The 144,179-nt window shown below is 33.0% G+C and overlaps 9 protein-coding genes, 1 long non-coding RNA gene and 1 pseudogene across 25 annotated transcripts; 5 read left to right on the top strand and 6 right to left on the bottom strand.

The window, feature by feature from the left end:
• The first annotated feature begins 18,077 nt into the window (after positions 1-18,077).
• On the top strand, positions 18,078-19,428 carry LOC109804072 (polyadenylate-binding protein 8-like; annotated as a pseudogene). The gene is made up of 4 exons (XR_014432265.1): positions 18,078-18,194; positions 18,467-18,643; positions 18,732-18,908; positions 19,016-19,428. The product of XR_014432265.1 is annotated as a polyadenylate-binding protein 8-like (transcript).
• Positions 19,429-25,527: 6,099 nt separating this feature from the next.
• LOC109801820 (WRKY DNA-binding transcription factor 70) lies at positions 25,528-27,454 on the bottom strand. Its single transcript, XM_020362952.3, has 3 exons — positions 27,118-27,454; positions 26,505-26,609; positions 25,528-26,292 (listed from the first exon to the last, which is right to left on the bottom strand). Exons 1-3 carry the CDS (start codon positions 27,387-27,389, stop codon positions 25,830-25,832), a joined length of 840 nt encoding a protein of 279 aa, XP_020218541.1. The 5' UTR covers positions 27,390-27,454; the 3' UTR covers positions 25,528-25,829.
• Positions 27,455-67,959: 40,505 nt separating this feature from the next.
• On the bottom strand, positions 67,960-68,478 carry LOC145956103 (uncharacterized). Its single transcript, XM_083071663.1, has 2 exons — positions 68,347-68,478; positions 67,960-68,274 (listed from the first exon to the last, which is right to left on the bottom strand). The coding sequence occupies exons 1-2, from the start codon at positions 68,476-68,478 to the stop codon at positions 67,960-67,962; spliced, it is 447 nt and encodes a 148-aa protein (XP_082927789.1).
• Positions 68,479-69,669: 1,191 nt separating this feature from the next.
• Positions 69,670-74,843, top strand: LOC145955605 (actin-related protein 2/3 complex subunit 5A-like). The gene is made up of 4 exons (XM_083070570.1): positions 69,670-69,946; positions 70,035-70,110; positions 71,109-71,209; positions 74,094-74,843. Exons 1-4 carry the CDS (start codon positions 69,858-69,860, stop codon positions 74,227-74,229), a joined length of 402 nt encoding a protein of 133 aa, XP_082926696.1. The 5' UTR covers positions 69,670-69,857; the 3' UTR covers positions 74,230-74,843.
• Positions 74,844-79,547: 4,704 nt separating this feature from the next.
• On the top strand, positions 79,548-84,040 carry LOC145955604 (uncharacterized). Its single transcript, XM_083070569.1, has 3 exons — positions 79,548-81,693; positions 81,847-82,056; positions 83,478-84,040. Exons 2-3 carry the CDS (start codon positions 81,899-81,901, stop codon positions 83,569-83,571), a joined length of 252 nt encoding a protein of 83 aa, XP_082926695.1. The 5' UTR covers positions 79,548-81,693; positions 81,847-81,898; the 3' UTR covers positions 83,572-84,040.
• A 228-nt stretch (positions 84,041-84,268) lies between these two features.
• LOC145955603 (actin-related protein 2/3 complex subunit 5A-like) lies at positions 84,269-87,635 on the bottom strand. Its single transcript, XM_083070568.1, has 2 exons — positions 87,518-87,635; positions 84,269-84,547 (listed from the first exon to the last, which is right to left on the bottom strand). Exons 1-2 carry the CDS (start codon positions 87,583-87,585, stop codon positions 84,412-84,414), a joined length of 204 nt encoding a protein of 67 aa, XP_082926694.1. The 5' UTR covers positions 87,586-87,635; the 3' UTR covers positions 84,269-84,411.
• A 1,710-nt stretch (positions 87,636-89,345) lies between these two features.
• On the top strand, positions 89,346-89,864 carry LOC145956102 (uncharacterized). The gene is made up of 2 exons (XM_083071662.1): positions 89,346-89,477; positions 89,550-89,864. The coding sequence occupies exons 1-2, from the start codon at positions 89,346-89,348 to the stop codon at positions 89,862-89,864; spliced, it is 447 nt and encodes a 148-aa protein (XP_082927788.1).
• An 8,594-nt stretch (positions 89,865-98,458) lies between these two features.
• Positions 98,459-105,021, bottom strand: LOC145955602 (uncharacterized). The gene is made up of 4 exons (XR_014432264.1): positions 104,509-105,021; positions 100,623-100,712; positions 100,266-100,473; positions 98,459-98,843 (listed from the first exon to the last, which is right to left on the bottom strand). It is a non-coding gene; the product is annotated as an uncharacterized LOC145955602 (long non-coding RNA).
• Positions 105,022-107,869: 2,848 nt separating this feature from the next.
• Positions 107,870-123,476, top strand: LOC145949348 (actin-related protein 2/3 complex subunit 5A). Of its 11 annotated transcripts, none has more exons than XM_083070563.1 (7): positions 107,870-108,034; positions 110,372-110,441; positions 117,213-117,315; positions 117,404-117,479; positions 118,481-118,581; positions 121,542-121,633; positions 122,979-123,476. In XM_083070563.1, the coding sequence occupies exons 3-7, from the start codon at positions 117,227-117,229 to the stop codon at positions 123,086-123,088; spliced, it is 468 nt and encodes a 155-aa protein (XP_082926689.1). In that variant the 5' UTR covers positions 107,870-108,034; positions 110,372-110,441; positions 117,213-117,226; the 3' UTR covers positions 123,089-123,476. The 11 variants fall into 11 exon arrangements, with proteins under 11 accessions (XP_082926689.1, XP_082926687.1, XP_082926690.1 ...); XM_083070561.1 differs by having other exon boundaries at positions 117,186-117,315; XM_083070564.1 differs by having other exon boundaries at positions 107,870-108,051.
• LOC109788628 (phospholipid-transporting ATPase 1) lies at positions 122,218-131,265 on the bottom strand. 5 transcript variants are annotated; one of them, XM_020347401.3, is made up of 9 exons: positions 131,070-131,265; positions 129,264-130,977; positions 128,255-128,600; positions 127,271-128,060; positions 126,990-127,113; positions 126,570-126,789; positions 125,598-126,056; positions 125,183-125,494; positions 122,218-123,237 (listed from the first exon to the last, which is right to left on the bottom strand). In XM_020347401.3, exons 2-8 carry the CDS (start codon positions 130,645-130,647, stop codon positions 125,296-125,298), a joined length of 3,522 nt encoding a protein of 1,173 aa, XP_020202990.1. In that variant the 5' UTR covers positions 130,648-130,977; positions 131,070-131,265; the 3' UTR covers positions 122,218-123,237; positions 125,183-125,295. The 5 variants fall into 5 exon arrangements, with proteins under 5 accessions (XP_020202990.1, XP_029125115.1, XP_029125117.1 ...); XM_029269282.2 differs by having other exon boundaries at positions 125,189-125,494; XM_029269284.2 differs by having other exon boundaries at positions 125,189-125,494; positions 129,276-130,977.
• Positions 131,266-135,951: 4,686 nt separating this feature from the next.
• LOC109788636 (mitochondrial import inner membrane translocase subunit Tim9) lies at positions 135,952-137,749 on the bottom strand. The gene is made up of 2 exons (XM_029269286.2): positions 137,496-137,749; positions 135,952-136,369 (listed from the first exon to the last, which is right to left on the bottom strand). The coding sequence occupies exons 1-2, from the start codon at positions 137,588-137,590 to the stop codon at positions 136,168-136,170; spliced, it is 297 nt and encodes a 98-aa protein (XP_029125119.1). The 5' UTR covers positions 137,591-137,749; the 3' UTR covers positions 135,952-136,167.
• Between the last annotated feature and the right edge of the window lie 6,430 nt (positions 137,750-144,179).

Here is a 144,179-nt window from a genome sequence, read left to right as displayed (position 1 = left end):
TTTTGGGGTGGCATGTGTGCCATTGCCAGAAGCAAAACCGTGAGGGCTGCGGCCAAAGCGGACAATATCCACATGCGGGTTGCTGGGGTGTTACATTTGGTATCAGAGCCTAGACCCGGGCCGGTGTGCCAGCGAGGGCGCTGGACTCCCATGAGGGGGGTGGATTGTGAAGTCCCACATCGGTTAGGAAGGAAAACGAAGCATGCCATATATATGGGTGTGGATACCTTCCTTGTGTGGACGCGTTTTGGGGTGGCATGTGTGCCATTGCCAGAAGCAAAACCGAGAGGGCTGCGGCCAAAGCGGACAATATCCACATGCGAGTTGCTGGGGTGTTACATTTGGTATCAGAGCCTGGACCCGGGCCGGTGTGCCAGCGAGGGCGCTGGACTCCCTTGAGGGGGGTGGATTGTGAAGTCCCATATCGGTTAGGAAGGAGAACGAAGCATGCCATATATATGGGTGTGGATACCTTCCTTGTGTGGACGCGTTTTGGGGTGGCATGTGTGTCATTGCCAGAAGCAAAACCGTGAGGGCTGCGGCCAAAGGGGACAATATCCACATGCGGGTTGCTGGGGTGTTACACAACCGATTCATCTCCGCAGCAAGGTCTCTATTCTTGGCCATTAATTCCTCCGAGTTAGCCAACGCTTCGGCCATAGACTTGTCAACCTCTTCCAACTTATTCTTTAAGCTCACCAACTCGCTAATCGGATCCATCGCGAGATGGTGAGCAAGCACCATTGATCGGGCTTGAACTTCGCAAAAATATTTCCACTTGGACACGGTGTCCCACCGTTCCAAGTACTCATGCCCTACATCCGACACGACATCGGGCCGAATCATAGAATCTGCTAACACGTCGTCACTCAAGAAAGCGCAAGACATGAGTGTGGGGGGCACCACAATGGTGCTCCAATTCGGCGATGGCCCTGAGGCTTGCTTGTGCTTCTTGGGCTTCAACTCGCTCTTCATCATTTTTTCTTTTGGAGTCACCCTTATCGACCCTTTTGCCTTTGTTGTTGAAGATTGAAGAATCTACATCTGGAAGATGTTCCCTAGAAGTTTTAGTTTTGATGTTTTGCTCATGTTGCTTTTTATTTTAAGCCTATGTCAAAAGGATAATGTATTGATTGTTTAAAAGATTAGGCTTGTATGTGTTTGCTTGTTATGTGTTAAAAATTAGTAATTAACATGAAGGTGAAAATATCATAATACTCATTTTTCTTATTTCATTCATTGTTGAGAACATGAAGTATTAATTTACTGAGTGTTTGAGACTTTAAATGAAAACTTGAAAACATCAGAAATTTTCTGAGTTAAGGAATAGATTACCTGAACTGGTAATAGATTACCTGACTCATGTTGAAAAACTGATTGATACTGGAATAATCGATTACCATGTGTGGTAATAGATTACCAAACTGATTCTGATGATTTCAAGAGGAAAAAGGATCGTGTTAATCGATTATCTCTTTAAAGTAATCGATTACCTCTGTTCCAAATGTGAGTTTTGTGTTATTTTGGCATCGTGTTAATCGGTTACCATGTTAGGTAATAGATTAAAACAGGAGCTGAAATAATTAGTTCAGTTATTCTAACTCGTGGTAATAGATTACCATCACAGGTAATAGATTATCTCCGTTATGAATATAACTGAAATAACTGTTTCCTTGCACATGAAAATTGTCTTTAAATAAGATTAAAACTGAAGCTTTTAAAAAAGAGAATTTTCACACATGGAAAAAAAGAGAAATACTTACACGAACAAGAGAGACTTTTTTTTAGAATACACATTACTGCAAAAGAGAAAAAGATTTTCTGAAAAAGAAAGAAAGAACATATCTGCTGAAAATCAACTTTTGGAAAAAGAAGTGTGCAAGATCAATTCAAGAAGATGAAGTTCATATAGAAAATTCATTCTAAACTGGTTTACGTTGTTGAAGATCATATCTACACGAACAGGTGTACTCGTTTATGATCTTTTGTTATTGTTTGAATGGTTTTAACTCTTGAGATTAGAGAATCTCTGGAAGAGTTGTGTAAAGAGAAATCTTGAGATAGGTTTTTCTCAAGTAGGATATTGTGGGATCAATATTCTTGGGTTATATGTTTCTTGTGGAGTCAAGAAATGGTTTGTTAATCTTGTGGGTGTCAAGATTTGCTTGTTAAATTCATTGATTGGATATTGCTTGTACAGGGTGCATGTAAAGAATATCAATAGTGGATTTGACTGGATTTAGAGGTGTATCTAAATCTGAAACTGGATGTAGGCCTTTGGATGGCTGAACCAGTATATATCTTGGTGCATGATTTTCTTAACTCTTACACTCTTTACATTCTGTATAAGTTTCTTGATTAATGTTGTATGAAGAAAAACATTATCTGCAGAAACTGAACTTTAAAGATTCTTGGTAATTGATAAATTCAATCTTTACATATCTTGTATTAATTGTGTTATTCAAATCTTGTTGGATAAGCTGTGCATATATAACTCTGAATTACTTTTTATGTTTAAAGGTTTGTTTTAAATCAAGATTTGTTTGGTAAAGATTTAGAAAGCAAACAAGAAAAGGAAAACTAACATAGAATCTATTCAACCCCCCCTTCTAGATTCTAACCGTAGGGACCAACAATTGGTACCAGAGCTGTATCTTGTAAAACATTCAAGACTAGATCTTTAGAAAGGTTAGATGGCTGGTAATCAATTACCGTTTGCTGAAGGTGCTTCTATAAACAGACCCCCATTGTTTTGTGGAGATAACTATCCCTTTTGGAAAGTTAGAATGAAAATTTTCATGGAATCTGTTCATAGAAATATTTGGCAGGCTGTAATCACAGATTACAAAATACCCACTAAGATAGAGGGAGGAAAAGAAATTGAGAAACCATATGATAGCTGGGATCAAAGTGAAATTAGAAGAGCAGAGAATGATGCAAAAGCTTTAAATATCATACATTCTGCACTAAATTCTGATGAATTTTTTAGAATTTCAGCTTGTTCTACAGCAAAGGAAGCTTGGGATTTAATCCAAGTAACACATGAAGGAACTCCAGAAGTGAGAAGAGCTAGAAAGAACACACTCATTCAGGAATATGAAACCTTCAGAATGAATCAAGGTGAAACTGTCATGGATATGCAAAAGAGGTTCATTCACATAATAAATCACCTAAAAGGATTAGGGAAAGACTTCGTGGAAGAAGAAGTAAATGTCAAAATCCTGAAGTCACTAAACAGAAGATGGCAACCAACTGTCACAGCAATTACAGAGTCAAAGAACTTAGCTCAGATGACAAGTGCTGAGTTATTTGGAAAGCTAAGAGAATATGAGATGGATCTGTCAAGGATTGCTGATGAAGAACAAAAAGATAAAAAGGCAAAAGGTCTGGCCTTAAAGGTAAAAGAATCCTCAAGTGATGAAGAGGATAGCAGCAATGAAAGTTCTGAACAAGAAGAATTAAATCTAATGGTGAAGAATTTCAGAAAATTCATGAGAAGGAAGAACAACAATAAGAGATTCTCCAGTCAGAAGAAATCCTTCAAGAAGAATGAAAACTCATCTCCAAAGTTCAAATGTTTTGAATGTGGAAAAGCTGGACACATGCAAGGACGGAGCCAAGGGGGGACCTACGGGTGCCACGGCCCCCCCAACAATTTTAATTTTTTTTTATATTTTTTTTTATATGCTTTTGATACTTTAATTTTCATTTATTATAAATTATATATTATTTATTCTCGGCCCCCCAGTATTGAAATCCTGGCTCCGTCCCTGTCACACATGAGAGCTGACTGTCCAAGCCTGAAAAAGAATGAGGAGACGAAACAAAAGTTCAGATCAAAGAAAAAGAAAGCATACATAGCATGGGAAGAGAATTCCTCAACAACTTCAAGTGATAGTGATGAGGATCAGGAAGCAAATCTCTGTCTCATGACCAAACATAATTCAGATTATGAGGTATATGATTCTGACTCATCTATTGACTCGTATGATGAATTGCAAAATGCATTTGCTGAACTGTATGCTGAAGCAAAGAAATTAGAAAAATCAAATAATGTTTACAAAAAGAAAATGACACACATGAGAGATAAAATTTCTGATTTAGAGAATGATAACAGGAAACTACTTTCAGATATCTCTAAACTAAAGTCACCATGTGAGAACTGTGAAACATTGTATGCTGCATTAAAAGCAAAGGATAAAGAAAAACAGAATGTTAATGTTATGAAATCCATTAATTCCCACTCATGTAACTATTGTATGAAATCTGGTCATAACTACTACAGATGCATGATAAGGAAATTTGGCATTCCTAGTGGAAAATATAAATGGATTAAGAAATTAGATTATGTACTCACTGATTCTCCAGGACCCAAGATCCATTGGGTACCAAAATCAAATTGAATAACTTGTGTTGCAGGTGTGCTTGAGAGCAAAGCAATCAATGTGGTACTTAGACAGCGGCTGCTCAAGACACATGACAGGAGATAAAAGCAAATTTATCTCATTACAGGAAAAAGAAGGAGGATCTGTAACATATGGAGATAACAACAAAGGCAGAATACTAGGCTCAGGCAGTGTTGGTAACAATTCCAATACTCTCATTGAAAATGTCCTGTATGTAGAAGGTCTCAAATATAACCTGCTTAGTATTAGCCAGCTTTGTGACAAAAATTACAATATCTCTTTTAATAATCAATGCTGTATGGTTTGTGATAAGGAATCAAATGAAGTCCTGCTTATAGGAAAAAGAGTCAATAACATATACATCTTAGACTTAGAGCATTCATCATCCAATTCTTGTCTCACATCACATGATAATATAACATGGTTATGGCATAGACGCATTGCACATATAAATGCAGATCAGTTAAATAGACTTGCATCTAAAGATCTTGTTAGTGGTCTTCCAAAGATCAAGTTCTCTAAACAAGGACTTTGTGATGCATGTCAAAAGGGAAAGCAGACTAGAGCTTCTTTTAAATCAAAGAAAGTTATGTCAACCTCTAGACCGCTGGAACTTTTGCACATGGATCTCTTTGGACCATCAAGAACCAAAAGTCTAGGTGGAAACACTTATGCTTTAGTTCTCATTGATGACTACTCCAGATTCACATGGGTTGCATTTATATCCCATAAAGACAATGCTTTTAAAGCCTTTAGAATCATTTCAAAAAGAATTCAGAATGAAAAGGACTTGAAAATTAAATCTTTGCGAAGTGATCATGGTGGTGAATTTCAAAATGAATCTTTTCAAACTTTTTGTGAAGAAAATGGTATTAATCACAATTTTTCTGTCCCTAGAACTCCTCAACAAAATGGAGTTGTAGAGAGGAAAAATAGATCTCTAATAGAGCTAGCAAGAGCCATGTTAAATGAAAATGGTTTACCAAAATACTTTTGGGCTGATGCAGTAAGCACTGCATGCTATGTTCTAAATAGAATCTTGATTAGACCTATTTTAAAGAAAACACCATATGAGCTTTACAAAGGAAGAAAGCCTGACATTTCACATTTTAAAGTGTTTGGCTGTAAGTGTTTTGTTCTGAATAATGGAAAAGACACTCTTGGAAAATTTGATGCTAAGGCTGATGAAGGAATTTTTATTGGATATTCTGCAATTAGCAAAGCATATAGAGTCTTTAACAAAAGTACCTTATCTGTTGAAGAATCTATACATGTTACTTTTGATGAAACTAACATCCTTGAAAAAGGAAAATCTCTTAATGATGAAGATGAGATAGGTGACAGTATTACACAAGAAGAAGAAAAACTGGAACTACAGCAGAAAACACCATCTGAAGACACATCACTACCCAAAGAATGGAGGAAACCCAAAGATCTATCTCTGGATAACATTCTTGGAGATATAAATAAGGGAGTTTCTACTAGACACTCTTTTAATCTTCTAAGTGATGATATGGCATTTGTTTCTCAAATTGAACCATTATGTGTGGAACATGCATTAAAAGATGAATTCTGGATAATGGCCATGCATGATGAACTGAATCAATTCAAAAGAAATGATGTTTGGATTTTAGTTCCTTTCAATAAGAATATGAATATCATTGGTACAAAATGGGTTTTCAGAAACAAACTAAATGAAGAAGGTGTTATAGTTAAAAATAAAGCTAGATTAGTAGCCAAAGGATACAATCAACAGGAAGGTATAGACTTTGGTGAAACATATGCTCCAGTTGCTAGATTAGAAGCTGTTAGGCTTTTACTTGCATTTGCTTGTGTGTTTGATTTCAAACTATATCAAATGGATGTGAAAAGTGCATTTTTAAATGGTTTAATTGATGAAGAAGTTTATGTAGCTCAACCACCTGGTTTTGTTGACTGCAAATTACCTAAGCATGTTTACAAGCTCAAGAAAGCTTTGTATGGACTGAAACAAGCTCCAAGGAAATGGTATGAAAGGCTGAGTAAGTTTCTACTAACTCATGACTTTCAAAGAGGTAATGTTGATAAAACTCTTTTCATAAAGAGAAAATCAAAAGATATTCTGCTGATTCAGATTTATGTTGATGATATAATATTTGGATCAACTAACCAATCTCTTTGTGGAGAATTTGTTTCCAATATGCAGAAGGAGTTTGATATGTCTATGATGGGAGAATTAAGCTTCTTCCTAGGACTACAAGTCAAACAAATGGAAAATGGAATTTTTCTACATCAAACTAAATATAGCAAAGAACTGTTAAAGAAATTTGATATGGAGAATTGTAAGATATCAAATACTCCTATGTCTACTAATTGTTATCTAGATAGTGATATTGCAGGAAAAGATGTTGAAGAATCAATGTATAGAGGGATCATTGGATCTCTTCTGTATCTAACAGCTAGCAGACCTGACATCATGTACAGTGTATGTGTATGTGCTAGATTCCAATCAAAACCAAAGGAATCACATCTGAAGGCTGTAAAGAAAATACTGAAGTATTTGAAAGGCACAATCAATGTTGGATTGTGGTATCCTAAAGGTACTTCTCCATCTTTAACTGGTTACTCTGACTCCGATTTTGCTGGTTGTAAATTGGATAGGAAAAGTACAAGTGGAACGTGCCACACGTTTGGAGAATGTCTCATATCGTGGCAGAGCAAGAAACAAGCTTGTGTAGCACTCTCAACTGCTGAAGCTGAGTATATAGCTGCTGGAAGCTGCTGTGCTCAGTCAATTTGGTTTAAACATCAACTTCAAGACTTTGGATTGAAGATTGATCACATACCACTGAAGTGTGACAACACAAGTGCAATTAACATTTCAAGGAATCCTATTCTACACTCAAGAACTAAGCACATTGAAGTTAGACATCACTTTATCAGAGATCATGTAGAGAAAGGAGACTGTGACATCAAATTCATAATGTCAGAAGATCAACTTGCTGACATCTTTACAAAGCCTCTACCAAAGGAAAGATTTTTCAAGCTAAGAACCAATCTTGGTATCATTAGTGAGTCCAATCTATCCTAAATCTCATAATTAAAGTATGATTGTGTGAATATGCATGAAATTGCTAAGCACTTATAGGTTTAAACTTGATGTATGTGCACTCATAATAGGAAATCACACAAAACACAGTATGCCCTGTATCTGCACACATTTCTCTGTGATAATCGATTACCTATCGGGTTAATCGATTACCATTGGAAGAAATGAAGAAATTGCTGAAAAATCAACAGCAGTAATCGATTATCAATTTTCAGTAATCGACTACCTCTGCTACTTTGATGCAATTTCTGATGCATACCCACTGTGATAATCGATTACCATGCGGGTTAATCGATTACCACTCACTCACTTGCATAATTACCCTGTTTCAGTTGCGAGATAATCGATTACCAACTGGGTTAATCGATTACCTGACGCGAACCCCTGTGTTTTTTTTTAAGTACTCAAAAACCCTCTTTAAATCTGTTTCGAATTCAAATTAATTCAAAACTCTCTCCGCTGAGGGATGTTTCAGCCCGGGAGGCTAATAAAGAATACAAAAGAAAAGAAAAGAGGAAAATTACATATAATGCTGGAGGTCTACGAGTGGAAGATAGACTCCTACATTATGTAATTGTTTGGATTCTGGCAGCAAGGGGGAGCAATCACGCACAAATCAGTGAAGAAGATATGGCACTGCTCGCAGCTTTTAAGAACAACATTCAAGTTGATTGGGTATATGTGGTAGAAGACATAATGCTAAAGACAAGGAGGTTAATGGACTGCAAGTGTCCATATGCTGTGTTCATAAGCAAGGTATTGGTGTTCTATAAAGTTCCCTTAACTGGTGAAGCAAGAGAGGTCACCAGAGATGTTCATGATATCAAGGATAGAGCTCTGAAAATGATGAAGCTAGTGAAAACAGATGCTGGTTGGATAGCAAAGGAAGATGTTCCTACTGCTGAGACTACAGAGCTGTCTCAACCTGAAGTTCGAACTGAAGAAGAGGAAGGAGCTGAAGAGCCCAAGCCTCTTTCTACTTTTGAGCTATCTGTTCTGGCAAAGCTAGATGACATCAGAGAAACTCAGAGAAGAGATTATCAAGAGCTGAAGGCTTGTCTTGAATCTATATCTGAACGACTGGATGCGATGAACATACCCTACCCTGAAGAAATTTAGTTATGCATTACATTTTAGGCACTGCATTTTAATTTGTTCTGCATAAATACTTTGATTTATATTTCAGACTTAAAGTTTGTAATAGTTGTAGTATTTGTATGCTTCTGAACATTTTTAATGCTTATATGATGAAAGTCTTATTAAGTGCTTGTTGTTTTTGTTGCATAAGTATCATGTTATTTCTCTGTTTACTCTGTTTTTTTTGGTTTGGTTAAGCCAAACAGGGGGAGAAATTCATGAGAAACTGATTAAATGTTTATATGGTTGTTTATGTATTGTATAAGAAAGAAATGGAAATAGAACTGCATAATGCTTTGTATGGAAGTTTTTGTTCTAGACATATGCAGGTTCAAATTCAAGTTCAAATTTCAAACAAACAAGTGAAACAAAACAACATGATGATTGTGAAAGTCAACATGAAGAGTTTGGCTCATCAAAACCAAAAAGGGGGAGATTGTTGAAGATTGAAGAATCTACATCTGGAAGATGTTCCCTAGAAGTTTTAGTTTTGATGTTTTGCTCATGTTGCTTTTTATTTTAAGCCTATGTCAAAAGGATAATGTATTGATTGTTTAAAAGATTAGGCTTGTATGTGTTTGTTTGTTATGTGTTAAAAATTAGTAATTAACATGAAGGTGAAAATATCATAATACTCATTTTTCTTATTTCATTCATTGTTGAGAACATGAAGTATTAATTTACTGAGTGTTTGAGACTTTAAATGAAAACTTGAAAACATCAGAAATTTTCTGAGTTAAGGAATAGATTACCTGAACTGGTAATAAATTACCTGACTCATGTTGAAAAACTGATTGATACTGGAATAATCGATTACCATGTGTGGTAATAGATTACCAAACTGATTCTGATGATTTCAAGAGGAAAAAGGATCGTGTTAATCGATTATCTCTTTAAAGTAATCGATTACCTCTGTTCCAAATGTGAGTTTTGTGTTATTTTGGCATCGTGTTAATCGGTTACCATGTTAGGTAATAGATTAAAACAGGAGCTGAAATAATTAGTTCAGTTATTCTAACTCGTGGTAATAGATTACCATCACAGGTAATAGATTATCTCCGTTATGAATATAACTGAAATAACTGTTTCCTTGCACATGAAAATTGTCTTTAAATAAGATTAAAACTGAAGCTTTTAAAAAAGAGAATTTTCACACACGGAAAAAAAGAGAAATACTTACACGAACAAGAGAGACTTTTTTTTAGAATACACATTACTGCAAAAGAGAAAAAGATTTTCTGAAAAAGAAAGAAAGAACATATCTGCTGAAAATCAACTTTTGGAAAAAGAAGTGTGCAAGATCAATTCAAGAAGATGAAGTTCATATAGAAAATTCATTCTAAACTGGTTTACGTTGTTGAAGATCATATCTACACGAACAGGTGTACTCGTTTCTGATCTTTTGTTATTGTTTGAATGGTTTTAACTCTTGAGATTAGAGAATCTCTGGAAGAGTTGTGTAAAGAGAAATCTTGAGATAGGTTTTTCTCAAGTAGGATATTGTGGGATCAATATTCTTGGGTTATATGTTTCTTGTGGAGTCAAGAAATGGTTTGTTAATCTTGTGGGTGTCAAGATTTGCTTGTTAAATTCATTGATTGGATATTGCTTGTGCAGGGTGCATGTAAAGAATATCAATAGTGGATTTGACTGGATTTAGAGGTGTATCTAAATCTGAAACTGGATGTAGGCCTTTGGATGGCTGAACCAGTATATATCTTGGTGCATGATTTTCTTAACTCTTACACTCTTTACATTCTGTATAAGTTTCTTGATTAATGTTGTATGAAGAAAAACATTATCTGCAGAAACTGAACTTTAAAGATTCTTGGTAATTGATAAATTCAATCTTTACATATCTTGTATTAATTGTGTTATTCAAATCTTGTTGGATAAGCTGTGCATATATAACTCTGAATTACTTTTTATGTTTAAAGGTTTGTTTTAAATCAAGATTTGTTTGGTAAAGATTTAGAAAGCAAACAAGAAAAGGAAAACTAACATAGAATCTATTCAACCCCCCCTTCTAGATTCTAACCGTAGGGACCAACATTTGTCACCCTTTCGGCGCTTGCGATCGGGTGAAGGAGGAGCTCGTTCGTCTTGAAGTGGCCGTGGCGTGCGAGCCACAGCCGAACTATTGCCCACCTCCCCGATTTTTTTGGCCTGTGCCATCTTGTTGGCCAGCAAATTCTGAATTTTGAATGCATCGGCTCCACTAGACACCATGATTCCTGCAAAGACAATAAAGTGAATATCAATATGAATTTAGCGTGCAGCCAAAGCAGGACAAATCACATACCTATCAAGTCGTTCTCCCATTCAGGAGACTCAACCACGTTTATTAGTGACCTCGTCGGCAAGCGCCGAGGTAGGCGAAGTAATAATTTTAAATTCTTCTGCTCTTCGGTTGTGAGAAGCTCTTCTAGCACTTCATCATATGGCCGAGGGGAACGCGTCCCGTACAACGGAAACAAACTTTTATGTCGGCCCCAAAGAAGAAATGAAGCCTAGTCGGATGAATGGTCACTCGGAAGAACCCAACTTTGAAGTTCCTATATGAAGAAGTGAAGCTGTCTAAAAGTTGCCAACTCCCCAGTCGGTTTAGAGACACCCACTTCGCCAAATCCGACGGTCGGGACAAGTAGAAGTAAAGAAAAAGAAACGTAGAGGGCCTAATGCTCTAGCATCGGCAAAGGTGTTTGAAACCTTGTAGTTGAGCCCAGCTATTCGGATGCAATTGGGTCGGCGCCACGTTCAAAACTCTCAGCACCCCCATGGTAAACTCATCAAACGACAATCTCACCTTGAGATCTCGCAAGAGACAATCGTACATGTTGAATGATTCCATCTTCTCGGCCCACTTGTCCAAGCAAACCATGTCGGGATTCGAAAAGGCGTTGTTTCGGCAAGCCCGAACGCCGATCAGATATGGCTCCTCTCTAGCGTCAAAGGTCAAACACTTGGTATATTCCAACAGGTTCGTGATCATTGTGGTGTCTCGGTAACGAGAATAGTATGATGTCACTTCCCCGTTCACCCATTCATACTCAGGTACCTCGGACGGCCCGTACTATTGACGAGTTGAAACACATTTAGATCTGGTCGGCACCAAGGGACTGCCGTTAGTAGACGTCTCTTCAGATGTGTCTCCACTCCCAATAGGTCGTTCGACCTCATTCGGAGATGGCATTTCCGCGTAGGAGTGGCCCGAGTCACTAGACAATGACCCCTCGGATGACGATGGCCGAGCCCCGCTAGCCGAAGAGCTTTCGGAAGAACTAGCCATAACACTAAATACTTTCCAAATATAAGACTCTGAAACGGTCACTCGGCACGCATTGATTGGTCTCAAAACTCGCTCAGAAATTCACCTCGGATTGAAAGTGCAACGTGTGGTGGGCTCTAGTGCTCATCGCTTTATATAGCCCAAGAAAAAGGCGGGAAAATTCAAATTTGAGAATCATAACCGTCAAATTTCGCAGATCCTACGGATCAAGATCGCGTAACCTTTCGACTCCTCCACTCAAAATCTAAACTAACTCCACTAAGGGCGAGACGAGAGAGTTACCTGCGGACATTTCTACCCTTGAAGAGAGTTTTCTCTTTCCAAGGCTGGGGGGCAAGTGTACAAGTAATACCATTCGGCCACACCACTCGGTACGAAAAATTGAATGGTGCAGCCGAACGAATGACTCGACAGTAGGCCAAGCTGAAGCCAAAGACAAATACGTCATTAAGATAATACTTATCCCTAATCAAGGATTAAGGGGTAATCACTTGGATAAGCCAATTAGGGACCTATTACCTAATCTAGTAATCCTAGCATCAGACCCAGGGAGGACCGGGCCCGTTGATGTCACTATAAATAGCTCGTATCTCAAGGTAACGTCACTGTTCATTAATTACTATCGATATATGCGCTTGTCTTGACTTGAGCGTCGGAGTGCCTTTTGCAGGTACCCTCCTTCTCACCGGAATATCCGCTTGGAGCTCTCGTTCGGCCTTTAGAGTACGAGAAAATTACTAGTGTGCCCTTCAAACAGGTACAGGTTGAAAAAATTTGAAAAATTTCCTATTGCTATTTTTTTAATGTAAAATGCTAATTTTGTAATTTATAAACACAAATATTTGTATTAAGTAAATTATAAATTTTAAAACATTTTAAAATAATAAAAATAAATTTAAATAATAAAATTACTCCTTTGATTTTTATTATAAAATATTTTTAACCGAATCATGCGGACTAATATAAGTATTAATATCAGTTGATTTTATTGAATTTATAAAATAAAATCATAATTTACAAATTTTACCTTTATTTATCATTCAATTTGCATAAGAGATAAATATATTATCCATATCAAAGCTTATGCATTAATACTAGCAAAAATGATAAAATACCGATTGAAAAGAGTTTAAAAATAAGAGAAAAAAATGTATATCCTCAAATCTTTAATAGAGAGAAACAAAGAAAAAATAATTTAATTCTTTTTAAAAACTATAAGATATTTTATAATATAACAATTTTATTTTAAAACCATACCTTATAATAACCACTGAAAAAATATTATTACGAGTATGTTTTAAGTGTGTCATCGATGAGGGCAGTTAATGCTTGCTTCACTGTAGTTAGTACAAGTAGGCGTGAGCAGAAAATTTTTCCCTGATCGAAACCGAAAGTTTTCGCGGTGAGTTTCTTAGTTCGGTCGGTTATTTCGGTTTTTCCAGTTTTTCGGGTTGTTAGACTCGATTTGTAATGGGTTTTGTTGGTCGGGTTCGGGTTAAAATATTTGAACCCGTCGGTATCCATACCCGACCGACCCAAAACAATCAAAAGGTATGTTATTTATTCTTGTAAGGCTAGCACCGCGAGAGTAAAACTAAAAACTCTAAGCGCTGCCTGCTCCGCGAAACCTTCTCTTCTGCTCACAAACTAGAAACCCTAACCGCCGCTCACGCAAACAAATCTTAATGCCGCGAGAGTAGTCATGTGAACCCTAGCATGGTTCATTCATCTCCGTTTGCCATTGGATAATTGTTTTCTCCTCTCTGTCTTCTTCCTCTCCTGTATCATTATTAAATCTTTAATAGTTCATACGGTATTTTTGTTTGCACTAATATTTTTTTTTGTAAGTGACCAATCTGAAGGCGCTGTAGTAGTTCTATTATATTCTTGTGTGTTTCTATATCTGATTCTGCCATAGAACTAAACACAGTTAATGGCAAAGTAGCTTCACCAAGCACGCCAATCTTGATCAAGAGACCACAATCCCTCAAATTAAATTGCAAGAGAGGTAGAAGAAATAAATATGTTGAGTTCTAATTTTTATATTAAAAATAATATTTATTTGGTATAGTTTTTAATCTACATTGAATGTCTACTTTGGATAAATGCAGGAGAGGTAGAAGAAAGATCAAAAGGAAGAAAAACATAAAAAGAAGATAAAAATCTTAAATTTACAAAGATTCAGGTACTTATTGTTTATCATGTTATGATTTTTTTAATAATTGATTTGTGTTTTGTTTTGAAAATTCTTATGTTAGCTATTTGTGTTAAACTTATTTAGTTATAAATATTTGTTTCACTTATTTAGTTAAATTAAAAATTTTGTAATTGTTTACATTAGTTTATATCTATTTTTTTGTATTTTTTTTGTTTTTGGTAATACTTGTTCATGTCCTTGACATTTAAACTTGTCTTGTTTATGTGAATGGTGAAATATTTTGGTTTTCTTGAATTCTTCTGTTATAGAGTCCATTTGAGCTTCATCAGATATAAAAGTTTAGTTTTTGTCTTTCTTTTCTTTTTCTTTTCTTGAGCCTAGCTTTATAAGGAACAATGAGAAATGAACACTTCTCTGCGGCTAGTTTCTAGGAATAGAAAATCAAGATCACTGATATGGGCCTGACCTTATTGCTATTGATGTTATCTTCCTACACAGACAGACCCACATAAATGCCTACATCTAATGTTCATTATTTCAAGCTTCTTCACCATAATGGCAAAGTTTGTTTACACTTTTGAACCTTTCTACGCAATTTTCTATCCCCTCTGTACTTTTGGTTAGTAAAGTTGCCCCTGTTTTGACATATTTATTCAAACATCAAACTAGTACCTTTGCAAGATATGACTCTACATCTATGCACCTAAAAAGGAAGCAAAAAAAATCTTGCAATTTAATGTTTGCTCATGATATGAAGCTAATTATGACTAGTTTTTTGGATTTCTATATTCCATGTGAGAGTTCGCTAGTTTCTTCACTTGCAAAGGAATTAATTATGGTATCGTTACCTGTTAAACAATCCTAAAATCTGAGTTTCCTGCTCCTATTATCATTTGATGTTTCTTGAGATTACTAATCAACACTGGAAACAGATAAAGAAGAAACACGTTTCATTCATTATTTCTGTTAAGCATAGGAAAAATAAAAGCATTTTTACAATTTCTGATGCATTACTCAACACTCACAAGGCACAGAAGAAAGAAAAACATAAAAAGAAGATAAAAATCTTAAATTTAAAAACATTCAGGTACTTACTGTTTATCATGTTATAATTTTTTTAATAATTTATTTGTGTTTTATTTTGAAAATTCTTATGTTAGCTATTTGTGTTAAACTTTATTTATAAATATCTGTTTCACTTATTTAGTTAAATTAAAAATTTTGTAATTGTTTACATTAGTTTATATCTATTTTTTTTTGTATTTTTTTTTCTAATACTGTATGACATTTTAAATGATGAATTAAAGTTTATAACTCTAAAATAACAAATTAAAAGTTGTTAAAATACCATAAACACTTAAAAATTACCTATGACTTCATTATACAGTAATGGAGCAGTCTAGTCAATTCGAAGAGGTTGCAACTCCCACCATGACTGAACCAGCAACATCAAGAGGTGATGGTGGTGGTGCACAACCTATTAGACAGCCAACAGTTATAGCTGAAGCTGTAGAAACTAATCTTACTGCTACCCTCCCAATTAATACAAAAAAGAGGAAATTAAATGCAAGTGGCTCTCAAAAAACCTCTATAGTTTGGGAACATTTCAAAACACTATCTAAAAATGAATCTAAGGAGAAAATGGCTGAATGTAATCATTGTGGTAAATGATATAGGTGTGATCCAAAGATACATGGCACATCAAGTTTACTTAACCACATAGGAAAATGTCCTAAATATCCGAATGCTATTATTAATGACCCCAACCAAACATCCCTTACCTTGAAGAGAGATGTGAGCGGTTTGACAGTTGTAAGCCAAAGATACAATGTTGAAGCTTGTAGGAGGGCATTAATTGTCTTTATTATTTTAGATGAACAACCTTTTAGGGTGGTTGAGGGTGAGGGTTTTAAGCACTTTTGTAGAAAATTACAACCACAATTTATTGTACCATCAAGACATACAATAACAAGGCTTTGTTTTCAGTTTTATATGGATGAAAAGCATAAGCTAAAGGCTTTCTTTAAGTCAAATTGTGCTAGGGTAGCTCTCACTACTGACTGTTGGACGTCTATTCAAAATTTAAACTATTTGGCACTCACAGCACATTTTATAGATAATGATTGGAAATATCAAAAAAGAATCATTAGTTTCTCAATAGTTCCTAACCACAAAGGGGAGACCATAGGAAATGTGTCTACAATTACAATTGACAATGCTTCAGCCAATGATGTGGTTGTAACATATTTGAAAAAAAGGATCAAGAATATGGGAGGATTAGTAATGGATGGTCAATTTTTTCATATGAGGTGTTGTGCCCATATAATAAATCTAGTAGTGAATGATGGTTTAAAAGATGTGCACAATTCAATTGCAAGTATTCGGACAGCTGTTAGATTTGTAAGGTCTTCACCCCAAAGATTGGCTAAGTTTAAAGAGTGTGTTGAATTTTCAAAAATTGAATGTAAAAAATTGTTATGTCTTGATGTTCCCACAAGATGGAATTCCACATATATGATGTTAGATACTGCTGAAAAATTTCAAGTTGCCTTTGAAAAGCTTGACTTTGAAGACTCAAGTTATCTGGAGGTTTTTGGGATAGCTGGTCCCCCAACTATAATTGATTGGGAGAATGTTCGAGCATTTTTAAAATTTTTGAAAATTTTCTATGAGGCCACTAAGGTTTTCTCTACATCATCACATGTCAGCTTACATGTTGCATTTCATCAACTATCATCCATTTATTTTGAACTTAAGCAATCAGCTATGAATCTGAACACTATTTTGGCCATGATGGGTTTTAATATGAAGCAAAAGTATGACAAATATTGGGGTAATATAAATAACATCAATCAACTACTGTATTTTGGAGTTATTTTTGACCCTCGTTACAAATTTGAATTTGTGGATTGGTCATTTAAAGAAATGTATTCAGATGATGCAAATTTTGCTGAAAATTTGTCCACTTCTTTGAAAGAAAATTTGTTCCACATGTATAATTGGTACAAGACAGATTATGCGAAACAAAATGAATCTGCACAATCCTCTCATGATTCAGCATTTTGTGTTTCTCATAGTGAAACTTCTGTCTTTGTTGAAAATCCATCATATTTGGCTAGGAAAGATGCTTTTAAGAAGCACTTGAGGGAAAAAAAATTCTATTGATAGAAAAAATGAACTTGAAAGGTATTTAAATGAAACTTGTATAGATGCTGATGACACATTTGACATTCTTGTTTGGTGGAAACAAAATTCTTCAAGGTTTCCTATACTATCAAAAATGGTTAGAGATATTTTAGCCACCCCAGTTTCTACAGTTGCTTCGGAAAGTGCATTTAGTACAGGGGGTAGAGTTTTAGATGCTTTTAGAAGCTCTTTAAGCCCACAAATGGCAGAGGCACTAATTTGTGCTCAAAATTGGTTGAGGTCAACTACAACCCAGTTCAAAGATCTTAATATCAATGAAGAGTTTGAAATTTCAGAAAAGATTGTTACAGGTATCATAATATTCTTTTGCTATGAAAATTATTTAATATTTGTGTTGTACATGAGTTAACTATCTTATTTTTAAATGTATTGTAGAATTTCAGGTAATTTTGGCAAGTGTTAATGAAGTTCAAGGAGGAGATGGATCGAGTGTCATAGTTGGTCCATCATCTCAATCACAGTCATTAATGTGATTGGTCATACTTAAGATGTTTGTAATTTAAATGAACCTTTTTTATATTTTATTTAGTAATTTATGCTTTTTATGTTTCTTGCTAATTTATTTTCTTTTTTTTTTCAGATTGACCTTTTTGCCATTTTGAAGTCATTTGTTATAGACATGGCTATTGTTGTTCCTTTTGGAGAATTTGTCATAAATGATCCCTGTGACACTTATTTTGCTATCAATGTTAATGTTCACTTGCAAATTGGGTCTTTTTTAGGTAACTTTTTAAATAGTTTTTTCAATTGTGTTTTTTAAAATAGCAACAAAATTTTATAAATATGATTTTGCTTATGTGTACATAAATGTCTATTTTTTTCAAGTATTTTGCTATTACACCTGGTGCTCCTGGTCTTGGCCAACAGTTTTTGTATGGGCAAGGACCCCCTGCTATGATGCCTCCACAAGTAAATACCACCCAGTTGTTTGCATCTTCAGCTTCTATTTTTGGTTATACATTGCATTAGAAAATGTTTTATAAATCTTGAAAACTATGTCAACAAACATTTTTTACTTAAGCTTTTCAGTTATTCACCTTTTTAACTTGTCCCCTATTTTTTTTGTTAATATAACACCCGAGCAAAGATCAAGTGATTTATATGTCCTCCATGCCATTATGTGAAGCTTATAAGTTCAATTAATTCACATCAAGACTGTAACTATATATTAATAAATGCAGGCTGGATTTGGTTACCAGCAGCAACTAGTTCCTGGAATGAGACCTGGTGGTGCTCCCATTCCAAGCTTCTTTGTTCCTATGGTTCAGCAGGGCCAACAAGGGCAGCGCCCAGGGGGACGTCGAGGAGCGGGTCCTGTACAACAACCCCAGCAGCTAGTGCCTATGATGCAGCAGCAGGTGTGCTCGTGCACAGTTTTATTTCTTGTCTCATATCTAACTAGTATGTATGCTTGTTGGTGTGATACTTATAGTAATTGTTTCTCAGATGCTTCCAAGGGGACGTGTCTACCGTTACCCACCTGGCCGCAACATGCAAGATGCCCCTCTTCCAGTAGCTGCTGGTGGAATGCTGTCAATCCCATATGACATGGGTGGTATGCCAATGCCCATTCAAGCTTTGCCTACAGCTCTCGCTAATGCCCCACCTGAACAGCAGAGGACTGTGAGTCTTGATTTTAGCACATTTGGGTTGAGTACTCACTGATTCATCATTCATGTGATCTGTTAGAAAACAGTTATACTGATTCTTTATCGTGAATGGTTTGGTAGATGCTTGGCAAAGCGTTATACCCGCTTGTGGATCAGCTGGAACATGATGCAGCAGCAAAGGTTACATGCATGCTTTTGGAGATGGACCAGATGCTCTGAAGGCAAAAGTAGCTGAAGCCATGGATGTTTTGAGGAATGTTGCTCAGCAGCAAGCCAGCAGTCCAGCTGATCAACTAGCTTCACTCTCTCTCAATGACAATCTTGTCTCTTAAATTCCGTTGACAGGAATCTGAAACTGCACTCTAATTTTTTCTATTTCGTGTGCTTCCCTCACTTTATTTGCTGTTTTAGTCCGTACTAAGGAAGTTCTTGGTACTTCGCTTTCACATTTTTTTATATTTCGTTTCTGGATTGTTGTAGTTTTAGCACAGCTTGTTGGATTTATTAGTTTATGGATTTATGGGTTTGCTTTATTTTTGTCCTCTGTTCCTACTTGATAGTTTTCGTTGATTCTGTCCATGTGTTTTTGGTAATCATCACTATTATTTCTCTTATTAAGGATTTGAATTCGATCTAAACTATTTAATGTTTAATTTGACTTTAAAACATGAAATGGAAATATTTTTAATGTTAATAGTTGTAGTCAATTTTTTCTCTTTTGTACTTTTAGAACTAGTTGAGCACTCTTGTTTTAATTGACTATTTGAAACTGAAAAAACAAAAACCTGAAAAAAGATTATAACAAAAATAAGGCCCAACTCTACTGGTTTAAATAGTTGAGAAAAAAAGAGAAAAAAAATGTAAGGTCAGCCCAAATTAATTAAATAGTTGTTTAGATTTTGAAAAAAATAACAAATAAAAATATTGGGCCCAATATGGCCCAATCCGACTAACCCGATCCAATTAACCCGAGACCCGAAAACTCAAACCCGACAAACCCGAAACACTGTTCACGATCAAAAATGGACATTTTTTTATTAGATCGGTTTGGATTGGGCTAAATATTTTTTACCCGAATCCGTCCGAACCCGTCCCGTGCTCAGGCCTAAGTACAAGTACAACCTCAAGCACCAATATAGAGGTTCAATTGCTTTTTAATAGTAAAAGTTGACAAGCAAGTCATGTCCATCCAAAACAAAAATTTGTGAAACATGCACCTTAACAATGTAGTTCATGGTTTTCCTAGATCTTTCTTAAACATGATACTAAGACGGACATATATTTAAAGTTTTGTGCTGGAGTTAGCAGAAGACAATAATGAATAACTTTAATTAGGTACCCCACGAACTTACGCGTTTCACTGAAAAAAGTACTTACAGTACTAAGAAATAACACCAGCTACCAAACACAAGTCATTCATGTATATGCGTTCATTGTATTGGTTGTTGAGAGTAGATGCAGAAATATTAATTATTATACACAACGTTGCTGAAGCAATTTAAGACAAAGATATCAGTGAATTCAAATGATTCAATTCAACGTGCTTTTTCTTTGTCAGTGTGAACCCTATTAAACTGTCTTAACTTGGAAAATTAGTGTCCCACTTTTTACTTTGCACATATCTAAGTGGAGATGGATGTGGATGACCCCTGATTAGTGCCACTAAAGTACCCTGCAGAATCCTTCTTGTCCCTACTTTTATAACATAAATCTATGGAGATATGGAGATATACAGAATCTCAACTCAAGATTTTAATAGAGCTTTCAGTATATTTCCTTATATAGAATTTTTGTTAAAAAAAAAATAAACTATTTTAGAAACAAAATGTTACAAAATTAATTTGTATTTGAAAACAATATTTTAAAAGTGAGTTTAAAATTCTCAATTTTATTTTATCAAGTATATTTATATTTTTAAGAAATACATTAATTTAAAACTTTAATTAATATAATTAATTATACTTAGCACATGATTTTGTTATTAGAATTCTAAAATAGAGATAATCTTAATAATTTATGCATGCAACCAATCTTTAAGTTGTAACCATGATTTCCAAGAAATTAATTCACTTGTAGTGATGGATAAAAATTATCACTAAAAATTTAAAATTTGTAGATGAATATTTATTTTACATTAATTCAAAGACAATTTATCCATCAATTATATGAATTATATAACAACATTTTTTTTCATTTTTACCTATATAACAAACAACTATATAAGTATAAATGTTTGAATTTTATCTACACTAAATATTTATAAGTATAAATAATTTTTAGCTTTACTCATAAGTATCATGTACGTAGGAGAATAAAACATTCATGAGTATAATTTATTTTCCTTGTAGCTATTCATATTCATGCCAGAGAGGACAGATAAACACAGGGTTGAGATTGACCCTTTTAGAAAAATAACCATGCTTTTAATTTCAGAAAATAAAATTGATAAAAACAAACTATTATTCTTTAAAAATAAGTTGAAGTAATGAAAACAAAAATGATATATATCTATATATTTTTTTGTATTATTGTTGCTCATTCAGAAGGAAGAAACAAAGAAACGAATGGTTGAGACCATGCATGGAAATTTAGTATTAGCACGCCGGGTTGAATGAAGAAAAGAGAAGATTTGGAAATTTGAATATGTAAATTTATCCACCAAATCATCCACTCCAATTTTAATTTATGGCACGATGGTGATGGGTTGTTAAAAAATCGCTTTATACAATAATATTCAATATCTTTCTCTCTTATCTTAAAGGTACCTTCTTTCCACAACTTTTCTTTTCTTTTTTTCACTTGTGTTTTTTTTCTGTTTCGCCTTTGCAATGTTGGGTCATGCTCATGATCGATCTTCTTTCTCAATTCTAACCTCATGCTACTTGTTCACACGCGATTGAGACTTCACACAATTGGTTTGTTTTATATAGCAAAATATTGAAGATCTCATTGATTTGTTATATATATTTGCAATATATATTTTAAGAGTTGTAGAACTTTCCTTGACCTCATTCTCATATTAATTAATTGATTGATTGGGTGGTGTTAGATTCTATGCAATGTGAGTCATTATTCCCTTCAAAGGTGTGGAAGATATTACTAATAATGAGTAGTACTCCTTCAAATGTATTCTTTTTTATTCTTCCTTAATTTCAAGTTCAACGGATATTTTTATGTTGACAAAGCTTCTAGATGCTAATGCTACCCACTAGTATCAACTTTTAGGCGTTAGTACTTTTCAATGGTGTTGGATAATTTCAGAAATTGTTTATTTTTTTGAAAAAAAAATATTTTGAATTTTATATTTAGAAAATATGTTGGATTTAATTTTTCATTTTCTAATTTTATAAAAAAAAAATATTTAAAATATGTTTGGTTTATTAATTTTATTAATAAATTTATAATATCTATCATCAATAATAACTCTTTTTTTTTGACAAATGTATTAATATCTATTATGTTGAAATTATTGTATTATATTTTAAATAACAATCATTTCTTGACTTATAACAATTTTTTCACATTTAATTTGTAATAACTTTTTAAACTTGAAATATTGTATTTATAATTGAAATGTACAAACTATTAACATTTATATATTTTATTTAAATTTAGTCATATATATAATACTTTTAAAATATAGAAGGAAGTTGCCAGCAATCCCAATCAACTTAATATTAAACTTAATTATTTATAATAGTCATAATTAATAAATCAAAGCAATCTTCTTAATATTATATTGTTAGATCAGTAACCACTATGAAAACTTAAATTCAATTCTATTACTATTTTTGTAGTATTTCTTATTTTTATTAAAAAAAAATACTACTAGATCAGCACCCCTCACACTTAATACACGTAATCTGTTAATAAAAAAATAAAAGATAAAGTTACATGTTCAATACAACTCATTCTCCACGATACAATCATTTTTCCATGTTACAGTTACACGGTCAATACTGTTTTCACTTCTAGAGAAAAAACTGGAAACGTCATCTTTTCTTTCCATTTCGATTTTTCACTCATTTTTAAAAATATTTTCGAGAAAAATGTTTCTATTTCTTATTTTTCACATATTTCTCACGTATTTATCTTTAATTAAATAATCAAATTTTTACTTTTTTCAAATCTATTTCTACTATTTTTTTTATTTTTCTCTATTCTATTTTTTACATATCTTTTTCTTTAACAAAAAACACACACTAAAAGATAAAATGGAAGATGAAGTGGTAACACTCGTCTCAGTATATAAGTTGTGCACTTTTGGATGGAAATGTGAAGGAAGTAGGGTGTTAAAATAAATAATATATATATATATATATATATATATATATATATATATATATATATGATTTTATGTCCGAACTCTATTATTATTACTATAATTCTTACATGTCAAGAAAAAAAAAACTTAAAAAAAAAACTTGCTTTATTAATTTATTCATTTTCTTTCATTCCTCTTAATTTCTTTCTTTTTATTATTTTCTTTTATTTCATTTCCCTGCTTAAATAAAAAAAAACACCTAAATTTATAAATCAGACGGAAGATGGATTGAATGAGTCAACCCCTATATAGATTATATGTTTCTTTGAAACCAAACCGAAATTTATGTATATGTTTCTTTGGTATGAGAATTAAAGTCCATTGGTTAAATATGATATACTGTATTAATCACGTGAGCGCTAATAGTATATATAGAATTTTTATATTAATGAAATTATGTATTAACAATACATCGTAATATAAATATTAAGAGTTTAATTTCTACTAAATATATAAAAATACTAACAGCAATATATGGCAGTTTTCTTCGATGATTTATAAAAGCATATATTGATGATAATCAGATTTTATTAAATTTTTATAGCTAAATTATTTTTTGATCCTTTATCTTTTTTTTTAAAGTTTATTTTACTCTTTTATTTATTAAAATATTTATTTTAATTCTTTATTTTTTATATTTAGATTAATTTGACCCTTTTAAAATAATAATAATTTTAAATTTTACAACATAATTTTAAATCAATTTTCAACTGATTCAATACATAAAATTTGTAGTATTAGATTTAACTACATAAAAACTATAAAATTTAATTAATGCTTGAATCCAAAAGATTATGAACATAATGAAAATTGTGTGAAAAAAATATCTCATAAAAAACTAGAAAATAGTATAAAATTGTATTTTAATTTTTTTTAATTATCTATTAGATTTATTTTTATGTAATTTATTTTACTATGTTTGTAAAATTTCTTCATTCAAATTTTAATAATTTTCTTATAATGAAATAAATTTCAAGATTTGAATCAGTAAAAAATATCCAAAATCATATATCCAAATTGAAAAAAAAAATCATTATTTCAAAATGATCAAACTAGTTTAAATTTAAGAAATAAAGAACCAAAATAAATTTAATAAATAAGATAAAGGACTAATAATATAATTTAGCCATTAATTTAATTCTCAGTCGATAAATAAATAAATAAATTTAATTCAATACAAACTACCAAAATCGAATTCTAATTAATTATATTGGCCAATCCAACTGTACTTATGTGTATAGATATAGTTTTATTTATAAAATTAATTTCTTAGTCATATTTAGATAGTTATATATTATGAAATATCAATGATCTTAATTACTTTTATTACTTTATTTTCTGAATTGCAATTCTATTTAGGAATACATATTACTATTTTAATGTATTTACGGGTATTTTAGTTTTGGATTAATTTAATATTGTCGCCTCTAATGTATATTTTTATTATACAATTTTTGTGCTTTGTATAAAAATATGTTTCAACGAAAAAAATGTAAAATAATAAATAAAATTTTTCCATTGTATTTTTACTATATTATAAAAAAAATATATTAAGAATTTAATCATCTAATCAAATTCTAATCAATGTGAAAACTAAATTAGTCTTGAATTAAAAAACATCTGACATAAATATAAGCTCCATTTAGTATATCTCCTCATTCATGCATAAGTTGTATCTCTATACACACTTGAGAATTTTTTTTATTATCGTTGATTAATTATTTAGAACTTGGAGAATTTCCTTTCAAAGGCTGAAATTCATCTCATTCTTATATATCAACAATATCTGACATGCATGCGAGGTGGCAAAGTGATAATCGTGTTAATGATACTATAGTTGATTTTAATTTCTTAGTATTATGTTCAAAAATTAAATTAAATTAATAAAGGGGTTTGTGAATTGTGATCAGTATTAGCTTCATGTTATTGTCGGGTGTCACAAGCCACCCATCTTATCATCACCTTTTTTTTTGGATAACTTTAATTTCTTCCATGAAAAGTTGAAAACTACAACACCGCAACGTTCAGACAAGTTTAAATTACCCTTATACGTTCATCATAATCCCTTCAATTAATGTTCGAAGAGTAATAAAACAAACGAATATCAATATTTAGAAAAAGACAAAAAAAAAAAGGTGATGATATGTATAAATGCCGATTGCCAATACTTTTTCATTAATAATATGGATTTAAAAGGGTGAGACACTGACACATACTATTGCACTGAGAGCCACCTCTAACCCTCTTTGCATTAATTTGTTTGATAAGGGACACATATTCATTAGAACTAATCCGAAGGAACTGAAAATGGAAGAAGAAGTAATCAAATATATATATATTACAAATGATGGAGCTAAAGTTCTTACAACTTTCAAATAGAAGATGAAGCAACGCTAATCTAGCTAATTGACTTTTCTTAATGTATATATATAGCAAGCACTCCTAGATGATGATACATTGCTCTGGTGCAGGTATTTTATGTCGTTTGAATCTATGATAATTTTAGAACGGACATAAAAGTTTATTTTTTAATGTATATAGAAAGTTTCTTCCATAGTAATGTCTTTGAAATAACTGAAAAATATTGAAATTTGCCGACCCAATTAATCATCAAAGTCCACCAAAAGGGTGATAGGCATCATCAAGGTCAACCGAATCACAGAAAGTGGATATGGCATCCCAGTGATGAGGTGATAGAGTGACATCGTTAGTGTCATGCATTGAAGAATTATCTGAGGTGGGTTTTGGGGAGAGGAAGTAATCATTTGAGGAAGGTGAGGGAATTACCTCCTCTTTGTTGAGTGATGGTGAGGGATGAAAAGATGATAAAAAAGGGCACTCTTGATTGGTTGGATTAGGGATGGTGTTGTTAAAGCTAAGCAATATGGAAGTGTCAGGAGCAGAACTATTGGAATCAAGTATGATTTTGGAGTTTATCTTTATCAACTCATTATTGCACGTGTGGTGGCCAAAATAGGTGGTCTTATACAAGGGAGGCTCCTCTTGAATTCTTTGCACTTGTTTTGATGCTTGACATTTCTGATCATACCTGTGACTGCACCTGTAATAGTTCCTGTATGTATATACATTAATCAATTAGCTAGGACTTATATAGACTTACAAGAGAATAATTAGGAAAATGGTGCAGTGTGGAAATATATATATATATATATTTATATATTTTGATTAATCTTACTTATAGTATTATAATTGTTGCCGATTCAATTAAAGAAAATAACTATTTGGAATGACATGTTGGAATTAGTTAATATATTTGTTGCCTACCTTGAGTATTTGGCTTCGAGGATCGCTTTTTGGCCATACTTTCTCCACTGGTGACCATCAACTATTGGAGTTTCCGACACCCTCTCCCATTCTTCTGTAGTTCTTCTGCATATATGCAAGATATCCAGATTAATTTACAACCATGAACTATCCTTAGTTTTGAATAACGAAAGCACGATGAAGGGGTTAAAGGAAAAACTAAAGACAAGGCACCCCAATTACATCATAACCGTTCATCAAATATGTGGATGCACTAAACAATAAATATATAATTGATGTGGTGCATGAAATAACAAATTTAAAACCCTTGAATAGATAGATACTAAGTAAGAGCAACAACCATTGAGGTGTCAAAGGGACAGTTGGAACTCTAATAAAAAAAGGCCACAATAGTGAAACCAAACTACAAGTAGAGTTTCCAATGTAATGGTAGACATGGATACACCCTATGAATCTTTTTCTTTAGAGCTTTTTAATTATAAATAAAGAGTTATTTCTTATAAAAAAAAGACACTCTATAAAACGCTTTTTAAATTTGTATCAAAACTTAATAAAGAATATAGTAGAATAAGATATGTATATCATATAAAAAAGAAAGAAAAAATATGATTACTTTCTCTTGTAGCAGCCTCTTCTGTTCTTAGGGGTGACCCTCTTGCAACTTTCTTGAGAGTGTTGTTGTTGAATCTGGGAAAGCTCATGGGATTCGTAGGTGGGGTATTTGTCAAAGAGGAAGAGGGTGTTGGTGAAGGATCTAAGCACGTTCTTGGCAAGAGTTTGGAGTAAATTAGAAGATGAGTTATCATGTTCATTCATCACTTGACGAAGTTGATTTGCAAACTCACGCCCTCTCACAAGCTCTTGGAATACCCTTCTGTCATCCATTCTTACTTCTCTTCTCTATCCTTGATTGCCTTTAATTTCTTCTTCCCATGCCTCTTTCTCTTATATATTTATATATGTATATATTGGTTCCTTTCACACCGTACGTACAAACTTGCTTTTCGTTCACCAGCTGTATCACCTTCATTTGTTAATTCATTCCTTTTTAAAAATTATTTATGAACTTTATGATATTAAAATTGCTAAACTGTATGCTTTTCAAAAATGACCCTGTTGATATATGATTTTTTTATATTATTTAATCCATGTAAACTTTACTAATATGAGAACAAGAGCACTAGACCCATCTAAAAAATTAAAACATGTATGTTGAATTAGTGATGCTTATGTAAAATTAAACCAATAAAAAAATGATTGTTTTGGTATCTCAAATGTCAAGAGAGTACATGTAAACACTTTTTTTTATTATGAACCAATAAAAAACAACGCATGTTGTAAATGAGTTGGAAATAATGGTATTTTAAATTTTATAATCATAAAAAGTTCCATTGAGAATTATTTTAATTTTGCAAAGTTCAATATTAAATATAAAAAATATGCAAATGCAAATGAAAGGGATAACAAAAGCAAGGTCAAGGGTTCGAATCTTGTCTTGTATATGCAGTCGCGTTAAATTTTGGGACCAGCTATCCTATCCTTTAAGGTGCCTCCAACGTAACGAGGAGATTAGTCACTGTTATCGATGGTAGATACTCCAGGAACGAAAAAAAAAAAACAAAAAACAAAAACAATCCAGTAAATATTTTAGAAATTTAAAAGAAAATCTAAACAATAAGTCGTATTATTACCATAACTTTTTAAAAAATAAAAAAATTGATTCATAAAAACTAAAATGATAACAATAAAATTCGATCTTAAAAATGCATGATACCTTAACTCCCTGTACTACAACTCCACCGATGTAGTGATTACCGGTATTTATGACTGTACTGTAGAATTTACCAAATAAATTGTGGCAAAAAAAGTGTTAAAACATTTTTCAAACTTAACATTGGTTCCCACAGTGTAGCTGAACCTATATTTCGCATCTTTGGACAAATTAACAAATATCCCCTCACTGACGCGACATTAATTTGTGAAAAATGAATAGTTATTAGTATAGTTTAGTATTTTTTTTCAATCTCACTTTTATCTTGTTTTTTCTTTATTACTTCTTTCTTTCTTTTTTTATTCATCAGTCTTCACATCTATCACTTTGTCTCTATACTTTTTCCCCCTCCCTTTCTATACTTTTCATTTCTATTTTAATTCACCCCAAAATAGGATGGACAATATCAATGCTTAAAAAGATGATACATAATTTTGTGAAAGTTTTCCTTTATTTGATACACATGAAAATAATAGGAAAAAAAATTACAAATCTCACATTAGAATTGGTTGGAGTTACAATAAAAACTTAAAAGGAGAAAGAAATTATTATATCTTTTGTAGTTAACATATAAAAACAAATGGTTACATATTAAATTTATTTATATCTTTTAATAATATATTTATTTATTTATTTATTTCTCTTTTACTAGACAAGTAAATAGTCGTCTCATTTTTCACTATTTTTTCTTCTCACTTTTTTTTCCTCTCATTTTTTTTTTCATAAAACAAACCGAGAAATAGTTTGGAGCAGAGGGAGACGAAGATTGTGATCGAAAGAGGTTACAATAGGAGCCAAAACAGTGAACCTATCAGTCTATGACTGCATTTTAATTTTTAAATTTTTATCACTAAGTGTAATTAATCTCAACCCTTCATTTAATTATGCTTCATGTGAACTATATTTTTGCTCGTGCACTGGTGCATGTGGTTAATGTTAGAGGTAGGAAATGAATTGATTTATTTATTTATTATTCATCTGATTTATTTATAAATTAATTTATTTAATTTATCTATTACGATAAAAATAAATAATAGATCAAATTTAATTTATTTATTTAATTTTATAGATAAGTAATGGTTTATCTACAACTTTTTCAAAATTCATTTATAATATAAGATATATTTATTGAATTTAAATTTTAAAAAATATCTCAAGAATTTTAAAGGATCATATAAAAACGTAAAGACTTATAAAAATAATAAATGAAAAAAATATTTAAAAAATAAAATTTATTTAATTTTTAAAATATTACTCTTATGAATGAACATCCATGTTAATGAATTAATTAGATAAATATTTTACTATAATTGTATTAAATAAATTAAATTTTTAAAAAATTTAAATAAATTAATAAATTATTTTTCTTCCATCCATCACCGCTTGTAAAGGTTTATCTATCCTCCCTTATTTTGTTAGAGTATTTAATTGTAAGACAAAATAAAGAAACAATAATTGAGCCACTTGCAATTGAATTAGATCCATAGCCCCCTCCTAGGAAAATTCCAGACCGCAAATAATAATCGAAGGCTTAGGACGTGCCACGTGTACGAAGTGGTTCAGTGACGTCACCATTAGTGTATATGATGACATCATGAGACATATAAAATGACAAAACCATGACACCCAAAAGGACGATATTGCCCTTCCGGGTCGTGCGGGGCGGAGCATCGTAGTCAACCTTCAGACAGAAAATGGTGACTAGTTAATGCGATCTGTTTGGTTTGAGATTAACACAAAATAGTATTCGAAAAACGTGCTTAATTAGATTGTTGCAAACATTTTTACTGAAAATATTTTCAAAATCAAGTGAAAACCTGAAAATGAAAATGTGTTGTTTTCAAAATCTTCTCAAGAAATGAAAACATAATTGTTGAAAACACGATGACGAGGTGTGTAATTCTAATCATAAACATTTTTTTTTAATCTATTTACTATGTGCAACATTTATGTGACATTGGTCTTGAATTCTGAGATGTCACTAACTTGATGTGTTCAATATTTAACAAAGGAAGGGAACACATGCAAAAATAATATATAATATATGATAAAAAAAAAATGAATGCTGGACAAATCAATTACATAATACATGGTGGATGATACACGTTAAAGTTTTATTTCTAATGAAATTTTTTTAATAAACATTTGTAAAATTTATTGAAAAGAATTTGTACTATTTATTTTCATTGTAAAAAAATGTGTACGTTATATCACGTTGTCACTTGATCTTTCATTCCTAATTATTAAAAAAAAAACTATTTATTTTATATTTTTATATAATTTTTGTTTTACAAATTATCAAAAGTAAAACTTTATTCATAATTAAGATTAATATGTATACAATATATTTAAAGAGTTGTATATAAATTGTGGCGAGTTATATATATTATCTTTTGATATGCATATGACATGTTCCTCATTTATAATATTTTATTTTTATATTTTTTATTCCTAATATAATAATTTTAAGAGTACAAAAATTTAATTAAATTGGGTTTGAGGTGTGAATAATAAAATTAATTTTGATGTCTCTAATGAGTCACTCATAAATAGAAGAATGCAATATTTTATCTAGTTTTTCTAAATTACTTGATCTCTTTATCTATAAGTTGAGAATTTATTTTTGTTAAAATGTAGAAACATGTTTATTATTTTCTAAAATAAATTTATAATTGGTTAAATCAGACATATTTTTAATCTTTTCATTTTTAAAAAATAGAAAATGAGAAATCAAAACAAACATATTTTCAAAATGATAGAAATATGAAAATAAAAATTGTTTTCAGAAAATAAAAATAGAAAACATTTTCTAAAACCAAACAGACCGTAATTTACTCTCACTTGCCCATCTAATTATCCTTCATTTTCTAATGTTGGTTTATGTAGAAAATACAAAAATTACAATTGAAAATAGTTTTTTTAAAATGTTTTTTCCTTTTGATTTCACTTATTTTACTCTCTCTCTAAAGTTTAAAATAAACTTTTAAATTACATCACATACATTTTTTTTAATTATTTTGTAGTCTCTATATTTACATTTTTAATTCATTTTAGTTTCTATCGTAATTTTTTTTTATATAGCATTGTTTCTGTGTGCTTATTAAGTTCACGTGACAGTAATGTGTTTTTTATTTTAAAAAAATGATGTATCATTTAATGATTTATTATGCATTATTAACAATTTGACCACTTATTTAAATCACATCTAGTCATAGTAAATATTAATTGTCTATAAAATCATCTAAACTCTTCATTTTTTTCCCACCAAATCATTAAGTGACACATCATCATCTACAAAATAAAATACATCACTGTCTCATGAATTTAATACCACAAAAATTACATTACAAAGAAATTAATATAGACTATAAAAGATTCAAACATGTAAATATAGAGATTAAAAAATTTATTTTAAACTACAAGGATTAAAAGGTAAAGTCATTAAAACTATACAAATTAAAAAAGATATTTTAACTTTTTTTTACTACTTTTGATCTTAATTATAAGTAATATAAGACAAATCATCAAGATTAAGAAAAATAATTTATTTAGTTACTTTTAATTAATTATACCATAAATTCATATTTTATTCCAAAGATACTATTTATTTTAAGTGGTTGTTACATTTATGTTAATTATAAGTGAATGCATATGAAATAGAGTTAATAATAAATTAAGAGTATAAAAAGAAATTTACTCTTAAGTATCTTTAAATATTAATGATTGTTACTTATAATTATTTTTTTTATATTAATGGTGCATGTGTAACACTGTATATTTTGTTGATTATTGTATTTTATCGATAAATATGCGTTGTAGTGTTTTGACGTGTAGTGTTGAGAGACTCTAGGAGTTAAAAAGCTTCTAAAGAGTCTTTAGGTGTTTTTAGAGGACTTCTCTTAGTAGAGGTCTAGTTTGACCTTGAGAGAGAGAGCAGTATATAAGGATTCTTTTGAGAATTGGGTCTTATAAACTCATTCTTAGAGAACCTAGAGAGATAAACTTAGAGAAAGATTCTAGTTGTTGAACCTTTCTTCTTCCTCTTTTAGCTTCTCGGGAGTCTTAGAGCAGTGATTTTAGTACTTGGTGCTGATTCAAGACATTTAGCTCAGAACCATCCTCGTTCTTCATCTCATTCCTCTTTTTGCTCAAAGTTGAGGTAAAGGAAGTTAGAGTTCATCCTTGTTGAATGGTTGGGTTGTTGGTGCTAGGGATGACAAATATACTCGTACCTGCGGGTAATACCCGAACCCGTCCCAACTTTGACGGGGAATACCCAATTTGATCGAGTACGGGTACGAGTAAAACTCGATATATTAAATCGGGTATGGGTACGGGTATGTACTTACCCGCCTTGTACCCGCCCCTGTTCCCATTTTTAATTTAATACTCACTTTCAATTTAATTATATTAAAGAATTTTAATATTTTTTTATGTGTGATTATTTATTATAATATGAGATAGAGAAATAACCTAATTATAATTATAATATAATAAAAAAAATAATTTAAAAATATCATATTTTTTTACAAAAAATAAAAAATAAAAAAAAATTGACGAGTACGGGTACAGTATGGGTATACCCGATACCCGATGGGGAAGGGGATGTGAATGAAAATCATATACCTGACGGGTACGGGTACAGGGACAACGATGGGTTTGACTCGCGGGGATGGGGAAGGGTATCATGAAACCTATACCTGACCTGCCCCTTTGCCATCCCTAGTTGGTGCCTAGGATTCTTTATTTTTATGGTTGTATTGATGAATCTAAGGTGGAATATACGACATATTGAGTTTTGGTATTTGGAGTTTATAAAGGTGAATTTTGGTGATTTGATTCTAATTATTGCATGTTGCCATTTTGGTGTAGAATGAGTTGTAGGTAGGGATGACAACAAGGTAGGGCGAGTACAAGTTTCTCTATATCTGTCTCTGTCCCCGTTCTCATACCCTTTACCTATGTCTAGAGGTATGAAATTTGTGTCTTGATTCTCATACCTGTCCAAAAATTAATTAAATATTATTTTTTTGAAAAAATATATAAAAAATTTAACATAAAATAATTATTATAAAATTACATTAATTAAATTTTATTTGACATAAATTAAAAATAGAGTAAAAAATTACATAATTTAAGTAAATTCTGAAAATAAATTAAATATTTACAAATCTTAAGCAGGTACAGGTACGGGGCAGGTATGTATATATCCATCCTTGTCCCCATACCCGGTTTAATGAATGGGTATTACTCATACCCGTACCTGATCAAATAAGATATTCTCCATTAAAGTCAAGACGGATTCAGACATTATTCACGGGTATAGGTTTAACTTTTTTTTAATGGGTCTAAGGCTTAAGTTTTAACAACCTTACCCTTGATTCAACCTTAGTTCACCATCCCACTTCCCAAAAGTGCTACCCAAGTTACTAACAACTTCTTCAACTGTCTTGAAGTCCTTAAATCCAAAAACATACTCTGTCAATGTCCCATTAACAGTTGATCACTCATTTTTCTTCATTTTTGGGTTGTGAATCAACCCTTGTCCATCTTGCAAAGCTGAAAATAGGAGCAAGGTGGTGGTTGTTTGCCAACAATGTGACATTTGTTATTCCAACCATTGACTTCAAGCATATTATTTCACATCACTAGGGTGTTAACCATTGATTTCCTTGCCAAATCACCCTATGTGTTCAACTACTTAGGGTCTAGACATAGTCAATTCAAACACCATAAAGGTACCATTCAATGTCTTTGGTAAATGACATTGAAGTTGGACCATAGGTTAGTGGTAAAAGGATACCCTTTTTTGAATCAGAAACCTTTGGAAGGTGGATTTTGTCCTTTGTGTTATTTGATTTAGTTAACCATTATAGAAGTGTTTATTTTCTCTCTTCTCTAATTCTTATTTCACTTTCTAAAATCTAAGTTTTATCTAATATCATAAACAATTTTAATCCAAATGTTAGATCCCTTATCAAGGAAATGAATCATGGAATGGAAGATTTAGAGAATAAGATGGAGTCCTTGACAAAGAGAAACTACAATATTAGGAAAAAATTACTTTCTTTAGCCTTTAATTTGTGAAATATTTACACAAATATGGTTGGTAGTTGTCAGAACCCGAAAAATTTTGATCTTACACACAAATAGTTAATTTCTAGTTTGAAAATCTCATCAATTAAGGAATGCTCAAAGTCCAGATTAATCCTTAATTAATGATTTTAAAAGAGTTCGAGGAGTCGCTACCGATGTTTTACTCAAAACATAAAATAAAAAAAAAAAAGAGTTTTAAAAAACTGCCAAAATGACCTTTACAACTAGAATTTGGGCTCGGGGGTTGATTACGTGTAAGGAAGGTGCTAGGCACCCTAACACGCCCTAAATTGGTACCCTATAATGAAATTAACGCGATCAAGAATAATAAATTAAATATTTAGTTCCCTTTATTAATGATTATTTACATGCTTAAATTTAGATTTACACAATTTTCCCTAAATTTAAAGAAACAGGGGAGTTGGGATGCAAAACCTTAGGAGTTTCAATTGAACAAAACCACATAATTGAAAGTGAAGAAAGTCCACCAATGGAAAAATATCAATATAAAAAATTGGTAGGGAAACTAATTTACCTATTACACGCTAGACCAGACATTACTTATACTATGAGTGTTGTTAGTCAATTCATGTATGAACCCTGTGAAAGGCATATGCAAGCAATTGACAAGATCCTTCAATACTTGAAGTCAAGTCCAAGGAAGGGATTACTATTCAAAAGAGGAGACATCATGTCTATGGAAATATATATTGATGAAGATTTCATAGGGTTAGTCACAAATAGGAGATCTACTTTTGGATATTATATGTTCTTGGGAGAAAATTTGGCGACTTTGAGGAGTAAGAAACAAAATGTAGTTGCTTGATCTAGTGTAGAAGTTGAATTTCAAGCCTTGGCACAAGGCATATGTGAAGGGCTATGGATGAAGATTATTTTTGTTGACCTTAGAATTCAAATTGATCTACCTATGAAGTTGTTTTATGACAAGTCAATGATCAACATTGCTCATAATCTAGTTCAACATGACAAGACCAAGCATATTGAGATAGACAGACACTTCATCAAAGAGAAGTTGGACAATGGTCTTATTGTTACAGCTCATGTCCATACAAGATTTCAAGTGGCAGATGTATTTATTAAGGGACTACCTACTAACAGATTTCATATGATATTTTCTTATTTCTTTTATATTTATTTATTTATTTTCATAGTTACCTGTTTTATGGACAAATTGTATCTCTAACAGGGGAAGGGAAAAATATAATGAGCATGAAACAAATTAATAAAATTCCTCTTTTTCAATAGCATATTTAGATAAACAATCAATAACAACCAAAACAACAGTGTATCTGTTGGAAGGAGGAAGCCCAGTGATGAAATCCATGGCCATATCTTCCCAAATCTGAGAAGTAATTGGTAGGGGTTACAGTAACCCACTAGGTAATGAGGTGAAAGTCTTTTCTCGTTGGCAAATCAAACATGCAAATACAAACTTTTTATATCTCAATGTTAGATAAAAAAAAATGAGTGAAAATTCAAGCTTCGGATCTAAGAAACCTACGTGATAATCAATTGGGGAGGAATGATATTCATAGAGAACCTATTGAATCAGTGGTGATTGAGGTGGTTGTGCTTCCAATATAACAACTGATTACAAACTTGATAATCAACTTATGTACCCTATAGACATTAGGCTTTAAGGTCACTAAGAACAAGGTCTTGTGTAATAATTGTAGCAATTTGTTAAAGCAATGAATGATGAGTGTCGAAACCCAAAAATTTCCAACCTTGCCAACAAATGATTTGGACCTTTGATTTGAAAATCTCATCAACTTTGGATTGTTTGAAGACCAGACTAATCCTCTATCTGATGGTTTAGAAAAGAGTTTGAAGGAGTCACCACCGATATTTTACATAAAACATTGGAAAAAGAAAACATTTTCAAAAAGTCGACTTTGGCCTTCATAGCCAGAGTCGGGTTCGGGGGGTTGGCTACGTGCAAGGAAGGTATTAGGCGCTCTGCAACACCCAAATTTGGTACTCTATGACAAATTTAGCATAATAACGACATAATTAAATTTCTAACCCTTTTATTTTATTAAACATACAACAATTTATCTCTACATTATCCTAGTCTACAACATACACATCACTTTCATTATCTACATGGTGCCTATTCTATGCATATAGGAAAAATGATAAACAAAGCAGTAAATAAAATAGAAGAATTGGGAACCTCTAAAGTAAGTTTTTTATAAATCTTTGCAAATTTTGCATAACGGTGCTTTTTGGAAACCTCTTTACTCTACAAAAAAAAACTCACTATCACTCAAAATTCATAGAGAGTGGGGAAAAGATCAAGTGTGTGGAAAAATGAGCTCCTGACATGCTTTTATAAGCATCTAGGGAAGAGGAACCATCGTTTCCAACATTGGCATGGCTGTTCCACGCTTTAAAACTACACTAAATTAGGTTATTCGGAATGGTTGTTCCCAATCTAGGTCTTATGTTGAAAATTGTCATTAGGAACGACCTTTCCAGGGGTGGGAACAACCGTTCTGAGCCTAAATTAGGGTTTTGGCCCCTTTTCATGCAGAAACGCCTCTCAAACTTCCTGTGCTTCGTCTTGGATCGCCTCCGTACCTTTTTTGGCCTCTGTGAGTTACTCCTCTCATCTCAAAGGTTTCTCAATCCTCGTAAAAAAAACTGAACAAAAATCGGTGTCTACAATGAGGCATAGACACAACCATAAAGAAAGACTTGGATAGGGCATCAACTAGCAATTTATCCTTACTAGACTTGTATTTAATGGAAAAATCATATCTAAGAAACTTATGGAGCCAACTTTGTTGCTCCGACATTTATATGACGATCCATAAAGGCTCTCAAATTCTTTTGGTCAATGCAGATAATAAGTTTATGTCCCAATAGGTAGCGCCAAAATTTAGTTATGACGACTGAAATAGCATGTAATTCATAGACATAAGTAAACTACTTCTGTAATGAGGGCTAAGTTTCTAGGAAAAATAAGCTATAGGGTGTTTTCCTTGGCTAAGAATGACAACTATACCCGAGCTCGAAATATCAATTTCTAGGATTAAAACTTCTGATAAGTTAGACAAAGCAAGAGCAGGTGCTTGAGTTATGGCCTGTTGGAGGATGTGGAAAGCTCTAGTAGATTCCACTAGAAACCATCTATTTTAAGAGGTCATCAATAAATGGGAAAACAAGCATAACCCTTAATAAAACACTAGTAATAGCTTGTTAGACTCAAGAATCATCTCAACTATTTAATTGTAGTGGGCACAAGCCAATCCAAAACAGCTTGGACTTTAGAGTGGTCCATTCCTACACCATGACTAGAAATTGTGACCCAAATAATCAATTTTTTTAGACCAAAAATTCATTTTGAAAGTTTGGCAAAAAGATAACGAAGTCTCAACAAATGAAGAACTTCCTCCAAGTGTACAAGATAGGAGGATCATGATGGACTATAAACAAGGATATCATCAAAGAAGACAAGCACGAATTTGTAGAGCTTATTTCTAAAATCCTGATTCATGAGGCTTTGGAAAGTTCTCGGAGCATTTGAATAGCCAAATGGCATAACAAGCCATTCATATAAACCTTGGTGGGTTCAAAATGTTGTTTTATGTTTATCTTTTTATTTAACCAAAATTTAATGGTATTCCGATCATAAATCAAGCTTAAAGAAATGTGTGACCCCAAATAACCCATCAAGTAATTCATCACTATGGGAATAGCAAAGTTATCTTTCACTATAACCACTTTGAAAGATCTATAATTAGTGTAGAAATGCCATGTGTCATTTCTTTTTCTTTACCAATAATACATGTGTAGAAAAAAGGTTGGTACTTGGTCAAATGAGGCCTAATGATAACATATCAACAACATATGTTTAATTTGAGTTTTCTGACTATGGGGATACCTTTAGGGCTTGACTTGATGGGATTGTTGTCATCTAAGAGGGGAATGACATGATCTTGACTCTAGTGAAGAGGATGGATGGTAGGTGAAGTAAAAACATACATGAATTTGATGAGCAACAATTGCATGTTTGGAGGCAAGTCATGAGGCAATTGGAGTTATGAATCAAGTCATGGAAATGTAAAGCATAAAATTCAATTGAATGAGTGTGTTGCAACCTCTTAATGTGGTCAAATTGAGCAATGCTATGAGTAGTGATACTTGTGTCACCATGTAAAGTAATAAAAGAATCACCCAAATAAAATTTGATGCTCAAGGAATTATAATCAGCAACATGAGGACCAAGTGTAGCTAGCCAAGTGGCTCTAAGTACTAGATCAGCACTAATAATAGGCAATAAGTATAATGGTAAATTCAAAGCATGCCCTTGAATGTGGACTAGTAAATTGCAAATAAAACCCTCAACAATTAAGGTGTTTCCATTACCTACTAAGATTTAAAATGAAGAAGTGGGTTCCACAAGTAATTTGAGACCATGAGCAAGTCTTGGTTGTAAGAAATTATTGGAATAGCCTCCATTGAGCAAAATTTGAATGGACTCACCTCGTATCAATCCTTGAAATCGTTGAGTATTTTGTTTCCATGAGCACCTTTGGGAGCATTAAAGATAATCGTAATTGTGTTGGTTTCGAGTTCCCTCTGTATTTACTGGTTCATCAGGAAGGGCAAGTTTAAGTTCATCTTGATCCGCTTCTTCTAAATGTAAAAATATGTAATGTTTGTTGGGGCATTTTTGTTTGAAAGAGACTTTTTCATCACAAATATAACAAATACCATTTTCTCTATGCAATTGCATTTTAGTAGGAGAAATCTTTTTAATGGTGGGTTGAGTTGGTGGATTGACAATTGGTTTAGTGGTAGGGTTGGGTAATAATGGCGATAGAGTAGTAGGTTTGGAATAATGTAAGGAAGATTGATTGTGTGATGTAGATGGAATGTAAGGCTTAACTATGGGATAATGTTTTCTTCATAGATGCGGAAAAATATAATGTATATTTCTCGAATTTGGGAAAAATACAAAAGTGGTATAAATAGAATACAAGAGAATAAACCTACACACTAATTTATCCTTGAAAATCTGGGAAATAATTATCCCTATAAATGTTGTATCTAAATAATTAAAGGAGGGAAAATAAAATTGATCTTATTAACATTAAATCCTATTGTGGGCTGTACAAATCAGAAATGAATGATTATCATTGATATATGATGATCTCTAACAGATTCTTATTGATATGCACTGATCTCTAACACTCCCCCTTAATCTGGAACATGGTCAACACTTATTCTCTACTGTTTGTCTGCATGATGGAACATGGTCAACACTTATAATACCATGGTCAATTTTTTATTTAATGAAGTGTCGGTCAATCTCCACGTGCTTTGTCCTATCATGGTGGACTAGGTCCTTTGCAATGCTTATGGCAGCTTTATTGTCATATAATATCTTCATATTGTAATTGATGGGAATTCTGATTTCATCCAACATTCTCTTAAGCCAGATTCCTTCACAAATACCTTGAGCCATAGCTTTGAATTCAGCTTCTGCACTACTCCTTGCCACCATAGGTTACTTCTTACTTCTCCAAGTCACCATGTTTCCCCACACAAAGGAGCAATAGCCCGTAGTTGATTTTTTGTCAAAGGGGTATCCTGCCCAATCCGAGTCAGCATAGTCATCAATGCTTCTGTTTGAGTTCTTTTTGAAGTAGAGCCCTCAACCTGGTGTACCTTTGAGATATTGGAGGATTCTGTTCACCGTTTTCATGTGGGCCTTAGTTGGATTAGATGTATAGTGACTAGCTAAGCTCACAATAAAACCAATGTCAGGCCTAGTGTGAGTTAGGTAGATTAGCTTCCCAACTAGGCTTTGATATCTATCTTTATCAGCTGGTGGACTTTCTTTTTCACTTCTCTTTTCCGGTTCAATAGGAGTATTGGTTTCCTTGCATCCAAGCATATCGGTTTCTTGAAGTAAGTCCAATGTATATTTCCTTTGTGATACATAAATACCATTCTTTGTCCGAGCACAATTCCATCCCTAGAAAATATTTGAGCTGTCCAAAGTCCTTGACTTTAAATTCCTTGGCCAAACGACCCTTTAGATGCTTGATTTGATCATAATCGTTTCTTATGATAACGATATCATCAACATAAACAATGAACAAGGCTACCTTCCCTTCCATGGAGTGTTTGACAAACATAGTGTGATTTGATTGGCATTGGTTGAACCCGTCTTCCTTGACAACTTAAGTCAATCTATCAAACCACGCTCTCAAAGATTGCTTAAGGCCATATAGAGATTTTCAGAGCTTGCACACCATGCTTTAGGTTCTAGATGACTCAAGTGCTAGGGGAATTTGTACATAGACTTCTTCTTCTAGTTCACCGTTCAGGAAGGCATTCTTGATGTCTAGTTGATAGAGGGGTCAATCTAAATTTTCAGCTAAAGAGAGTATGACTCAAATTTAATTGAGTTTGCCTTGGATCTATGTTGGAATCTACTCCCTTCCTTCTCTTCTTGAAATACGTTATCCAGTTGTCTCCTTGTGTGGCTGGGCTTTGATTCTACTAAGATGTAATCCTCTCTCTAGCTATAGTTGGTGCAGTTTCTACTATATTTTCCTATTTAGTTTCTGCTACAGGTGCAGTCTCGGTTGATTTTGCATTTGGGACATATTTGATTAGCTCAAATCCCGAAAATTTTGTTGCATTATCTACATTTTCTACTGTAGTTTTCTTTGGTGCAGGTGTAGTATTGGTTGGCTCTATATTTGGGGCAAATTCAACTAGCTCAAATCCCAAAAGTTGGGATTCTATCACTTCAATTCTGCTCCCCTTGAACACCAACTTTGGGGTAATAAAGCTGATTCTCAAAAAAAGTGGCATCCATGGTGTGGTAAAATTTCCTGTTTCAGGGTGAATAGAATTTTTACCCCTTTTAGTGGAGGGAGTAGCCGAGGAAGATGCACTTGATGGATTTCGGGTCAAGTTTGTTGCGACAAGGATTGAGGTTGTTGATGAAGGCTGAACATCTGAATATTTTCAAGGGAATGGATGTAAGGATACGACTGGTGGGTATGAGGTTTGGAGAGTAGAATAAGGGGTGTTAAAATTGAGGATTCGGGAGGGCATTTTATTTATAAGGTAGGTTGTAGAGAGGACAACTTTTTCCGAAAATTGGTTGGGTACATTTGTAGCTAACATAAGAGATCTAGTCACTTCTAGGAGATGTCTATTCTTTCTTTTGGCAACTCTGTTTTGCTGAGGGGTATCTACACATGAACTTTGATGTATGATTCCATGTTTCTGAAGGTAGGAATTTAGTGCAGAGTGATAATACTCTCGGCCGTTGTCACTTCTAAGCACATTAATTCTGCTTTGAAATTGTGTTTCCACCATAGTATGAAACAACTCAAATATTCTGCCATTTTTTGATTTCTCCTTCATTAGGAAAACCCAAGTGACATGCGCGTGATCGTCAATGAAGGTGACAAACCATCTTGATCTAGTGACATTGTTTACCCGTGATGGTCCTCATATATCATTGTGAATTAGGGAGAAAAGTTGAGAGGGTTTATAGGGTTGAGGCGGGTAGGAGCTACGAGTATGTTTGGACAATTGGCATATTTCACATTGAAACAACTCCTTGTTTTTATTGAATAATGTGGGAAACATTATTTTCAAGTACATAAAATTTGGGTGGCCTAACCGATAATGCCACAACATTACAGAATTTTTCCTATTTGGAGGTACAATTGCACAAGAGTTAGCCTTGAGTTCCGCTTTTGACTCTTCAACTTGGAGGAGGTAGAGTCCAACACATTCTTTAGCATTTCCAATCGCCTTCCCCGACTCCAAAATCTAAAATTCGCATAGGTTAGGGAAGAATTTAGTAACACACTTCAAATCTCTTGTCAGTTTGCTAATGAACAACAAATTACAGTCAAGTTTAGGCATATAAAGGACTGAATTCAGGATAATATTTTGTGAGATAATAATGAAAGAAATCATGTGCTATCCGAACGATGTAATTATTTAGGCATGGAGAATAGCTTTTAAACACAGTTAAGTCTCCAATCATGTGATCTGAGGCTCTTGAGTCAATGATCCGTGACTTTAGTTTTCCTTTGCTAGTATTTAAAGCATGCAAGAAATTACCTTTTTGTGCCACTGTAGTTGTACCAATTGTTTGCTAGAGAATTTTCTACAGTCCTTCCATTTACTCCTTGTTGAATAAAGATGGGTTAGAATTTACCTCAGTTGTGTTGCCTCTATTGTTCAGGTTTTTGGTCTGTTTTGCCTCTGAAGGTTTGCCATGAATGATCCAGTAGTTATCTTTAGTGTGACCCAGTTTCTTGCAATAATCACACCAGGGCCAATTTTTGTTTTTGAGATGTACGAGGTGAGTTCCCCCTTGCTGCCATTGCTGAGCCTTCAATGGATGGGGCTGCACATGACTTTTCAAGCATCACTTTCCTCTTGCTCTCCTCTCTTCTCACTTTCGAAAATACATCTCGGATTGTTTTAAGAGATTTGGTTCCAAGGATTCTCCCCCGGACTTTATTAAGTTCTGTGTTTTGCTCCAATAGAAACTTATAGATCCTATCTTTCTCCACCAATTATTTGTACTTCTTTTTATCCTCGGTACAACTACATTGAACGTCTTCATATATGTCCAATTGTTGCCAATGTCGACTGAGTGTATCAAAATATTCGGTGACTGAGAAATCACCTTGTCGCAAGTCATGGAGTATGCTCTTGATTTCAAATATTGTAGACGTATTGTCCACATTTGAGTAGGTTTCCTTCACTGCATCCCACATCTCCTTGGAAGTATCATAGTACATGAAATTTTCCCCAATTTCATTAGTCATGGTGTTGAACAACCATAACATGACTAAATTGTTTTCCAATTGCCATATTTTGAGATCGGGGTCACCTTTTTCTGGACTCTTGGAGTCTCCTATGATGTAACCTTCCTTCCCTTTTTCCTTGAAGAAAGATCTTAACTGATCCCACCCAGTGAGGGTAGTTCTGGCCATTCAATTTGTGACTGTCGCCACCCGCCGAAACGGACCTTGGCATTCGCGACGATGGTCGGACTCTTTTTAATGTTTTGAAAAGTGGTGGATTGTTAGAACGACTTATTCTCAAACTGAGACCTTGTCGAACTAACAATTTTATTAAAATGGTTCACCAATCCATGTTAACCCCAAGCGGGACCCTCCATGGATTAGTGGTTTTCGCAAAAGGTAGGGTTCTTGGAGTCGCCACCAATGTTTTACTCAAAACATTGGAAAAAGGGATAAGGCAATTGATTTCATAAATCAACCTTGGTCATTACAACCAGAGTCGGGTAAGGGAGTCGGTTACGTGCGGGGAAGGTGTTAGCACCCCACAACGCCCCTTTCGGGTTCCCTATGACGGATTATTTCATAAATAACAGTGCAAAATTACTAAATTACCCCTATTTATTATAAACGATTATAAATTAAATATCTACATGATGACAAAATTAAATATGCGACAATCAGAAAGCAATAAAAGAAGGGATTTTAAGGAAAACCTCTTGAAGCGTGCTTTTTATATATCAATGAAGTTTAGGAGGCTTTTTGGCGCTCCCTCCCTCTACAAGCTCGCTCGCTCCTTCCTAAAAAATAATTTTTACTATGGAAATCCAAAAGATTTCCCTTCGACTAAGTTCGAGACTCAAGCAAATGGCTCGTGACTCAAGAACTTCGTCAGATCGACTCCCAGAGAGATTTCTAGGGCAGAACACTGCTCAAAAACCCCAGAATACTCAAGGAGGGAGTCAAAACTGTGTGTAAAAGTGTCAAATGACGTCCAAATGACGTCCTATTTATAGGGATGAGGCGCAGTACGGCCCCTGGGATCAATACGGCCCGTATTGAGTTTTTGTACTTCAATACGGCCGTATTGAATTCAGTACGGCCGTATTGAAATACAGAAACTTCAATACGGCCGTATTGGTTTCAGTACGGCCGTATTGTAGTACAAAATGTGCAGTACGGCCGTACTGAACTCCAAGGAGGCCGTATTGAGCTCCAAACCTCCCACTTTCTTATTTTTGGCTACTCTAAGACCTCTAAACCTACAGATAGTCATCCTATGGTCTTCTGGGAGTCCTTCTGGCTGACTTTCCTTTGATCTTTGAGAGTCTTCGAGTCTTATTTCCGACCCGGACAATTTTAGGGGTCTACAGCTGCCCCCCCTTTACTTAGTCAAACGGCCTTTTGGTGTACCGTTTGATAAGTAAAGGAGTTGACCCAATTGTCCGGGGAATAAGCCATCCTTCCGACTTGTAGTGTCTTCAGGTGGGAAAATTGTTGAGTAGCCTCTCCAGGTTGAGTATTAGTCGTCGCCTCTCCAGGCTCATGCATACCTCCGTGTTCTTGACAACCTCGGGGTAGCTGAGTGTCGCCACCGGCCCGAAACGGGCTTTCGGCATTCGCGAAGGATGGTTGGACTCTTTTATTTGTTTAAAAATATGGATTGCTAGAATGACTTATTCTCAAACTGAGACCTTGTCAAACGAGCAATTTTATTAAAAGGCTCACCAATCCATGTTAATCCCAAGCGGGACCCTCCATGGATTAGCGGTTTTCATAAAAAGGAAGGGTTCATAGAGTCGCCACCAATGTTTTACTCAAAACATTGGAAAAAGAAGTTTAAGGCAATCGATTCAAAAATCGACTTCGGCCATGACAACCAGAGTCGGGTAAGGGAGTCGGTTACGCGTGGGGAAGGTGTTAGCACCCCACAGTGCCCTTTTCGGGTTCCCTATGACAGATTATTTCTAAAAATAATAGTGCGAAATTACTAAATTACCCCTATTTATTCTAAACAATTATAACTTAACTATCTACATGATGACAGTTAAATATACACACAGAAAGCAGTAAAAGGAAGGTCTTAAGAAGAAACCTTTTGAAGCGTGCTTTTATATTCAAGTAAAACTGAGAAGCTTTTTGGCGTTCCCTCGCTCTACAAGCCCGCTCGCTCCCTCCTAGAAAATTTTAACTATGGAAATCCGGAGGATTTCCCTTCGACTCAGTTCGAGACTCAAGCAAAAAGCTCAGAACTCGAGAACTTTGTCGGATCAACTCTCCGAGTGATTTCTAGGCAGAGCACTGCTCAAAAAAACCCAGAATACTCAAGAAGAGGGTTAAAACTCAGTGTAAAAGTGTAGAATGACGTCCAATTGACGTCATATTTATAGGGATGAGGCGCAATACGGCCTCTGGGGGTCAATACGGTCCGTATTGAAGTTTTGAACTACAATACGGCCGTATTGAATTCAGTACGGCCGTATTGAAGTTCAAAAAACCTCAATACGGCCGTATTGAGTTCAGTGCAGCCGTATTGAAGTTCAGTGCAGCCGTATTGAGTTCAGTGCAGCCGCATTGAAGTTCAGAAACTTCAATACGGCCGTATTGAGTTCAGTGCGGCCGTATTGTAGTTTAAAATGTTCAATACGGCCGTACTGAACTTTTGGGAGGCCGTATTGGGCTTCATTCCCTCCACTTTCTTATTTTTTGCTACTCTAAGACCTCTAAACCTACAGATTGTCATCCCACGGTCTTCTAAGAGTCCCTTTGGCTGACTTTCCTTTGATCTTCGAGAGTCTTCGAGTCTTATTTCCGACCCGGACAATTTTAGGGGTCTACACTGAGTACCGCCTCTCCAGGCTATACCAACGTGTTCTTGACAACCTCGTGGTAGTTGCATACCTCCGTGTTCTTGACAACCTCGGGGTAGCCGAGTACCGCCTCTCCAGGCTATACCAACGTGTTCTTGACAACCTCGTGGTAGTTGCATACCTCCGTGTTCTTGACAACCTCGGGGTAGCCGAGTACCGCCTCTCCAGGCTATACCAACGTGTTCTTGACAACCTCGTGGTAGTTACATACCTCCGTGTTCTTGACAACCTCGGGGTAGCCGAGTACCGCCTCTCCAGGCTATACCAACGTGTTCTTGACAACCTCGTGGTAGTTGCATACCTCCGTGTTCTTGACAACCTCGGGGTAGCGTGAGTTTTCCCTCTCCAGGGATTTGTGATGATTTTGTCTCCACAGTCCACGATGTTGTTTCGACGATTGTTTTTGATTTTTGTGCCACTGAGGGCTGGATAACGCAGGGATCCGTCTAGGGGATGTGCAGTTACTCATAGGTTCTTGTGTCCCAACTTTCCATTGCGTAGTTGGTACCCATTGAGGAATTTCTGTTTCCTTGGGGTGTAGACACGAAGATGCTCTTTCTGATGTGAGCGATGCCTTATGATTGGCTGACGTCCTTTCGACGATGGTGGAGTATCCCGGTTATCCTTATTCGGGTGACTCTTTTTGGTTTTCTGATCTTGTTGCCTCTGTGTAGGCTGTTATCCGCTGGGGGATTCTATTGTGATGATCTTGATTGGCCTCTTCTGTTAGGCGGATTATCTTGACGTTTGATGTTTGGCTGAGAGCCGGATTCCACTTGGGGAATGATTATTTGTCTTTTGTGATTTTTCTTGAAGGGGTGCCTCTGAGTAGGCGAGTGGGGATTTAAAGTTTATATATCCCAGAGTATTATTTAGAAAGCCTCTTCAGGCTTAGCTTCACTCATCGCTTGAGTTGGAAAGCTATCCTCCACTGAGGAGGTCATAGTCCTTTCGACTCGGATATTCTGTTTAGACGATCAAGCCCTCCTTGGGGAATCTTGCTGATCTTGGTTTGATAGCTTTCACTAGGGAATTTGGCCCGTGAGTGGAAGCTGAGATATCTCTGGGGAGTATTATTTCGGCGAGCCTCTCCAGGCTCAATTATTCTGATGAGGGAGTATTATTTCGGCAAGCCTCTCCAGGCTCAGTTATTCTGAGAGAGTATTATTTCGGCAAGCCTCTCCAGGCTCAATTATTCTGTGGGAGTATTATTTCGGCAAGCCTCTCCAGGCTCAGTTATTCTGTACGAGTATTATTTCGGCAAGCCTCTCCAGGCTTAATTATTCTGTACGAGTATTATTTCGGCAAGCCTCTCCAGGCTCAATTATTCTGTACGAGTATTATTTCGGCAAGCCTCTCCAGGCTCAGTTATTTGATGCGATTGATTTTCTAAATCTTTTGCCTTTTTTGTCGTTTTTGGCTTTTTCTGTATTTTTGCCTTTTTTGTCATTTTTTTGGCTTTTTCTGTATTTTTGCCTTTTTGTCGTTTTTTGGCCTTTTCTGTTGACTGTTGTCATACACAAGCAATTTTTCTATTTTTCTATTTTATGCAATTGCCTCATGATAAGGTCTTTGAATGTGCAACTAATGTGTGTGTGATGCACAAAAATGCAAGTTAATTTTGTTGATGTTTTTTTAGAAAATGAATGGCTCTCCCTATCCTCTTCTTCTTTGGAGGAATTTCTGTCGTCGACGTGAGGGAATATTTTTGTGAGCCTTTTATGCAGGAGATTACGGATTTTATAGGAACCCCTCCAATTTTCTTTATTGACCGATTATTAAAGGAATTTCGTACAATTTTTATGAAATACCAATTTTAGAGGCATAATCACATGGTCAAGAGAGAAGAGAAATGAATAGATATTTTATTGATATTTACAAGTGTTTTTACAGAAAGATATACAGAAGGAAATTTCTGAAGAATGGCTGGCCAGGGTAAGCTATATACATTGGGCTTAACAATTATATCTGTAATTGTTGCTCTTTACGTTCCCCTAGTTGCTTTGGGTGAGATGCCTGAGCCAGGAGTGTAGCAAGACGCTTGCTTCTAGAAGATAATCACTTGAACCGCCTTTCGGTTTTCGATTCAAGTGATCGTTGCTTGCTTTGTTTTTGTATCTTATTCTTTTGCCCCTAATTTTTGCCTAGGACGTATCCTAGCGGGGATAAATTCACCTTTGTTTTGCCTAGTACCCTTGTACTGGCGGGCTTTTTATTTCGCCCTAACTTTTGCCTAGGACGCCCTTTTTGGGTTTTCATCCTAGCGGGCCTATGCAAGCAACGTCTTCAAGCATAGTACTTCTTTACCACGTCAGCGTTGACTGGGTATCGAAGTTCTTCTCCATCCATGTCTGTGAGGATCAATGCTCCTCCTGAGAAGGCTCGTTTTACCACGTATGGTCCTCCGTGATTTGGGGCACACTTTCCGATTTTGTCCTTTCGAGTTGGTAGCAATTTCTTCATTACCAACTCTCCCTCATGGTAGACTCGAGGGTGGACTTTCTTGTCAAAAGCCTTTTTGATCTTCCTCTGATAGGCTTGACCATGGCATATGGCGTTCAGCCGTTTCTCTTCAATAAGATTCAACTGGTCGTATCGGCTTTGAACCCACTCTGCCTCGGAAAGTTTTGCTTCCATGATTACCCTTAGAGAAGGTATTTCGACTTCGACGGGTAGAACTGCCTTCATCCCATAGACGAGGGAGAATGGAGTAGCTCCTGTAGACGTGCGTACTGAAGTCCTGTAACCATGAAGAGCGAAGGGTAGCATCTCGTGCCAGTCTTTGAATGAGACAACCATCTTTTGCACAATTTTCTTGATATTTTTGTTGGCTGCCTCGACTGCCCCATTCATCTTTGGCCGATATGAGGAAGAGTTATGGTGTTGGATCTTGAATCCTTGGCACAGTTCTTCCACCATTTTGTTGTCCAGATTAGATCCATTATCAGTGATGATTTATTTCCCCATGCTTCCACTAGATTATTCTAAAATCATTTGGGACAAGAGAGAAAAGAAGGGAAAGATATTTTTATTCTGAAGTTTGTGTTTTAGAGGGAAAAAATGGTTTTTGTAAGAATGGTTAGCCGAGGTAGGCTTATGTGTTTAGGCTTGTTTGATAAAACACTTATGAAGTTAATAAAATCTTGTTTATTGACGTTGTGATTTTGACAACTTGGATAGCTTCTCTTGAACCTTTCTTTTTGAATTCGGTTCATGGTACCATCATGGATTTCTTTTGTTTTTTGATTGTCCTTATTTTTGCCTAAAACACCCTTCTGTGGCGTTTTAGAGGACTTTTGTTTTTATTTTTGCAACCCTAATTTTTGCCTAGGTCACCCTTTCGTGGGATTCCTAGCGGGTCTTTTGCTCTTATTTTTGCGCAGCCCCCTTTTTGGGTTTCCTGCCGAGCTTCTTTTATTTTAAGGGATTTCTTTTTATCCATGATGGTACTTGTCGAGGCCAAGGGAAGGTGCTCCAAGTTGTCACACACACTTCCACATAAAAATGATGCGGGTTTATTGTTATTAAGATGATTTTAACCTCATTCATGTTTATTCAAACAGGGTTAAAAATAATGCGGTTTAGAATTTTATTGCAAGAAAAGAAGCAATGAGAAAGAATAAAGAATGATTTTATTATAATCATAGCGGAAACATGTGTCCTTATTTCATCACTGATATGGGTCCCAATGTTGACCTCTTTTATCTCTCGGCCCTGCCCCAAATTCACAGTCTCCAATTTCTCTTGACACGGTTGGAGTATACGAGCTTTTTGATCTAGCAGTCTTTGCAGATCCGGAGAGATGGCCTCCTCATCACTGTCCAGCTCAACCCATTCATCCTCAACTTTCGGATCCCGGTCAGAGCGAACAATTACAGACATAATTATTTTATTGGTTCTATTTTGGTTTAGAATTATTAATATTAATAAGAGAGAGAGAGAGAAAAGAACAAAAGAGAGAATGATATGTGAAAAATGCCTCTTTATTGATATGTATTAAAACTTGTACAAAAAACCCTTATTTACATGAAAAGGTTCTCATGATCTCGGGTACTGATCATGAGTCCCTAAAAGAAGAATATGGAGGGGCCCTATCGTGGCTTGATCTTCTCTCTACTCCTGCTTCGGCAGAGGATTCTTGCTCACGTCGGGCGCTGTCGAATCGAAGGTGACCCATCCGGCATCAATAAGGTCTTGGACCTTGTATTTGAGAGCCTTACAGTTCTCCGTTGAATGTCCTGGTGCCCCCGAGTGGTATAGGCATTTATCTTGTGGTTTGTACCACTCGGGATAAGGTGGATCCATCTTCCTTGGTGGAACGTAAGCTAGAAGATGAGCTTCCACTAGCTTCGGCAGGAGGTCGCTATATGTGGTCGGAAGTTTATCAAGCTTCCTCACAGGGTTATACTGCGACTTTCCTGACTTCGAAGTGGAAGAAGATGAAGAAATGGTTATGGCGTTGACTCCTCCTTCTTTCTTCTTCCCGAAGGTCTTCTTAGCTTCAAATGGTTGGGAAGGCTTAGCTAGCTTCCCACTTTTCAGCCCTTGTTCCACCCTTTCTCCAATGGTGATGATGTCCGAGAAGAGCGTTGTCGTATTCCCTATCATTTTGTCATAATAGGGACCGATCAACGAATTTATGAATAAGGACACCGTCTCCTTATCCGACAGCGGGGGCTCTATTTGTGCCGCCAACTCCCTCCACCGTTGGGCGTACGCCTTAAAAGATTCATCATTTGTTTTACTCAAGGCTTGAAGATCAGACCTATCGGGTGTTAGGTCGATGTTATATTTATAGCGCTTGAGAAAGGCGTCGGCCAACTGTCTCCATGTGCACACTTGATTTCCATCCAGCTGCATATACCAATTGAGTGCGGTTTCAGCCAAGCTCTCTTGAAAGCAATGAATTAAGAGCTTTTCATTGGTAGCATATGCAGCCATTTTTCGGCAATACATGGTGAGATGACTTTCGGGGCAAGTCGATCCCACATATTTTGGGAAATCTGGCACTTTAAATTTGGGAGGGAATTGGATGTCCCTCACCAAGCACATGTCGGCGGCATCTTTGATGTCAAAATCATGCCCCTCCATAGCCCTTAGCCGATCCTCAAGAGCATGGAATTGTTCCTTTGAAACCTCGGGCTCTTTAATCATGATCCCCGCCCCAAGGGGTACAGCTCGTGGAGGTTCTTCTTCGTGCTCCTCCTCCTCATGATGATGGGACTCATGGTCACTGTGGTGAGACCCATGTACATTATGGTGACGCATGAGTTCCATCATTTGCGCCATTTGTTCTTTGAGCTGTGAGAGCTCGGCTGTAAGCTTCTTATTTTGGTCCTCCAGCGCTTCCATCTTCTTGATTTTCTGCGCGCGTGTGAGGACAGAGAGATGACCAGCCACTTTCTAAAATGAATGCTTAATTAGTTTATTTTATGGAATGAATACGCTCTTGACATGAGCTTGATAACCCTCCATTTTTAAGGCGCTGCCTTTTTAAAACAAAGTGTTACCACCCTCCTTGACTTATGATCCCTCCCCAACGGAGAATCTCGATAATTATGGGTCTCTTTTACTCATGTCAAGAGGTATTGGTGAACCTAAAATGCATGGTTTATGAGGATGCATGATGTCTTATTGGTAATGATGTACATGCTCCTCACTTTTATTATATTTCCACACATGGTCTTTCCTCTCATGTCATGGTATTTTCATGCATGGGGATTATTCTTAGACCTTATCACGAGGTTTTATTAATGCACAAACAATATCACATAAACCTATACACAAACAATTCACTCATCCACGAACAGTCACGAGCGAATCACGAGGTAGGGGTATCCTGCAGAAAAGTGCATATTCAAGGTGGTTCTAACTGTTCTCACCGGTCTGAGGCCCCCAAGGTGCCCCCATTATAGGGACCCAATTCCTCTTGTCGTAAGTCGATGGAAAGCTCCAACGAACTGTCGGACTCAAGTTCATGGTTATCACCTTGAGTGATGCTTTCCGACAACGGTCTACGGGCACCTATAGACCCATTCGACAACCGGCCGTACTAACATCCACTCCCTATGGCTTTCCACTCATGCCCCCGGGTATAGAGGGAACTGTTGTGTGCAAAGGTTTGTGTGCAGTTTTTATTTCAAACAATTGTGGAAAATTAAACAAACAACAGTTATTGAAGCCAAATAGATAAACATGTTATCATACAAGTGAGGGGTAATGAAGTAATTTTTAAACTATTATTTTAAAAATAATCCATCACTAAATGGGACTGACTCTCGAGGCTTCCCCAGTGGAGTCGCCATCTGTCGCCACCCGCCGAAACGGACCTTGGCATTCGCGACGATGGTCATGACTCGTTTTAAAGTTTTGGAAAGTGGTGGATTGTTAGAACGACTTATTCTCAAACTGAGACCTTGTCGAACTAACAATTTTATTAAAATGGTTCACCAATCCATGTTAACCCCAAGCGGGACCCTCCATGGATTAGTGGTTTTCGCAAAAGGTAGGGTTCTTGGAGTCGCCACCAATGTTTTACTCAAAACATTGGAAAAAGGGATAAGGCAATTGATTTCATAAATCAACCTTGGTCATTACAACCAGAGTCGGTTACGTGCGGGGAAGGTGTTAGCACCCCACAACGCCCCTTTCGGGTTCCCTATGACGGATTATTTCATAAATAACAGTGCAAAATTACTAAATTACCCCTATTTATTATAAACGATTATAAATTAAATATCTACATGATGACAAAATTAAATATGCGACAATCAGAAAGCAATAAAAGAAGGGATTTTAAGGAAAACCTCTTGAAGCGTGCTTTTTATATATCAATGAAGTTTAGGAGGCTTTTTGGCGCTCCCTCCCTCTACAAGCTCGCTCGCTCCTTCCTAAAAAATAATTTTTACTATGGAAATCCAAAAGATTTCCCTTCGACTAAGTTCGAGACTCAAGCAAATGGCTCGTGACTCAAGAACTTCGTCGGATCGACTCCCAGAGAGATTTCTAGGGCAGAACACTGCTCAAAAACCCCAGAATACTCAAGGAGGGAGTCAAAACTGTGTGTAAAAGTGTCAAATGACGTCCAAATGACGTCCTATTTATAGGGATGAGGCGCAGTACGGCCCCTGGGATCAATACGGTCCGTATTGAGTTTTTGTACTTCAATACGGCCGTATTGAATTCAGTACGGCCGTATTGAAATACAGAAACTTCAATACGGCCGTATTGGTTTCAGTACGGCCGTATTGTAGTACAAAATGTGCAGTACGGCCGTACTGAACTCCAAGGAGGCCGTATTGAGCTCCAAACCTCCCACTTTCTTATTTTTGGCTACTCTAAGACCTCTAAACCTACAGATAGTCATCCTATGGTCTTCTGGGAGTCCTTCTGGCTGACTTTCCTTTGATCTTTGAGAGTCTTCGAGTCTTATTTCCGACCCGGACAATTTTAGGGGTCTACAATGACTAGAGATAAGAAGAGCAGGCCCTTCGACCAAATTGGTGGTCGAACCTTCTACCTTGTTCTCTCCCATGGTTGGTGGCGCTAGGTTAGGGATGGTTCAGATCGAGCTTTGATACCATGCGAAAAATATAATGTATATTTCTCTGATTTGGGAAAAATACAAAAGTGGTAGAAATAGAATACAAGGGAATAAACCTGCACACTAATCTATCCCTAAAAATCTAGGAAATATTTCTCCTTATAAATGTTGTATCTAAATAATTAAAGGAGGAGAAATAAAATTGATCTTATTAACATTAAATCCTATTATGGGCTGTACAAATTAGAATTGAATGATTATGATTGATATATGCTAATCTCTAACAAATTCTAATTGATATGCGCTGATCTCCAATAATAGATTTTGGCTAAGGACACTACCCTGGCTATAGAAAAAAGTGCTTGAATGAAAACATCACACTTGATATCCTCTTTGAGGCCACTAACAGAGCAATCTAATAGGGCATCAGGGGGTAAGTTGTGCACTCGGTTGGCTAAGGCTTGGAACTCTAAGCAATAATCATGCTCAGAGGTGGTTTAGGTAAGTTTAAAGAGTGTACCCCGAGGTGATTCATACTGTGATGGGCCAAATGGTAAGCTTAAAAAGTGTACCTCGAGGTGATGGAATAGACTTGATGAAATGGTTGTTGTTCTTTCTCAAGCTCCATCCATGCGTCCAATCTAGCTCTTAGAGGTTCATCAATGGTGAAAATGGCAGAAGCAAAGAAAACTCCAAAGCTTGTAGAAGCCACTCTTGTGGTTCGATTCTTCTCAAAGGAGAAGAAGAAGAGAGAAACCAAGGCACAAGGGAGAAAGTCCCTTGTGAAGGTTCCTAAGGGAGAGAGTTTCTCCACGGTTTCTAGGCTTTTGGAAGAGAAAATTTTGAGAGAAAATTTTGATTCATTAAGTCCAAAAGTGAGTGCAAGTGTTAGGTTTAGACTTATATAGAAGTAGGTAGCTTGTAGAGGAAACTAAGTTTAACCATGATTCAAGTGAATCATGGTAGGCTTAGCTTGACCGTCCACTCTAGTTTAGGAGGCTTGTGGAGCAAGCTTTTATATTAGCTTGCTTAGGAAGCAAGCTAAGTTAAAAGCTTGTAGCATAAGCTTCCCAAAGACAACAAGGTTGGTAGCAAGTTCGGCCAAGGAAGGAAGCTAGGTAGCCTTGGGCTTGTTTGCTCACTTAATTCGTTTCAAAGATTTTTGATTTGGTTTAGTTAGGTCCATCCAAAGATAGTGAGACCTAGCTAAATCAAATCCTTGAAAAATATGGAGCAAAACAAATCCAATATGTAAAATTTGGCCTAGGCCCAATTCTGGTCCAATTGCTAAACACACCCTCATGCCTTGTTAATTTTCACCTCACTTCTACTACTGAAAAAGTAAAAATGAATGACCTTTAATACAAGGTAAAATGGAGTAAAAGTCTCCAAAGAACCTACTCTAAATTCTATATACAATGATCTATAAAAAGGAAACAAGGTGTCTCACAAATACAAAGGCAAAAAGAAACATATACAATGAAAACTATGTACAAACTATATACAAAAGAACTATGCCTTCTCTTCAAGATAGGGTGGTCCAAATGAAGAGTACCTTGGACTTAGAAAGCCCATTAGTCTTCAAGCTATCCAATCCCTCCTGTATGCTCCTAATCATAGCTCTAGTAATTGGACCCATGACCCATGGTCCATCACGAGGTGATTCATATTGTGATGGGCCAAATTCCAACTCCATAACTCAAGTGAATGATGACCAAGACTCGAAGGGGTTATTGCGGGTTAGCATTTGAAACCATGGTACAACCACTTTCTCAAGATGCACAATAGTAATCAACAATTGATGTTCCTCGGGAGTGTGATAATATTCAAAGAACTTCTCAGCCTTGAAGATCCAATGTAAAACATCAAAACCATCAAATGGTGTAAAATCCAAATTAATGTTACGAACCTGAAAATGTTGTTGCCCTGAAGCGGATAATTTCGGGCTACTCTGAAAAGCCGCATGCAATTATAATGAGCTCAGTTGGGTTTCAAAGCGTTCAATGAGAAGGGCATCTTTAGCTCTAGCAACATTGGTTCAATCCAGTTCAGCAAGAAGACGCTTGATATCCTATTGCAAATCCTTCTTTCTAGTATTATCAGCCATAGGAAAGAATGAAAGCACCAATGTAAGAGGATTCCACAAGCTGTTTAAATTTAACAATAACAGTAGCAAATGAAAGATAGTAGAAAAAAACTTCATTGATGGAATAAACCAAGTACAGAAGGAAGTACTAAATTCCAAATAGAATACTACATGATATGCTAAAGAAGAGCCAATTATGTAAGCAATAAATCTGCAGTTGACATATATGAGGAAAATACTATGACGGGGCAGCAGAAAGAGAAGGGACCAAGAAGAAAGATGTGAATGGAGAACAATACTCTGAAATATTCTCTGCCCTTTCTTCATGCCAATTGCCCTCCTTTATACAACAAAGTCAGTAAAAAGTTTGTTAGCATTTCTCTCTCTATTTCTCTTTCTCATACTCTCGGATTTCAGGATCAATTGCCATTAATCCTTCTTCAATAACCGAATTTGTTGTGCCCTGTATGTGCTCTTTTTCTTCCTTTGTCTCATCTGCCCCTATTCCTGTAACAAGTTCACCATTAATTTTTCGACCAAAGCACCCTATGTATTCCACCACTAAGAAGGCATGGACAAAACCAATTTGAACACCATAAATGGCACAAAGCTTTACAGTCTTCCATTTAACGCTATATACAACATTTAATCATAACTGCAAGCACAAACTCTAAGGAGGTTTATCAATTTATATACTTGAGAATTCAAAATCCCTAAAATAGTCATTGTAGTAGAACATAAATTCCATCTTACCTATAAAGCAAAATCAAACACACAAATCAATAAATCTTAGGACCAAATCTAAATCAACAAATACCAACAATAAATGTAGATATCTTAGGGTTCACCATGTAATTTAATTTTCATGTAAATAATTGTTAATAAAAGGGATTAAATATTTAAACTATTAATTCTTATTATGTTATCTTCATCATAGGGTACCGATTTAGGCCGTTGTACGGGTTCTTAATACCATCCCTACACGTAACCGACCCCTGAACCCAATTCTGGTTATCAAGGCCATTATTAGACTTTTAAAAACCTTTTCTTTTTCCAATGTTTTGAATAAAACATTGGTGGCGACTCCATGAACCTATTTTCAAAACCATTGATTAAGGATTAGTCTGATGTCCGGGCATTCCTTAATTGATGAGATTTTCAAAAGGATGTCTAAATCATTAGTCGCGAGATCGGAAATTTTCGGGTTGCGACACCACTGGCTCAATTACTGCCTTCACTCTCCCCCACTTCAACATCACCCTCACAATGCCACCCTTCATCTGTGACCTCACAAACCTTGACTTCAGCTTCAATTTCATCCCTGGTGACTTCTCCACACCCCTCTACAACTACTCCAGAGTACCTAGACCTCTCTAAGAACAACTTTGATGACAATGTTGCCCATGTCATTGACCAAGTTCAGCAAATTGGAGAAATCCTTGTGTCAATTGGAGATATGATGCCTTTGGAGAAGATGGATATGTATAAAAAAAAGCCTCAGCTTCTTGGTTTCTTCACTCAGTTCCAATCCTTGTAATTTTTGCAACATCCTGTTATGCTTCACCAACATGGCAATCTCATTTTCCAAACCTAATTCCTGCACAACAGGGTAAACACATTGAACCATTGATCAATACTTTATAAAATTTAATGGTTAGTTGTCACATTGGTTTATCCCTTTGATTTCGTTGCACACTTGAGCATATGATTCTATCACTGAAAGTTGTTGATAGGATATTTTCTAGTGTCACCATGCTTGTAAATATGGGTTAATATGTGTGATCCTAATTTATAGTCCTTAGGAAATGGCTTAATAGTAAATAATTGGAATAAGGGTCTTATTGGATGACCCTGACATTATGGAAGAAAAACCCTCGAGGTGGCTTTCTTTATAAGAGAAGAAAGTGGATGAGATATTTTAGCATGCTCTCCCAAAATTATAGCATGTTCTCTCTCTCCTTGTTTGTTTTGTTTGTGTTTAAATTGAATGTTATTTGTTGATGAGGATCAACTTGGTATTGTTTTGGTTTGTGTTTAAATTGAATGTCATTTGTTGATGAGATCAACTTGGTACTCTTTTGGAAACCTTGTTTTGATAGGAGGTGAATAGGATTTTAGTATTACAAGTGAGTCTATACTTATGTTAATGTTTTTAGTGATTCTTTGATATTAAAATTTAAAACTTATGTATGACCTTTAAAAGCCATATTTTTAAGTTTTAGTTGTTATTTTATACTCTTTTAGTTAAAGTTTGGACATTTGGATAAGTGGTTATGTCAACCTTTACCACTTTAGAAAAGTTTTAAAAATATTATATCTCTTCTATAGTTCTATTTTGCTTTTATAATAAATTAATAAAATTAAAATTTATAATTATATGTTACTTTTTATTTAGTTTTTAATTTTACTATTATTTAGTTTATTTTATATATATGTATATATATAAAGAGCGATTCGTTTACTCTATATAAGTCATGCTCTATATCAAATTTTAACGATCTAATTATTAAACTAAAAGTTATTAATGTACATAATAAATTTGTAAATTTAAAAAAAAATAAAAATCATTTGATACTTCGTTTCATTAATTCTAATTGATAGATAATCTCAGTTAGGTATATTTACTCCTAAGTAAATAAATCATTCTTTATATATATTAGTATTATGTTTTACATAAATTATTATTATACTTTTTATTATTATTATTATTATTTTACTACATTTAGTACATTATATGCGCTTATTTAAAAAAAATTAAAAGAAATTAAACTTAATTAAAAGAAGGCCTATCAAACTTAAACAAAAAAAAAAGACAAAATAGTTAAAACGTTGTGTCCGTTGGGCCAATTCTCTAAACTCAAATCCTTTCTTAAATTTATCCGTAGGTGCGGTCATACGGAACGCAACTTCTCAATATCGATAGGAGTTTCGTAGTTTGCTTAGTACGTGGAAGTGGCATCCTTCAAGTTTCAAAGGTGCGTGCTTAGTGCTTCTTCTTAACTGTGATTTTCTTCTGTTAATTAATTTTTGTGTAACCCAAATTGGCATAAACCATGGAACTAAACTCGAGTCTGTTATTATAATCCAAACCTCTAATTTTTATTTTTTGTTTTTTGTTTTTCAGAAAAATCCCTTCCAAGGCATTTGTTTGATTGTGTTCAAGGTTGGTTGATTCTATGCGGTGGTTGGCTTCATTTGATGAGAGAAAATTGCGGGGATGGTTGTTTGTCTCAATTGGCTCCATTTTCTTTGTTGGGTATTTCTTTGTTGCTATTATTTCCAAGCTTCTCCCACCTTCAAACATTGCCCTCATTTCTGCATTACAAAATGACTGGTAATTAATTAATTAATTAGTCCTGATATTGAGATGTGATTCTGTAGGTTTTTACTTTCATGTCCATTGTTTTTCAGCATAATTGTCAATTTTGGGGAGGGCATAATTTAGGGTGTAGAATGAAAGGGCTTGAAATTGCAATATGTTCTGTCATGGGTTTTTGTATAAATTGTTTTGTGTCGTGTGATGATGATAATGGGTATGTTACTGTGTTTCATGAACATGTTATTCATGCTTGTTTGATGATGATAATGGGTGCGTTACTGTGTTTCATGAAAATCTTATTCGTGCCACACATTGAGAGGTTACAGTGTTTTCATTCAAGACAAGATATGATTTGGTTGGTTTGGATTCTTTGGAACATGGTATGATTTTTCTGCTTACTCGATTACGCAAATTAAACTGGGTTGTGTTCTTGTCATGTTGTGTATCTGTAAAGTTTTGAGGTTTGCTCCATGTATGTGTCTGCTTGTCTTGTAGATCTCTAAGGGTAGAAACGAAGTTTATTTTTAGGTATATATGAAAATCAGAAACGAGATTATGGCTAATAGATTATAAAAGGATATAAACAAATCAACACCTGAATTTCCAAGAGAACTCTCCTGATCTGTTCTCAACATTCACTTTATTGAAGTTGTCAATTAGGTGGCACCACATTACACTCCTTCTAGTATTAGGGGTGTTATTTGTGTACAGAACTGTAAACTATCTGCAAATCTTGATTAAATCAAACATCTTCAAGAAGAATGATAGTGTTGGTTATCTGTAGCCATAGCCTCTGAATTTCTCCAACATCAAATTATCCTGATCGATAGCATTAATGTCTATAGTAACGAAAGATTCCATACTCTATTGTAGCCTACACTAAACAGCTTGGACTTCCTCACATCCTTCAGACAATGATTTTGTAGAAAATAACTCTCTTGGTGATGCTTTAGGAAATAATTTTAGGGAAATGGTTTTTGATAGAAGAACCAACGAACATGTTGGAGATCAGGACGAGGGAGGTGATTTTTGATAAGTACTTAATCAGGTACCATTTGTCTCTTGGTCCAACATGATGGTTATCCTAGCTTCCTTAGTGATTCTTTCTTTTGGACATGGGATCCTCCAAATTTAGGTCTGGATTTATGTAATTGCTAAATGCATAATTTGAGTTAGTGCCTTAAATTAAGTTTTCCACCATCAAAACATCATCACCCTTTTCTGGACTTTTCTAAAATGAGAAAAATAAATTTAACGTGTGTGTTGTGATTATGTTGCAACTAATAAATTCACCATTGGAACAAATAACAAATATTTTGTTGATGGTATAATTTCTTGATAAGCAATTGTTGTTATCTTTGTAATTATTATTAACTCTCCCCAAATGAGAAAGAAAAACTCATTATTTTCCTGTTTTTCTTTTGATAATTATAATAGGTACTATTGCTTCTTGGTGCCATTGACTCTCCCTATAATTTTGGTCACTGTGTACTTTCATTGGCTCAGCATGAAGTTGTTTAAGCATGCTTAGCTTAACTTTGCCAGATTTTGAGAGCAGAAAGACCTGTATGCTGTTGGAGAACACCTATGTCAATTGCTTCTTTGGTATAGTCATGCAGGACCTGCACTTCTTTGGTAGTTCACCTTGATGAATGATGAGTCAATTTCCATCTTCTAGTGACTAGTATTAAGTTCATTCTCTTAATTTCTATATTTGAGGTTTTTATTTTGGATGGTCGTGACTTGTTAAAATCTTAAAACGGTTGAACTAGCAAAAACTGGTTTTGAATGAATGTAAAGAAAAGTTTCGAACACAATAAAGAAAAGGGCTATGATAAATTATTTTATGATCAAAGACTTGTCAATAACTCAAATATTGAAATAAATGCACGATACTTTTATCTGAAGGCATCGATGTGTTGTATAAACTAAACAAACTGCAAACAGTTGCTTATTTACTTAAACTGAACTTTCAACTTTCAATAACCAAATGTTAATTTATTTAAACTAGTTAATATAACTAATTAATTTATTTGGAAATGGGTTAGTACAAACATTTAACCGTATATTAAAAATAATTATTATTTATTAAAATAATTATTATTATTTTATTAAATGGGTTAGTACAAATAATTAACCGTAAATTAAAAATAATTATTATTTTATTTAACATGCATGTTATCTATGCACTCTAAATTCTTGGATAATTGTAAATGCTAAGACACAACTTAAGTGAAAAATTTCTTAATCGTTCAATAATGACTTTATTTTTCTGGAAAGTTATTATCCTGATCAAAGAATGTTTCATCACATAATTAAAAGATAATATGTAAAAGTTATTAGTTAAAATAGTTCAATACTTGTTCTTATTAACCAAATTTCAGAGTTCAAACTTTGTTCTATGTATGGAGTTGTGTCTGAAGACACAATTTTATTTCTATAGAGGTTAATTCTGTAAAAAAGAATTATACCCCATTTTGAAATATATAAAAAATATGCAACAAATTTAAACTAGTGATTTCAATGATTGTGTTGTATAAATTGAATTAACCACTAAATTATATTATTTTGACTCGATATGTAATTTAATTTACCAACACTTATTTTAATTTAATTTGATTGAAGTTCAAATTAACTTTTTGTAGGTCCAATAGAACTAGATATTGAATTGAAGAGTGTTCGGGATACATTCCAACATTCTTTCTAACTCATTGTCTACTATTTATTAAAATTTATTTGAAACTACAAATTAGAGAGTGAAAACTCATTAAATAAGTACAACTAAAATTAATATATATCTAATAAATTTTAATTAATAATAAAATTATGTCCTTGGTTTTTCTTATTAGAATAATCATGAAACACCAATGATGAATGGACACTACAGGTACTAACAATTCAAATGTAAATAAAAATAGTCGTATAAGTCACACATAAAGGACCCTTATATATTGTCAAACATAAAGCTAATTATTCAACCAAAGTGGAAAACACTCTGATTTTGTATCCATAAATGAGTTGTTGATTTATCATTCAATCAAATGAAGATAAGAGGATCCTACTACTACGAAAAGTTATGAACCAATTTATCAAGGTTAACTTACAAACCAGATCAATAAAGAACATAGGCCAATATGTTCAAAGAAAAAAAATATAAAAATCTCAACAATGACAAATGATGATTTCCTTCAAAGCAAGAAGCTAAAGGTTGATGGGTTACTATGTAAAGTCATAACTTAGTTCTTTCTTCTTAGCTATAATAATCTATGTTCTAGGCCTTTAGTGCTCATGCTTTAGAGAACTCAAATAGTAGCTTTGTCTCAATTAGATATCACATCTGGGTAAAAGGCTATGGTTCTCCTTTCACAGTTTTGTATGAGTTCAACATAAAAAACATCAAAGTGTTTTAGCTGAAAAAGGTTGAGGATCTTACCTGCAGAACCCGAAAACATCATGCATGCTACCCAGGAGAGCTTTTTATTTTGAATAATTAGATACAACCGCCAATTCGATCGGAACTGGTGTTCAAATTGGAACAATTTTTGTTCTAAGTAGTTGAGATATCAAACTGGTCAATTTTCACATAAAATTAGTAAATCAATCTGGGTTGCCAAATTATTTATAATAAAAAAAAATACAACGTCATTTGTTCTCTGTAAACTTGCTTTTGAATTGTTAATAATTTGGACATAAATTTTGAATGTTGATATTATTTATATTTTGATTTTTGAACTTATTTTATGGAGTTTTTTCATTAACTTTAGTTTAATTGTTTGTGAATTTTGTTATTATGGATTTGACATTTATGAACTTTATGGAATTGTGTTATGGACTCATGATATTAAATTTCAAGTTTAGTATGTGATATTTGTTATTTAGTAAAGAAATTGTGATGGTAGTGTGATGATTTATTCAGCCAATATGGTTATATATATTTACATCTCATGATTTTTATAATTAGGCTAAACAGATTCCTATGGATTTCTATAGTTTCTCCTATAATCATGATACAGCAGATCACCACGGGATTTGATTACAATCCCACTATTTTAGGTGGTGCAAACAGATTTTTATCGAAAAAGAAACAATATATTTACAATGATATTGTTAGCAATCAGACCACAACCCATTTGGCTAATGCAAGGCCCAAAAGGATTACTACCGCACCAGCCCATCTGAAGGATTACATCCCATAGAGCTCACTATGTCAGCATGTTTCTAGAAGTGCCGAGCCACTATATTTCCTTGCATAGAATAAGTTAGAATTGGAAGATTGTTATTTTCATAGATTCCTTTGCCTACAAATCCGGAGGACCCTCTGATTGTAACTAATTCTGATTTGCATGTTTTTGTAATGGCTATATATAGCCTTTCGAAGGAATGAAAACGCAGGCTTGAAATCAAATATCTGTTTCCTTTCTCCTATCAATTCTCAGGGGTTCCCTTAGCCATCAATTAAGGAAGAAACACCTAAGAGATATTGTATTACCCCCTCCCCATCAAGTTAGTGCATGAAGATTTCGAGTGCCCAACTTGGTAAGGAAAGAAGAGAATAGTGCACACCCTAATGCCTTGGTGAATATATCTGTGAGTTGAGAGCGTGTGGAAACATAAGAAGCCAGCAAGGTCCCTTTGATAATCTCATCATCATGAACAAAATGGCAATCAACTTCAATATGCTTTGTGCATTCATGAAATATGGGATTCTTGGCAATGTGAAGAGCAACTTGGCTATCGCATTTTAGATGCATAGGCATGGAATGATATATGCCAAGACTCAATAGTATACTTTTGACCCATTTTAGTTCACAAGTGGTGGCAGCCATGGAGCGATACTCAGCTTCAGTAGAAGAACGAGATACAATATATTGCTTTTTAGTTTTCCAAGAGATAGGGGAATGACCTAAGAGAACAATCCATCCAGTAAGGGACCGTCTAGTTAGAGGGCAAGCAGCCCAATCTGCATCACACCACCTGGTCAGTCGTTGATCACAAGTACTATCCAACAAAATTCCTTGCCCCGGGGTGCCTTTGAGGTAGCAAACCACACGCAAGGCAGCCTCCCAATGCTCCATACGAGGCTACTGCAAGAATTGAGAAAGAATGTGTACACAATATGATAGTTTCGGCCTTGTAAAACAAAAATATATGAGACAACCAACTAATCATCGATACTTATTCGGGGAAGTAAGACATGGTCCCTTGGAAAGACCAAGATGATGATTTTGTTCCATCGGAGTAGTCACAAGTTTTGCACCAAGGACTCCTGCCTCAATGATGATATCTAATGCATATTTCCTTTGACAAAGAAATAGCCTACATTGTGATCATGCAACTTCAACACCTAGAAAGCATTTTAACTTACCCAAATCTTTCGTATGGAAGCATTGACTTAGATAAGATTTAAATCGTTGAATTGTGGTACGTTGAATTGTGGTAGAATCATTACCTCCAACAATTAAGTCATCAACATAAACTAACACAACAAGGTGCACCTGTTTGTGAAACAAAGTGAAAAGGGAGTAATCTAAGTAGGATTACTAGAACCCGTACCTCTTTAAAGCTAAAGAGAGCTTGGCGAACCAGTAGTGTGGAGCTTGTTTTAAATTGTACAATGATTTCTACAGTTTACACACCATACCAAGATGAGAGGAATGAAAACCAAGTGGAGGCTTCATGAAAACTTCTTCCTGCAAATCTCCATGGAGAAAAGCATTGTGTACATCCATTTGATGGAGTTCCCATCCTTTTGTTGCAGCCATTGCTAGAACAATACGAATAGTGACCATTTTTGCCACCAGGGCAAATGTTTCTTTATAGTCAATCCTTTCAACTTAATGATTTCCAAGAATAACAAGGCGAGCCTTGAATCGTTCTATGGTGCCATCAAAGTTGTGCTTGATCTTGTAAACCCACTAACATTCCAAAGCCCTTTTAGTGGGAGTAAGTGGCATAGGGTCCATGTATTATTATCTTCAAGTGCTTGGATCTCATGTTGCATGGAGGAACGCCATTGCACATCCTTCATTGCCTCTAGGAAAGTGGTGGGTTCTCTATCAATGGTGACAGAAGCAACGAACCTACGATGTTGATTAGAAAAACTATTGCAATTCACATAATGTGTTATAGGATAAGGTGAACCTGGAGTATGCTATGGGATGGTGAGCAAGAGACTGGGGGTAACACTTAGACTGTATTAGTTACATAGTCGCTGCCCTCGTCCAAGCTATATCATTGTTGCTTCATCATTGCCGTGTTTATCTATAACAACACCCCCTGTCTTCAGCAATTGGGACAACATTGTGAGATTTAGGTTGATCATCGTGATCATCAAAATTGTTGTCATTATCACTACCAGGTTTAGCACTAATTAAATTAGGCAAATTGGACAAAGGATCAGTGCTATCTGTTGAATCTTGTTGAGCATATGGAAACTCAGTCTCGTAGAAATCAACATCACGCGATATGAAATATGTTTTGTTCTCCAAGTCATACGACATCCATCCCTTCTTTCCATGAGAATATCCCACAAAAACACATCTTCTACTTCTACTTGTAAATTTGTCTCCCTTTGCTCCTTGTTTATGTGCATAACATAAAGAACCAAATATCCTAAGGTGGTCATAGGAAGGAGGTTTTTCATGGAGCATTTCATATAGTGACTTTCCATTCAACAAAGATGTTGGCATCCTATTTATCAAATATCCAATTGTCAATACACATTCTCCCCAGAAAGAGATGGGAAGGCCACCTTGAAATCGCAAGGCACGTGCAACATTGAGGATATGTTAGTGTTTTTTTTCGACTCGACCATTTTGTTGGGGTGTTCTTGTACATGAAGTCTGAAAAACAATCCAACAATTAAGAAAAATATTCTTTAGGCATATAAATTTTGTTTCATTATCACTCCGCATTATTTTTACTTACTTCCCAAGTTGCCTTTGCACCAAGGCCACGAAGTTTAGCAAAAATTGTGAAACTTCCTTTTTATCAAGTAACAAATAAATCCAAGTTGCACGAGAAAAATTGTCTACTATAATTAGAAAATAATGAGCACCACAAGAAGATGGATTTCGATAAGGACCCCATAAATCACAATGAATCAATTCAAAAGATGCAGTAGCTTTATGATTACTCAAAGAAAAATTATCTCTAGTTTGTTTTGCACGATGACACACATCACATGCTTTATTAGCTAATTCACTATATTTTCCACTAACATTAGAAACCAGTCGTGTAATTTTTCCATTGAGTGGTGCCCCATGCGTCTATGCCAAAGATCAAATGAACACACTCCATTCACTTTGAAAATCTTTTCATGACGAATCCCTCTAAAATAGTAAAGCCCATCTCTTCGTTCACCTACACCAATCAACATCCTTGAAGTGCGATCCTACATAACATATAGAGAATTAGTGAACTGCACTATACAATTGGTTGCATCTATCAATTGAGACTCAAATATTAGATAGCAATTTTATTTAGGCACATATAAAACATTTTCAAGTTCAATTACTTATTGTCCATTGGGTAATCCCACAAGGCATCCTTGCAAAGTTTTTATTTCATGCAAAGATCTCAAGTTCCTTGTCATATGATTGGAAGCTCCTGTGTCAATAATCCATGTTGCTTCTTTACCTGTCATTCTTTCATTGGTGTTTCCCTTGTGACTATTTAGAATGTCCGTTAGCATCTTCCACTGTTCATTGCTCAAACCCATCAAAACGCCTTTGTCTGCATCTGTTATTTGAGTGCTTGTTCCTGCATTTGTAGTTTGGGAAACAATAGCACGAATATTCATGCCTCTCCCATGACCTATGACTCATTTTCCATAAGCAGTTGTCTTTCCTACATTTCATGGCCTATCTCCCCACCATTTTGGATATCCTATTAGCTTGAAACAAGACTCGGCTTCATGACCTGTTTGATTACAATTTTTACATACTGCTCATTTGTCCTTTGTATCAACCCATCCTTTTTTCCCTACACCAGCTTGTACTACCAAGCCTATGACCACTCCTAAGGGTGGGCAAAATGAACTGAACTGAACTGAACTTATAAAAATTATACTGAACTTAAAAGTAGTTCTCATGAACTGAACTAAACTGAATATTAGTTCAGATGAACTGAACTGAACTATTTGTTTGTGTCATTGAACTAAACTGAACTATACTATAAAAACTTGAACAGAACTGCGATTTAAACTACATTGAACTGTTATGATATTTTGAATTGAACAATTTTGACTCATTGGTCTATCAAGATAGACACATTTGCCAACTTTACTTTATTTTTCATTTTATTTAAATTTTTCAAAGGAAAAAAATATAAAATTAATTCAAACAAACTCAGTGAATTTTAAGCCTAAAAATAAGTCGTCCAACATAGCTCAATTAATCCATTAGGTTTCACAAAATTGATACAATTTTTTTCGAATCACTTTTTTTTCGCAAAGTTTTGGTCATCAGACTAACAAGCTAATCCATTAAGATAGAACATGTTAGACACATTTAATTTTTATCCTTTTATAAAAATAGTTCAATCTTTATAATTTAGTTCAACTTTTATAGTTCAGTACAGTTCAACTTTCTAACATTTCAGTTCAATTCAATTTTTTTTAAATGGTTCAGTTCAGTTTTTTTACAAACAGTTCAGTTTTTTATAGTACAGTTCAGTTCAGTTCAATTCAGTTTTTTTTGCCCACCCCTAACCACTCCATGTTCTTCCTTGGCTCTAGTAATTATCTTCATCCGTTCTTCTTGCACTAGAGTCGCATAGACGCGATTCAACGAAGGTAATGGATCACCAGCAAGTAAATTTGAGTGCACTATACCATACAATGAGTCATCAAGCCCCATCAGGAATTGGTGCACCTTTTCTTTCTCCCTTTGTTTTTTCAGTTGCGTTTTAATATCATAGGAGTAGCCTTTGCATATACATGTCCGTATCTATTGGTAATCTGCTAACTCATCCCACAAGGTTTTAAGCTTTTCATAATAATTCACCATGGGCGTTCTGTTTTGTTTGCACTCAGCCAATTCTAATTTCAGTTGTTGAATTCTAGGACCATTCACAACTAAAAATCGTTCTGCAATATCGTTCCATAGCTCGTTTGCATTCTCCATATAAGAGATAGTAGAATGCAAAGTTGGTTCAATAGTATTTAGAATCCATGACACCAACATAGATTGCACGGTCCACCAATCCTTCATTTTAGAAGACCCTTCTTTCGGTTGTTGTATTGTACCATCAACAAAACCCCACTTTCATCGTGCAAGTAATGAGGTTTTCATATCTTTTTCCCATTCATTATAGTTTTCACCCCGAAGTTGCACCTGGGTAATCACGTTTCCTAGATTGTCACTAGAATTCAAATCATATGGAGATGGTGTCTTCTTCACCATCTTAGGTTGTTCACATTCAGGATCCTTTTCATCATGAATTCGCTCATCATAATTTCCCACCATTTGGTTTGTTTCTCTCAGCTTTTCTCAACCAGAGCCTAGAGGCTCTGATACCATAAAGAAATTGTGATGGTAATCTGATGATTTATTCAGCCAATATGATTACATATATGTACATCTCATGGTCCCTATAATTAGGCTAAACATATTCCTACAGATTCCTATAATTTCTCCTATAATCATGATATGGCAGATCACCACGGGATTTGATTACAATCCCACTATTTTAGGTGGTGCAAACAGATTTCTACCGAAAAGGAAACAATATATTTAATATATTTACAATGATATTGTATTATTTAGTATTACAATAATTTTATTTTTTAATGTGTGATATCGTACATTATATTAATTATATTAATTTAATTTTTTTTAATATAGATCATTTTAAATGATTCAATAAGTAACCAATTTGACTACAAAATTATCAAACCACTACGCTTCAACGATTGATTGAGCTTTTATAACATTGCTTGTTGGAGCAAACATCAATTGATATTTATAATTTTTATATAAATAAAATTAATACAACAAGTTTCATGTCTGATAAAAATCAAAATTATATCTTAAAACTAACAAAATTTTTCTCTACACATAAAAAAATCGAATCCTATTTCCAACAGTTAGTTAATAGTACTTTTTTAAAGATATAATTAAATTGTTTTGATACTTGTATGAGTTGGAATAGATACACAACTCCAAAAGTATGTTTATAAAATACTCTAGTAACTTAGCAACCATTTTGGCCATTATAAAATAGCTTTCCTCTTATTGAAAGATGAGAAATTCATTTATTTTAAGAGTAAGTTTATATAGACTTACTCCGTTGAATAACTCATGTTCTACATTAAATTTTAAACATTCAACCATTGAATTTAAAATTCTTAATATATAGATCAAATCTGCAAATTTTTAAAAATTTTAAAAATTATTTAATACTTCATTTCATTAATTCAAATCAATGTATAAAATAATTTTATGATTATCCGTCAATTTAAATTAATGAAATAAAATATCAAATAATTTTTAAATTTTTAAAAAATTTATAGACTTAATATATAAATTAAGAACTTTAAATTTAATTATTAGATTGTTGAAATTTGATATAGAATATGAGTTATTGAACGAAATAAGTCTACATAGATTTACTATTGGAGTAAATAGATCTCTTCTCTTATTGAAAACATAAAATTTACGATTTACAATTTTTTTTAATAAGCATGCATTATTATTTATTAATTAATTAATAGGACCCACTTAATGAATAAAATAAAAATAAAAGGGACCCACTTAACGAGGTAACATACTGCACCGTTCGGAGACTGAGATCTGAAGCTTCAGTTGTTGTTGTTTGGTGGAAATGGAAAGAAAGGAATTGATCAATGGCGGGAGCAGAAGAAGCAGATAACACAAATGCCATTATTACCAGAATTGAACACAAATCTCGCAAGATCGAAACCTTGCTCAAACAGTAACCCCTTTTCTTCTCTCTTTATTCACATCAATTGCTATTGTTATTGCCATTCTTCTAAACACCTTTCAAATTTGCAATTTTTTAGGTACAAACCCGTCGAAGCGCTTAAAACCGCCCTTGAAGTCACATATGCCATCATTGTTGGAGATGAGCGTTGCAAGGTTTTCTCTAGTTGCTTTTTTTTTTTAAAAAAAAAGGAAATTTTTATGCTTCACTGTTATTTTGTGTTTATGTTTGTATTTTGCTTTTGCCCTATTGGGCTACTTATCTTATTTTTCCTTCTTATTTTATTATTGTACATTTGGGCATGTTTGTGGAAGCATTTTTAGGAGAAAAAAAAATTAGGAAGAAAAATCCAAATAAGTTTTTCTCATGAGCTAAAACTAGCTTGTGTAAGTTAAAAATAAGATTTTGAACGAGAAAACTTCAATAAATTAATTTATGCATAAATTAATTTTAGTTTAAGAGATACTTATTTCATTTTTCCTTCTTCTTTTTCTCTCTTAAAACTGTTAAGTTTACCTGAATAAACTTTTTATCCAAATTGAACATAGAGAAAATTACTCTGACGTCCTTGTGATTTTTTTGATATTCACACAATACTCCTGCCCTTTTAACTTCACAGTAATCCCTCTTTACAAGAATACACGGTGTAACGTGTTTCTTGGGCAATATATGACAGTGTAATGTATTTCAAATAATTAAGGGAGATTAATGTAAGAAAAGCAGATAGGGTATCAAGTGAATTTCGAAGAACTAATAGGTGGTACCAATTTAATTTGATATTATTATCATGAATAAGCTATTTTCAGTTAGCATTAAAGACTAGGGTTTTCCTATTTTGTTACTCAAGAGGCCTGGTGCTATTCAAATGAAGTTTTCTAATTTCTTAACAACATATTTTTCATATATCTTTTTTTTTCTTCAATTTTTCTTTCTATATTTTAGAGTTTTGATGCTTAAATATCTTTGCTTAGATTTGATTTCGGTTGTTGTGTAACAAAAACAGTGTTTTTCCCCCTTTTAAAGCTAAGCTTAACTAGCAAAGACTGTTCTTTTTGATACATGTATAATTGTAATTGAAGTTTTGTAATTTGTTGAAAATTTGAAAACATGACATATTTTAGATAAACCTTGATTATCATTGTTCTTTTGGCAGGCGGCACAATGGCTTGTGGTGCATAGAGCTATAATGGCTATAAAAGATGTGGATGGGATGCTTTCTTCCTTGGATCCTGAGTACTATGATATCCTAATAAAGTGAGTGGTGAAGTATTTTGTTTGAATTCAATTTTACATGTCATTTTTAATTTGACTAGCTTCTCATTCTCTTAAAATGCAAATTTGATTGGATGATGTAACAGTCTGAGGTTTATAGTTAATGGTCATTGTAGTTTCGTGACTTTGGTCTGCATTCTACCTAACATGATATGTGCTGCACTGGAACAATTAAAGCAAAAAATTGGAATATGAAGATGTAATAAACATAAGTGATTCGTTTGTAAATTTTTCAGAAATGTAATGATAATGTGTTGATGAAATCATAACATAAATGTGAATAGCATTCTAAGGGATGTTTATATAGTGTGGGGAAAATAATGGTTATAAAATTTGGAAGGAAAAGGAAGTGTTGATCTTCCCTGCTGTCACAATTCTGTATTCAACCTTATTTTGTTCTAGAATACCTGTGACATGTTTTTATCCTAATATTTTATTGAGAAATTTTGGTAACACACTCTTTTGATTATACTCTGCTATTGACTGAAATTTATTGGAAATTACAAATTTTTGTAAGTCCCATTTGGCAATTCTCAGTTTCTCTCTTGATTTTACATTTTTCAATAAATTTTAACAAATAATAGTGTGTTAGAAGGAGTGTGTTGTTAGCACTCCTCTGTTTTAGAAACTTTCTAATATTGATACGTTATTTAAACAAAGGAAATTTCATATAATTTTCATAGCATAAATTATCATGGATTTTATTGTTTTTTTATATATAACTTCTAGTTATTTTTGAAAGAATTACAGTCATATGGGATGATGTATAGAATAGGAAAATTAGAGAAAATTGTTTACTTTCTGTTTAATTTTATATGGCTATAATGGCCTGCTATGTGTGAAGCAAGATGCTACTTATATTTTCATTTATGAATATTATTCCAAGAATTTTCCTTGTTTTTTTTGGTGAATTCTAGAATTTCTATAAGTAATTATTTGTCCATAATAAAACTAGCCCACCTCTTTTGTATCCCTTTCAGTTCTGTACTGCTTTATTTTTCCCCACATGCTTCAATTACAATTGATAAATCAACTCATAATATAACTAGGTTACAGGTTCTTATCTGGGCACACTCAGTTCTTTGAGAAAATTATCCTACAATAGCATGTAGTAGCATGCTTTGGAATCTCTCAAGTACTTACCTCTTGTTAATACGTTGATTATGAGTTTGTTTGGGTGCAAGTTCTAAGTGCTTTTGAAAATTTCTCTATTGCAAAAAAAAAATTATTTTCTGGTGAGAGACTCTCAAAAAGTACTTCTAAACTTATGTCTAAACATGTTGTTTATATTCGATGGTTCAACTTGATAAATGAAATTTATGTGCCCCTTCCGTCATGCTCCCCTCTCAAGAGTACTTGGGAACAAGTTATATATCGGATGTCTCAAATTCACTATGTGCAGTGAGACAATTGTTAGATGTCAAAAACCGGGAAATAAACTTGCAAATGAATGTACACTCGAATCTCATCTATCAATCAAAAATGACAATTATATTCTAAAAGTCACAAATATGCATAACGTTTAGATGTTAAAAGTCACAAATATATGATCCCTCATTGATCATTTATCAACATGAAGGATCTGCTTAGGAACAACTGGGTTGTGTATCTATTCAACATCATTGTCTCTTGCACAATAGTTCTTTTGTCAACCCTCATTGAGGCACACTCCCATATTATTCTTGCATATTCATTTGTGATTTTATAAGATTTCAGGTAGAAATATTCATGTAGTTAATATCAACCTTACAAACTTGTAAAATTTTCTCATTTTAGATCAGCATGCTGCGGCTATTCTCCTCAAGTATCTACTTGCTGCAAAACATGAATTACAACCTCAATCTTTTAAACCATATACCAAATCACTAGTCTGCATACTTCAAGTGTTAGAAGGGTTCTTTCATGCGCATCCTAGGACACAAATACCGAATGCCTCAAGAAGTGTTTTTTGGAGCTTCTAGTAGCGCCCAGTGTCTCAGACCTGATATATTATTATTTTTTAACAAAAAACTGGGGAACTTAACTTTCTGTTCCCAGAACCTATCTAATAAGTATAGAGTAAACAACTTCAAAATTAGGTCACCGTAGCCAGCAATCTCCTACCAACTCACTACAGTTTCCGAGCTACCTCATTACACAAAAGGTGTTGGTTGTTTGCTTCAGAACATTTGAAGCACATGATGCAATCATCAGGAGAAAGGACTATATAGATCTTTAAAGTTTAAACTTCCAGTGATAGGACATCTCTGAAAATCTGTCTTCTAGAAGAAAAGAATAGTATATATGTCGTCTGCAAACTCCACAAGGATGCCATTAGTTCCACCAAAAAGACCTTACTGAAACTCACTTCCAACCTTTCATTAATTAATGCCTGAAGTCTTTCATTACTACAGTGAACATAAAGGGCAATATAAGGTCAACCCAGTCACAGACCACCTTCCTTGAAACCAATTTCTAGCTTCTCGGTCAACCATTAACCATAACTACAAAGGTGAAAGTCCAACTTAAAAACTAAATCTGTCTCTTTCTTGTACCTAATATCCTCTACAGTCTCATAGTAATAGAGTTGCAATAGTATCTCCTTGAATTGTGGTCAACCCCAACATGAATAAGCTTTTATGATCTTATTCACTCTTGCGCCCAATCAGATAGGTCTAAAATCCTTCACCTTGACAACACTTTCCTCTGTACTTTTTAGATTTTTAATAGAGTCAAAATGGACATTGAATGAGTCTTTCTTAACAATATGATATTTACTATCGCTGATAACTAATGGTATTTAACAATATTATAGTAACTATTGTAGATAACTAATGGTATTCTTACACCATCATTTTCTGTCCTAAGAGTTTTGTATTTGCCATAGGTACTTATATAGAGGCTTAGCTACTGGAGATCGTCCTACATGTGATCATTTCCTTCGGATTCATGAAAAATTGACAGAGAAAGCAGGACTAGGTTGCATCCTACGTTACCTGACAGATACTATAAATATAGTTTGATTTCTGAACTGCCATTTTAGTTCCAACGTTTTGTTCTTTTCCTTTGTTGTTTTCTATTTTTCTTGTGTTTGCAAGACTATAGCAATCAATGCAGTGAAATACTTGAGCTTAGGTTCCCAATCCCCAAAGCTAGTGTTTTTTAATTGCTTTTGGAGGAGAAATTTTAGTACATTTTGTAAAAATGCAGTCAAATAGAATGAGATATATGGTACAAAAATTAAACTCATACCGTAAGATTAATTTAAGATTATCTAAATATGTACTAGTTTCCAAGCCAGATTAATTGACCCTAGTTATTTTGGGTTAAGTGTAAAACATCAATATAACTGTGAAATATATTACTAAGAGCTTAAATTTGATATATTATAAAGAATTTTATGTTGTCAACTAATTAAAAAAATACTTTAAAAATACTTTAAATAAATTAATTATTTAATTTATTTGGAAATGGGTTAGTACAAACATTTAAACAATAATAATTAGTTATATTAACTAGTTGAAATAAATTAAGATTTTAACAATTAAGAGAATGAACTTAATACTAGTTACTAGAAGATGGAAATTGACTCATCATTCATGAAGGTGAACTACATCAAAAAGTGCAAAACGATAAACCTAATGAACCTCCAAAGCAATTTATGCTGCTAGAAGGACTGAATGATACACATAACTCCCCAAAGAAAGAGTTGATGACAATGTGCACAAACAACAATCCTAAGTCTGCTTTTTGAGGTGATTAAAGGAGTGCAGGTTCTGCATGACTATACCAAAGAAGCAATTGACATAGGTGTTCTCCAACAGCATACAGGTCTTTCTGCCCTCAAAATCTGGCAAAGTTAAGCTAAGCATGCTTGAACAACTTCATGCTGAGCCAATGAAAGTACACAGCGACCAAAATTATAGGGAGAGTCAATGGCACCAAGAAGCAATAGTACCTATTATAATTATCAAAAGAAAAACAGGAAAATAATGAGTTTTTCTTTCTCATTTGGGGAGAGGTAATAGTAATTACAAAGATAACAACAATTGCTTATCAAGAAATTATACCATCAACAAAATATTTGTTATTTGTTCCAATGGTGAATTTATTAGTTGCAACATAATCACAACACACGCGTTAAATTTATTTTTCTCATTTTAGAAGAGTCCAGAAAAGGGTGATGATGTTTTGATGGTGGAAAACTTAATTTAAGGCACTAACTCAAATTATGCATTTAGCAATTACATAAATCCAGACCTAAATTTGGAGGATCCCATGTCCAAAAGAAAGAATCACTAAGGAAGCTAGGACAACCATCATGTTGGACCAAGAGACAAATGGTACCTGATTAAGTACTTATCAAAAATCACCTCCCTCGTCCTGATCTCCAACATGTTCGTTGGTTCTTCTATCAAAAACCATTTCCCTAACATTATTTCCTAAAGCATCACCAAGAGAGTTATTTTCTACAAAATCATTGTCTGAAGGATGTGAGGAGGTCCAAACAGTTTAGTCTTGGCTACAATAGAGTATGGAATCTTTCGTTACTATAGACATTAATGCTATCGATCAAGATAATTTGATGTTGGAGAAATTTAGAGCCCTTACATTCTACACCCTAAATTATGCCCTCCCTAAAATCGATAATTATGTTGAAAAACCATTGACATGAAAGTAAAAACCTACAGAATCACATCTCAATATCAGGACTAATTAATTAATTAATTACCAGTCATTTTGCAACGCAGAAATGAGGGTAATGTTTGACGGTGGGAGAAGCTTGGAAATAACAACAACAAAGAAATACCCAACAAAGAAAATAGAGCCAATTGAGACAAACAACCATCCCCGCAATTTTCTCTCATCAAATGAAGCCAACCACCGCATAGAATCATCCAACCTTGAACACAATCAAACAAATGCCTTGGAAGGGATTTTTCTGAAAAACAAAAAACAAAACATAAAAATTAGAGCTTTGGATTATAATAACAGACTCGAGTTTAGTTCCATGGTTTATGCCAATTTGGGTTACCCAAAAATTAATTAACAGAAGAAAATCACAGTTAAGAAGAAACATTGACAAAAGCACGCACCTTTGAAACTTGAAGGTTGCCACTTCCACGTACTAAGCAAACTACGAAACTCCTATCAATATTGAGAAGCTGCGTTCCGTATGACCGCACCTAAGGATAAATATAAGAAAGGATTTGAGTTTAGAAAATTGGCCCAACGGACACAACATTTTAACTGTGTTGTCTTTTTTTTTTGTTTAAGTTTGATAGGCCTTCTTTTAATTAAGGTTAATTTCTTTTAATTTTTTTAAAATAAGCGCATATAATGTACTAAATGTAGTAAAACAATAATAATAATAATAATAATAATAATAATAATAATAATAATAAAAGTATAATAATAATTTATGTAAAACATAATACTAATATATATAAAGAATGATTTATTTACTTAGGAGTAAATATACCTAAATGAGATTATCTATCAATTAGACTTAATGAAACGAAGTATCAAATGATTTTTAATTTTTTTTTAAAATTTACAAAATTATTCTGTACATTAATAACTTTAAGTTTAATAATTAGATCGTTAAAATTTGATATAGAGCAGACTTATATAGAGTAAACGAATCTCTCTTTAAGTTTAATGGATAAGTGATTATATAATAAACTAAATAATAGTAAAATTAAAAACTAAATAAAAAGTAACATATAATTATACATTTTAACTTTATTAATTTATTATAAAAGCAAAATGGAACTATAGAAGAGATACAATATTTTTAAAACTTTTCTAAAGTGGTAAAGGTTGACATAACCACTTATCCAAATGTCCAAACTTTAACTAAAAGAGTATAAAATAACAACTAAAACTTAAAAGGATGGCTTTCAAAGGTCATACATAAGTTTTAAATTTTAATATCAAAGAATAACTAAAAACATTAACATAAGTATAGACTCATTGTGTAATACTAAAATCCTATTCACCTCCTATCAAAACAAGGTTTCCAAAACAGTACCAAGTTGATCTCATCAACAAATGACATTCAATTTAAACACAAACCAAAACAATACCAAGTTGATCCTCATCAACAAATAAAATTCAATTTAAACACAAACAAAACAAACAAGGAGAGAGAGAACATGCTATAATTTTGGGAGAGCATGCTAAAATATCTCATCCACTTTCTTCTCTTATAAAGCAAGCCACCTCGAGGGTTTTTCTTCCATAATGTCAGGGCCATCCAATAAGACCCTTATTCCAATTATTTACTATTAAGCCATTTCTTAAGGACTATAAATTAGGATCACACATATTAACCCATATTTACAAGCTTGGTGACACTAGAAAATATCCTATCAACAGCTTTCAGTGATAGAATCATATGCTCAAGTGTGCAATGAAATCAAGGGGATAAACCAATGTGACAACTAACCATTAATTTTTATCAAGTATTGATGGTTCAATGTGTTTACCCTGTTGTGCATGAATTAGGTTTGGCAAATGAGATTGCCATGTTGGTGAAGCATAACAGGATGTTGTAAAAATTACAAGGATTGGAACTGAGTGAAGAAACCAAGAAGCTGAGGCTTTTTTTTTTTTACATATCCAGCTTCTCCAAAGGCATCATATCTCCAATTGACACAAGGATTTCTCTAATTTGCTGAACTTGGTCAATGACATGGGCAACATTGTCATCAAAGTTGTTCCTAGAGAGGTCTAGGTACTCCACTTTGGAGTAGTTGTAGAGGGGTGTGGAGAAGTCACCAGGGATGAAATTGAAGCTGAAGTCAAGGTTTGTGAGGTCGCGGATGAAGCGTGGTATTGTGAGGGTGATGTTGAAGTAGGAGAGAGTGAAGGCAGTAATTGAGCCAATGGTGCATGTCATCTTTAGCAAAGAAGAGTGAGAGAGGAAAGAAGGGTTCTGCAAGTATTACTTTATGTTTAACAAAACTACACATTCATGATCATATCGCTCAGATTGTGAGGTTGGTGGAAAGGATTGCTATTTGGGCTCAATTATGGTTGGTACTTGGTATTGACTATCGACTAAAGAGCACCAAATTCTTCAATCTAGTTCCCAGATTGCTTTACATATGATCTCAACCAAACAACCAATTTCAAAAGACTAATAAAAAATAGTCAAATACATACCCAAAACAACATTAATAACCTCCTACAATACTTTTTCTTCCTAGATATTAAAAATGAAGGATATATATAATTCCAGCTATGATTTCATCTTCATCTATTGTTTCACTTGACTTCATTAATTTCCAGCGTGTTAAGTAGCTATATATAAAAATGTACAATCCAGACCATGAAACCATTTCCAAGACTCAAATAGAATACTTCCCAGTTCCCATTTCCAACAGAGCAATTAAGATCAACATAGAAATTAGGGGTGTGCAAAAAATCCAAATTAATCCGAACCGATCCATAACCGATCCGATCCATATTGAAAAATCCGATCCATTTTGAAAAAAAATCCGAACCGAACCACTTTATAAAACCGGTTCAGTTATCCAATCCATTTTTACAAAGTGGATCGGTTCGGTTCGGTTTGGTTTTCTAAAAAAACCGATCCATATATGAGTAAAAAAGTGGATAACTGCACCGCAGCGAACCGATCCAATTTCAAAAAAACCGATCCATATTTTAAAAAAAAACAAACCGATCCACTTTATAAAAAATGGATCGGTTAACCGATCCACTTTTATAAAATGGTTCGGTTCGGTTTGGATCGGTTTTTTGAAAAAACCAATCCATGAACACCCCTAATAGAAATTATAAATTTACAAATTACAATAGAGAAATTAAGATCAGTAAAATTTACAACTCACAATTTAGAAATTACAAATTTACAATATACTAAATTCTGATGAACAGAGCAATTAAGATTAATAAAATATAGGGAACTTTTACTAACCAGGTTGTGTAGGAACATAAGCTTAGGGTTGTGGCTGGCTATGTAGTGTGAGAAACAACCCTAAGCTTATGTTCCTACACAACCTGGTTAGTAAAAGTTCCCTATATTTTATTAATCTTAATTGCTTTGCTCATCAGAATTCAGTATATTGTAAATTTGTAATTTCTAAATTGTCAGTTATAAATTTTACAGATCTCAATTGCTCTATTGTAATTTGTAAATTTATGATTTCTATGTTGTTGATCTTAATTGCTCTATTGGAAATGGGAACTGGGAAGTATTCTATTTGAGTCTTGGAAATGGTTTCATGGTCTGGATTGTACATTTTTATATATAGCTACTTAACGCGCTGGAAATTAAAGAAGTCAAGTGAAACAACAGATGCAGATGAATAGCTGCAATTATATATATTCTTTCATTTTTAATATCTAGGAAGAAAAAGTATTGTAGGAGGTTATTAATGTTGTTTTGGGTATGTATTTGACTATTTTTTATTAGTCTTTTGAAATTGATTGTTTGGTTGAGATCATATGTAAAGCAATCTGGGAAATAGATTGAAGAATTTGGTGCTCTTTAGTCGATAGTCAATACCAAGTACCAACCATAATTGAGCCCAAATAGTAATCCTTTCCACCAACCTCACAATCTGAGTTGTATGATCATGAATGTGTAGTTTTGTTAAACATAAAGTAATACTTGCAGAACCCTTCTTTCCTCTCTCACTCTTCTTTGCTAAAGATCACATGCACCACTGGCTCAATTACTGCCTTCACTCTCTCCCACTTCAACATCACCCTCACAATACCACGCTTCATCCGTGACCTCACAAACCTTGACTTCAGCTTCAATTTCATCCCTGGTGACTTCTCCACACCCATTTACAACTACTCCAAAGTGGAGTACCTAGACCTCTCTAAGAACAACTTTGATGACAATGTTGCCCATGTCATTGACCAAGTTCAGCAAATTGGAGAAATCCTTGTGTCAATTGGAGATATGATGCCTTTGGAGAAGCTGGATATGTAAAAAAAAAAAGCCTTCGCTTCTTGGTTTCTTCACTCAGTTCCAATCCTTGTAATTTTTGCAACATCCTGTTATGCTTCACCAACATGGAAATCTCATTTGCCAAACCTAATTCCTGCACAACAGGGTAAACACATTGAACCATTGATCAATACTTGATAAAAATTAATGGTTAGTTGTCACATTGGTTTATCCCCTTGATTTCATTGCACACTTGAGCATATGATTCTATCACTGAAAGCTGTTGATAGGATATTTTCTAGTGTCACCATGCTTGTAAATATGGGTTAATATGTGTGATCCTAATTTATAGTCTTTAAGAAATGGCTTAATAGTAAATAATTGGAATAAGGGTCTTATTGGATGGCCCTGACATTATGGAAGAAAAACCCTCGAGGTGGCTTGCTTTATAAGAGAAGAAAGTGGATGAGATATTTTAGCATGCTCTCCCAAAATTATAGCATGTTCTCTCTCTCCTTGTTTGTTTTGTTTGTGTTTAAATTTAATGTTATTTGTTGATGAGGATCAACTTGGTATTGTTTTGGTTTGTGTTTAAATTGAATGTCATTTGTTGATGAGATCAACTTGGTACTATTTTGGAAACCTTGTTTTGATAGGAGGTGAATAGGATTTTAGTATTACACAATGAGTCTATACTTATGTTAATGTTTTTAGTTATTCTTTGATATTAAAATTTAAAACTTATGTATGACCTTTGAAAGCCATCCTTTTAAGTTTTAGTTGTTATTTTATACTCTTTTAGTTAAAGTTTGGACATTTGGATAAGTGGTTATGTCAACCTTTACCACTTTAGAAAAGTTTTAAAAATATTGTATCTCTTCTATAGTTCCATTTTGCTTTTATAATAAATTAATAAAGTTAAAATGTATAATTATATGTTACTTTTTATTTAGTTTTTAATTTTACTATTATTTAGTTTATTTTATATATATGTGTAATATATATATATATATATATATAAAGAGAGATTCGTTTACTCTATATAAATCATGCTCTATATTAAATTTTAACGATCTAATTATTAAACTTAAAGTTATCAATGTACAGAATAAATTTGTAAATTTAAAAAAAAAATTAAAAATCATTTGATACTTCGTTTCATTAAGTCTAATTGATAGATAATCTCATTTAGGTATATTTACTCCTAAGTAAATAAATCATTCTTTATATATATTAGTATTATGTTTTGCATAAATTATTATTATACTTTATTATTATTATTATTATTATTAATATTTTACTACATTTAGTACATTATATGCGCTTATTTTAAAAAAATTAAAAGAAATTAAACTTAATTAAAAGAAGGCTTATCAAACTTAAACAAAAAAAAACACAAAACAGTTAAAATGTTGTGTCCGTTGGGCCAATTTTCTAAACTCAAATCCTTTCTTATATTTATCCTTAGGTGCGGTCATACGGAACGCAGCTTCTCAATATTGATAGGAGTTTCGTAGTTTGCTTAGTACGTGGAAGTGGCAACCTTCAAGTTTCAAAGGTGCGTGCTTTTGTCAATGTTTCTTCTTAACTATGATTTTCTTCTGTTAATTAATTTTGGGTAACCCAAATTGGCATAAACCATGGACCTAAACTCAAGTCTGTTATTATAATCCAAAGCTCTAATTTTTATTTTTTGTTTTTTATTTTTCAGAAAAATCCCTTCCAAGGCATTTGTTTGATTGTGTTCAAGGTTGGTTGTTTCTATGCGGTGGTTGGCTTCATTTGATGAGAGAAAATTGCAGGGATGGTTGTTTGTCTCAATTGGCTCTATTTTCTTTGTTGGGTATTTCTTTGTTGTTGTTATTTCCAAGCTTCTCCCACCGTCAAACATTGCCCTCATTTCTGCATTGCAAAATGATTGGTAATTAATTAATTAATTAGTCCTGATATTGAGATGTGATTCTGTAGGTTTTTACTTTCATGTCAATGGTTTTTCAACATAATTTTCGATTTTGGGGAGGGCATAATTTAGGGTGTAGAATGTAAGGGCTTGAAATTGCAATATGTTCTGTCATGGGTTTTTGTATAAATTGTTTTGTGTCGTGTGATGATGATAATGGGTATGTTACTGTGTTTCATGAACATGTCATTCATGCTCGTTTGATGATGATAATGGGTGTGTTACTGTGTTTCATGAAAATCTTATTTGTGCCACACACCAAGAGGTTATAGTGTGTTCATTCATGACAAGATCTGATTTGGTTGGTTTGGATTCTTTGGAACATGGAATGATTTTTCTGCTTACTCGATTACGCGAATTAAACTGGGTTGTGTTCTTGTCATGTTGTGTATCTGTAAAGTTTTGAGGTTTGCTCCATGTTTGTGTCTGCTTGTCTTGTAGATCTCTAAGGGTAGAAACGAAGTTTATTTTTAGGTATATATGAAAATCGGAACGAGATTATGGCTAATAGATTATAGAAGGATATAAACAAATCAAGACCTGAATTTCCAAGAGAACTCTCCTGATTTGTTCTGAACATTCACTTTATTGAAGGTGTCAATTAGGTGGCACCACATTATACTCCTTCCAGCATTAGGGGTGTTATTTGTGTACAGAACTGTAAACTATCTGCAAATCTTGATTAAATCAAACATCTTCAAGAAGACTGATAGTGCTGTTTATCTGTAGCCATAGCCTCTAAATTTCTCCAACATCAAATTATCTTGATCGATAGCATTAATGTCTATAGTAACGAAAGATTCCATACTCTATTGTAGCCTAGACTAAACAGCTTGGACCTCCTCACAACCTTCAGACAATGATTTTGTAGAAAATAACTCTCTTGGTGATGCTTTAGGAAATAATGTTAGGGAAATGGTTTTTGATAGAAGAACCAACGAACATGTTGGAGATCAGGACGAGGGAGGTGATTTTTGATAAGTACTTAATCAGGTACCATTTGTCTCTTGGTCCAACATGATGGTTGTCCTAGCTTCCTTAGTGATTCTTTCTTTTGGACATGGGATCCTCCAAATTTAGGTCTGGATTTATGTAATTGCTAAATGCATAATTTGAGTTAGTGCCTTAAATTAAGTTTTCCACCATCAAAACATCATCACCCTTTTCTGGACTCTTCTAAAATGAGAAAAATAAATTTAATGCGTGTGTTGTGATTATGTTGCAACTAATAAATTCACCATTGGAACAAATAACAAATATTTTGTTGATGGTATAATTTCTTGATAAGCAATTGTTGTGATCTTTGTAATTACTATTACCTCTCCCCAAATGAGAAAGAAAAACTCATTATTTTCCTGTTTTTATTTTGATAATTATAATAGGTACTATTGCTTCTTGGTGCCATTGACTCTCCCTATAATTTTGGTCGCTGTGTACTTTCATTGGCTCAGCATGAAGTTGTTCAAGCATGCTTAGCTTAACTTTGCCAGATTTTGAGGGCAAAAAGACCTGTATGCTGTTGGAGAACACCTATGTCAATTGCTTCTTTGGTATAGTCATGCAGAACCTGCACTCCTTTAATCACCTCAAAAAGCAGACTTAGGATTGTTGTTTGTGCACATTGTCATCAACTCTTTCTTTGGAGAGTTATGTGTATCATTAAGTCCTTCTAGCAACATAAATTGCTTTGGAGGCTCATTAGGTTTATCGTTTTGCACTTTTTGATGTAGTTCACCTTCATGAATGATGAGTCAATTTCATCTTCTAGTAACTAGTATTAAGTTCATTCTCTTAATTGTTAAAATCTTAATTTATTTAAACTAGTTAATATAACTAATTATTATTATTTAAATGTTTGTACTAACCCATTTCCAAATAAATTAAATAATTAATTTATTTAAAGTATTTTTAAAGTATTTTTTTAATTAGTTGACAACATAAAATTCTTTATATTATATCAAATTTAAGCTCTTAGTAATATATTTCACAGTTATATTGATGTTTTACACTTAACCCAAAATAACTAGGGTCAATTAATCTGGCTTGGAAACTAGTACATAATTAGATAATCTTAAGTTAGTCTTATGGTATGAGTTTATTTTCTGTACCATATATCTCATTCTATTTGACTGCATTTTTACAAAATGTACTAAAATTTCTCCTCCAAAAGCAATTAAAAAACACTAGCTCAGGGGATTGGGAACCTAAGCTCAAGTATTTCACTGCATTGATTGCTATAGTCTTGCAAACACAAGAAAAATAGAAAACAACAAAGGAAAAGAACAAAACGTTGGAACTAAAATGGCAGTTCAGAAATCAAACTATATTTACAGTATCTGTCAGGTAACGTAGGATGCAACCTAGTCCTGCTTTCTCTGTCAATTTATCATGAATCCAAAGGAAATGATCACATGTAGGATGATCTCCAGTAGCTAAGCCTCTATATAAGTACCTATGGCAAATACAAAACTCTTAGGACAGAAAATGGTGTAAGAATACCATTAGTTATCTACAATAGTTACTATAATATTGTTAAATACCATTAGTTATCAGCGATAGTAAATATAATATTGTTAAGAAAGAATCATTCAATGTCCATTTTGACTCTATTAAAAATCTAAAAAGTACAGAGGAAAGTGTTGTCAAGGTGAAGGATTTTAGACCTATCTGATTGGGCGCAAGAGTGAATAAGATCATAAAAGCTTATTCATGCTGGGGTTGACCACAATTCAAGGAGATACTATTGCAGCTCTATTGCTATCAGACTGTAGAGGATATTAGGTACAAGAAAGAGACAGATTTAGTTTTTAAGTTGGACTTTCACCTTTGTAGTTATGGTTAATGGTTGACCGAGAAGCTAGAAATTGGTTTCAAGGAAGGTGGTCTGTGACTGGGTTGACCTTATATTGCCCTTTATGTTCACTGTAGTAATGAAAGACTTCAGGCATTAATTAATGAAATGTTGGAAGTGAGTTTCAGTAAGGTCTTTTTGGTGGAACCAATGGCATCCTTGTGGAGTTTGCAGACGACATAGATACTATTCTTTTCTTCTAGAAGACAGATTTTCAGAGATGTCCTATCACTAGAAGTTTAAACTTTAAAGATTTATATAGTCCTTTCTCCTGATGATTGCATCATGTGCTTCAAATGTTATGAAGCAAACAACCAACACCTTTTGTGTAATGAGGTAGCTCGGAAACTGTAGTGAGCTGGTAGGAGATTGCTGGCTACGGTGACCTAATTTTGAAGTTGTTTACTCTATACTTATTAGATAGGTTCTGGGAACAGAAAATTAAGTTCCCCAGTTTTTGGTTAAAAAATAATAATATATCAGGTCTGAGACACTGGGCGCTACTAGAAGCTCCAAAAAACACTTCTTGAGGCATTCGGTATTTGTGTCCTAGGATGCGCATGAAAGAACCCTTCTAACACTTGAAGTATGCAGACTAGTGATTTGGTATATGGTTTAAAAGATTGAGGTTGTAATTCATGTTTTGCAGCAAGTAGATACTTGAGGAGAACAGCCGCAGCATGCTGATCTAAAATGAGAAAATTTTACAAGTTTGTAAGGTTGATATTAACTACATGAATATTTCTACCTGAAATCTTATAAAATCACAAATGAATATGCAAGAATAATATGGGAGTGTGCCTCAATGAGGGTTGACAAAAGAACTATTGTGCAAGAGACAATGATGTTGAATAGATACACAACCCAGTTGTTCCTAAGCAGATCCTTCATGTTGATAAATGATCAATGAGGGATCATATATTTGTGACTTTTAACATCTAAACCTTATGCATAGCCAATGAAAAAGAATACTAGTTAAAAAATCTACTCTAATATAATTTGTGGTTGTATCAATAAGGGAAAACACAGGTTGTAGTTGGAAAACATGATCTAAAATACAATTGTCATTTTTGATTGATAGATGAGATCCGAGTGTACATTCATTTGCAAGTTTATTTCCCGGTTTTTGACATCTAACAATTGTCTCACTGCACATAGTGAATTTGAGACATCCGATATATAACTTGTTCCCAAGTACTCTTGAGAGGGGAGCATGACGGAAGGGGCACATAAATTTCATTTATCAAGTTGAACCATCGAATATAAACAACATGTTTAGACATAAGTTTAGAAGTACTTTTTGAGAGTCTCTCAACAGAAAATAATTTTTTTTTTTTTGCAATAGAGAAATTTTCAAAAGCACTTAGAACTTGCACCCAAACAAACTCATAATCAACGTATTAACAAGAGGTAAGTACTTGAGAGATTCCAAAGCATGCTACTACATGCTATTGTAGGATAATTTTCTCATAGAACTGAGTGTGCCCAGATAAGAACCTGTAACCTAGTTATATTATGAGTTGATTTATCAATTGTAATTGAAGCATGTGGGGAAAAATAAAGCAGTACAGAACTGAAAGGGATACAAAAGAGGTGGGCTAGTTTTATTATGGACAAATAATTACTAATAGAAATTCTAGAATTCACCAAAAGAAACAAGGAAAATTCTTGGAATAATATTCATAAATGAAAATATAAGTAGCATCTTGCTTCACACATAGCAGGCCATTATAGCCATATAAAATTAAACAGAAAGTAAACAATTTTCTCTAATTTTCCTATTCTATACATCATCCCATATGACTATAATTCTTTCAAAAATAACTAGAAGTTATATATAAAAAAACAATAAAATCCATGATAATTTATGCTATGAAAATTATATGAAATTTCCTTTGTTTAAATAACGTATCAATATTAGAAAGTTTCTAAAACAGAGGAGTGCTAACAACACACTCCTTCTAACACACTATTATTTGTTAAAATTTATTGAAAAATGTAAAATCAAGAGAGAAACTGAGAATTGCCAAATGGGACTTACAAAAATTTGTAATTTCCAATAAATTTCAGTCAATAGCAGAGTATAATCAAAAGAGTGTGTTACCAAAATTTCTCAATAAAATATTAGGATAAAAACATGTCATAGGTATTCTAGAACAAAATAAGGTTGAATACAGAATTGTGACAGTAGGGAAGATCAACACTTCCTTTTCCTTCCAAATTTTATAACCATTATTTTCCCCACACTATATAAACATCCCTTAGAATGCTATTCACATCTATGTTATGATTTCATCAACACATTATCATTACATTTCTGAAAAATTTACAAACGAATCACTTATGTTTATTACATCTTCATATTCCAATTTTTTGCTTTAATTGTTCCAGTGCAGCACATATCATGTTAGGTAGAATGCAGACTAAAGTCACGAAACTACAATGACCATTAACTATAAACCTCAGACTGTTACATCATCCAATCAAATTTGCATTTTAAGAGAATGAGAAGCTAGTCAAATTAAAAATGACATGTAAAATTGAATTCAAACAAAATACTTCACCACTCACTTTATTAGGATATCATAGTACTCAGGATCCAAGGAAGAAAGCATCCCATCCACATCTTTTATAGCCATTATAGCTCTATGCACCACAAGCCATTGTGCCGCCTGCCAAAAGAACAATGATAATCAAGGTTTATCTAAAATATGTCATGTTTTCAAATTTTCAACAAATTACAAAACATCAATTACAATTATACATGTATCAAAAAGAACAGTCTTTGCTAGTTAAGCTTAGCTTTAAAAGGGGGAAAAACACTGTTTTTGTTACACAACAACCGAAATCAAATCTAAGCAAAGATATTTAAGCATCAAAACTCTAAAATATAGAAAGAAAAATCGAAGAAAAAAAAAGATATATGAAAAATATGTTGTTAAGAAATTAGAAAACTTCATCTGAATAGCACCAGGCCTCCTGAGTAACAAAATAGGAAAACCCTAGTCTTTAATGCTAACTGATCAATTCCTTTCTTTCCATTTCCACCAAACAACAACAACTGAAGCTTCAGATCTCAGTCTCCGAACGGTGCAGTACGTTACCTCGTTAAGTGGGTCCCTTTTATTTTTATTTTATTCATTAAGTGGATCCTATTAATTAATTAATAAATAATAATGCATGCTTATTAAAAAAAATTGTAAATCGTAAATTTTATGTTTTCAATAAGAGAAGAGATCTATTTACTCCAATAGTAAATCTATGTAGACTTATTTCGTTCAACAACTCATATTCTATATCAAATTTCAACAATCCAATAATTGAATTTAAAGTTCTTAATTTATATATTAAGTCTATAAATTTTTTAAAAATTTAAAAATTATTTGATATTTTATTTCATTAATTTAAATTGACGGATAATCATAAAATTATTTTATACATTGATTTGAATTAATGAAATGAAGTATTAAATAATTTTTAAAATTTTTAAAAATTTGCAGATTTGATCTATATATTAAGAATTTTAAATTCAATGGTTGAATGTTTAAAATTTATTGTAGAACATGAGTTATTCAACGGAATAAGTCTATATAAACTTACTCTTAAAATAAATGAATTTCTCATCTTTCAATAAGAGGAAAGCTATTTTATAATGGCCAAAATGGTTGCTAAGTTACTAGAGTATTTTATAAACATACTTTTGGAGTTGTGTATCTATTCCAACTCATACAAGTATCAAAACAATTTAATTATATCTTTAAAAAAGTACTATTAACTAACTGTTGGAAATAGGATTCGATTTTTTTATGTGTAGAGAAAAATTTTGTTAGTTTTAAGATATAATTTTGATTTTTATCAGACATGAAATTTGTTGTATTAATTTTATTTATATAAAAATTATAAATATCAATTGATGTTTGCTCCAACAAGCAATGTTATAAAAGCTAAATCAATCGTTGACGCGTAGTGGTTTGATAATTTTGTAGTCAAATTGGTTACTTATTGAATCATTTAAAATGATCTACATTAAAAAAAATTAAAATAATATAATTAATATAATGTAAGATATCACACATTAAAAAATAAAATTATTGTAATACTAAATAATACAATATCATTGTAAATATATTAAATATATTGTTTCCTTTTCAGTAGAAATCTGTTTGCACCACCTAAAATAGTGGGATTGTAATCAAATCCCATGGTGATCTGCCATATCATGATTATAGGAGAAATTATAGGAATCTGTAGGAATATGTTTAGCCTAATTATAGGGACCATGATATGTACATATATGTAATCATATTGGCTGAATAAATCATCAGATTACCATCACAATTTCTTTATGGTATTAGAGCCTCTAGGCTCTGGTTGAGAAAAGCTGAGAGAAACAAACAAAATGGTGGGAAATTATGATGAACGAATTCATGATGAAAAGGATCCTGAATGTGAACAACCTAAGATGGTGAAGAAGACACCATCTCCATATGATTTGAATTCTAGTGACAATCTAGGAAACGTGATTACCCAGGTGCAACTTCGGGGTGAAAACTATAATGAATGGGAAAAAGATATGAAAACCTCATTACTTGCATGATGAAAGTGGGGTTTTGTTGATGGTACAATACAACAACCGAAAGAAAGGTCTTCTAAAATGAAGGATTGGTGGACCGTGCAATCTATGTTGGTGTCATGGATTCTGAATACTATTGAACCAACTTTGCATTCTACTATCTCTTATATGGAGAATGCAAACGAACTATGGAACGATATTGCAGAACGATTTTTAGTTGTGAATGGTCCTAGAATTCAACAACTGAAATTAGAATTGGCTGAGTGCAAACAAAACAGAACGCCCATGGTGAATTATTATGGAAAGCTTAAAACCTTGTGGGATGAGTTAGCCGATTACCAATAGATACCGACATGTATATGCAAAGGCTACTCCTATGATATTAAAACGCAACTGAAAAAACAAAGGGAGAAAGAAAAGGTGCACCAATTCCTGATGGGGCTTGATGACTCATTGTATGGTATAGTGCACTCAAATTTACTTGTTGGTGATCCATTACCTTCGTTGAATCGCGTCTATGCGACTCTAGTGCAAGAAGAACGGATGAAGATAATTACTAGAGCCAAGGAAGAACATGGAGTGGTTAGGGGTGGGCAAAAAAAACTGAATTGAACTGAACTGAACTGTACTATAAAAAACTGAACTGTTTGTAAAAAAACTGAACTGAACCATTTAAAAAAAATTGAACTGAACTGAACTGTTAGAAAGTTGAACTGTACTGAACTATAAAAGTTGAACTAAATTATAAAAATTAAACTATTTTTTTAAAAGGATAAAAATTAAATGTGTCTAACATGTTCTATCTTAATGGATTAGCTTGATAGTCTGATGACCAAAACTTTGCGAAAAAAAAGTGATCCGAAAAAAATTGTATCAATTTTGTCAAACCTAATGGATTAATTGAGCTATGTTGGACGACTTATTTTTAGGCTTAAAATTCACTGAGTTTGTTTGACTTAATTTTATATTTTTTTCCTTTGAAAAATTTAAATAAAATGAAAAATAAAGTAAAGTTGGCAAATGTGTCTATCTTGATAGACCAATGAGTCAAAATTGTTCAATTCAAAATATCATAACAGTTCAATGCAATTTAAATTGCAGTTCTGTTCAAGTTTTTATAGTACAGTTCAGTTCAGTTCAATGACACAAACAAATAGTTCAGTTCAGTTCATCTGAACTAATATTCAGTTTAGTTCAGTTCATGAGAACTACTTTTAAGTTCAGTATAATTTTTATAAGTTCAGTTCAGTTCATTTCATTTTGCCCACCCTTAGGAGTGGTCATGGGCTTGGCAGTACAAGCTGGTGTAGGGAAAAAAGGATGGGTTGATACAAAGGACAAATGAGCAGTATGTAAAAATTGTAATCAAACAGGTCATGAAGCCGAGTCTTGTTTCAAGCTGATATGATATCCAAAATGGTGGGGAGATAGGCCATGAAATGTAGGAAACACAACTGCTTATGGAAAATGAGTCATAGGTCATGGGAGAGGCATGAATATTCGTGCTATTGTTTCCCAAACTACAAATGCAGGAACAAGCACTCGAATAACAGATGCAGACAAAGGCGTTTTGATGGGTTTGAGCAATGAACAGTGGCAGATGCTAACGGACATTCTAAATAGTCACAAGGGTAACACCAATGAAAGAATGACACGTAAAGAAGCAACATGGATTATTGACACAGGAGCTTCCAATCATATGACAAGGAACTTGAGATCTTTGCATGAAATAAAAACTTTGCAAGGATGCCTTGTGGGATTACCCAATGGACAATAAGTAATTGAACTTGAAAATGTTTCATATGTGCCTAAATAAAATTGCTATCTAATATTTGTGTCTCAATTGATAGATGCAACCAATTGTATAGTGCAGTTCACTAATTCTCTATATGTTATGTAGGATCGCACTTCGAGGATGTTGATTGGTGTGGGTGAACGAAGAGATGGGCTTTACTATTTTAAAGGGATTCGTCATGAAAAGATTTTCAAAGTGAATGGAGTGTGTTCATTTGATCTTTGGCATAGACGCATGGGGCACCACTCAATGGAAAAATTACACGACTGGTTTCTAATGTTAGTGGAAAATATAGTGAATTAGCTAATAAAGCATGTGATGTGTGTCATCGTGCAAAACAAACTAGAGATAATTTTTCTTTGAGTAATCATAAAGCTACTGCATCTTTTGAATTGATTCATTGTGATTTATGGGGTCCTTATCGAAATCCATCTTCTTGTGGTGCTCATTATTTTCTAATTATAGTAGACAATTTTTCTCGTGCAACTTGGATTTATTTGTTACTTGATAAAAAGGAAGTTTCACAATTTTTGCTAAACTTCATGGCCTTGGTGGAAAGGCAACTTGGGAAGTAAGTAAAAATAATGCGGAGTGATAATGAAACAAAATTTATATGCCTAAAGAATATTTTTCTTAATTGTTGGATTGTTTTTTAGACTTCATGTACAAGAACACCCCAACAAAATGGTCGAGTCGAAAGAAAACACTAACATATCCTCAATGTTGCACGTGCCTTGCGATTTCAAGGTGGCCTTCCCATCTCTTTCTGGGGAGAATGTGTATTGACAATTGGATATTTGATAAATAGGACGCCAACATCTTTGTTGAATGGAAAGTCACTATATGAAATGCTCCACGAAAAACCTCCTTCCTATGACCACCTTAGGATATTTGGTTCTTTACGTTATGCACATAAACAAGGAGCTAAGGGAGACAAATTTACAAGTAGAAGTAGAAGATGTGTTTTTGTGGGATATTCTCATGGAAAGAAGGGATGGATGTCGTATGACTTGGAGAACAAAACATATTTCATATCGCGTGATGTTGATTTCTACGAGACTGAGTTTCCATATGCTCAACAAGATTCAACAGATAGCACTGATCCTTTGTCCAATTTGCCTAATTTAATTAGTGCTAAACCTGGTAGTGATAATGACAACAATTTTGATGATCATGATGATCAACCTAAATCTCACAATGTTGTCCCAGTTGCTGAAGACAGGGGGTGTTGTTATAGATAAACACGGCAATGATGAAGCAACAATGATATAGCTTGGACGAGGGCAGTGACTATGTAACTAATACAGTCTAAGCGTTACCCCCAGTCTCTTGCTCACCATCCCATAGCATACTCCAGGTTCACCTTATCCTATAACACATTATGTGAATTGCAATAGTTTTTCTAATCAACATCGTAGGTTCGTTGCTTCTGTCACCATTGATAGAGAACCCACCACTTTCCTAGAGGCAATGAAGGATGTGCGATGGCGTTCCTCCATGCAACATGAGATCCAAGCACTTGAAGATAATAATACATGGACCCTATGCCACTTACTCCCACTAAAAGGGCTTTGGAATGTAAGTGGGTTTACAAGATCAAGCACAACTTTGATGGCACCATAGAACGATTCAAGGCTCGCCTTGTTATTCTTGGAAATCATTAAGTTGAAAGGATTGACTATAAAGAAACATTTTCCCTGGTGGCAAAAATGGTCACTATTCGTATTGTTCTAGCAATGGCTGCAACAAAAGGATGGGAACTCCATCAAATGGATGTACACAATGCTTTTCTCCATGGAGATTTGCAGGAAGAAGTTTTCATGAAGCCTCCACTTGGTTTTCATTCCTCTCATCTTGGTATGGTGTGTAAACTGTAGAAATCATTGTACAATTTAAAACAAGCTCCACACTGCTGGTTCGCCAAGCTCTCTTTAGCTTTAAAGAGGTACGGGTTCTAGTAATCCTACTTAGATTACTCCCTTTTCACTTTGTTTCACAAACAGGTGCACCTTGTTGTGTTAGTCTATGTTGATGACTTAATTGTTGGAGGTAATGATTCTACCACAATTCAACGATTTAAATCTTATCTAAGTCAATGCTTCCACATGAAAGATTTGGGTAAGTTAAAATACTTTCTAGGTGTTGAAGTTGCATGATCACAATGTAGGCTATTTCTTTGTCAAAGGAAATATGCATTAGATATCATCATTGAGGCAGGACTCCTTGGTGCAAAACCTGTGACTACTCCGATGGAACAAAATCATCATCTTGGTCTTTCCAAGGGATCATTGTTGAGATTTCCGTTAAAACACTTTTGTTAATATTTGTAAATTCGTTTAATTCTATCAACGGTCTCAAACACAACAAGTATATCGGCCGTTCAAGTAGTAAAAATATCGTATCCACAGGGATTAGAGGGTAATATAAGCATTTATTGACTATTCGTGACTAAAGAATAATTCCAATTTCATAGTTTGTGCAGTGAATTCAAAGTTGTGACTATTGGAATGAAAGCTATAAATAAATATTGTTTTGTGAGTGGAAAAGGTAAGGAATGGTATTGTGGTATTGTGAGGTTGTGGGGGTCAGATTTCACCAAACGTAACACTAATGTATCCTTAATCTCTTGTTGAATTCATTGCTTAGTCAACCCAAGAGTTTACTCAAACCTAATCCCTTAGAGAAAGAGCCTAGGTGCGGATATAGAATATCAATCCCTTGAGTACCCAATATCTACACCCGCATTACGGGCTAGGGTTTAAGACTACTAATGGGTCAAGCTCTATCCCTAGATACAATCACCACTAGGCATATGTTTCAGAACTAGTTTCAAAGGTTATTTTCCAATACCCATGGAACCTTAAATCATGCAAAGGGTGATCAATCCAAAGCAAGCATTAAGAATAGAAACAAACACAACAAAGAATAAAACAACATGTATATATATCATTAAAACCGTAAAGATTACAATAGAGTACGTTGGTTACATCTAACCCCACAAAATGGGTGAAACCACTCACAACAATGAGGGCAAATACAAAATAGAGATGGAAGAGGAAGTGAAGAACCGAAGGAAAGATCCGCACACGGACGATCCCAAGCCCTGGGAATCCCTTCCGCAGCTCCTGGAGGCGCCCAATGTGAGAATGGGGGAGAAGTCCCCGAAAATGCCTTCAAATACGAGCTTGGGGAGACAGATTAGGGTTCATGCGCCCGGCGCATAAGTCTTCGCGCTCGGCGCATGGCCTTCCAAATGCCCTCTGTCTTCAGGACACGCCTGGCACAATTCATATTGCGCCCGGCGCAATAGCTTCCAGAGATGAGATGCTCTGTTGTGCTCGCCCGGCGTGGATCACCTTGCGCCCGGCGCATAACCTCTTCTCTGCTCCTTAGCTCCTTTTAGTTTCCAATCCTATGGATCTTCAATCCTCAAGTCCCTAGCTCAATACCTGCACAAAAAATGAGGTGTATTAAGGTATTGTTAGCTAAATTTGAGTTAGTTATATCTGCACACAAAATGAACCAAAAAGAGAACAATTATATTGCAATGGTTCAAAGGATGAGTGGAATTTGTTCAATAAGTCTCATCCAAAAAGAGGTAAAATTGAGACTTAACAACCATGTCTTACTTCCCCGAATAAGTATCGATGATTAGTTGGTTGTTTCATATATTTTTGTTTTACAAGGCCGGAACTATCATATTGTGTACACATTCTTTCTCAATTCATGCAGCAGCCTCATATGGAGCATTGGGAGGCTGCCGTGCGTGTGGTTTGCTACCTCAAAGGCACCCCGGGGCAAGGAATTTTGTTGGATAGTACTTATGATCAACGACTGACCAGGTGGTGTGATGCAGATTGGGCTGCTTGCCCTCTAACTAGACGGTCCCTTACTGGATGGATTGTTCTCTTAGGTCATTCCCCTATCTCTTGGAAAACTGAAAAGCAATATATTGTATCTCGTTCTTCTACTGAAGCTGAGTATCGCTCCATGGCTGCCACCACTTGTGAACTAAAGTGGGTCAAAAGTATACTATTGAGTCTTGGCATATATCATTCCATGCCTATGCATCTAAAATGTGATATCCAAGTTGCTCTTCACATTGCCAAGAATCCCATATTTCATGAATGCACAAAACATATTGAAGTTGATTGCCATTTTGTTCATGATGATGAGATTATCAAAGGGACCTTGCTGGCTTCTTATGTTTCCACACGCTCTCAACTCATAGATATATTCACCAAGGCATTAGGGTGTGCACTATTCTCTTCTTTCCTTACCAAGTTGGGCACTCGAAATCTTCATGCACCAACTTGAGGGGGAGGGGGTAATACAATATCTATTAGGTGTTTCTTCCTTAATTGATGGCTAAGGGAACCCCTGAGAATTGATAGGAGAAAGGAAACAGATATTTGATTTCAAGCCTGCGTTTTCATTCCTTAGAAAGGCTATATATAGCCATTACAAAAACATGCAAATCAGAATTAGTTACAATCAGAGGGTCCTCCGGATTTGTAGGCAAAGGAATCTATGAAAATAATAATCTACCAATTCTAATTTATTGTATGCAAGGAAATATAGTGGCTAGGCACTTCTAGAAACATGCTGACATAGTGAGCTCTATGGGATGTAATCCTTCAGATGGGCTGGTGCGGTAGTAATCCTTTTAGGCCTTGCATTAGCCAAATGGGTTGTGGTCTGATTGCTAACAATATCATTGTAAATATATTAAATATATTGTTTCTTTTTCGATAAAAATGTGTTTGCACCACCTAAAATAGTGGGATTGTAATCAAATCCCGTGGTGATCTGCTGTATCATGATTATAGGAGAAACTATAGAAATCCATAGGAATCTGTTTAGCCTAATTATAAAAATCATGAGATGTAAATATATATAACCATATTGGCTGAATAAATCATCACACTACCATCACAATTTCTTTACTAAATAACAAATATCACATACTAAACTTGAATTTAATATCATGAGTCCATAACACAATTCCATAAAGTTCATAAATGTCAAATCTATAATAACAAAATTCACAAACAATTAAACTAAAGTTAATGAAAAAACTCCATAAAATAAGTTCAAAAATCAAAATATAAATAATATCAACATTCAAAATTTATGTCCAAATTATTAATTCAAAAGCAAGTTTACAGAGAACAAATTACGTTGTAGTTTTTTTTTATTATAAATAATTTGGCAACCCAGATTGATTTACTAATTTTATGTGAAAATTGACCAGTTTGATATCTCAACTACTTAGAACAAAAATTGTTCCAATTTGAACACCAGTTCCGATCGAATTGGCGGTTGTATCTAATTATTCAAAATAAAAAGCTCTCCTGGGTAGCATGCATGATGTTTTTGGGTTCTGCAGGTAAGATCCTCAACCTTTTTTAGCTAAAACACTTTGATGTTTTTGATGTTGAACTCATACAAAACTGTGAAAGGAGAACCATAACCTTTTACCCAGATGTGATATGTAATTGAGACAAAGCTACTATTTGAGTTCTCTAAAGCATGAGCACTAAAGGCCTAGAACATAGATTATTATAGCTAAGAAGAAAGAACTAAGTTATGACTTTACATAGTAACCCCACAACCTTTAGCTTCTTGCTTTGAAGGCAATCATCATTTGTCATTGTTGAGATTTTTATATTTATTTTCTTTGAACATATTGGCCTATGTTCTTTATTGATCTGGTTTGTAAGTTAACCTTGATAAATTGGTTCATAACTTTTCGTAGTAGTAGGATCCTCTTATCTTCATTTGATTGAATGATAAATCAACAACTCATTTATGGATACAAAATCAGAGTGTTTTCCACTTTGGTTGAATAATTAGCTTTATGTTTGACAATATATAAGGGTCCTTTATGTGTGACTTATACAACTATTTTTATTTACATTTGAATTGTTAGTACCTGTAGTGTCCATTCATCATTGGTGTTTCATGATTATTCTAATAAGAAAAACCAAGGACATAATTTTATTATTAATTAAAATTTATTAGATATATATTAATTTTAGTTGTACTTATTTAATGAGTTTTCACTCTCTAATTTGTAGTTTCAAATAAATTTTAATCAATAGTAGACAATGAGTTAGAAAGAATGTTGGAATGTATCCCGAACACTCTTCAATTCAATATCTAGTTCTATTGGACCTACAAAAAGTTAATTTGAACTTCAATCAAATTAAATTAAAATAAGTGTTGGTAAATTAAATTACATATCGAGTCAAAATAATATAATTTAGTGGTTAATTCAATTTATACAACACAATCATTGAAATCACTAGTTTAAATTTGTTGCATATTTTTAATATATTTCAAAATGAGGTATAATTCTTTTTTACAGAATTAACCTCTATAGAAATAAAATTGTGTCTTCAGACACAACTCCATACATAGAACAAAGTTTGAACTCTAAAATTTGGTTAATAAGAACAAGTATTGAACTATTTTAACTAATAACTTTTACATATTATCTTTTAATTATGTGATGAAACATTCTTTGACCAGGATAATAACTTTCCAGAAAAATAAAGTCATTATTGAACAATTAAGAAATTTTTCACTTAAGTTGTGTCTTAGCATTTACAATTATCCAAGAATTTAGAGTGCGTAGATAACATGCATGTTAAATAAAATAATTATTATTTTTAATTTACGGTTAATTGTTTGTACTAACCCATTAATAAAATAATAATAATTATTTTAATAAATAATAATTATTTTTAATATACGGTTAAATGTTTGTACTAACCCATTTCCAAATAAATTAATTAGTTATATTAACTAGTTTAAATAAATTAACATTTGGTTATTGAAAGTTGAAAGTTTAGTTTAAGCAAATAAGCAACTGTTTGCAGTTTGTTTAGTTTATACAACACATCGATGCCTTCAGATAAAAGTATCGTGCATTTATTTCAATATTTGAGTTATTGACAAGTCTTTGATCATAAAATAATTTATCATAGCCCTTTTCTTTATTGTGTTCGAAACTTTTCTTTACAGTCATTCAAAACCAGTTTTTGCTAGTTCAACCGTTTTAAGATTTTAACAAGTCACGGCCATCCAAAATAAAAACCTCAAATATAGAAATTAAGAGAATGAACTTAATACTAGTCACTAGAAGATGGAAATTGACTCATCATTCATCAAGGTGAACTACATCAAAAAGTACAAAACGATAAACCTAATGAGCCTCCAAAGCAATTTATGCTGCTAGAAGGACTGAATGATACACATAACTCTCCAAAGAAAGAGTTGATGACAATGTGCACAAACAACAATCCTAAGTCTGCTTTTTGAGGTGATTAAAGGAGTGCAGGTCCTGCATGACTATACCAAAGAAGCAATTGACATAGGTGTTCTCCAACAGCATACAGGTCTTTCTTCCCTCAAAATCTGGCAAAGTTAAGCTAAGCATGCTTGAACAACTTCATGTGAGCCAATGAAAGTACACAGTGACCAAAATTATAGGGAGAGTCAATGGCAACAAGAAGCAATAGTACCTATTATAATTTTCAAAAGAAAAATAGGAAAATAATGAGTTTTTCTTTCTCATTTGGGGAGAGGTAATAATAATTACAAAGATAACAACAATTGCTTATCAAGAAATTATACCATCAACAAAATATTTGTTATTTGTTCCAATAGTGAATTTATTAGTTGCAACATAATCACAACACGCACGTTAAATTTATTTTTCTCATTTTAGAAAAGTCCAGAAAAGGGTGATGATGTTTTGATGGTGGAAAACTTAATTTAAGGCACTAACTCAAATTATGCATTTAGCAATTACATAAATCCAGACCTAAATTTGGAGGATCCCATGTCCAAAAGAAAGAATCACTAAGGAAGCTAGGATAACCATCATGTTGGACCAAGAGACAAATGGTACCTGATTAAGTACTTATCAAAAATCACCTCCCTCGTCCTGATCTCCAACATGTTCGTTGGTTCTTCTATCAAAAACCATTTCCCTAAAATTATTTCCTAAAGCATCACCAAGAGAGTTATTTTCTACAAAATCATTGTCTGAAGGATGTGAGGAAGTCCAAGCTGTTTAGACTAGGCTGCAATAAAGTATGGAATCTTTTGTTACTATAGACATTAATGCTATCGATCAGGATAATTTGATGTTGGAGAAATGCAGAGGCTATGGCTACAGATAACCAACACTATCATTCTTCTTGAAGATGTTTGATTTAATCAAGATTTGCAGATAGTTTATAGTTCTGTACACAAATAACACCCCTAATACTGGAAGGAGTGTAATGTGGTGCCACCTAATTGACACCTTCAATAAAGTGAATGTTGAGAACAGATCAGGAGAGTTCTCTTGGAAATTCAGGTGTTGGTTTGTTTATATCCTTCTATAATCTAGTAGCCATAATCTCGTTTCTGATTTTCATATATACCTAAAAATAAACTTCATTTCTACCTTTAGAGATCTACAAGACAAGCAGACACAAACATGGAGCAAACCTCAAAACTTTACAGATACACAACATGACAAGAACACAACCCAGTTTAATTTGCATAATCGAGTAAGCAGAAAAATCATACCATGTTCCAAAGAATCCAAACCAACCAAATCATATCTTGTCTTGAATGAACACACTGTAACCTCTCAGTGTGTGACACGAATAAGATTTTCATGAAACACAGTAACACACCCATTATCATCATCAAACAAGCATGAATGACATGTTCATGAAACACAGTAACATACCCATTATCATCATCACACGACACAAAACAATTTATACAAAAACCCATGACAAAACATATTGCAATTTCAAGCCCTTTCATTCTATACCCTAAATTGTGCCCTCCCCAAAATTGACAATTATGCTGAAAAACCATTGACATGAAAGTAAAAACCTACAGAATCACATCTCAATATCAGGACTAATTAATTAATTAATTACCAGTCATTTTGTAACGCAAAAATGAGGGCAATGTTTGAAGGTGGGAGAAGCTTGGAAATAATAGCAACAAAGAAATACCCAACAAAGAAAATGGAGCCAATTGACAAACAACCATCCCCGCAATTTTCTCTCATCAAATGAAGCCAACCACCGCATAGAATCAACCAACCTTGAACACAATCAAACAAATGCCTCAAAAGGGATTTTTCTGAAAAACAAAAAACAAAAAACAAAAATTAGAGGTTTGGATTATAATAACAGACTCGAGTTTAGTTCCATGGTTTATGCCAATTTGGGTTACACAAAAATTAATTAACAGAAGAAAATCACAGTTAAGAAGAAGCACTGAGCACGCACCTTTGAAACTTGAAGGTTGCCACTTCCACGTACTAAGCAAACTACGAAACTCCTATCAATATTGAGAAGCTGCGTTCTGTATGACCGCACCTACGGATAAATTTAAGAAAGGATTTGAGTTTAGAGAATTGGCCCAACGGACACAACGTTTTAACTATTTTGTCTTTTTTTTTTTTGTTTAAGTTTGATAGGCCTTCTTTTAATTAAGTTTAATTTCTTTTAATTTTTTTTAAATAAGCGCATATAATGTACTAAATGTAGTAAAATAATAATAATAATTATAAAAAGTATAATAATAATTTATGTAAAACATAATACTAATATATATAAAGAATGATTTATTTACTTAGGAGTAAATATACTTAACTGAGATTATCTATCAATTAGAATTAATGAAACGAAGTATCAAATGATTTTTAATTTTTTTTAAAATTTACAAATTTATTATGTACATTAATAACTTTTAGTTTAATAATTAGATCGTTAAAATTTGATATAGAGCATGACTTATATAGAGTAAACGAATCGCTCTTTATATATATACATATATATAAAATAAACTAAATAATAGTAAAATTAAAAACTAAATAAAAAGTAACATATAATTATAAATTTTAATTTTATTAATTTATTATAAAAGCAAAATAGAACTATAGAAGAGATATAATATTTTTAAAACTTTTCTAAAGTGGTAAAGGTTGACATAACCACTTATCCAAATGTCCAAACTTTAACTAAAAGAGTATAAAATAACAACTAAAACTTAAAAGGATGGCTTTTAAAGGTCATACATAAGTTTTAAATTTTAATATCAAAGAATCACTAAAAACATTAGCATAAGTATAGACACACTATGTAATACTAAAATCCTATTCACCTCCTATCAAAACAAGGTTTCCAAAAGAGTACCAAGTTAATCTCATCAACAAATGACATTCAATTTAAACACAAACCAAAACAATACCAAGTTGATCCTCATCAACAAATAACATTCAATTTAAACACAAACAAAACAAACAAGGAGAGAGAGAACATGCTATAATTTTGGGAGAGCATGCTAAAATATCTCATCCACTTTCTTTTCTTATAAAGCAAGCCACCTCGAGGGTTTTTCTTTCATAATGTCAGGGCCATCCAATAAGACCCTTATTCCAATTATTTACTATTAAGCCATTTCTTAAGGACTATAAATTAGGATCACACATATTAACCCATATTTACAAGCATGGTGACACTAGAAAATATCCTATCAACAACTTTTGGTGATAGAATCATATGCTCAAGTGTGCAACGAAATCAAAGGGATAAACCAATGTGACAACTAACCATTAACTTTTATCAAGTATTGATCAATGGTTCAATGTGTTTACCCTGTTGTGCAGGAATTAGGTTTGGCAAATGAGATTGCCATGTTGGTGAAGCATAACAGGATGTTGCAAAAATTACAAGGATTGGAACTGAGTGAAGAAACCAAGAAGCTGAGGCTTTTTTTTTTTACATATCCATCTTCTCCAAAGGCATCATATCTCCAATTGACACAAGGATTTCTCCAATTTGCTGAACTTGGTCAATGACATGGGCAACATTGTCATCAAAGTTGTTCTTAGAGAGGTCTAGGTACTCCACTTTGGAGTAGTTGTAGAGGGGTGTGGAGAAGTCACCAGGGATGAAATTGAAGCTGAAGTCAAGGTTTGTGAGGTCACAGATGAAGGGTGGTATTGTGAGGGTGATGTTGAAGTGGGGGAGAGTGAAGGCAGTAATTGAGCCAGTGGTGTCGCAACCCGAAAATTTCCGATCTCGCGACTAATGATTTAGACATCCTTTTGAAAATCTCATCAATTAAGGAATGCCCGAACATCAGACTAATCCTTAATCAATTCTTTTGAAAATAGGTTCATGGAGTCGCCACCAATGTTTTATTCAAAACATTGGAAAAAGAAAAGGTTTTTAAAAGTCTAATAATGGCCTTGATAACCAGAATTGGGTTCGGGGTTCGGTTACGTGTAGGGATGGTATTAAGCACCCCTACAACGCCCTAAATCGGTACCCTATGATGAAGATAACATAATAAGAATTAATAGTTTAAATATTTAATCCCCTTTATTAACAATTATTTACATGAAAATTAAATTACATGGTGAACCCTAAGATATCTACATTTATTGTTGGTATTTGTTGATTTAGATTTGGTCCTAAGATTTATTGATTTGTGTGTTTGATTTTGCTTTATAGGTAAGATGGAATTTATGTTCTACTACAATGACTATTTTAGGGATTTCGAATTCTCAAGTATATAAATTGATAAACCTCCTTAGAGTTTGTGCTTGCAGTTATGATTAAATGTTGTATATAGCATTAAATGGAAGACTGTAAAGCTTTGTGCCATTTATGGTGTTCAAATTGGTTTTGTCCATGCCTTCTTAGTGGTGGAATACATAGGGTGCTTTGGTCGAAAAATTAATGGTGAACTTGTTACAGGAATAGGGGCAGATGAGACAAAGGAAGAAAAAGAGCACATACAGGGCACAACAGAGTCGGTTATTGAAGAAGGATTGATGGCAATTGATCCTGAAATTCGAGAGTATGAGAAAGAGAAATAGAGAGAGAAATGACATGGGCAATGGTTCAATGTGTTTACCCTGTTGTGCATGAATTAGGTTTGGCAAATGAGATTGCCATGTTGGTGAAGCATAATAGGATGTTGCAAAAATTACAAGGATTGGAACTGAGTGAAGAAACCAAGAAGCGGAGGCTTTTTTTTTTACATATCCAGCTTCTCCAAAGGCATCATATCTCCAATTGACACAAGGATTTCTCCAATTTGCTGAACTTGGTCAATGACATGGGCAACATTGTCATCAAAGTTGTTCCTAGAGAGGTCTAGGTACTCCACTTTGGAGTAGTTGTAAAGGGGTGTGGAGAAGTCACCAGGGATGAAATTGAAGCTGAAGTCAAGGTTTGTGAGGTCACGGATGAAGCGTGGTATTGTGAGGGTAAATTTTTTTGAAAAGAACCAAAATTTTGGATTCGATTTGGAACGATTTAGTATTTCGCTATTGATTCCCATCCAATCGAAATACTTTCTATCCAGATTTTTCTCCATATCTTTAATATCACCTTCCACTAGAGAATTCTTGATAAAGATATTACCTATTATATCCAATATATCCAAAAATTCTTTTTTAGTGGGAGAGAGTGAAGGCAGTAATTGAGCCAGTGGTGCATGTGATCTTTAGCAAAGAAGAGTGAGAGAGGAAAGAAGGGTTCTACAAGTATTACTTTATGTTTAACAAAACTACACATTCATGATCATACAGCTCAGATTGTGAGGTTGGTGGAAAGGATTACTATTTGGGCTCAATTATGGTTGGTACTTGGTATTGACTATCGACTAAAGAGCACCAAATTCTTCAATCTAGTTCCCAGATTGCTTTACATATGATCTCAACCAAACAACCAATTTCAAAAGACTAATAAAAAATAGTCAAATACATACCCAAAACAACATTAATAACCTCCTACAATACTTTTTCTTCCTAGATATTAAAAATGAAAGAATATATATAATTGCAGCTATGATTTCATCTGCATCTGTTGTTTCACTTGACTTCATTAATTTCCAGGGCGTTAAGTAGCTATATATAAAAATGTACAATCCAGACCATGAAACCATTTCCAAGACTCAAATAGAATACTTCCCAGTTCCCATTTCCAATAGAGCAATTAAGATCAACAACATAGAAATCATAAATTTACAAATTACAATAGAGCAATTGAGATCTGTAAAATTTATAACTGACAATTTAGAAATTACAAATTTACAATATACTGAATTCTGATGAGCAGAGCAATTAAGATTAATAAAATATAGGGAACTTTTACTAACCAGGTTGTGTAGGAACAGAAGCTTAGGGTTGTGGCTGGCTATGTAATGTGAGAACACAGAAATGTGACCACTGCAATGGATTGAATTAAAAAGTATAAAACATAGGATCAGATTATGAACCTCTTATCTCTCTCTCAAAACCCATTAACAGAATTATCGATAATGGATTGGGATTTGGGAATGATCTCTCTCTCTTAACTTCCTAAAAAATCATCTCCCTGTCCATCAAATCCTTCAATAAAAAAGAAAGCGGTCTTTCTTTTATTTACCTAAAAACTTGACAAAATTTTTTATAACATTAAATTTTTTTAAAAATTTACTTCTAAAATAATTAATTTAATATTAAACAAGTCCTCCTATTTTATTTTAAAAATTTAGTTTCTTCTGCTCGCAAATTCACATTTTCCTTTTTGTAAAATTTCTATTAAGCTGTATTTTTAATTAGTTTAATTAAATTTTTTAATTTTTAATTTTTTTTATAAAGTAATTAAATTCTCAAATCATTGTATTTAGAAAAATTGTTAGCAAGTATATATTATACCATTCAAGGGATTGTTACTAACTACTCACAGCACATCACACATTGATGTATTATAACGTGAAATAATGATATAAGATTTAATTATTTTAATGTACCCAATAACATATTAATTATTTTTGTTATCATTAGTATAAAAAATATTTCTTTATTATTTATTGTTAATGGACTAATTTCGTAGATATTATATATAAAGAGATTGAGAGAGAGGATTATTTATTTTCTCTTAATATATAGTATATAAATAGTATTATCTTATATAAGTAGTAATTGTATGTGCCACTATTAAATAAATAAATAAGAAAATTAATACTCACTTAAAAATTTGATAAGAGATATATATATACAACGTCATTTAGAAAAACTTCAAGTAGGGGTCAATATAATTTTTCCTAGCTAGATTAAATCTTCTTCATTTAAAAATGAAAACATTATATTTAAAATAATTACACTAAATAATTATTTTTGTTCCTAATAATTGATTGATTTAAAAAATATCTCTCCAAGTTGTAGTTATTTCTTAAATTTGCATTTTATTGATTTCTGAATTTTATATTTAAGTAGTAAATCAGTAAAATACAGGTAACGAGTATAAATATATGAGTATTTAAAAATTCAATGAATCTATATATAAAAATTAGAAATAAGTAGATTGTTAATTATAAAAGTAAGTATATATAAATAAAGATTAATTAAATATATATATTATTATTCATAATATAATTATTGCGCGGTGTGTAATACTTAATAAATGTTACACCCCGGTACCGGTGTTAGTATAACCTGTCTGTCTCTACATATATATATATAGAGAGAGAGACAGAGAAAATGAATGGAAGAAAAATAGTTATATATGTAGTTGTTTGATTATCTATAGTAATAAATAAAGGGAAATATATGTCATATTGTAACTGATTTTTGTCTCCAAAATAATGGATAATTATACCCTTAATTCTTAAGAAAGAAATAAATAATTTTTAATTATTTTACTTTTAAAAAAATTTAAAGACAAGAGTGTATAATGGTACGTGATAACCTAATTTAATATATGAATAGGGATCCTTTTACTCCAAGAGTAAGTTTACCTAGACATACTTCGTTCAATACCTCATGTTCAACATTAAATTTTAACGATCAAACAGTTCAATTTAAAATTCTATATGCATAGATCAAATCTGCAAATTTTTAGAAAATTTGAAAATCATTTGATACTTCATTTTATTAATTCAAATTGACGGATAATCATAGAATCATTTTATACACTGATTCAAATTAATGAAACGAAGTATCAAATGATTTTCAAATTTTCTAACAATTTACATATTTGATCTATGCATTAAGAACTTTAAATTAAACGTTTAGATCATTGAGATTTGATAGAGAAAATGAGTTATTGAACAAAATAAGTCTATGTAACTCTCTTAGAGTAAAAAGATCCATCCTCTTTAATATATATTTATATATATATATATATATATATATATATATATATATTTGTATATATATAATTTACTCTCCTTTTGTGTTTCATTTTTTCTCTATGCTTTTTTAGTTTATCAGTTGTCGTCCTACATGTGTTTCTTACCTTTTACTTTTGGATTTTAATAAGTTTTAATTAGAGATTCAACGAATCATATTAATATTAAAGATTTAAACAAATTATATTGCTATTAAACATCCGATGAATAAGGATATATTTTAAGAAATAACTTATTTAAGATATTATATAATAAATTTTTATGTAATAAGATCTTATAACATTAAACATTCAATGAATAATGATATGTTTTAAGAAATAACTTCTTTAAGATCTTATATAATAAGTTTTTATATGATAAGATCTTATAATATTATAAGTGTTTAAAATTTAATAAACTTTTATATTTGAATATGTTAAAAAGTAATTATATAATTTTAAAGTGTTGGATGTATAATTATTTAAATACTTATAGGAAGTTATTTCATTTTAATAATAAAAAAAATTATTATAATTAAATTTTGATTAAAAGTAAAATAAAAATATAAAAAGTAACTAAATAACTTTCAAAAATGACATTCTATATCACAATAATATTAAAATGATAATAAAAAAAATTAGTAGTCTTTTCAATCTATATATATATATATACATATATATTAAATGATTTTATCTATAATTTTTTTAAAAAAATAAAAATAATATTAAAAATTAAATATTTTTATAAATACTAAAAGGGTTGAATCACTTTGTGCCGCTAATAATGATAGGTAGATAGAATATTAGAAGATTGTATGTAGTTATTTAGAGGGAATATAATTTTTTTTATATCTAAAGAATATAATAGTCCACTAAAAAGTGGAGACAAAAAATAGTTACATAATTTTAGTATCTTTTTTATAATAGGTATAGATAAAATTTAAAATCGATTTAAGAATTAAATATAATACTAATATATTTAATAAATATTAATAATTTTAGATATTTTGATTAAATAAATTATGAACACGTACATTAAAAAATAATACATATAAGCATCACGCATAAGTATTTAAAAAAATACCAAAAAAATAAGAAAAAGTGTAATTAGAAATTAAGGTAAAATTTAAAAAAAAATAAGAAAATTTATGCGCGACAAAACTCTAAGTTCCCTTTTCACTTACGGATAGAAAGTTCTCTTTGTTGATATATTAATTTTTTTAAAAAAAATAAAAATAATATCAAAAATTTAATATTTTTATAAATACTAGAAAGATTTTATTATGATTTGAATTATGATTTTTATAATTTTTTGATTTAATATTTGATTTAATATTGACGGAATAAAGTTGGCATGGATTGGACTTATGGGTTGAGCTCCTAAACCCATTATCAGAAACCAAGCACAACCCAGCTAGCAGTGGGCTAAATATTCATTCTTCCTTCCGAAATTTAACAAGACAGCGCCACTCCCTCGCCGTAGCAGACATTCGAGACTCCCTCGCCGGCCCCGACACCTCCTTGCCTGTTAGGTATTCTTCCCTGTTAGGTATTCTTCCCTGTTAGGTATTCTCGCTCTGTTAGGTATTTTACTTTCATTCTTCGCCGGCCACGACACCTCCTAATTATGCGTTTCGCTTATGAAATCGGGAAATCTGGGACTAGTTATTTGGAAATTCTATGTCATTGTATTTGTTGGAGTGGTTTAGGTATTTTACTTTCCTTCTTCGCCGGCCACGACACCTTGATTGTCATTGTATTTGTTGGAGTGGTTGGTTGCATTTTGTTGTATTTTTTAATTAAAGGACGAGAAGAAAATGATGTTTTATTTGCTCAAATTACTAAATATAAAGGAAAATCAAATATATTATATGAGATTAAATGGAAAACCTTGATCTGGGCCTATGAAGGGGCCCAAAACCCAAGGGTGAAAATTTTCAATCAAATCAGTTTCTACTCTTATTAGTTTGCTTTTTCTATCATTCTATACTGGGACAATAATGAGGTAGATGAACCTTGTCGAATTACAAAATGATCATGGCTTCTAAATTTGGGAGAGTTTCTTTTTGTGTTGCTTTTGTTTTTTAATTTTAAGAGTTGGAACGTGAAAGGGTAATGATGTGCTTGTGTTATATTTTTGTATCAATTGATCCTTCAAGAAGAAAACGAAAGTTGATTCTTTGTGCTTTATGAGTGAGTTGGATATTGAATTTGAAGTTTGTAATGAGTGAACACAAAAAGTAAATTAGTTCTATGTATAAATATTCATATCGTTTATGTGATGCAGTTTGGTTGTTTCTACATGCGTATTGTTAGTTATCCATGTGAGCTAAGAGATAAACATTGTGCAATTTGCTCATGGAAATTCCCCCTTCACATTTTGTTTCCACCCAAATAAGTTTACAGAAACTTGTTCTGTTTTGTGAGTCTCAACAAGAACAAACTTTGAATGTCAAGTAACATATTATAGAGGGGGTAGCATTTCTGTTTTAGACTTGTTAATTCTTGAATGAACTAAGTGTGTTCATTTCTGTGATAAATCTTTTGATGCATTTTGTAATGTTGAACTAGGTTCCTCTGCGAGAGTAAAATTGTTTGGTGCAAGTGATATACCAAATGTGTATTTTTTAATTAAAGAATTGGTCAGATTTTATGTTTTATAAATATAAAGGAAAATCAAATGATTCAGCAGCTTCCGGAAACAATTTGTTACAATTCTGTTATTGCTTTACTGTTTGTTGTGGGTTATGCATGAGAAATAATTCTCTTTTAGGAGACCCTCTGTCCTCAAATTCAGAGTGTGTTAAAATCACATCAGAAATAATTACATGAATCTTGATATAGATTTTTACATGTTGATTTTACTATATTTTTATCCACTTACTATGTAGAAATTAAAAGATTGTCATGAAGTTTGTGTATAAGACTATGAATGTGGATGTAGATTTTGAAACTCATCCTGTATGTGAAATGGTAGGTGAAAGCTTTTTCCATTAATTTAATCTCATAATTTAATTAGAGTATCCCACAACTTTGTGCTTCTTTTTCCATTAATTAATTGATAAAAGTGAATCTGCTATAAATTACTTGGTGCAAGTTAACAACAGTTTTGCTATGTACGTACTTATTGTCTTTGTACTTATTGATAATTGAGAAATTGAAGTTCGTCACAGTAATGGATTTGATAATGGTTAGATAATGAAAATGAAATGAATGACTGGCCTTGATTCATTTGTTTTTTAGTTCTGTTTCATTTATTCTGCATATAAGAGTGGCAAAAGTTTGATCAGCTGATCCAGTTGCATCTCTATGTAGTAGAATCCAATTTATTAAAACTGGATGAGATTTACAAGGTCAATTGGTATTTTTGTTTAAATGAATTGACGACCTTTCATTGAATGCATAGCGTTGTTTGTGTCCAATTGGTTGTGAATCTCACTTTCTCTTTTTGGCCTCTGGAAAACTACTTCATTTGACTGAGTGGGATATACAAAATGCTTCTTTTCTGCTGTAAGGTTACTGGAGTACCAAAAGTATTAGTGTTTTAATGATGTATAATTATGTATCTTTATGTCTCGCTCATAAAGTTTTTTCAAAGTATAATTGCCTAAAGAAGAAAGGCCTATAATTGAGAATATATAAGATAGTTTTTATAATCAAAGAATTAGGGATAAATAAGAGAATGACCGCTTTCTTTTTGATTGAAGGATTTGATGGAGAGGGATATGATTTTTTAGGAAGTTAAGAGAGAGAGATCATTCCCAAATCCCAATCCATTACCGATAATTCTGTTAATGGGTTTTGAGAGAGAGATAAGAGGTTCATAATCTGATCCTATGTTTTATACTTTTTAATTCAATCCATTGCAGTGGTCACATTTCTGTGTTCTCACACTACATAGCCAGCCACAACCCTAAGCTTCTGTTCCTACACAAGCTGGTTAGTAAAAGTTCCCTATATTTTATTAATCTTAATTGCTCTGTTCATCAGAATTCAGTATATTGTAAATTTGTAATTTCTAAATTGTCAGTTGTAAATTTTACTGATCTCAATTGCTCTATTGTAATTTGTAAATTTATGATTTCTATGTTGTTGATCTTAATTGCTCTGTTGGAAATGGGAACTGGGAAGTATTCTATTTGAGTCTTGGAAATGGTTTCATGGTCTGGATTGTACATTTTTATATATAGCTACTTAACGCGCTGGAAATTAATGAAGTCAAGTGAAACAATAGATGAAGATGAAATCATAGCTGGAATTATATATATTCTTTCATTTTTAATATCTAGGAAGAAAAAGTATTGTAGGAGGTTATTAATGTTGTTTTGGGTATGTATTTGACTTTTTTATTAGTCTTTTGAAATTGGTTGTTTGGTTGAGATCATATGTAAAGCAATTTGGGAACTAGATTGAAGAATTTGGTGCTCTTTAGTCGATAGTCAATACCAAGTACCAACCATAATTGAGCCCAAATAGTAATCCTTTCCACCAACCTCACAATCTGAGCTGTATGATCATGAATGTGTAGTTTTGTTAAACATAAAGTAATACTTGTAGAACCCTTCTTTCCTCTCTCACTCTTCTTTGCTAAAGATCACATGCACCACTGGCTCAATTACTGCCTTCACTCTCTCCCACTTCAACATCACCCTCACAATACCACCCTTCATCCGTGACCTCACAAACCTTGACTTCAGCTTCAATTTCATCCCTGGTGACTTCTCCACACCCCTCTACAACTACTCCAAAGTGGAGTACCTAGACCACTCTAGGAACAACTTTGATGACAATGTTGCCCATGTCATTGACCAAGTTCAGCAAATTGGAGAAATCCTTGTGTCAATTGGAGATATGATGCCTTTGGAGAAGCTGGATATGTAAAAAAAAAAGCCTCCGCTTCTTGGTTTCTTCACTCAGTTCCAATCCTTGTAATTTTTGCAACATCCTGTTATGCTTCACCAACATGGCAATCTTATTTGCCAAACCTAATTCCTGCACAACAGGGTAAACACATTGAACCATTGCCAAACCTAGTTCTGGCCTTGTAAAACAAAAATATAAGAGATGACCAACTAATCATCGATACTTATTCGGGGAAGTAAGACATGGTCCCTTGGAAAGACCAAGATGATGATTTTGTTCCATCAGAGTAGTCACAGGTTTTGCACCAAGGAGTCCTGCCTCAATGATGATATCTAATGCATATTTCCTTTGACAAAGAAATAGCCCACGTTGTGATCATGCAACTTCAACACCTAGAAAGTATTTTAACTTAAACCCAAATCTTTCATATGGAAGCATTGACTTAGATAAGATTTAAATCGTTGAATTGTGGTAGAATCATTACCTCCAACAATCAAGTCATCAACATAGACTAACACAACAAGGTGCACCTGTTTGTGAAACAAAGTGAAAAGGGAGTAATCTAAGTAGGATTACTAGAACCTGTACCTCTTTAAAGCTAAAGAGAGCTTGGCGAACCAGCAGTGCGGAGCTTTTTTTAAATCGTACAATGATTTCTACAGTTTACACCATACCAAGATGAGAGGGATGAAAACCAAGTGGCGACTTCATCAAAACTTCTTCCTGCAAATCTCCATGGAGAAAAGCATTATGTACATCCATTTGATGGAGTTCCCATCCTTTTGTTGCAGCCATTGCTAGAACAATACGAATAGTGACCATTTTTGCCACCAGGGCAAATCTTTCTTTATAGTCAATCCTTTTAACTTAATGATTTCCAAGCATAACAAGGTGAGCCTTGAATCGTTCTATGGTGCCATCAAAGTGGTGCTTGATCTTGTAAACCCACTTACATTCCAAAGCCTTTTTAGTGGGGGTAAGTGGCATAGGGTCCATGTATTATTATCTTCAAGTTCTTGGATCTCATGTTGCATGGAGGAATGCCATCGCACATCCTTCACTGCCTCTAGGAAAGTGGTGGGTTTTCTATCAATGGTGACAGAAGCAACGAACCTACGATGTTGATTAGAAAAACTATTGCAATTCACATAATGTGTTATAGGATAAGGTGAACCTGGGGTATGCTATGGGATGGTGAGCAAGAGACTGGCGGTAACGCTTAGACTGTATTAGTTACATAGTTGCTGCCCTCGTCCAAGCTATATCATTGTTGCTTCATCATTGTCGTGTACTCGTGTTTATCTATAACAACACCCCCTGTCTTCAGCAATTAGGTCAACATTGTGAGATTTAGGTTGATCATCGTGATCATCAAAATTGTTGTCATTATCACTACCAGGTTTAGCACTAATTAAATTAGGCAAATTGGACAAAGGGTCAGTGCTATCTGTTGAATCTTGTTGAGCATATGGAAACTCAGTCTTGTAGAAATCAACATCACGCGATATGAAATATGTTTTGTTCTCCAAGTCATACGACTTCCATCCCTTCTTTCCATGAGGATATCCCACAAAACACATCTTCTACTTCTACTTGTAAATTTGTCTCCCTTAGGTCCTTGGTTATGTGCATAACATAGAGAACTGAATATCCTAAGGTGGTCATAGGAAGGAGGGTTTTCGTGGAGCATTTCATATAGTGACTTTCCATTCAACAAAGTTGTTGGTGTCCTATTTATCAAATATCCAATTGTCAATACACATTCTCCCCAGAAAGAGATGGGAAGGCCTCCTTGAAATCGCAAGGCACGTGCAACATTGAGGATATGTCAGTGTTTTCTTTCGACTCGACCATTTTGTTGGGGTGTTCTTGTACATGAAGTCTGAAAAACAATCCCACAATTAAAAAAAATATTCTTTAGGCATATAAATTTTGTTCCGTTATCACTCCGCATTATTTTTACTTACTTCCCAAGTTGCCTTTCCAGAAGTTTAGCAAAAGTTGTGAAACTTCCTTTTTATCAAGTAACAAATAAATCCAAGTTGCACGAGAAAAATTGTCTACTATAATTAGAAAATAATGAGCACCACAAGAAGATGGATTTCGATAAGGACCCCATAAATCACAATGAATCAATTCAAAAGATGCAGTAGCTTTATGATTACTCAAAGGAAAATTATCTCTAGTTTGTTTTGCACGATGACACACATCACATGCTTTATTAGCTAATTCACTATATTTTCCACTAACATTAGAAACTAGTCGTGTAATTTTTCCATTGAGTGGTGCCCCATGTGTCTATGCCAAAGATCAAATGAACACACTCCATTCACTTTGAAAATCTTTTCATGACGAATCCCTCTAAAATAGTAAAGCCCATCTTTTCGTTCACCTACACCAATCAACATCCTCGAAGTGCGGTCCTACATAACATATAGAGAATTAGTGAACTGCACTATACAATTGGTTGCATCTATCAATTGAGACACAAATATTGATAGCAATTTAATTTAGGCACATATAAAACATTTTCAAGTTCAATTACTTGTTGTCCATTGGGTAATCCCACAAGGCATCCTTGCAAAGTTTTTATTTCATGCAAAGATCTCAAGTTCCTTGTCATATGATTGGAAGCTCCTGTATCAATAATCCATGTTGCTTCTTTACCTGTCATTCTTTCATTGGTGTTTCCCTTGTGACTATTTAGAATGTCTGTTAGCATCTGCCACTATTCATTGCTCAAACCCATCAAAACACCTTTGTCTGCATCTGTTATTCGAGTGCTTGTTCCTGCATTTGTAGTTTAGGCAACATTAGCACGAATATTCATGCCTCTGCCATGACCTATAACTCATTTTCCATAAGCAGTGGTGTTTCCTACATTTCATGGCCTATCTCCCCACCATTTTGGATATCCTATCAGCTTGAAACAAGACTCGGCTGCATGACCTGTTTGATTACAATTTTTACATACCGCTCATTTGTCCTTTGTATCAACCCATCCTTTTTTCCCTACACCAGCTTGTACTGCCAAGCACATGACCACTCCTAGGGGTGGGCAAAATAAACTGAACTGAACTGAACTTATAAAAATTATACTGAACTTAAAAGTAGTTCTCATGAACTAAGCTAAACTGAATATTAGTTCAGACGAACTGAACTGAACTATTTGTTTGTGTCATTGAACTGAACTGTACTATAAAAACTTGAACTGAACTGCAATTTAAACTGCATTAAACTGTTATGATATTTTGAATTGAACAATTTTGACTCATTGGTCTATCAAGATATGACACATTTGCCAACTTTACTTTATTTTTCATTTTATTTAAATTTTTCAAAGGAAAAAAATATAAAATTAAGTCAAACAAACTCAGTGAATTTTATGCCTAAAAATAAGTCGTCCAACATAGCTCAATTGATCCATTAGGTTTGACAAAATTGATATAATTTTTTTCGGATCACTTTTTTTCCGCAAAGTTTTGGTCATCAGACTATCGAGCTAATCCATTAAGATAGAACATGTTAGACACATTTAATTTTTATCCTTTTATAAAAATCGTTCAATTTTTATAATTTAGTTCAACTTTTATAGTTCAGTACAGTTCAACTTTCCAACAGTTCAGTTCAATATTTTTTTAAATGGTTCAGTTCAGTTTTTTTACAAACAGTTCAGTTTTTTATAGTATAGTTCAGTTCAGTTTTTTTTTGCCACCCCTAACCACTCCATGTTCTTCCTTCGCTCTAGTAATTATCTTCATCCATTCTTCTTGCACTAGAGTCACATAGACGCGATTCAACGAAGGTAATGGATCACCAGCAAGTAAATTTGAGTGCACTATACCATACAATGAGTCATCAAGCCCCATCAGGAATTGGTGCACCTTTTCTTCCTCCCTTCGTTTTTTCAGTTGCGTTTTAATATCATAGGAGTAGCCTTTGCATATACATGCCGATATCTATTGGTAATTGGCTAACTCATCCCACAAGGTTTTAAGCTTTCCATAATAATTCACCATGGGCGTTCTGTTTTATTTGCACTCAGCCAATTCTAATTTCAGTTGTTGAATTCTAGGACCATTCACAACTGAAAATCGTTCTGCAATATCGTTCCATAGCTCCTTTGCATTCTCCATATAAGAGATAGTAGAATGCAAAGTTAGTTCAATAGTATTCAGAATCCATGAAACCAACATAGATTGCACGGTCCACCAATCCTCCATTTTAGAAGACCCTTCTTTCGGCTGTTGTATTGTACCATCAACAAAACCCCACTTTCATCGTGCAGGTAATGAGGTTTTCATATCTTTTCCCATTCATTATAGTTTTCACCCCGAAGTTGCACCTGGGTAATCACATCACGTTTCCTGGTTTGTCACTAGAATTCGAATCATATGGAGATGGTGTCTTCTTCACCATCTTAGGTTGTTCACATTCAGGATCCTTTTCATCATGAATTCGTTCATCATAGTTTCCCACCATTTTGTTCGTTTCTCTCAGCTTTTCTCAACCAGAGCCTAGAGGCTCTGATACCATAAAGAAATTGTGATGGTAATCTGATGATTTATTCAGCCAATATGATTACATATATGTACATCTCATGGTCCCTATAATTAGGCTAAACATATTCCTACAGATTCCTATAATTTCTCCTATAATCATGATACGACAGATCACCATGGGATTTGATTACAATCCCACTATTTTAGGTGGTGCAAACAGATTTCTACCGGAAAGGAAACAATATATTTAATATATTTACAATGATATTGTATTATTTAGTATTACAATAATTTTATTTTTTAATGTGTGATATCTTACATTATATTAATTATATTATTTTAATTTTTTTTAATATAGATCAATTTAAATGATTCAATAAGTAACCAGATTGACTACAAAATTATCAAACCACTACGAGTCAACGATTAGTTGAGCTTTTATAACATTGCTTGTTGGAGCAAACATCAATTGATATTTATAATTTTTATATAAATAAATTTAATACAACAAGTTTCATGTCTAATAAAAATCAAAATTATATCTTAAAACTAACAAAATTTTTCTCTACACAAAAAAATTGAATCCTATTTCCAACCGTTAGTTAATAGTACTTTTTTAAAGATATAATTAAATTGTGTTTCATACTTGTATGAGTTGGAATAGATACACAACTCCAAAAGTATGTTTATAAAATACTCTAGTAGCTTAGCAACCATTTTGGCCATTATAAAATAGCTTTCCTCTTATTGAAAGATGAGAAATTCATTTATTTTAAGAGTAAGTTTATATAGACTTATTCCGTTGAATAACTCATGTTCTACATTAAATTTTAAACATTCAACCATTGAATTTAAAATTCTTAATACATAGATCAAATCTGTAAATTTTTAAAAATTTTAAAAATTATTTAATACTTCATTTCATTAATTCAAATCAATGTATAAAATGATTTTATGATTATCCGTCAATTTAAATTAATGAAATAAAATATCAAATGATTTTTAAATTTTTAAAAAATTTACAGACTTAATATATACATTAAGAACTTTAAATTCAATTATTGGATTGTTGAAATTTGATATAGAATATGAGTTGTTGAACAAAATAAGTCTACAGAGATTTACTGTTGGAGTAAATAGATCTCTTCTCTTATTGAAAAGATAAAATTTACGATTTACAATTTTTTTTTAATAAGCATGCATTATTATTTATTAATTAATTAATAGGACCCACTTAATGAATAAAATAAAAATAAAAGGGACCCACTTAACGAGGTAACGTACTGCACCGTTCGGAGACTGAGATCTGAAGCTTCAGTTGTTGTTGTTTGGTGGAAACGGAAAGAAAGGAATTGATCAATGGCAGGAGCAGAAGAAGCAGATAACACAAATGCCATTATTACCAGAATTGAACACAAATCTCGCAAGATCGAAACCTTACTCAAACAGTAACCCCTTTTCTTCTCTCTTTATTCACATCAATTGCTATTGTTATTGCCGTTCTTCTAAACACCTTTCAAATTTGCAATTTTTTAGGTATAAACCTGTCGAAGCGCTTAAAACCGCCCTTGAAGGCACATATGCCATCATTGTTGGAGATGAGCGTTGCAAGGTTAACTCCAGTAGCTTGTTTTTTTTTTTTTTTTTTTTTAAAAGGAAATTTTTATGCTTCACTGTTATTTTGTGTTTATGTTTGTATTTTGCTTTTGCCCTATTGGGCTACTTATCTTATTTTTCCTTATTTTATTATTGTACATTTGGGCATGTTTGTGGAAGCATTTTTAGGAGAAAAAAAAATTAGGTAGAAAAATCCAAATAAGTTTTTCTCATGAGTTAAAACTAGCTTGTGTAAGTTAAAAATAAGATTTTGAATGAGAAAACTTCAATAAATTAACATGCATAAATTAATTTTAGTTTAAGAGATACTTATTTCATTTTTCCTTCTTCTTTTTCTCTCTTAAAAATGTTAAGTTTACCTGAATAAACTTTTTATCCAAATTGAACATAGAGCAAATTACTCTGACATCCTTGTGATTTTTTTGATATTCACACAATACTCCTGCCCTTTTAACTTCACAATAATCCCTCTTTACAAGAATACACGGTGTAACGTGTTTCTTGGGCAATATATGATAGTGTAATGTATTTCAAATAATTAAGGGAGGTTAATGTAAGAAAAGCAGATAGGGTATCAAGTGAATTTCGAAGAACTAATAGGTGGTACCAATGTAATTTGATATTATTATCATGAATAAGCTATTTTCAGTTAGCATTAAAGACTAGGGTTTTCCTATTTTGTTACTCAGGAGGCCTGGTGCTATTCAAATGAAGTTTTCTAATTTCTTAACAACATATTTTTCATATATCTTTTTTTTTCTTCAATTTTTCTTTCTATATTTTAGAGTTTTGATGCTTAAATATCTTTGCTTAGATTTGATTTCGGTTGTTGTGTAACAAAAACAGTGTTTTTCCCCCTTTTAAAGCTAAGCTTAACTAGCAAAGACTGTTCATTTTGATACATGTATAATTGTAATTGAAGTTTTGTAATTTGTTGAAAATTTGAAAACATGACATATTTTAGATAAACCTTGATTATCATTGTTCTTTTGGCAGGCGGCACAATGGCTTGTGGTGCATAGAGCTATAATGGCTATAAAAGATGTGGATGGGATGCTTTCTTCCTTGGATCCTGAGTACTATGATATCCTAATGAAGTGAGTGGTGAAGTATTTTGTTTGAATTCAATTTTATATGTCATTTTTAATTTGACTAGCTTCTCATTCTCTTAAAATGCAAATTTGATTGGATGATGTAACAGTCTGAGGTTTATAGTTAATGGTCATTGTAGTTTCGTGACTTTGCTCTGCATTCTACCTAACATGATATGTGCTGCACTGGAACAATTAAAGCAAAAAATTGGAATATGAAGATGTAATAAACATAAGTGATTCGTTTGTAAATTTTTCAGAAATGTAATGATAATGTGTTGATGAAATCATAACATAGATATGAATAGCATTCTAAGGGATGTTTATATAGTGTGGGGAAAATAATGGTTATAAAATTTGGAAGGAAAAGGAAGTGTTGATCTTCCCTGCTGTCACAATTCTGTATTCAACCTTATTTTGTTCTAGAATACCTGTGACATGTTTTTATCCTAATATTTTATTGAGAAATGTTGGTAACACACTCTTTTGATTATACTCTGCTATTGACTGAAATTTATTGGAAATTACAAATTTTTGTAAGTCCCATTTGGCAATTCTCAGTTTCTCTCTTGATTTTACATTTTTCAATAAATTTTAACAAATAATAGTGTGTTAGAAGGTGTGTTGTTAGCACTCCTCGGTTTTAGAAACTTTCTAATATTGATACAAGTTATTTAAACAAAGGAAATTTCATATAATTTTCATAGCATAAATTATCATGGATTTTATTGTTTTTTTATATATAACTTCTAGTTATTTTTGAAAGAATTACATTCATATGGGATGATGTATAGAATAGGAAAATTAGAGAAAATTGTTTACTTTTTGGTTAATTTTATATGGCTATAATGGCCTGCTATGTGTGAATCAAGATGCTACTTATATTTTCATTTATGAATATTATTCCAAGAATTTTCCTTGTTTCTTTTGGTGATTTCTAGAATTTCTATTAGTAATTATTTGTCCATAATAAAACTAGCCCACCTCTTTTGTATCCCTTTCAGTTCTGTACTGCTTTATTTTTCCCCACATGCTTCAATTACAATTGATAAATCAACTCATAATATAACTAGGTTACAGGATCTTATCTGGGCACACTCAGTTCTTTGAGAAAATTATCCTACAATAGCATGTAGTAGCATGCTTTGGAATCTCTCAAGTACTTACCTCTTGTTAATACATTGATTATGAGTCTGTTTGGGTGCAAGTTCTAAGTGCTTTTGAAAATTTCTCTATTGCAAAAAAAAAATAAATTATTTTCTGTTGAGAGACTCTCAAAAAGTACTTCTAAACTTATATCTAAGCATGCTGTTTATATTCGGTGGTTCAACTTGATAAATGAAATTTATGTGCCCCTTCCGTCATGTTCCCCTCTCAAGAGTACTTGGGGACAAGTTATATATCGGATGTCTCAAGTTCACTATGTGCAGTGAGACAATTGTTAGATTTCAAAAACCGGAAAATAAACTTGCAAATGAATGTACACTCGGATCTAATCTATCAATCAAAAATGACAATTATATTTTAGATCATGTGTTCCAACTACAACCTGTGTTTTCCCTTATTGATGCAACCACAAATTATGTTAGAGTAGATTTTTTAACTAGTATTCTTTTTCATTGGCTATGCATAAGGTTTATATGTTAAAAGTCACAAATATATGATCCCTCATTGATCATTTGTCAACATGAAGGATCTGCTTAGGAACAACTGGGTTGTGTATCTATTCAACATCATTGTCTCTTGCACAATAGTTCTTTTGTCAACCCTCATTGAGGCACACTCCCATATTATTCTTGCATATTCATTTGTGATTTTATAAGATTTCAGGTAGAAATATTCATGTAGTTAATATCAACCTTACAAACTTGTAAAATTTTCTCATTTTAGATCAGCATGCTGCGGCTATTCTCCTCAGGTATCTACTTGCTGCAAAACATGAATTACAACCTCAATCTTTTAAACCATATACCAAATCACTAGTCTGCATACTTCAAGAGTTAGAAGGGTTCTTTCATGCGCATCCTAGGACACAAATACCGAATGCCTCAAGAAGTGATTTTTGGAGCTTCTAGTAGTGCCCAGTGTCTCAGACCTGATATATTATTATTTTTTAACAAAAAACTGGGGAACTTAAATTTCTGTTCCCAGAACCTATCTAATAAGAATAGAGTAAACAACTTCAAAATTAGGTCACCGTAGCCAGCAATCTCCTACCAGCTCACTACAGTTTCCGAGCTACCTCATTACACAAAAGGTGTTGGTTGTTTGCTTCAGAACATTTGAAGCACATGATGCAATCATCAGGAGAAAGGACTATATAGATCTTTAAAGTTTAAACTTCTAGTGATAGGACATCTCTGAAAATCTGTCTTCTAGAAGAAAAGAATAGTATCTATGTCGTCTGCAAACTCCACAAGGATGCCATTGGTTCCACCAAAAAGACCTTACTGAAACTCACTTCCAACCTTTCATTAATTAATGCCTGAAGTCTTTCATTACTACAGTGAACATAAAGGGCAATATAAGGTCAACCCAGTCACAGACCACCTTCCTTGAAACCAATTTCTAGCTTCTCGGTCAACCATTAATCATAACTACAAAGGTGAAAGTCCAACTTAAAAACTAAATCTGTCTTAATATCCTCTACAGTCTGATAGCAATAGAGCTGCAATAGTATCTCCTTGAATTGTGGTCAACCCTAGCATGAATAAGCTTTTATGATCTTATTCACTCTTGCGCCCAATCAGATAGGTCTAAAATCCTTCACCTTGACAACACTTTCCTCTGTACTTTTTAGATTTTTAAGAGTCAAAATGGACATTGAATGACTCTTTTTTAACAATATTATATTTACTATCGCTGATAACTAATGGTATTTAACAATATTATAGTAACTATTGTAGATAACTAATGGTATTCTTACACCATCATTTTCTGTCCTAAGAGTTTTGTATTTGCCATAGGTACTTATATAGAGGCTTAGCTACTGGAGATCGTCCTACATGTGATCATTTCCTTCGGATTCATGAAAAATTGACAGAGAAAGCAGGACTAGGTTGCATCCTACGTTACCTGACAGATACTGTAAATATAGTTTGATTTCTGAACTGCCTTTTTAGTTCCAATGTTTTGTTCTTTTCCTTTGTTGTTTTCTATTTTTCTTGTGTTTGCAAGACTATAGCAATCAATGCAGTGAAATACTTGAGCTTAGGTTCCCAATCCCCTGAGCTAGTGTTTTTTAATTGCTTTTGGAGGAGAAATTTTAAACTCATACCATAAGATTAACTTCAAATTAAATTTGAAGCCTGTGGCTAACTTTTTCCTTCTCGGCTCCCGTATTATCTAAATATTTACTAGTTTCCAAGCCAGATTAATTGACCCTAGTTATTTTGGGTTAAGTGTAAAACATCAATATAACTGTGAAATATATTACTAAGAGTTTAAATTTGATATATTATAAAGAATTTTATGTTGTCAACTGATTAAAAAAATACTTTAAATAAATTAATTATTTAATTTATTTGGAAATGGGTTAGTACAAACATTTAAATAATAATAATTAGTTATATTAACTAGTTTAAATAAATTAAGATTTTAACAAGTCACTGCCATCCAAAATAAAAACCTCAAATATAGCAATTAAGAGAATGAACTTAATACTAAGTTACTAGAAGATGGAAATTAACTCATCATTCATGAAGGTGTACTACATCAAAAAGTGCAAAACGATAAACCTAATGAGCCTCCAAAGCAATTTATGCTGCTAGAAGGACTGAATGATACACATAACTCTCCAAAGAAAGAGTTGATGACAATGTGCACAAACAATCTGCTTTTTGTGGTGATTAAAGGAGTGCAGGTTCTGCATGACTATACCAAAGAAGCAATTGATATAGGTGTTCTCTAATAGCATAAAGGTCTTTCTGCCCTCAAAATCTGGCAAAGTTAAGCTAAGCATGCTTGAACAATTTCATGCTGAGCCAATGAAAGTAAACAGTGACCAAAATTATAGGGAGAGTCAATGGCACCAAGAAGCAATAGTACCTATATAATTATCAAAAGAAAAACAGGGAAATAATGAGTTTTTCTTTCTCATTTGGGGAGAGGTAATAGTAATTACAATTTCCAACAAGCCTGAGAAAGAACAAGGGAGGACGAGCAAGAGTGAGCCTCAGCAAAAGTTGAAAAAGAAATTTAAAATTGTTTTTAGAAGGAATTTAGAATTATAGTTTTAGTTAATTAAAAATAATTACTTTTTAAAGTTCTGAAATTTTAATATTTTTAGCTTTATGGATTGTGGAAATTACATTATTTTATTTTATCTTTTCTTTAGACAATTTTTCTGTTTGCTTTTTTTTTTTTTTTCAAAAAGGAGGATAATACAAGACTGATTTTTACAGAACTATTGTACATCTCGTTCCTCTGTAACCCTCAAACAAGCAACTCTCAAGACCAGTGGATCATAATCATGTCGCCAGTGCCCGAATTGTCAAATTTCGTCCACAATTAATTGCTGAGTACTACTCTAGCCCTCTTCCATTGCATTTACCGACCGGGCTTGGCTTCACAACTTTACATGTGATTCCCCACGGCATACTTGGTTACTAAGTAGGAGAAAGCATCTGTTTCGCATTAGTGCAATCTGCTGCTGCTACTCACCTGAAGAATTAATACCACAAAAGATCAGGGCCATGCCCAATCGGATATGAACACTTAAAAAGGACAAGCTTATTTTATTTATGTAAAAGAAGTGTGCGCACATTTTTTCATCTTCATCCATGTATATAGAGACACATAATATACATATATATTTCCGGTACAATAAGCATAAAAATCACTCGGAGCAAAAAATAATATAGAAGAAAATACCAATTGCAACATGCAATGGTGATTCCTAACTCATTTGTCTGCAGTTACAAAACATTAACTTCATACATGTTTCCTCTAGGACCTCTACTGTTTTCTAAACCCAGCCATCTAAGGAGTTAACAAATGTAAAGAAATACAATCACATACAGCATCCAATAAAACCCATCCTTACCAAAATAACTTAAATAACTGTCCAAACATCAATGCCACGGGATATTTTAGCAGCAAATAATGCAGAACGTGGTGGCCATTGCACCAACTTCGACCAAACATTCGGGGCTTATGTCGTCAAAAGACTCAAAATGCCAAGTTTGCTTTTTCTAGTGTGGGGAGATGATAGAACACTGAAATTTGAGATTTAGGTACACTAATTGAATATAATATTACAGCAGCTGTCCCAGAGTTTTAACAACTGCTATAGAGAATAACTGTGTCCAAAGAACTTCCAAATGCACTCCTCTGTTCACTCCTTTCCTACAGGGCATTTTCTATACAAATTTTATATAATAACTGCCCATCATCTTACTATACATACAATAACTGCTTATAAAATACATAACTGAACATAATACTTTTCTATCATCACATCAGACATAAAATACTGAACCAGATAACTGTCTACAATCACACTAGACATAAAATAACTGCTCCTAAAATACATAAATGCCCCTACAGATCTGCCACAACTGTCATAACTATCCCTAACTCTCAGTTCCCATCAGGAAAACTCCATGGCCTGGCAGATTCCTATAGATATCTGGCCAACAGAACCAAACCAGGTTGCATTATCAGTTACCAAATTCATAAATACTCGTTTTACAGGAAGGAATCATTGTTGCTACCAAATGACATCCATTCTCCTTCAGAAATTGAGTTGAAAAAATTAAACTCAGATGCATTTGGGGAAAGACAGCCACCCATCAAAACCCATCATTGTTTTTGTACGGAAAAATATGCCCAAGTAAATTATAAAAGAAAGACTCAACTGACTGTTGCCTAAATCAAAGACTCACATTGTGCCACTTGAAAGAGTTAGGTTGAGTCGCAACATGCAACAAGAGCCCTTCAACCTTTATAGAAGCTAAAAGTTTGTACTACAAATAAATATTAAGAGAGAGCTCTCAGGCAGTTTTACTTCCCAATTTTTTCCCAAAAAACTCAAAAAGAGGGGAAAAAAACTACATTACCTAGTCTAACTGTTTGTTCAGAATTTGAAGAACAAAATCAAGTCATAAATTTGAGAGTTAAGAAAGATTTTTGTTCTCATAGTTTCCATAAATTTAAGTTTTGGTAGTCCCTATAGTTGGTAAATGTTGGTCCCTATATTTTCACCCATTTGAGTATTAGTCCCTCAGGGACCAATACCTTAATAAGCAGAAAACAATCGATAAGAATCAATCCTCCACGAAACATAAGGACCAAAATCTCTGTTAGTAGAATTACAATCAGGGTCAATGGACTACTAAATTCTATAAAAACCTGAGTAAACAGCATTAATATTACATCATTAGGAATAAAGGGCTGTCATGAACCACTGAAAGATGTCTGACTACTCATTCTAAGATAGCTTTATGGACTATTAAAACTTAGAAATACAAATCTAAAACAATCGGCCACTCTCAGATTTTGACAGCCACTAATTTCAATGAAACTAGTTTACATAAAATATCAATAGACAACAATAAAAGAACAACATTCAAAATAAGTTAAGATTAAACCAAGAGAGAAAGCATACACTTGCCTGGCCACTTATACAGCCAACTGCCTCGAGAATGCAATGTGATGGACAAATACAATGACACTGTTCCAATGAGATTCTCTAGTTTCTAAAAGATAGAGTAACTCAAGTTAATTTGAAATTGGTAGCTTTGATCGCAAATCATCATGCTGTTTACTCTTGGTCTCAGCTTCTCTAGCTATCTGGATATCTGAAGGATAAAATATTTGACAAACAGCTTTGCAAAAAAAGCGAGGTAGCAACGCCAATATTATTATGAACAAAATTGTCATCCAATATGTAGGGGACCTTGCCAAATGATAAATAGTCCTGAAATGATTGGAAGCACATTAGCTATATATCCTACAGTTCAAATCTACAATAGTAACTACAATATACACATAGGAAGACACACGTCACACAAATGACTAACCCGTAATTGGGAAAGACTGGTATAGAATCCAATATCACCACACAACCATATGTAATGACTATGGATCCCCATACAGCAACATGATTAACTAGTGCCCATTGGTTAATGTCCATAGCCAGGTGTACATTTACAAGGATAACAACCGAAATTGTCCATAAACTGCCCATGCTCCATATATCAAGTGTGCTGTCCTTATAGGTAAATACAGGAATGTAGAAGAGAACAAGACTCTGCCATAGTGTGTCAAGCATTGTGATCCAAAATAATTGCATATTATAAGCCTCGTGCCGGTGACCTGCACCATACAATTTTGGATACTGTAGGAGAGTCCTATGACTCAAGTCTTTGTCCAGAACACCAACAATGACCGTGGGGATAGAAGTGTATATCACAGAATAAAGTACACTGCTCCAATCTGTCAATGCTGAAGTGGTAGAAAAAGCGGTGCATGATATATACCTACAGACAAGGAAGACACTGCATTAGAATCAATAAAGTTTTATAAAATCTCAACTATTGTATAAATCAAATGACTTCCAACTGAGCCCAAAAATTGGTGATACACCATACAAGGCTACAACATATTACAAATTTGAACATGGATAGCATACACCAACTGGAAGATCAGATAATACTACTTTATAGACAAAAGTTAACATCCAAATATGGATAAAGTGTCTACTTCTCCATAGGTACTTCAAGGAGGAAAAAATAAAAAATAAAAATCAATTAAGTTTCACCGTAAGTCACAAAATCTAGGCAAAAATAATGAAAATTACAATTTCCCTAGTTTAAGTTTGAGGCTAAAAGTCTGAAAGATCAGATAGCAGAATTAAAACATATGCACAGCACCGGCATGCATCAAATAAAAAAGTTACAAGAAAGAACGACAAATAGATATAAGAAAAAAAATATAAATAAAATAAAATAAGTGGAAGTCAACCAGCAGTATTAAAAGAAAACTATACATACCAGAATAGCATAAGCACAAAGACAGCATTGCGGTAGAAGTTGTACAGAACTAAATAACCAATACGCTGATAATTCCAGTGCCCATGAACCAAAAGCAATTTTTTCAAGAACTGGAATTGTCCCATGGCAAAATCTGATGCCATCACTGCTTGGCGCCCTTCCTGCCCACATATTCCAACACCAACATCTGCCATTTGGATCATTGATACATCATTTGCCCCTGTCCAAAGAAGTCAAAATAAACAAAAGAGATCATTAGTTTGATACTACAGAATAATCTTAATTTAAAAGTGCATCTGATTATACAAACTACAAGCAAAAGAATCTTGTTGACCTCAACTTATTAACAAATCCACTATCAACCATAACACACGGCAAATGTAAATTAGTGGTCACTTCATATCAATATAATGAACTTACCATCACCTATGGCTAATGTTAGATCATCTGTGCGGCTTTTTATCAGATCAACAATTCCTGCTTTCTGCAAGGGTGCAACACGGCAGCATAGCACAACCCTACAGGAAGTTGCAAGGTCGAAAAGCTGTTGAAAAGAAAAGGGAAAACAGTAAGTATTTGCCAGGAAGTTGAACTTATAGATACCAAAAGTTGTACATGCACCTCAGATAAATTAAGCTTAAGGGTTCCAATATACATAAATATTCCAAAAGAAAACTTCAAATGAGGAAGGATAATCTTGCCTCTGACTGTAGTTCCTTCTCCAAAATATAAACCAAACTAGTCCCATCAATTATGAGAGCCAATTGAGCAGTAGTTCCCTCCTCCTTTCCAGGATTCCACTTGGGCATGCTCAAGGATTTTGTGCCATTGTGAATATCAGGGCCACCATGTTTAGAATCAGTTTCGCACTTCGGATTCTGATGTCCTCTACTTGAAGATCTCACACCATACTTCGCTTTAGCATCAGCCAAGAGATTACTGCACTCAACCTCTGAAGTGCCATTTATAACTATCTGCTGCATATCTACACTCAGAAGTTTACAAGAAAGACCAATTGAAATTGCGGTCTCTTGTTTATCACCAGTGAGAACCCAGACCTTGATTCCAGCTTGTCGCAGGGATTCGATAGCTTCTGGTACACCCTCCTGTAGCCTGTCCTCAATTGCAGTTGCTCCAAGTAGCTTTAGTTTGCATTCTATAAGAGCTGCTATTTGACGTAGTTTTGCAGATCTATCAGTCAATGAAGTGCTCGCATCTTCATACATGCTTTGCCACTCCTCAAGTTCGGAATCTGAAAGATCCCTGGAGGCAATTACAAGCGTTCGTAAACCTTGCAAAGAATATTCATTTAAATGGCTCTGAGTTTCTTGCCATATGCCATTGTTGCTTTCCTCGCCATGTGCTAAAATGCTAAACATTGAAGTATCAGCACCTTTAACCAACACCTTAACCACATTGTCAGGAAACCGTATAACAACAGACATCCTCTTTCGCACACTATCAAACTCATGCAGCCCCAATACATCCAACCTATAACACACACAGAAATGATTAAGTTACTGAATAGTCTACATAGTAGATATATATATAAGCCACACAAAACAAAAATGGCTTCACTAGGATATGCTATGTATATATAATTCAATTTCATTAAAAATACAAAAGCCCAACAACATCTTGAAAAGCAAAACACAGTCTCCCGTCAAAAGGAAGTCACTATTTACCTGAGTTTCTCACCATTGACGTCGATAACAATGTTTCCAGATGTTCGCTCAAATAGAGTATATCCATATGCAGAGGCAGCAGAAACTAGAGCTTGTTCATCAGGAGATTCTCCCTGGTAATCAATACATTCTATGTTTTTATTTGATTCTCCTTTTCCACAACTGGGAAATGTACTGCTACAAATAATGGGGATCACAGTATTACAAGCAGCCAATGTAAGGAAAAACTCATGTGCAGTAATTCTTTCATCTCTATTTGAGTCTTTCTGCAACAATGCCACTAGTTCAGAATCAACTGGAATTTCAGATTTGAGCTTCCATATTTGTTTACCACTATCGGCTGCTGCTGTTGCAAAACATCACAAAATTGGTTGGTGATACATATGCACCAGCAAATTTATCATCGCATCATAAGCTTATAGATGATTCCGGTGAGAACTCATGTAGTCAATAACTCAGCTAAAAAACATACAACTTAATCAAACGGTGGATAATAGAGAAAATTTATTGAAGATTGCGGATATTTCATAAAACAAGTCTAAGATAAGGAAGAAATTTTGAGTAAAATAAAGTTCCTCCTTGGCTCCTACATACAATAATTATATAGCTTTAAATATGAATGAAGCATACTGAACAGGTCAATCCCAGGAATGATTTATGAAACCTAATAGAAAATGAAAGCCCAAGTGAACATTATGCTACTGGGATATGATCATATGAATGTGTATTATATGGGCACCAATTCTCTTCAAACTGTCCAGTAAAACACTCATTATCATAAACCAAAAATATCAAAACTAGTGCATCACTCAACATGAAACTAAAATCTTTCTCATAACTCATTGGCTCAGTGGCAGTGCAATACAGAAATGCACATATTAAGCCTTTCAGTGAATTTCAAGGTATATTGTCGCAACAGAGATAATGGCACCATACCCCATATTTAAGCAAGATGGAATTACATAATGATCTCAAGTGAAGCCCAAATAAAGAAGAAAGAAAAAATTACCCGTATTATTACCAGCTATAAGCAAGGAGCTTCCATAGTTCTTTCCATGTACACTAGCTCTTTTAAACTGCATTTTGTTTTCTGTTAGTGTCCCGGTCTTGTCTGAAAACACGTAGCGTATTTGACCCAAATCTTCATTTATATTTAATGATCTACACTGGAACCTTGTTCCAGAGTTAGCATCATACATATCCCTATCCCCTATCATGAAGTATGACTGACCCAAACGGACCAACTCCATTGTGATGTAAAGAGATATTGGTATCATTATCTGAAACACTATAATAGAACTCAAAAAGGAGAAGAATGTTTCCATCGGTATCCCATAATACCTGTAATGCTTTCCATTATCCGGCCCGTTGGTGACGTATGTTTTTCTGTAGTAAGGCAAGGTATCAAGCTGATCCTTGTGGCGTACCAGCCAGAGACCCATCCCAAGGGCCACAACAGCGCACATGATGAAAAGAAAAACTGACAACCAAAAAGTTTCTCTGTTCATGTAACTTTCCAGCTTGCTTCTCTTGGAAGGGGAAGCTGCACTGTTCAACATTGCTTTTGTTTGCTGTCCTGCATAAACCACTACACCAATTATCCACTCCGTATTCTTCAGAACACAACCACGCAACACAATGTTTGACTGGTTAAGGGGAAACTTATGCCCATTGAGCTCCATGTTGGCTGTGAACTCATAAATATTCCGATTGGGTGGCTCACATGTAATAACTCCAGAGACAGCACAAGCATCTGGCAACACCAATGAAGTTGTTTCCTGCTTAGCATACCTTGTCTTCAGATTCGACTCACCATCCAAATTCATCGTCTGAATATAGGCAACCCCACTCTGATCACTTGTCCCCAACAAGACAATGTCAGCAGGAATCATCTCATCAGCAAGGATTTTAACAACATCACCAGCCTGTATATTTTTCCATCTCTTGGGGCGGAACTGAGCGGATTGAAGAACCAGGCTCTGGCGGTTGTTTTCATGGCTATCCGACCTGTGCCTGCGCCAATCCTCATAGGCATCCTTGAAAGCTGTGACACAAAGCACAAACAAAAGGGGGAAAAGGGACACAGTTCGGCCGAAAACGGCAAGTGGAGGAAGCTGATTGAGAGCAGCAATGGCAAGGAAATAGAGATAAGCAACCCGGTGGAACTGGATGAAAAGGTTCTTGGGCAAGAAGTTGAGAAGAGTGTATCTGCTGGTTCGGATCTCATTGCCTGCAAACTCATACTTTTCATTAGTCTTGATGGGATCATTAACATAGATGAGGTTACCATTGTCATCATGAAAGATGACTTTGTCATCAAACTGGACACTGCTTTTGGGACGAACCCTGCGGTGTCGAGAATGAGGAATTTCAGAGGGGGGAATATGCTCCATGGCACTCCACGACCCCCCCCAACGTGGTGCACTCCAATGGAAAATTCGCTCAGTACATTTCTTCACCAATCCCTGAACAATGATATACAAGATTCCAACCAAATTGAATCATCACATTGACACTCACATATACCAACAATCTTCTTATCTTGCTTGTAATGAGAAAGTTAAATTAAATTAAATTAAATTAATTAAATAAATAATGGAATCTAACGGGCCTTCAAGCCCGCATTGGCGGCAAAGTCATTTCATTTCATTGCATTGCAATTTGCATTTTCATCACTATGGTGATGGTGATGGTGATTGTGATTGGTCCTCCCCCTCCCCCTCCTGTTGGAAGAAGAGATTGAATTGAATGATGAGTAAATGAATTGATGGATTGAAGAAGAAAGGTGGAAAGAAAAGTAGAAAGAAACCCTAACCTGACGTGGAAGAAATGTGGAATTGAGGAGAAGAGGAAAGGAATCGGAATGAGGAGAAGAAGAAGATGCGATGTGACGTGAAATGCTTTCGAAATGAAAATGAAAATGAAAATGCAAATGTGAATGAAATGGAATGGATATGCCTGGCGCAGCCTAGCTTCTTGGAAAGGCAACGGAAAACCGTTGGACGTTGATGGAAACAACAACTTACAGAACCAAAAAAGTCAATATTATTATTATTATAAAATTATAAATAATAGTAATAATAATAATTAATAGGACAAAATATTTCATATTTTTATATTTTATTTATTAAAAATATTTAAAAAGTATTAATGACGGTTAAATTAATTGATGTTCTCAAATCTTAAAATTCTCAATTTTTTTTGTTCGTCCCTAAAGTATCATTGTCGATAGCAGTGATTAATCTCCTCTCTACGTTGGAGACACCTTAAAAGATGGGATAACTGATCCCAAGATTTAACACGGCTGCATACATAAGGCAAGATTTGAACCCTGACCTTGCTTAAGCGTGGATCAACCCCTACCACTGAACTACACGTTTGGGATTCTGAATTTGTTTTATATTTATAAAAATAAATAATTTTTAATATTTAAAAATTTTAGAATAAAATTATGTAAAAAAAAATTATACCATATTATCAGCTATGAAAATAATAGTAATAAAAATAAGATTTAACTTGCTATGTTTTGTATTTGGTCAGACTTCGTTGCAAATATTTGCTGACAGAGAGAGTGAGAAAGCGACGGAGAACTACCAATGCGTGTCATTCTGCCTTTTCCTTAACGATTGTAATTTTCCGTTAATTAGTTTTTCTATATAAAATAAAATATTATAAAATTATTATATTATATTAAAGACTTAGAGGTGGAGAGATATTTCGTGCCTTCACGTTTAAAAATAAATATAAAAAAAATAGCAAAGTAAAAGGAAAAATAAAATTACAATTATGTGGATGTGAAAGTTGAAATGAGAGAAATAGTAATTTTACTTTTTATTTAACGGTGTCTTTATAAAAAAAAATTCTATTTTATCCTTTAACTAAAACATATATAATTGAAAGAAGGTAAAAAGTTATGGTATAGTTAAAAGATACACGAAATATGAACACTAAAAAAAATATCATTTTTGGTAATCTTATATCAACATTATCATTTATTTTATGTTAATATTATTTAATTTTTTGATTATATCTTAAGTAATTATTTTAAACTAAACAAAATGTGATTTCAAAATATGCGTAATAGTGTAATAATTATATATATATATATTAAAAATAATGATGTTTGGTAGATAAGGACCTTGATCATGGCTCTATATTTATGAGATATCCTATCAAATATTGTAATATATTTTCAAGTTTAATTATTATTTAATCTATTTAATTTTAAAACATTAACTTTTAACAATTATTATTAAAACTGTACTAGCAAGGCTATTCGGCCACCTGGCTTGGCCACTCGGCCACCTGGTAACCGATACCCAATCGACACTCGAATGGTCAAACCAGGTGGCCGATTAGCAATCAGATGATCCATAGATCCAGATTTCCACTAATAAAGAGTTAAGGACTCTCCCTAATTAAGGATTAAGAGTTAATCACACCAATAAGCCGATTCGAGGCGTATTATCTAATATGGTAATCCTGTCACAGGGCCCAGGGAGGTCAGGGTCCATAAATGTTAGTATAAATAGCTCATGTCACGAGGTAACGTCACTGTTCATTAATTACCATCGATATTCGTGCTTGTCTTGACTTGAGCGTTGGAGTGCCTTTTGCAGGTACAAACCCCTTCAACGGAATATTCGATCGGAGTTCTCGTTCGGCCTTCAGAATACTAGAAGACTTAGTGTGCCCTCCAGACAGGTACATTTGACGCCCACCGTGGGGCCGAACGAAGATAGTTGGAAGATTAACCGAATATAGTCATGGCGATAACTAGGAGAACAAACACACAGGACCACCAAACCGAAGAGGAAGAACATGTTGAGGTTGTTGACGAAACGGACCTTTCTGAAGCTGTTCGGTTGTTGAAACAAGAAATGGAGGTTATGAAACAGCAACGAGAAAAATATGCAAGGGAGCTTTCGGCCTTGAAAGCCGAGAACGAGGCGTTAAAGAATCAAGATACCTCATGGAGACCTACTCAGGCCACAAACACACAAACTCAAGGGTTGTATCAATCCCATACGATCCATACCTCGGCCCCCCCATGCCTCGGTAGTGGCACCTGAAAAGCTCCCTTCGGCCTTACCCACTGTCGGTCGTCCCACAGATTTGACAACTACCGGATCGCACCGACACCTTTTCACCCCCTCCATTATGCAACTTAACCCGTATCACTTGTGTCAGATGTGGCGTGGCCTTGGCATAGTGTTAATTGTAAGATTTGTGTGGATTGTAATGGATTTGTTTGATTATGAATTGTGTGGTGAAGATGATGAATGATTGATAGAATGATGATATATCTATAAAAACGCTTGTAAATAACATTTCAAGTTATGATGAGATGATGTTGTAGATTTCCTTGTGTGCTTTATATATAAATGTTTTCTTTTCTCACCGTATAATTTGTGGATGTTTTAGGTGAGGAAGATCCGGCTTTGAGTGGCATCTAGAATGTCAACTGTTGAGTTGTGGGTGTGCTCTGATATTGTGACATCGGGGCAGAGAATTCTAGGATAAATTTTTATATGTATTTAGAGTTATACCTTCTCTTCTGAAAGTAATTTGTAAACTCTCAAGTTTTACTTTCTAAATTTTATTTTTAATTATTTTGGTTATTTATGAAGGTTTTATGTGAACCATTTTTTATCAACGTTGAATATTTTATTCTTTTAATTTATTTACAAGATTTATTTATATGTGTTGGGGTAGTATGGGTGTCACAGAACCCGTCCTGACTTTGACGAGGAATACCCGGTTTGACCGGGTACGGGTACAGGTAAAACCCGATACTTTAAATCGGGTACGGGTACGGGTATGTACTTACCCGCCCCGTACCCGTCCCCGTTTTCATTTTTAATTTAATACCTACTTTCAATTTAATTATATTAAAGAATTTTAATATTTTTTATGTGTGATTATTTATTATAATATGAGATAGAGAAATAACTTAATTATAATTATAATATAATAAAAAATTAATTTAAAAATATCATATTTTTTTATAAAAAATAAAAAATAAAAAAATTGACGGGTACGGTTACGGGTACAGGTATACCCAATACCCGACGGGATAGGGATGGGAATGAAAATCACATACCCGACGGGTACAAGTACGAGGACGGGGATGGGTTTGACTCGCGGGGACGGGTATCATGAAACCCGTACCCGCCCCGCCCCATTGCCATCCCTAGATATGCTCTCTCTATATATATATATATTGTTGTATTTTATTTTGCATCTAGAGTTGGGTTATTTTGCAATATGTGGTGTTAACTTATTTTCTACAAGTGATTATATCGACATATTTTAATTTGTGCTATATTTTCACCTCGTTTATTCTTTATCAAATTATTCATTCAACTATAATTATTTAAAACAAAAATCAAGCATCAAAATTAACTAAAGTAATATTTTATTCAACTAAATAAAAATTTATTAGATTATTTATTCAAATAATAATAATACGTTACTCATAGATATTTGTTCCCGTAGCCAATTGAAACATGATAATTTCATAAATAAAAAAATAAAGAAAATTGGGAAAAACACATAGTCCACTCAACCAATTGCTCAGCAGGGCCATTCATCTTTCAAGTTTCAAGTAGTAGCTATATGTTAAGTATCTCATATGTCTCAGTATTACATCATTTCCAAACATTACCATGTAGCAATTTAATATTGGATTGGACTTTATGATAAATCTCTCTGAAAGCACTTTTAAGGAGAAAAACAGTTGAATTTTTTTTTCCATAATTCGAAATTAGCTTACATTTTGTAAAAGTTTTCTTATATAGTTTCTCTAAAAATTTACCAATTAACTTGTGTATAAATTAATTTTAACTTATAAAAAAGTGTCTCCAAATAAATTTATCTAAACAAATCCATAGTCATCAAGATATCAAAATTATGCATTAACTAGAAAAATAAGCATTAGTTGCTTACTACAAGAGAACACTAATCTCATCTAACATATGTAATGCAATCACAAAAATGATCATTATAGATTTGAAGACTTCCATTCATTTTCTAGTACCATTAATTATTAGATTCCACAAATGTAATATATTAATTTTAACCACTAACTTTGCAGTTTCTTTTCATTCATAGTATACGCCCAAATTAGTATATGCTCAAATTCACTATGTATTAGTCATTGGAAATTAGCAATTCACAGTAACAGCTATCTGCTGAGAATTAGCTCAATTAATTACTTCCTGTAATCCCTCAAGTTAGCTTTTTGTTCCTGCAATGAGGTACATAGAGGAAGGAAAAGAAAACAAGAAATTTAGTAATTTAAAGTTGTTGCTCCAATGTTAGAATTACAAAGTTCTTAAAAAGAAAACTCAAGGGCCAATCAATACCTTAACATAACAGCAGAGTTCATCCTTCTCCCTCTTAACACATGAATGCAAAACTAATATACAAAATGCTAAACAGAGAATAATACTAAAACAAATCAAAACTATTTACGGGATAAAAAAGGTTCATGCACTTGAACAGCATTTAGAATTAAGAGAAGCAATAGTGCGTGAACTTGTTTGGTTCCATGCCACATTTCTCTTTGAATCTGCTATTTGAACAATCCTTAACAAAAAGCCAGTGGAAGAGAGAAATGACCCTCTAAGAAATAACTTGACAGTGTATAATTTACGTAAAAACCATAGGAAAAGACAATGGATAAGTTCTTCAAATATCCTGAAAAGCTCATATTTAACTAAAAATGTAAAATGAATTGGGTACACTGCATCTAACAAGATGTCAAAGCCATAAACAATTCCATTTCCTTTTATTCTATCCAAGGAATTTCACAATGACAGGTAATAAACATTCCTGGTTAATAACAATAAAATAGGACATCAATATAGTAAAAATGATTTATAGGTGATACAAAATCTATCGTCAAGAGGCTATTCATAAACACCTTTATCTGTCGTAGAGGCTCCTTGGTTGAGATCTGAAAATCTCAAACCAACTTGCATTGAAAGCCTCAAGAATTTTTGAGCACATCTGAGAACACAAGTTTCCTCTTGCTTGGTCAGGGATTTCCGATAGAATGAATTGACACACTCCTTGAAACATCTCTCCACTAATGAATTATACATCCTTAGACTGCAATTTTGTTGGAGCAGAGAATAAATCAACAAAATCCACCTTAAGCTACAAGGCTGAATAAAACTTCTAGAGTCACATCTTTGCAACTTCTAACTCTAGACTGACAAATAAGTGCACTGTTTTAATATATGTAAAGATTAGGTAAAGCTCTAGAATTACACAAGTGTTAATGTATTACGTAAATACACATTGCAGTTCTCACGTATCCAGTCCAATCCGGTGTCCAACCAAAATAATCATTTAATATGTTAAGGCCAAATTTGTATCAGAAGTTACTGCAACAGAAAACATCCGTGCTGCTAATCAAAGTTACAAGTTATTACTAGATTCACTTTTCCCAAAACTACATAGTATCAATTAAGAAATTCAATAGAGAATAGAATCGATAGATCCACTAGGCATAGGTTAAGAATACAATGCCACACACACTAGAAACACAACGCACATCATAGTTTAGAAATTACATATTTCCTCCTCCTTAGATATATGTATTATGTTTTTACATGATCTAAGCATCACTCTTCTCTCATTAAACAATCATAAAAAGTTGAAAACCCATCAAAATGAAAATACAAACCATCATTTAGTTGCCACCCAGTATCAACACGTTTTAATCAGCAGCATCCAACATGAACCCAGATTCAGGGTCTGTTTGGATAATTTTTTTCCAAAAAACACTTCTAAGAAGAAAAAAAATAGAAAAAAACCAAAAATAAAATAAGTTTTTTCATAAGCTAAAATTAACTTATCCATAAGTTAATTTATACTCATATTAGCTTCTCAAAATATTTTCAGCCGATGAAAAAACTCATTTCCTTTCTATTTTTTCTCTCATGAAAGTGTTGTCTGAGAAATTTATCCAAACATTCCCTCGATAATTTCCTCTAACAAGCAAAATGCGATTCATGTCAAGCACACAAATCAACCTACACAGCTAAATAATACATGCATCATACATACATGTGGGTTTGTCTGTGTAATCAGATCCCAATCATCTAGCATTCATCCATTTAACTAAGAGAGTTCCAACATACATATGAACATCTCAATACAACTAAAAAAACAGAGAATTTCAAAAGAATAAAAATAAATAAATAAATAAATAAAATAATTGTGAAGATACCTGTCTCGGAATTGGAGCTGGTCTACCATGGTGGACATTCTTTGCTTATCTTCTTCGGGAAAACTATCCAAGTCTGAAAAAATGTTCTTATCCATTTTTCAATTAAGACAAAAAAAAAAAAAAATAGTGCGTGAGAGTGAAAGAGAACAGTTGCAGAGGTGTTGGGATTTATTAAGGTATGCAAAGGTTTTAGGATTTTCTTTTTTGTCAGTAACGGCTCTGATTACTGGGATCAGAAAAAAAGAAGGAAGCGTCTTTGCTTTTTGCTTAAACCCTAAACCCATGTTTCATCGGGTCGGTTCACATTTGATGGGTCAACCCGACTGAAAAATAAATTATGGGTGGAGTTTAGTTATCCATTGGGTACCAAAATGGCAAAATCTATGATTGGATATAACCATAGTTTTAAAAACCGGACCGGTCATCGAACCGGTTAAGATACTGGGTCAGTGGGGTCAAAGATTGAACTGGTGGGTCACTAGTTGAACCGCATGACTCGGTTTTTATTTATTTTTATTAAAAAAATATTCATATTAAATATATTTTATACTTATAAATTTTAATAAATTTATATCTTATTTTAATTTTAAATTTTTCTATCTTATTTAAAATTATTTTTATTTTTATTTTGTAAAAAATATATAAAAAATTACATATTAAACTGTATATTAATACAAATTAAAAATATAAATAATATGTACATATATAATATGCTTGCAATTGATATCACAAAATAATATATGTAATATTTACATATATATTATATTATTAAATATATAATATAAAATTAATAATATACTATAAAAGTTATTTAAGTTGTATATTATATAAACAAATACATTAGAACAAGTAGTTATTGTTATATTTAATAAGAATCTTTGTTCTTCTATTAAAAGATTCAATTTTCATTATTATTTTTGTGGTTTATGGTCCCTTAAAAAATAAAAAAAATAAAAAAAATAAAAAAAAAGTGGTTGAACCGGTTTGACCCACCGGTTCACCGGTTGAACCGGAAAATTGACCGGTTCAATCCGGTTTGAAACGGGTCGACTGCATAACCGATTCAACTTAAGGTTCGGACTGGCTGGACCACCGGTTCCTGATCCAACCAGTCCGACCGGCCGGTTCGGTCCGATTTTTTAAACACTGGATATAACACTACACTACAACTACAAGGTTGAGTGCTAAATATTGAATTTTTAATCTCATGTAAACTAATTGATAACACTTAGTAGTTTCTTTTAATTTTTTTTAAGTATAAAATATACTCTTTTGGCTCTTTTTACATCTTGCAACTCGATTAACTAATTTATAAAGATTAAAAGTATTTTCTTTTCTATAAACATAATCTAGATAATATCTTAAAATTGATAACTAAAAGTTATTCTATATTTATAGGACATGATTTTTATTAATTAAATATTATTTTAATATAAATCAGAATCAATTTTAGGGGAATTGAATCGACTTCATGTCCCAAAACTTAAAAATAATAATTTAGTTATTAGTATTAAATTTATGGTAAACTAGTAAAACAAAAATCACACATGCACTGAATTAATGGGAAAAAAATATGTTTTAAATGAACAATTATTCATTAAGTAATTTTTTAGAATAAAATTAAAAAAAATGAACAATTACTTATGATTAATTTCATAACAAAATAAATAAAATAATGGTGTAGAAGAAAGTGATTTAGAAAGTTGTAACAAATAAATAGGATCAAAATGAAAAACAAAAATAAGTATTGAAAAAATATCTTTTTTTATTTATTTACAAATAGTTAATTCTTTTATATCTTACCATTCAATATATTTATTGTATTGACTTTTATTAGTAAAGAATTTGAAATGACAAAATTAAAGTTTTCAATATTCTTTCTATTTAAGACAAAGTTAGACTCAAAAGTCTAATTATTCAACAAAAAAAAAAACGTATACTTAAGGTATTTTTAAGGAAAATAAATTTTTTTACAAGCCACAAATATCTTTTATTAGAAACAATTTTATTTGAGTTAAAAGTAGGACTATTAGACTATTATCGATGACAAAATATTCATTATAAGTATTTAATATAATTTTATATCTAAAAATTGGACTCTAAATTAATAATTAAAGATTTTTTTGGTACAAAATACATGTATTGAGAAAAAAAATAATTAATTTTAAAGTATTTTAAATTGGTTCTAATTTGGTTACTAAAAAAAAGAAATTGTTGGTTTTATCAAATTTAATTTTAAATTTTATAAACAAAATGTCACTTAACAAAAACCAAGTTAAAAGTGGTCTGCATATAAATAAAATAAAATAATAAAAAATAATTAAAAGTTAGAAGTGGTCCATAATCATAACTTCAATACTAACGGTTGCATATATAAATATTTAAATGAATGGTACTTTGTGAATATATAGCTAGGATGTTAGGTATAAATAGGAAGTTAAGTATAAAACATAATTAGGGGATAAAACTTGGTTCAAACAAGTGGAAATGAGTTGTGTTTTTTTAGTTAGATAACACCTTGTATTTTTTAATTAAGTTGTTTAAGATTTGAATTTTAGTCTTGGACATGAAATAAATTATGTTTGAAGAGAGAATATATATCGTGTGTGTATTTGTGATTTTCAATAATTACTTTATACTAATATCATGATTTAAAAAAATGACAATAAACTAAGTCAGACCAGGTTTTAAATATATAAGTCAGATTCTGGTTTATAAAATTAAAGTTTATTTTTGATTTATTATCTATTATAGATTTTTTATATATCTAACTTATTATTCTATTTAAAAGTTTATTTTACATTAATAATATTAAATAAATCAATAAAATTAATTTTAAATAAGTCAACAAGTTTTTTTATTAAAGTGTTGTTTAAAAGAGCTTATGAATAGATTATTTGTATTTATCTTATTCTAAAAGTATTTATGAGAGTGTTTGACAAATTTATAAAATATCTTATGAGTAATTCATAGCATGTTTTAAGCATATTTTATAAGTTATTTAATATAGCTTATTACTTAGGTTATACGGGAACTTATCGAGAAATATCCAAATTTAAATGTTATCACAAAAAGTAAATAATTTTTATTTTATTTTTTCATTTTTTTCACTATAATTTAGTTTTATGTATTTTTTTCATTACTCCTTCCAAAAGTTTTTGATTTTGTCTAAAAGAATTTGTTTTTATTTTTATTTTTTTCTTTTCAAATTTTTTTTAATATTTTCCTATCAAAATTTGCATTCTCCTTTTATAAAGAAAAAGCTCGTAACTTCTTTTAATAGAACATTTAGAATAAATTGTTGTTGATATTTATACAATAAATTTTTAATTATTATTTTATAAAATATATATAATTCCGATTTGGTTCACATTTGATGGGTTAACCCGATTGACAAATAAATTATGGGTGGAGTTTAGTTATCTATTATTGGGTACCAAATGGCAAAATCTATGATTGGATATAACACTACACTACAACTACAAGGTTGAGTGCTAAATATTGAATTTTTAATCCCATGTAAACTAATAGATAACACTAAGTAGGTTTTTTTTTTCTTTTAAGTATAAAATATACTCCTCTTGGTTTTTTTTTTTACATCTTGCAACTCGATTAACTAATTTATAATGATTAAAAGTATTTTAATTTACATAATATCTTAAAACTAATAACTAAAAATTATTTTGTCTTTATAAGACATGATTTTTGTTAATTAAATATTATTTTAATACAAATCAGAATCAACTTAAGGAGAATTAGATTGACCTTATGTTTCAAAACTTAAAAATAATAATTTAGTTAATAATATTAAATTTATCGAAAATTAGTAAAACCAAAATCACGCATGCACTGCATTAATGGAAAAAAATATGTTTTAAATGAATAATTATTCATTAAGTAATTTTTGAATAAGATAAAAGAATTTGAAATGACAAAATTAAGGTTTTCAATATTCTTTCTATTTAAGACAAAGTTAAACTTAAAAGTCTAATTATTCAACAAATTTTTTTTATAATTAAGGTATTTTTAAGGAAAATAATTTTTTTTATAAATCACAAATATTTTTTATTAGAAACAATTTTATTTGAGTTAAGTAGGACTATTAGACTATTATAAGTGACAAAATACTCATTCTAAACATTTAACATAATTGTATATCTAAAACTTGGACTCTAAATTACTAATTAATTATTTTTTTGGTACAAAATACATGTATTAAGAAAAAAAATAATTAATTTTAAAGTATTTTTAATTGGTTCTAATTTGGTTACTAAAAAAAATCAAAGAAAGTGTTGGTTTTATCAAATTTAATTTTAAATTTTATAAACAAAATGTCACTTCACTACTAGAATTTCTCTTATTACATGTAATTTTTCCTGTGAATTTTCGCAGGAAATGTTGTTCCTACAAATTTTTCTACGAAATTTTATGTAATACCTTTGTGGATAATATATTTTTGCGAATTTTTAAATTCGCAGGAAATTTTCTTGCGAAAAAAATTTGCAGGAAAGTTTCCTGCAAATTTTTTTGCAAGAAATTCTACAGAAATATTTTTTACGAAAAAATTAAAGAAATTACTATAAATTCTATCAATAATTCTTCAACTTTCAAATGCTCACAATGAATTCATCCGAAACATTTGTTTCCATGCCTCCAACATGTGATACATAATCTTTTAAATTCTAAAATTGTAGATTATAAGTCTAACACTCAACCATACAAATCAACTTGTAAGATAAGTGTTACCCTAATTTATATACTCTTTAATTGTTTTATTTTCAATCGATGTGGGACTTGAAGTTTTTTTAAAATATTAAACTTATAAATTTAAATATTTTTTTTTTATTTTTCCTGCAGATTAAAATTTGCAGGAAAAGTTACCTGCAAAATTTTTCTACCATTTAGTAAACATTACTTACAAATTTATTTTTGCAAGAAAATATGCATTACAAAATAAAATTCTTACAATATTTTCTGCAAATTTTTACCATGGAAAAAAATTTATGGAATTATTAAAATTGTAGCAGAATTTGTAAAAAAATATCTGTAAATTATTTTTCACAAATAAATTCGCAAAAAAATTTTACAAATATTTTTTTACAAGAAAATTCACAAAAAAATGACACTTTTATAATAATGTTTAACAAAAACCAAGTTAAAAGCAGTCTACATATAAAAATAAAATAAAAAGTTAGTAAATGGGAAGTTAAGTATAAAAGATATAATTAGGGGATAAAACTTGGTTTAAACACGTGATAATGATCTACGTTTTTTAATCAGGTAAGAATTTGTGTTTTTTTAATTAAGTTGTTTAAGATTTTAATTTTAATCTTAAATATTAAATAAATTATGTTTAGAAAGAGAATATTCATTTTATGTGTGTTCATGATCTCTAATAAAGATTAATTATCATTTTCAGTAATAAATACTTTATATTAATATCATAGTTTTAAAAAAAAGATAGCAATACACTAAGTCAGATCAGATTTTAAATATACAAGTCAAGTTCTGTTTTATAAAATTAAAGTCTATTTTTAACTTATTATCTGTTATAAGTTTTTTTTTATATATTTAACTTATTATTCTATTTAAAATTCTATTTTACATTAACGATATTAAATAAATTAATAAAGTTAATTTTAAATAAGTCAACAAACCTATTATTAAAATATTGTTTAAAAGAGTTTATGAAAAGCTTATTTGTACTTATCTTATTTTATAAGTATTTATGAGAATGTTTGAACAAATTTATAAAATATCTTATGAGTAATTCATAACATGTTTTAAGCATATTTTGATAAGTTGTTTAATATACGAGAACTTATCGAGAAATATCTAAATTCAAATATTGTCATAAAAGTAAATAATTTTTATTTTATTTTTTCATTTTTACTAAAATCTAGTTTTATGCTATTTTTTCATTATTGCTTCCAAAAGTTTTCAGTTCTATCTAAAAAAAAAACTTTGTTTTTTACTTTTTTCTTTTCAATTTTTTTATATATTTTCCTCTCAAAATCTGTATTATTCTATTATAAAAGAAAAAGCTAGTAACATTTTTTAATAGAATATTTAGAATAATTCATTGTTGATATTTATACAATAATTTTTTAATTATTATTTTATAAAATATATAGAATTAATTTTACATTTTTAAAATTTATGACTCATAATTTTTAATCATGTTTATATATATTAGAGGGGTCGAGGCACTTCGTGCCTCTAATAGTTATATACAGACAGAATATTAAAAGATTATGTGTAATTATTCAGAAAGGATATAATAAATTTTTCTTTTTTTTTACTATTTGAGAGGTATAATGGTTCACAAAAAAGTGAAGACTAAAAATGATTACATACCCCTAATATCCCCTTTATAATAAGTATAAATAATTAATTTCTCATATTTTATTATTAACTTTATTTATGTTATTGTGAGACCCGTGCTGGTAAAAACACCCCCCAACACCCACTCAACTCTCTCTCATTTTCAAAACTTCCTCCTTACTTCTTCTTCTTCTTCTCATTTCTGATTTTTCCCACCCATTTCTTGGACCCAAGGTGTTGAATAGGTGATTCTCTTCTGGAGCTGTGCCGTGCGGAGCCTCTTCCTTCATCTTCTTCTCCAACTCTCTTCCCCTTCGTTTCGTTCCCTTCCCGGAAACTCGGAATCTTCACCCGAGGTAA

Source organism: Cajanus cajan, chromosome 3, assembly GCF_000230855.2.
Source record: "Cajanus cajan strain Asha chromosome 3, NIPB_CcT2T_4, whole genome shotgun sequence".
In the NCBI taxonomy this organism is placed as follows: domain Eukaryota; kingdom Viridiplantae; phylum Streptophyta; class Magnoliopsida; order Fabales; family Fabaceae; genus Cajanus; species Cajanus cajan.
Note: the sequence above shows the minus strand (reverse complement) of the source record. Positions and strands in the feature narration are given on the sequence as shown.

Bases quoted from the DNA above. Each gene is read 5' to 3' on its own strand.
- LOC109801820 (XM_020362952.3), bottom strand. From the start codon at position 27,389: ATGGATGACAGAAGGGTATTCCAAGAGCTTGTGAGAGGGCGTGAGTTT. The intron at 26,610-27,117 runs GTAATCATATTT...GCATATATGCAG, and splicing joins AGAGGCTGCTACAAGAGAAA to AAGAACTACAGAAGAATGGG. The intron at 26,293-26,504 runs GTAGGCAACAAA...ATATACATACAG, and splicing joins CTCGAAGCCAAATACTCAAG to GAACTATTACAGGTGCAGTC.
- LOC145956103 (XM_083071663.1), bottom strand. From the start codon at position 68,478: ATGGTGGGAAATTATGATGAGCGAATTCATGATGAAAAGGATCCTGAA. The intron at 68,275-68,346 runs GTGCAACTTCGG...GCACGATGAAAG, and splicing joins TAGGAAACGTGATTACCCAG to TGGGGTTTTGTTGATGGTAC.
- LOC145955605 (XM_083070570.1), top strand. From the start codon at position 69,858: ATGGCGGGAGCAGAAGAAGCAGATAACACAAATGCCATTATTACCAGA. The intron at 69,947-70,034 runs GTAACCCCTTTT...GCAATTTTTTAG, and splicing joins ATCGAAACCTTGCTCAAACA to GTACAAACCCGTCGAAGCGC. The intron at 71,210-74,093 runs GTGAGTGGTGAA...TATTTGCCATAG, and splicing joins TACTATGATATCCTAATAAA to GTACTTATATAGAGGCTTAG.
- LOC145955604 (XM_083070569.1), top strand. From the start codon at position 81,899: ATGCGGTGGTTGGCTTCATTTGATGAGAGAAAATTGCAGGGATGGTTG. The intron at 82,057-83,477 runs GTAATTAATTAA...TAATTATAATAG, and splicing joins TCTGCATTGCAAAATGATTG to GTACTATTGCTTCTTGGTGC.
- LOC145955603 (XM_083070568.1), bottom strand. From the start codon at position 87,585: ATGGCTATAAAAGATGTGGATGGGATGCTTTCTTCCTTGGATCCTGAG. The intron at 84,548-87,517 runs GTGAGTGGTGAA...TATTTGCCATAG, and splicing joins TACTATGATATCCTAATAAA to GTACTTATATAGAGGCTTAG.
- LOC145956102 (XM_083071662.1), top strand. From the start codon at position 89,346: ATGGTGGGAAATTATGATGAACGAATTCATGATGAAAAGGATCCTGAA. The intron at 89,478-89,549 runs GTGCAACTTCGG...GCATGATGAAAG, and splicing joins TAGGAAACGTGATTACCCAG to TGGGGTTTTGTTGATGGTAC.
- LOC145949348 (XM_083070563.1), top strand. From the start codon at position 117,227: ATGGCAGGAGCAGAAGAAGCAGATAACACAAATGCCATTATTACCAGA. The intron at 117,316-117,403 runs GTAACCCCTTTT...GCAATTTTTTAG, and splicing joins ATCGAAACCTTACTCAAACA to GTATAAACCTGTCGAAGCGC. The intron at 118,582-121,541 runs GTGAGTGGTGAA...TATTTGCCATAG, and splicing joins TACTATGATATCCTAATGAA to GTACTTATATAGAGGCTTAG.
- LOC109788628 (XM_020347401.3), bottom strand. From the start codon at position 130,647: ATGGAGCATATTCCCCCCTCTGAAATTCCTCATTCTCGACACCGCAGG. The intron at 126,790-126,989 runs GTAAGTTCATTA...TTCTTTGGACAG, and splicing joins AACATTAGCCATAGGTGATG to GGGCAAATGATGTATCAATG. The intron at 125,495-125,597 runs GTTAGTCATTTG...CAATCATTTCAG, and splicing joins CCAGTCTTTCCCAATTACGG to GACTATTTATCATTTGGCAA.
- LOC109788636 (XM_029269286.2), bottom strand. From the start codon at position 137,590: ATGGATAAGAACATTTTTTCAGACTTGGATAGTTTTCCCGAAGAAGAT. The intron at 136,370-137,495 runs GTATCTTCACAA...ACAAAATTGCAG, and splicing joins CAGCTCCAATTCCGAGACAG to TCTAAGGATGTATAATTCAT.